Raw genomic sequence first — 144179 nt, forward strand, 5'->3', positions numbered from 1 at the left:
CTCTGATGAATATGTTTGGTAGCATTCTCTCTGATATACTCCTATTCGGTTTTCAGTAACTGAAATAATCCAGATATTTTTTTTTAAAAAAAAAGGCTGCTTCACTACCATTTTATTCACTGCTTCCTTTTTGCCAAGCGATCTTGCCCTTCAATTCAGAGAGAAGAGTTTTCTCCAAAACCAGTTACACATACGTACATGGCTGCTTTTGTGTACATTCATTTGAAGATTTCTATTGACACATTTAATATTACTTAGTGGTTCAGTCTCCCAGCTACAAATGAACTAAGCCTTTTAACTTGTACATATCAATTATATTTTTCTTGTTCTTTTAATAACCTTAAGCACATAAAAAAGCCCAGATAGAATGACTCGATAATTCTTGACAGTAAAAACACACTTCACAAGTTTTGCTATCATGCTGTGGAATAACTCCACAATGTCAAGTAGCACACAATTAGTAAAACTGTAGGGGGAAAAAAGGAGTGTTTTGATCCTGAGGAATTTTGATCCTAATCATATCGAAATTTCAATGCTCTTGTAGTGCTTAATATCTTCAATCATAAAAGAAATCAAACTGATTCCAATGTCAGCCTTTTGCATTTTGTGGCTGCTGTGAAATGCTAAAATATACAAATGAATGTCACTGTTGTACAAGTTTATGATAATCACTAAAGCAAAAGAGATTGATTTTAAATTAATGTGATGGTATGTCTTGGGTTTAGATGATTTTTGAGTGAGCTAACTTAGAAGTCAGACCAACAATGGAGAGAGAATTTATCTTGCAGCACAAGCATTGGCAAGAGTAGCTAACTGCGGTGACTGGTCAGCCGGAGTATCTACCGCGTAGACAGACACTGACCTTTTGATGCAAAGTGTGATATTATTGCAGTTGAAATAATAAAAAAAAACACAACACAGAATGGCACATCGGTGGACAAAAGATTCTCAAAACCCATGCCTGCACAAGACCTTTTGCTGCCTGAAGTGGACCTAAATGGTGCCTCTTCCTACTAGGGATACTTAGACTTGCTATTCAGACATGATGTGGTGCTGCTTAAAATTAGTGCTGTGCTGAAAATTTCTCCCGCTTTCTTTTCACACCAACCCTTTTCACTAATGAGAAAAGAAAATGCATGTGACAATTGTTAAAGGGGGGAGAATATTTTAGTGTAATTCCTATGGATGGGGTCCAGGATTTTTGTTACACTTGCACTTTTTGAGGTGGCTGAGGAGTGTTTACTTTCTTACAATTCACCTCACCAGTGATCTGCGCTCTGTACTCTTCCATTTCCACACATCAATTAAAGTCCAAGGGAGGAGAATGTGAGGTAACTCCTTTCAAGGGCCCTTTCCGTGGCAGGAAGTGCTGGCACCCAGGGAGGCTGCAGAATGCTGGAGAAATGCTTACTAGAAAGAAATCCTCTCTCCCTCCCTCTCTCTCTCTCTCTCTCTCTCTCTCTCTCTCTCTCTCACACACACACACACACACAGACACGTACTACCCTTGACCACCTCGCAGTGATAAGGTAAATGCAAAAACCTTCAGACCCAGAAATGCTAAAGAAATTAAAAAGTGACCTGAGAATAAGGCAGAAAAACAGGAGAAGAAAACTTTTGAGAAGTTGGAGAACAGATTTCAGCATAGCACTGCTTGAGAAAAGAGTTATAGTTGAATGTAAACACCAAAATGTATTGCAGCAAAAGGGCATATTGTCAACCACACAATTCTTCTCCTTCATTGAACACTACATTGAACTAAGAGAACTCCGGGAAGCTTGTCTCCTGGTTTCTGCTCAATTTAACTTAAAGTCCATCTGATCTCTTTGGAGTCTGCTTACGCAGAATGGTGAGGGGAAAAGAAATGGAAGGATGCCTGGAAAGCAAGTGGCTCAAAAAGGGGGGGGGGGGGAGGTGATCACTTTGGCTTTGTCCACTTGGCAAAGCCTCAAATATTTCTCTGATACTGTTCTATCCCTTCCCAGTCAGCAGCACCTCTGTCCAGAATGCCAGGGTTCATGTTAGCGTTCAGCGCTGCCAAGTCTCCCCAGAGAAGGTGCAGAGGGAGCAGGGCCCCCAATAGAACACTACTCTGCCAATTATCCTATGGATCCAGACATCCTTGCCCTGGGACTGGAGCTCTTCACACCAGCTGCCCAGGTTCCTGGTCAGCTCTGAGGGCCTCCTTCATCTTCCTCAGGGCAACAGGCTCAGATAAGACAAGCCAGGCAGGACCTCAGGGCTCCTGTCTTGTGGGTGGCACCATAAATCATTGGCCCCCTCTCCTGGGTCAGTCCCCTGGCCCCCTGCCTCTGTCACAGACTCCTCAGAGCTTTGCTAGTCCCTGACATCTATTCCACCATTGTGCAAGCACTTGCAGGTGCATTATTAACTAGTGGTCATTTATTTCCCTTCTCCTTGCTGTTCTTTGGAGCCAACCTATTTGTAAGAAAAGAGATAGCCCAACAGAGGTTTCGTAGGGAGTTATCATTCACACAAAGTTTGGTTGTTACCCTGCACCAAACTTGCACTATTTCAGAAATTATTATAATAGTATCATTATTATTACATATACATCCTACCTTGCCTTCAAGGAGCTCCAGGGAGCATAAATTGTTATGCCTGTCACCTTACAACAACCCTGTGAGGTAAATTATACAGAGAAACAGTCACTGGCCCTAAGTCACCCAGTGAGGTTCGTGCCTGAGAGGATTTGAACCCTGGTCTCCCAAGATCTTAGTCCAGTACTCTTAACCGCTACACCATACTGGCTCTCCATGGTGATGGAGAATGCTTCCACGAGATTATCTCATCCCTAAGTAAGGCCACAATCACATTTATGAACAGCTCCCGTAATGTAGATAAAACTGCATTCAGGGACCAAAAGCTATTGTATGTTTCCTACGCATCTCTCCAGTCTGGGGTTTTTTTGAGAAAGGAGATGATGTGTAGGTGGTCTCTCTGGATGCTGAGCTCATAATTCATTTAGGTATCAAGCATAACAGAAGTTTGATAAATATTGTGCGGGCATGTTTTTCTATTATAAAAAATCAATTAGCAGTTGCCTACTATTCAAAACATCTAGCTCACTAATTATGAAATCTGCGGAAAAGATAAACATCAAAGGCTCCGTTGATTCTGGGAGCTGTTATATTTTAAAAATACTGTATCTGTTTCAAACAAATAAAGCACTTAATGTACTCTTTCTGCCTGTGATGCTATTTCCCCCATGGGTTTTGAAAATGACCTTCCTGTAAGCATCAAGGACTATAACTTTTCAGATAGAGAAACTTGTTCTTGTTTTAAGTCAGTGCCAGGTATATCCCCCTATAGTGCACAGTTTTCAAAAGCAGAAGAAAAAGTAATCCAGAATTTTTTCTTTAAAAAAAGAAGAAGAAGCACTACTCTGTTTCCAGAATGAAGTTACCCTGTCAGCTTGCCTTGGGCCTTAGGTGGAGAAGAGGAGATTAAAGAGTCAGTATTCCTTTTCATGTTTCATCTGCCAGTTTTGTGAATGTAAAAAGAGAACTGGTATTTACAGCTAGGTATCCAATTGTGATGCTTTTCCGCCTCCTGATAAATTAACAATATTTTCATAGCAGGACAAATTGAATATCAATGTTCCCTACGCTCATTGATAAGGTTATTTTTGCGGAAGGAATAAATAGCACAGATTCAGCCTCCACATTTCCTCCACTATAATGGGGCTTTGTGAAGGCAGCGAGGATGTGAAGGCTTCACTGTAAGCTGATCTCATCATTTCCTATTTACTCTATACTTACCTGAATACACAATATACTGTAGCTTTTAAATGCATTTGTACCCTAGTGAAATGTCCTATTGTAAGCGGTTTCACTTTAAAAGACTGCTTTTGATATGAGATTTCTTCATCTCCTCTTCAAACTGAATTAAACTATTTCCTTCCTATAAAACACAACTCGCTCTTTAGAAAGCTTTTGGCTTTGATTTCTCAGAAGAGCCTTACAGGAAGAAACCATGTTCTTTTTTTTTAAAAAAACACGCATTTCTGGGAACAAACTTGTACTGACCTGTTTTGTTTTACTCACAAAATTAGATGCCTGGGAAGAACGTGAATTTCTTTTGCTGTAATTTCACTGCTTGCAAAATTCCAAAACAAAGCTAGCACCCCTTTGCTAGAAGTGGTGTGGAGTCCTTTGCAGTATATTTGCCCCAAGATAAATCAGTCTATAGATTTTGTACTCCCTTCATAAAGCGCTTCTTATGCAGTGTGCATTTTGCATGCTAACAAAATAAGTGATAACATTGTAAATGGATTCAACAAAATCTTGCAACCAGTTTTTAGCAAACATAAATGTATAGATAATGCAAAGGTCTCTTCCAAGAGAACGTCTGCTCTTGGTTGGTAATTGTCTTTGATAAAATTGGCTTCATTTGGTATCAACTTTGGAAAGTTGGTAGCAACTTTGTTGCTGTTTTGGTCATCCCATTGTCTACAGTGACACTCACTGGTGGCATCCCTATAGCAAAAATTGTTATAAAGTAAAAGACATACTCCAGAACCCTAAATTGCTTTAGCCATGATGACCTCCTCTTCTCTCCCCCACATACATTTAAATCCCCTTAATATAACTGTTGGTTTACATAGCTATGAAAAGAGGAATGAGCACCAGCATTGGAAAAATACAGAGCTGGTCACATCTATGTAACTTCAGTGATGCCTGAAACAAAATGGTTTTCTAAAACAAAAGTTCACATGTGTTCCAGTACTTATCCCACACCATGTCTGTTTTCCTAATGGTAACAAGCATGCATTTCAAAGGGAAGCTATGAGAATTAATGGTTTAATCCTATGAATGTCTACAATGGGACTTAGCTCAAAATAAGTATGTGCAGGATTGCAGCCTTCATTATTAATTGCAAGGGAGGCAGCATTTATGAAGTTCAAAGCTATGCATTTGAAGGAGGTGCACTCTTGCTGCTTCCTAAAACTCCAAGGTCCTTGTTTTCTCAAATGCGCACACAATCACTTGATTATTTCATCAACAGTTGATCAGAATCCTGAACTGCTGAACTATTTTGCTGAACGGAGATATTCTAAGACATTAAAACATGTAGGGAAGCCTTTCCTCCATTTTTTTTTCTTCCCAAACCTCAATCAGAACAATTACAAACTCAGAAGAATTTGCATAAAATTGCTGTTTCAACACAGATGCAGCCGTGGTTTGACAGAAAAGCTTTACAGTAGGTAGTTAGTATTGTGCCACCTTTTTGCTTAGCCATGCAGTTTAACCACTCCGTGAATGAGAATTGCTCCTCAGACATGAATACAAAAAAGCAAAAGAGCCTTTTGATTAGATATAAATGCAGAAATCTGGTCAACTTATATCTTGTTTACAAAACACTATAACCCAAATTGCAAATGTTTGCTGCTGCTACAAAATAGAACAGACTGAACTTGCTGTCAATTTATTGTAATGTCAAAACACTTTGTCAAAAAGTTTTTCGAGTCAAAATAAAATGCATATACAAGTTTGCCAGTTCGTTGGCTCTCTCTCGTTATATGAAGAGGAGTCAAATTTTGCAGTGCATGCATCAGGGCAAGCATTTCAGGTTACTATGCAGAACAATTCCCCCACTCTTCCCCCTCCATGCTGTTCTGGGGGTTCATCTGACCCAGCTGGACCAATTTGGGGGTCCAGAGGGGGAAGGAAGGGGGAATCCCCATTGTACAAGCGGACATCCTTGTGTGAGCGTCTACTGACAGGGCTTATTAATTGAATCCCACCCATGGAAAATATGTGATCACACCTTCCATTAATAAAGTTGGTACCCTGCATGTGGGTGGGCTGGGTCAGTGAACCCCCAAGCAGGGAAAAGGATAGGACTGGACAAGGGTCCCTACAGATGGGTGGGACACCTAAGGTACCCAGAAAAACCCAGCTTTTTAATAACACAGCTTCATCAGGTGGGATAGATAAAGGCAAGAATTGGTATCTAGCTAAGGCAGCAAGATATTCTGAAGTGTAGGCCATGGCACTGGGATGGCACCCGGGCTTTGCTTCGGGCAAAAGGTCTTGGGCCAGCCCTCACCCCCAAAATGCTGCCTACTATACAGGGAACAATTCTTTCTTTGAAAGGCTGCCTTTTTTAAAGACAGAGGCCGTTCGAACAGAGAGCAGGGGGCTTGAAGTTGCCCATTGACCATTAGCTAGCATGTGGACAGCAGAGTGAGCAAGCAGCTGGTCACAGTCTTCCCCACTATGGTGAGACATTGTCAAGAGCCCTGTAGTGCTCTTGGGATTGGGTTTGGATTGGCAGCTTCTGAAGCAGCAGGAGGACAAAGAAATGGGGGGTGGCCCTGAATGGTGGGAAGCTGGGTTGGAGGAGGAGGACCCTCCCCTCAGCTGCTTCAGAAGGGGGAGGGGCAAAGGGTACGAAGAGGTGTTGGAGAAAATTAGAAGAGATAAATACATAGAATTAAATAAGGGGGAATAGACATGAAGGGAGTAAAAGCAGAGAGCTGCTATATAGGAAGAAGACATGAAGCAAGGAGGGAAGATGAAAGAAACAGTTTGGGGAATAAGGTTAACTATGAAAGAACAGGATCAAAAATAACAGGAATTGAGGAAAAATACTTTGAGGGGCATTGGGGGGGGCCAGATCCAGGCACTGCTGGAGGAAGCCAATTTCCTAGATACATTTCAGTTAAGGTTTAGGCCTGGTTTTGGCACAGAAACTTTTTTGGTTGCCCTATAGGATAACCTCTGTCAGGAGAGAGACAGGGAAAATGTGTCCCTGTTAATTCCCCTTGACCTCTCACTGGCTTTTGATACTATGCTATCCTTCTGGAGCAGCTGTCTGAGTTGGTGGGTGGCACTGCTTTGCAGTGGTTCCGGTCCTACTTGGATGGTCATTTCCTGAGGGTGATGCTTGGGGAGTCCTCTTTGACCCCATGGATCCATCAATGTGGGATTCCTCAGGGTTCAGTTTTATCCTCCATGCTCAACATCGACATGAAACCAGTGAGTGGCATCATCCAGAGTTTTGGAGTATGTTGCCAGCAATATGCTGGTGCCACACAGCTCTACTTCTCCTTTACATCTGCAGACGTGGCAGTGGATGTGCTGGGCTGTTGTCTTGCCTCAGTAATGGACTGGGTGAGAGCCACGAAACTGAAACTCAATCCAGATAAGACCGAGGCACTGTGCCTCTGCTCTTTTTGACCTATAAAGCCTTAAATGGCTCAAGACCACAATACCTCAAGGACCACCTGTCTCCATATGAACCAGCCTGGACCCTGCAATCATCATCTGAGGCTGCTCTTCGTGTGCCTCTGCTATAAGAGATATGGAGGGTGGCAACACAAGAATGGGCATTTTCTGTGGTGGCTCCCCATTTGTGGAATTCTCTCCCCAGGGAGGCTCGCCTGGCACCTTTGTTACATGTCTTTAAGTGCCAGACAAAAACATTCCTCTTCTCCAGGTCTTTGGCTAATTAATCCATCTATGGCCCTTTCAACTCTGTGTGGGGATGGTATTGGTTTGCTAGTTACTATGCTATGTATTTTTGTGTTTTTATAAACTGCCCTGTGATCTTCAGGTGAAAGGCAGTATAAAATTAATAATAATAATAATAATAATAATAATAATACCCATCTCCACTTACAGCCTCTGGTGAAGCAAATTATGGTGAACTTAAGTCATCGGCCCTTGAAAACCCATGCTACAATGGGGATGGTTCCATTTCATCTTAAAGAGTTTTTGGGAAGGAACAGGTGTTGTGTTAAATTTGGAAGTGCAGAGGCTCATCATGATAGTCTCTATAGCCATGCAAGAAGGCGTCTTGATCTATTACACACCAAAGACCAACAGTATATAGCAAAACGCCTGATGTGTTAAGATCAGACGGGATGCTATCCTTTACATAGCTTCCTGGAAGTAAGTTCCATTGCGCTCAGTAGTGCTTACTTCTGACTGCAAACGCCTGGAGATTTGACAAAGATCTTCAGCCAGCTGAATTGCAACCTTTAGCTTTTAATAAGAAATGCAAACAGTCTTGCAAAGGGGTTGTTGCCATTGAAGCTGAAATTGGTATAGGAACTCCATCCAACAAAAGAAACATCTAGTCTCTGCTTAATTATTTTCCTCATTTTCTGACTTCCTCTATCTGTCACAAACAAAATTATTCATTTGCAGAGCAAGGAGTGATGTTTCAGCCCCCAAATGCTATTGGGAGTGCTGCTTGTGTGCCTTGAACTCAGCTGATGAACACTGCTTGCTGTATATCATGCCTGAACCCAAGACAAGACCTGGCTATAGTTTTGCAAGTGAGATGGAGAGTAATAGGGACTGGACAGCTGCCACTGCAGCAGCTTAGCTTGAACCCAAGTACTTCCTGGTTTTAGCAGCGGGCAGCTAAAACACCAGCTTGTGGGGGACTGAGTCTAGAAGTAACAGCCGCAACCCATTTTGCTGGAGGTAAAGAGCCTGAACAGAGGGGGTGTAATGGGAGGTGCTCCTAGAACCAGCTGGGAAACATGGGATCCTGTGTGAAAAGGGAGCATAAAAAATAGAAAAACCTCATTCCCTTTGCCTTCCTCTTCTTCTCTATGAAAATAAAACCGCAGTTCCACACTTGTCTAGATTTTGATGCTGATGCAAACCTAGCCTCACATGAACATGCCCAGGTTTTGGTGCTGATAAACACAGGTTGTTTTGATACCGTTTTCTTGATTTGAAGGTACATCTAATTTTAAAGATGCAGTCCCAGTTCCGAGTTGGAAGTTTAACAGGTTTAAATACAATTCCTACTCAAAGTGACTTCTTTTACCCGTCTTTTCTTACCCTCCCCCCCACCCAAAAAAAAAATCAAAATGTACTTCATGAAACTATTGTATATGAAGCACTTATTAGCCATAATTAAATGGACAATATGAATTTACTACGTCTTTAGGACTCTGGCTTGTTCTGGTTTAGAGCAAGATGATTAATGCAAATACATATTACTTGAGATAACCATTTAGCAGCTAATTTAGCCAAATTTATTACAGCAGTTAGAGGTTTTTCATTTTAGCAGACGGAGACAAGGACATGCCAAAAGCAGAGATGTATGTGAATGCACACTGCCCTCTAGTGTGCAAGACTTTGCCAGATTAAGAAGAAATACAGACGAGAGGAAGAAATACGAGCTGAAGTCCTAAGAACAGCAAACTTGTTCTTTAAATCCATGCCAAACACACACTACTTCATTCCAGCGGGTGATGTATAGCTTTCTCCCCTTTCATGGAGACAAACGTATCTAGCTACATAGCCCATTTTCACTTGGCAAGGTGCTGGTCTGAAGAACATTTGAACATCTGTACGTATATTTAAGCATTTTTAAGCACAGTGATTGTTTTCACTGTTTCTGGACCAATTTCAGACACCGTGCAGAGACTTTTGGCTTTAACACGCTCAATTCTTCGACTCCCTTAGGCCACAGTTCCTTCCACAGCTCTTTGGTGGATTTCTTTTGCTCTGGTATTAAGCAAAGTCTCGGCAGACATTCCCCCTGCTGACCATTGGAGATTTGGTTCATCTGAGGACTGTAAATTCTGTTTGACAAGATCAAAAGAAACAGATGTGTAAGTTCAGTAGTTGATATCGCCTGCAATGAAGAGGAATGATCAAAGAACTAGGGTACCGTATCTTCCCAAACCTTTCAAATAGCCAGAATCTCAAAGAGGTTTACCCAGGAGCTATGAATAAATCACATAGAAATTTAACTTTTTTAAAAACACACACACACACAATTTGATGTTGAGTGCATCGGAAATGTCCACACAGGATTCTTTGCTCAATGAGTTCGTGGAGATTTGTACTCCTTTTTGCTGCTCTTCACTTACGCGAGCTGCCAAAAGCAGATTAAAATCGCAGTACGGATGGAGGTGAACCTTTGCTTCTCTGTCAGGTCTCTAGGAAATGGCTGGATTTATTTGTCATTGTAATGCTTTTTATTAAATGCAGCAGGACAAAGGCCTCCCCTCTCCCTGTATATGTGTTGTGCTCCCTTTGTGGGGAAGATTCTCCTTTAAGTGCAATGCTAGCGGCATTTCTTTGCTCCTTTTGTTTCCCTCAATCCAGTGCTCAACAAGGGTCAGTGTGTAACGAAGTACTACCGCTGGATGCAGAAGAATGGGGGGTATATTTGGATACAGTCGAGTGCCACCATCGCGATCAATGCCAAGAATGCAAATGAGAAGAACGTCATCTGGGTCAATTACCTTCTGAGGTATAGCTTTCTGTCAGTTCCGTTATCTGCATTTCTGTTGTCACTGCATGAGTCATGTTGAATGGGCAATGTCAAAGAAAGAATAGAAGGAAGTGAATGTTCAGAAGCGGTGTCCACTGATCGTAATAGAAAGATGTTCATAGGGTTGCTCGATTCTGGACATCTCTCAAATTCCCGTCTTGGCTTTGCTTACTAATGGCTTTATTACAGAGCCTGATTCACAGCCAGCCCTTGCTAGCATGCTGTCGTTGGCTGTCATAGAATTCTGGACAATAGCTTGTTATTGTATGATTTTCCTAACATATTTTTAGCATATGTCCCCGTCAGGTCATTTTTGTTCACTTGTAGCTTCAGAAGACCTACTTATTATAGGCATTTTTGGAGTTCAGAAGCACTGGGAGTATGGGTGAAATGCTAAGATTGTAAGCCCTATAAATTGTATATAGGAAAACACCGGGCATGCTGTTCCAGGAGAATTCTAAAGTTGGCGGTACCTGCCTGATCTGAGTTCTTGGTAGATGGCAAAGAATGTAAAGAGTTCCATTTTACACAGGGTCTTCCCTTCCCAATCTCAGTACTGTTATCTGTAAGATGGGAACAATAATGACCATTCAGATGTCGAGTTGTGGGACTAATGGAATTAGACTTGTAAAGTAGCTTGCACAGTACCACCCCAGTTCTAAGCATTTGTTTTCAAAAGTCCTGCTGATTGCAAGAAGGCTCCTTAGGAATGGAGTTTTAAAGAGAGATACACAAAGGGGGGGGACATGTGGAATTGTTGAGGGTGACAAACAGGTCATTTGTTGCCCCTTTCAATCACTTTGGAGGAAGGCTAGTTTATTTCATCGCTGGAACAATGGATGGGAAAGGGACTGCAACAGCCGTGTTGATTAGAGGAGACAGGAAAGAAAAGCCAAGTGTATAACCAGAAGTGGGTGCCCTACCACGGTACTGCTGCCCATCATCTGAAATCCCTTTAAGCTTTTCTTAAGCGGAGCTGACTCTTGGCATCATTGCAGGAGTGGGAGACATGCTCAGCATGAGCCAATGTTAAAAGTTCATAAATACAGGCTTGCTTTTGCTTTCTAGCAACATCCAGATGTATTTGTTTCTATGAACGATCAGTGGCTCCGTCTGTGGCCACCACCAGCTCTTTCAGAGGCTTTCAAATGCAAGCTTTAGGAGTGGTTGTAAGTGATTGGAAGCTCTAATGCTACATAAACCTAGTTGGTTCTCTTTGTATGCTTCATTCCGTCTTCAGCTACCCTGGCACTGAATTTTAAGCAGTACAGTTTTTGAGCTGATTCACACGTTATAATCGACCACTGATAATCTTCAGAGCAATGTTGTTGTTCTTGCTGCTGTTGCTGTATTTATGTGCTGCCCATCTCCCTGGGTTGCCCCAGCTACTGTGGGCGGCATCCTTACCTAGAGGCAAACATCTCTACCAGAGTTATGCAAAAGTAGAGGTGGAACCATCGTAAGATGTCAAAAAAGATTTGAAGGGGGTAACAAACTGTGCACTCCAAAGATGGGAATGACAGAAAATGTTTTTGTAGAGACGTCAGTACAATCTGGCCGCTTGGTTAACCACAAATGTTCTGGTACTGATACCTGAGCAGTAGCAGACATTCAGGGTAGAAATATTGATGGTAACATTTAAAAGAAGTTTCCATAAAACTTCTGCTGTGAAGAACTAGAAGGAGATAACATGTGTTTGCATGTTTGCTTTGCCGTGCTGTTTATTTGCATGCTTTGCCCCCGAGATTTGAGGAAAGCAGAGACGATCAAGCTCCAAGTCATAAATTTGTGCTTATATTTGCCATCTCTCCTTCTTTAGCAACCAAGAATATAAGGACACTCCAATGGATATTGCACAGCTCCCTCATCTGCCAGAGAAAACCTCAGAGTCCTCCGAGACCTCCGATTCTGAATCAGATTCAAAGGACAACTCAGGTAACATAAGCATTCAGGTTTTTTTGTTGCCTTGCATCTTAAAACAGTCTCTGGCAGGGAGGTGGGGAGTTGGTTTTGCTTTTTAACTTCACAGCGTCAAAAAAGGAAAGTTAGGAATTATAGTCACAGACTTATCAGTTGATCTTGCAGTTCTCATGCTACATCGCTGCCTAATGGTACTTTTGAAAGGTAACAAAATATATCCTAAAAATATAAATTCAGAGTACTCATGCTTCTTTGAAATATCCACAATCTGTATGACTTCTATGCATCCAGCATTATTTATTTAATAAAAAAACATTTATATACTGCCAGCTCATATAACATGGTGTGACAAACCACAATGCATACAAGGCCAATAAAGGATAAAACACTAGAAAAACAATTCAAAATAATCATTCAAATGCCTGGCTAATCAAGAAAGTTTAGGCAGGATAAAAAAGTGTCCAAGATATGTATGCAAGTATTTAATAGAGAGTACACTATTTGTTTGAGGGTTTGGAATACAATTATAGTTCTTAACTTCCAGTGTTGATTTGTTTCATTTTTTAATATGAGTAGAGTTTGGGGGTATTTGGGTTTGTTTAGACCTGAGCTGAAACTTCTCAGAAGAAATTTTAAGGGAAGAAAATTTTTGAGAATTAACATTTAAGGTGCCCTACACCACCCTACCCCCCACCCCTCATCTCAAAGGATCATTTTGCTGAATGCTGTCTGTCGTTTTTTGGTGGCAGTCACAATACCACACAGACCTGTCACCCTGCGGTGCCCTGGAACATCACTAGGTCTGGAGCATAGCAGCAAGATGAAGAACAGCACCTGGGCAAAACAGCCCAATAAAGCCCAACAAATCTCCAGGGTGTAGAGAATGCTGGGGTGTCAGCTGAGAGGAGAAAGAAAGCGGAGGTGAAATTAGGAAGAAGAGGGAACTGGCCTGCTCTAGCACAGGGGTCAGCAACCTTTTTCAGCCATGGGCTGGTCTACCGTCCCTCAGACCATGTGGTGGGTCAGACTATATTTTGGGGGAAAAAATAGGAACAAATTCCTATGTCCCACAAATAACCCAGGGATGCATTTTAAATAAAAGCGCACATTCTACTCATGTAAAAACACCAGATAGGCCCCACAAATAACCCAGAGATGCATTTTAAACAAAAGGACACATTCTACTCATGTAAAAACACGCTGATTCCTGGACCGTCCACGGGCCGGATTGAGAAGGCGATTGGGCCACATCCGGTCCCCGGGCCTTAGGTTGCCTACCCATGTTCTAGCACTTAGCAGCTTGTAGTCAGCATCCTGGAAGAAAAGACTGGGGCTAAGGGCCACACATGCCATGAAATTAACCTCCCTTCCTGCACTATTTTTCAGGGGGAAGGAAAGGGAAAAGAACATATTCCACACACACACACAAACACTATAAAGCAAGGACAGGAAGACAGGAACCTGTTTCAGTCTGGGAGCTGCATTCTCTTCTGGACAATCTTCCAGGGGCCCCCAGGTGCTGAATTACACCCAGCACTGGGGGGGGGGGGGGGGGGGCTGACGTGTGACATCACTCGGATTGTACATTGCATGTGACGTCAGGCCGTGCTCCTCTTCCAACACAGTGCAGCCAGGCTGTGCAGGGTCGGGAGTGACTTCCTGTCAGGCCTCCTCAAGATTTGGGGGAGGGGAGACCCTTCCCACCAAGCACTGGGGGGCTATAAAAGCCTCCACACCATGGAAATGGCACCCCTGCATGGGCCACATTCCAGTGGTGGCCAGGGCCAGAGAATAAAGTGAGCAGAGCAACAGAAGTAACTTTCACCTTTGTGCAGTAGTGGCAGGCAGGAGGGATTGGAAGCTCCAGCCTAGCCTAAAGTAAATGCTTCCATCCCACAGAGCTACCACTGCCCCTCAGAAAGGAGAAGCCCAATTTCCAAGAGTCAAAAATAGGCCTGGACAAACTTCTGCTCTTGCCACTATCTGCATAGCCTTGTCCTCTCTCAGTCACAACAAAGTATCACCGAATTTTACATATGTGATCTATGGACACTGTGCCATTTGAAGTATGTTCTCGTTTCGTCTGTGTGACATAAAGGTACCCCACTTCCACTCACGGTCCGGAGGGAGATGAAGGGCAGCCAAATCCCTCTCAGCTTGATACTTGCTGTGGTTTCACACATGAAAGGAAATGCATTGTGCCAGATGCTGTTGCCAGAGAAATTACCGGTAATAATATCTCACTGGCAACTAGGCCTCTAAGTGGGCTTTAAATCTTGCCTTCTTGTTCTTAATGGTGTTTCTGTGCTTTTCTTTCCATTCTTCAGAGGACAATGAGAATTCAAAGTCGGATGAAAAAGGAAACCAGTCGGAAAACAGCGAAGACCCCGAGTCAGATAGGAAGAAGTCTGGGAACCAGTCAGATAATGAAATGAACTGTAACGATGATGGCAACAGCTCCAGCAACCAGGACAGCAGAGACAGCGATGACAGCTTTGAAAATTCTGACTTTGAGAATCAAAAGGCCCCGGAGGATAGTTTTGGCACTCTTGGTTCTATGCAGATTAAGGTGGAACGCTACGTGGAGAGCGAATCGGACTTGCGGTTGCAGAACTGTGAATCGTTGACCTCAGACAGTGCCAAGGACTCGGACAGCGCAGGAGAAGTCAATGCCCAGTCTTCCAGCAAACATCAAAAGAGGAAGAAGAGGAGGAAAAAACAGAAAGGAGGCAGCATGACCCGCAGAAGGCTGTCTAGCACCTCAAGCCCCAACGGACTTGACTCCGCATTGGTCGACCAGCCCCAGCTGCTCTCATCGCCAAACAGTGCCTCAGTGCTCAAAATCAAAACGGAGATCTCGGAACCTATCAATTTTGATAACGATAGCAGCATTTGGAATTACCCGCCCAACAGGGAAATCTCAAGGAACGAATCTCCCTACAGTATGACCAAGCCCCCCAACTCAGAGCACTTCCCTTCCCCCCAAGCCAGCAGTAGTTTACATGTCTCCATTCCAGACTCTGTCCTCACCCCGCCAGGAACTGAAAATACTGCCAGCCGCAAATCTCAGTTCAGCACCTCATCCACTTCCGCCTTGGCTCCCGTATCCTCTGACCCTTTGTCACCACCTCTGTCCGCCTCTCCACGGGACAAGCATCCTGGAGGCCCCAGCACTTCCAACTCTTTGTTGTACACTGGGGACCTGGAAGCCCTCCAGAGGTTGCAAGCAGGCAATGTGGTGCTTCCTTTGGTTCACAGGGTAACTGGAACCCTTGCCGCCACCAGCACGGCTGCTCAGAGGGTCTATACCACTGGCACTATTCGGTATGCTCCAGCTGAAGTTACTTTAGCCATGCAGGGCAATCTCCTCCCCAACACCCACGCTGTTAACTTTGTGGACGTTAACAGCCCCAGCTTTGGCCTGGATCCTAAAACGCCGATGGAAATGCTCTACCACCACGTTCACCGACTCAATATGTCAGGACCGTTTGGAAGTGCTGTGAGCGCGGCCAGTCTGACCCAAATGCCTGCAGGGAATGTGTTCACAACTGCCGAAGGACTTTTCTCCACTCTTCCGTTTCCTGTGTACAGCAACGGCATTCATGCCACACAGACACTGGAGCGGAAGGAGGATTGAAATATGACCACATACTGTGTTCAGTGTTAAACTCTGAGGCATAGACTATATTTTAATTTAGACCTTTAATTCTAGCACTTTGAATTTGAGCAGGTCAGCTTATTCTCTCAATATGATGGTCCCCATTTCACCCCCCCCTTTCTCTTTAACTTGACTTATTCTTTCATGTAAAAGATATTTTTTTATTTTTGCCTTCAGAGAGCTGAAGTACCAGTTGCCTGCCATTTTGTCTTCTTCCAAGATGTGTATTTTTTTTCTTCCTTTGCATCTTTATTAAGATGCCTTTAATATGTGTATTGCCTCTGCCATAGAATACTCAGTGATGTGGTAAAGAGATTTTAAAGTGACAACCATTGGGTTTACTTCAACATGATCTTGATGTGATCAAGATTAAAAGAAACAAGCATAAAACAATGTGCCCTGTTTGACTAAGTCAAATGAAAAGGGGTTTTTTTGGTTCCTAATTCCTTTAAAAAAAAATAGGGGATAGTATTTTAGAATTTTATGCAGAGTTTAATTCACTTTTTATGGTTAAGATTTTCTTACTTGCACATACAATAATTTGGGTTCTTAAAAAAGTTAATTTCTGGCCTGTGATTAGAATATTGAGATGGACTAAATGTTAATTACAGAAACGTTAACTTCATTTCTAAAACCATGGTGCTATCATTTATTAATCTGTAATGTCTTCACACAATACGCAGCTTGTGGGCTGGGTTTTTTGAAAGGAATGTCTTCTGTACTAGTCTATAGTCAGGTGCTGCAGTCTCCTTGGTTAGTTAAGACAAAAGCCCTCATTAACATTTGCTGCAGGACTTAATTTTTTTACCTCCAAACTAACAAGCATAGCCTCATATTAAATTTAAATGGATCTGGAAGCCTTTTCCTTTTTTGGTAAATGCATGTTAAATGAACAAGAAAACTCAAAACTGGTGTGAGGATCAGTGTTTGGTTGTTTTTTTATTTATAGGTTTTTACTGTTTTGCTTTACTTTATTTTATTTCTTTCTCAGTGTAACTGAGGCTAATTTTACAACTCCCAAATAACACTTCAGAGTAAGAGGGGAAATATATATATATATTTAACATGTTTTTTATTTTTTCATTTAATGTTATAGAGGGAAGGTTGTATTTTATTTTTAAGTTTTGATCATTGGTTTGTCTTTTGTAATCCCCCTCCTTCTAGTGTCGAAGCCAATATGTTTTAAAGAATGGGTTAATAAGCTTGAAATAGATAACTGCAACTAAAAACTGCACATTAAGTATAAAAAAAAAACAAAAGAAAAAGAAATCTCCTATTTTGTCTTTGTTGCCAGAAATCAATGTAGTGTCAAACACTCCAAATGACTGTCAAGTATAAATTCTTCTTCCACGCCCATCTTTGGCAGCTGTTTGTTAAGGCATCTAATAACAGATGTGAGAACTGTAATGTGTACAATGTGTAAGTGTCCTTGGCTGTCAGTCCCATTGCAGTTTCAATGTGTGTTACTATATGCAGTATATACTAAGCTAATGTAGTTGTTTTGTCCTTTGTCTTCTCTGTGCTTTATCTCTAGTCTGGAGTGGTTAAAGTCCCATTCCTACAGTCCTAGTGAACCAGTGATTCTTGGGGGTTAGTGGTTTTTGTGTGGTGGCCTTCCTCTGTAATGTCACCTTATGCTGCTTCCACTGTCTGTATACCTTTTCATTTCTGCTGTTGCTTTGCTGTTGTGTATTCTCAGACCTCTCTCTCTCTCTCTGTCTTCCTTCCTTCACCTTTTCTCCCCTGTTTCTTCCTCTTTCTCTTCTTCTCTTTTCCCATTCTCAGAGATAAAAGACTCTTAACTAGCTCAAGGTTAATGGAGCCATTCCCCCCCCCCCCACAGAGGAATTCTGGGTATGTCTTACTCTTACAGTGTGCATCGCACAATGCACTAAAGGGTGATACTTAGATATATTAAGCAAAGTGATGCCATATAGCCTCAGTTGTTAACATTTCCAGAGTCCCTTGTGCTCTAACTGTAAGTAGAGGGTGCATTTCTTTGGTTTTCTCCCAGGTAGGTTGATGGAGTAATATACAGAGAGCAATTTCAAGTGAGATAGAAAATTCTTGCAAAGGTCAACAGACGTTGTTAAAAAAAGGGAACCTGAGCTTAGGATTGTCATATACATATATATATATATATTTACATATATGTGCAATGTTAATGTAATTTTAACTCAGCTGGTCTCTACATTTTGGATAACATACGTGTTGTTGAACCAATTTCTAGTACAGTTGCTATAGAATCTGAGGGGCAGGTCTGAGGGAGAGTGGAAAGGAATAATGTCCCAAAGGGGCATTTTGGATGTCACAAATTTTGATAATGGGCTTTTAAAGAGTTAGATTTGAAGGATGTTTAAGTAGATTTCAAGGCCAAGGGAAGCTGATTTGGGCTTTCCCTTCGAAGCTCTACTCTAGCTATTGAACAATCAAAGGAGTGCACCTATCAGTTACAAAGAACAGCTAGACAGCTGTTGTTGTTTTAATTTTATTTTTGAATAAATGTTTCTGTGTTGTGTCAAAATGATTTCTGGTGATTTAAACTAACAGATAATCACAGCTGCTGTCTAAATCCATAGTGTTTAAAATTACAAAATGGAAAAAAAAAAACCTTCATTACCTGTGAAGACTGTGTCTGTGTTTTTAACTATTTCTTGTACAAATATATGAAATCTTTTATGAGGAGACTGGTGCCAAGTAGCTGAATAAAGGGGAAAGGGATTCTGTTCGTATAAATCTTAGCAGTGTTACCAACTCTACAATATATAAAAAAAATTAAAATGTTAAAAAATGACAGCTATGGTACATTTATTTTGTGTTAAGCTAACCGAATCTAACTTCTTGAGTGCCTGGCTTATTCGAAACACTTTTTTCATTGATCATTGATAATGCTGCAAATCAGAAATGTACATACTTCATTTACAACAGGGTTCTTTTTATACTTTTGTAGATTCTCATACATGTCATACATGGTTGTCTTTATGTAACTTAATTTTTTTTCATCCTGCAGGTGCCATTTTCATAATAAACTTCTCTTGGATTTGTTACTATCTGGCATCATTTCTTTTACATATGATCATCCTGATTAATTAATGCTGGTAGTATTTGTTTGAGCAGGGTACCTTGTTTGCTAATTTTTATTAAAAAAGCTAAAACCTATTAAAAAAAAGGAGGGCATAACTAGATTATTCTTAAAGCTTACAAGCTATTCAAAGAAGCTACGTAGATGCAGGCTCACAATGCTAATCCAAATACTACACCAAACATGCCGCCATCTTAAATTCTCAGCAACCCCAACTCATTCTCATACTGAGCATTTTATGCACATTATCAAAGCTGACTAATAGACCGGAAATGTTAACAGTTATATAAGGTGTGACTTTATTTAATGATTACACACCAGAAGAGAGCAGCTCACATACATTAATCACATAAAATGCACTTTATATTTTCATTTATTATACTCAACATTGTTATAACCAAACTCTTCCGTCACTCATGTTCTATCTAGGTTCTTGATTTTTCTAACAACTTTCTTCCTCCAGAGTGGAAAAACAACTAAGTCATTGGTTTTCATATATGTTTATTGGCCAGGCTTTCTGGCAAGCAAACTGAGGGCAGAAGAGTTTGCCAGCACACAAAACACAGGCCTTGACTTCAGATTTAAGTCACGTGGGATAGGCTTCAACACGCAATGGAATGGTTTACTTTTAACAGATGAACAATACATGCTTGATGGTTTTGTGACAGTAGCAGGAAGGTGATAAGCCCCAGAGTTAATACAGGACATTGATGCTGACAGAAATGGGATTCTCCTGCTTCACTTCTCTTCTGTTTCACTGAAATTCCACAATATGGGCAATCTCATTTGCACATTTCGTTGCACAACCTTCTCTCCAGCACAACAAAACAAGTATTATGACTGGTGCTGGTTCATGGCCAAAAAAAGAGAGCTTTGTTTTGGTATAATAGAACACATGGGGGAGGAGAACTAGTAGGATAATATTGTAGCATTTTTGTATTTTTAATTGAAAATTATTACATTTCTATCCATCTCTCTCAGGGCAGTATGCTTTATCCCACTCCTTTCTGATCCTCACAACACCCCTATGAGATAAGTTAGTTTGATAGATGCTGGCTGCTCCAAAGTCATTAACTGGGTTGAGTGAACTCTTCCACAGTGGGCTCATTGCTCTAATTATGCATATGTCTGAACCTGTAGATCAGGGATTCCCACTTTGCATACCTGTTGTTTTAACGACCCTAAACGAGTTAGTATCATAAGCAAACGTGCCCACCTCACTGCTCAGCCCTAACTCTAGTTCGTTCATGAACAAGTTCAAGATTCCAGTTTCCACTTTCTACATCTCTATATCCAGAAAACTGTCCATTTATTCTACTCTCTACTTCCTATTTCCTGCTACTTAATTCCTGGTCCATAAGAGACGACCTTGCTTCTGATCCATGACTTATTTGGGAGCCTTCGGTGAGGTACCTTTTTGAAAGTCCAAGTACACTAGGTCAGCTGGATCACCTCTATCCAAATGCTTGTTGACCCTCTCCGGGAACTCTTAACAGGTTTGTGAGACAGGACTTGCCCTTGCAGAAGCCATGCTGGCTCTACTTCAGCAATACTTGCTCTTCTGTATTGAACTAACAGGCCTGTAATTTCCAAAATTTCTCCTGCTTCCTTTTTATTTATTTATTTATTTAAAATGATTTTACATTGGCTACTTTCCAATCCTCAAGTATGCAGGCTGATTGGAAGGACAAGTTACACATTTTGTTAGAAGATCAGCAACTTCACATATGAGCTCTTTGAGAACTGTCAGGTGGGTGTCATCCAGATTTGCCAGTTTTTATTTAGTTTATTCAGCCTAAAACTTAATCACTTTTCATTGCTATCTGCTGCAGTTCCTCAGACTCCCCTCCTGCAAGTTAGGTTGGGCAGTGGGATCTACCCTATATTGTCTGTTGTGAAGACAGATACAAAGGATTCATTCAGCTTCTCTGGAATCACTTTATCCTCCTTTAGCACACCTTTGACTCTCTGGTCATCTTAAGATCCAACTGCCTCCCTAAGCTGTCTGCTGCTTCCAGTGTTTTTAAAGAACGTATTCGTTTACTTATTAAATTTGTATAACACCCTTCATCCGCAGATCTGAGGGCAGTTGACAACATAAAAATACAATCTAAAAACACAAAATACATAATAATAACAAGAACAAAAACCACAAACCAATAAACCGCCTTTTCCCCGCCCTTCTTGTTTGTCTTAATGCTTTTAGCAACATGTTCCTCAGATATATATTTTTTAGCATTCCTTACTGTCTACTCACACTATATTTTTTTTGGCCAAAATTGTGCTGTTCACTTGGAGAAGACTTCATTCTCCCCCCCACCCTCGAAACTTTCTTCCTTCTAATAGCATCTTTGCTCGTTAACTGTGCTGGCTTCCTCTTGGTCCTTGTTGTTCCATTCCTGATCTGGGTCATACACTCTAATCAAGTGTCTAATATTAGGCTTTTAAATAACTCCCAATCATTTTGCAGTGATTTGACCTTCTTAAATTTACCTTTCAACTTCCTTTTTACCAATCTCATATTGTGGAAATTTCCTCTTTTGAAATTGAAGGTAACTGCTTTGGATTTCCTTGGAAACTGGCTATTCACCTGTATATTTAATTAAACAACACTATAGTCAATGCTCCTAACTTGCTCAACACTTCTATTTTGCACCTGGTCCTGGGCCCCACTCAAGATGAAGTCTAGGGTCACCACCACTCTGGTTGGTTCCATGACCAGCTATTTTAGGGCACAGTCATTTAGAGTACCTAGAAATTTTACCTCTTCGTTGTGACTGGGACATTGCCAGCGTATGTGAGGGTAGTTGAAGTAATTCATAATTGCAATATTTCCTATTTTAGATTCTTCCTTAATTTCATTCTTCATCTCAATATCTTCCTGGGTGTTTTGATCAGGGGGACAATCGCATGCCCCTAGTACTAGATTACTCTTGGGGCCCAGTATCACCAGACACAATGATTGGATGGAGAGGGCTGTCCCTCTTGCAATTCCTAGCTTGCTGGACTCAATGTTGTCTTTGATGTACAGAATGACACCACCTGCAGTACACCACTCTGTGTCTTTCCTATAGAATTTGTATCCAGAGATAACTATGTCCCATTGCTTCTCTCTGTTCCACCAGTGCTCTCAAGCGGCCTGGTCTGACTCCTCTTGCTTTTGTGGAATTCAACTGAGCACTGCTCAGATGGCCACAGCATTGTTCCTGGTTGGCTGACCTAACCGGTGTTCCCTGGTTTCTCTGTTTTACAGATGTGATAAGGGAAGCAAGCTTCTCATTTCACATGTTTACAAAGAATTGGTACTGAATTGTTCACCTTTGATGCCTTGCTTTAGTTCATTCTGTTTCTTGTTTTGTTTCCCTTGAAATGCAGTCTTAGAACTTTCTTACATATCCAGCCTTGAGGTGTTTTGATCCTTGGAGTCTATAAGAAGAAAGCTCTACAAAGACTTGCAACAACTTCCATAATTTCCCTTGTGTGGTAGTCCTGATCGAGAAGGCCTGTCCTCAGTCTTTTCCTATGTCATGTTCTGTCCTGACCCTTAAGCCTGAGTCTGTCTCTAGCCTGAATTGTTGTTGTTTAGTCGTCTTGGTCATGCTCAACTCTCCGTGACCTCATGAACCAGAGCATGCCTTGGAAACTCTCACTTTCTCAAAGCTTCTCCTTTTTTATGTCCATGGAGTTTGCTTGGCAAAATACTGGAGTGGTTTGCCAGCTCCTTCTCCAGGTGGATCACATTTAGTCTAAACTCTCGGCTATGACCTGTCCATCTTGGGTGGCCCTGCACAGCATAGGTCATAGATTCTTGGAGTTATGCAAGCCCCTTCGTCACAACAAGGCAGTGATCCCTGAAGGGGAGACTAAATACACTTCCTAAGTAAATAATGAATTTGTGTTAACAAGTTCTACATTTTATCCATCTTTAGCCAAACTACATCAAGTTTGGCTTTTCCGTCCCTTTTAAGGCTTCGATCCTTGGTAGTACAGTCCCCTTGAATGAATGGGATCAGGCTTCAGAACTCTCATTTCCCACTTTAACCAAGAGATATTTAAATCATTGTTTCCTTTTAACTGGATTATAATGTGAATGCAAAATATTATTACACAGAGGCCAGCTTTTCTATTCTTTCGCTGTCCTGCATGCTGTCCGGCAAAGCCAACACTTTCATACTGCATGAGAAAGGCTCAAAGTGACTCATCTAAACACAACATCAGAATTTGTCAGGGTCCTGTGGGGATCTGAGACAAACAGCATAGACAAAACAGTCCAGCAAACATGTTTCTGCAGGCAGACAATGGCCCTAAGTGCCAGATTGAACAAGATGCTCCAAGGCAAGTTGGTGGTCAGGTTAAGGAAAGTCTGTCCTCTTGGACTCTTCATTTATATCAAGGATAGGAAGTGCGGGGCCCTCCAGAAGTTGCTGGAGTCCCACCAGCCCCCACCAGCCCCAAACTAACACAACCAATGGTCTCGGATGATGGAAACTGTAGTCCAGGAATATTCAGGAGACCACAGCCCCCCCCCCCACCTCTGATTTGCACATTGATGCTTTCATGCATGTAAGAAGCCATAGGATCAGGCTGATAATGTGAAAGTCTGACAACTGGCACTATGACTTGTTGTTGTTGTTAAAAGCTACCCAGTACTGTGAGAAGTCACTCTCGCAAAGGAAAATAGAGAAATGAAATAAATCCAGACCTTCGGCCCACAATCCACTTTTGTTGACAGTTCCTATCTCCTACTATCTGAGGCGTGATTTTGAATAGCTGCTCAGCGATGGCACTGATATACTATCTTCTAAGACCAGGCTGAAGTGGTTGCAAAAGAAACTAGACAGGGCAGTCTTGGCATCTTTGAAAAATTGAACTGGGTGAAAGCTTCAGGAAGATTAAAAATGCAGTCTTTTGCCGCATCCACTGCAAGGTGATGGTATCAGCTGTGATTGTGAAACACCACAAACTGACAGTGAGCTTATTGGGATTGTTCTCTTCCTTGTCACAGCTTCCTATGCAATTTGCATAGTATTTCCATTAATGCTGTGTTGTTGTTTTCAAAAGGTGGAAAGTAGAGGGTGGCTGGCATTCAGCATCATGTAATTAGCTGTCACCCAGATAATGAGCTTCTTGTATGAACCTGAATCTTGCAAAGGAACTGCATGCCAAAGGAACCTCAGAGTTCTAGGCAAGAGCTCAAGAAATGCTAAGGTTGCTTCCAGACAACACGTTTATTGAGCCTTCATCCTGATTTGTTTGCACAAAGTTTTCAGAGAGATTGTACAATGTCAGCTGCTTATGGAGAATTCATTCTGATTTTTTTTGGGGGGGGGGAGTTATACAATGTTATAGCAAGCAATTGTTATTCCACACAACATTTTTCTGTCACTTTCCTGATTCTTTTGCAGTTGGGAAGCAAGTTTGTTGTGCATGAGCACCAAACCCATTTGAAAAACCTGAGTTTTCAGGTGTGCAACTGAATCCTCTCCCCCCACCCCCCACAAATAGTGACAGTCTAGAGGCAGCCTAAGAAGCGAAGACATTGAATGCTACTTGGGCACATTATATTATACAAGACATCGCAATAAATACAAGGTCAAGGCCACACTTAATCACATAGCTTCATAGACTTACTAATTCCCTGTCCTTTTCATTTTCATTTCGAAATGTGAGAAGCTTATAGGAAAGTGTGAATTTGTTTCCGACAGCTTTAGGAGAATAGTTGATCCATAGGGCTGTCTGTGTGCATAGCCTAGCATCTCTAGCTGCTGACCTAACTGCTCCCCAAAGCCCAGAGGGAACTAAAAAAGTAAATCCGCAATGTGGAGAGAGGTAGAGTGCACTACCAGTTGCTGGTCCTTAATAATGATTTATTTCCACATGAGAATTTAACAGTAGCATGTATGTGATCCATTCTCTTCTCATACAGGGAAATGAAAGGAAAGCTTAGGATACCAGAAGCTCAAGACAGCCACATGTAGCACACAGCTACACATTAGCTTGTAGAAGGTAGAGAGAAGCTTTTGCTTTTATTCTTGAGGATGTTGATTGTGGTGGAAATGACAGGATCAAAATGCAGGAGCCACATTCCCCCCACCAGAATTAGCATTCTCTTGATGGATTATTGATGTATGTGTTTATCCTTATGCTCTGCATAATAACAAAAGTTCAAATCCTGGGCCTATTAAAATCAATCAACACCATCCTAAATGCTGACATTAATGGGCCCTAGCCTTTGCAAAAAAGTTTAAACATTTTTCTTTACATTTTTCTTGCACAATTAAATTCCAGAGGCACAAACTCCTTCGTGAATGACATTATCAAGATGATTGTCAAAAGGATAGGCCATTGTGAGGTTCACTAAAGTAAAGAGGGTTTCAGATCATTTCTTTTTGCCTCTAAACATATCTGCTATGCTTTAAGGCAAATGCAGAGGTGATCAATATTAAAGAGATTGCAAAGCACAATATGTTTTCTATGAGCTGGGTCTCCCTCCCTCTAAATTGGTAGCCAGTTGGAAAAAAACCTGGGAAACTGTGGCCCCCTCCAGATGTTGTTGCATTCCCATCAGGACAAGCCAGCATGGCCAATGGTCAGTACAACATCTGGAGGGCCACAGCTTCCCTATGCCTAAAGCACTAGACAGCATATAATTGTAGAGGAAAGATGGATAACAAGAAGAGAGTGATGGAAATTTGTAATTGGATAGGAAGGACATGAATATAGGAGAAGGAATAGATTGGTAACAAGGCCTTGAGACAACTAATCTCCAAAGGTTTCAAGAAACAGATTCCATATAGTATTGCAAGTTTTATATTTGCCTTGTTTACTAAGCACAATTTTGCTCTTTCATAGCCACATCAGTTAATTGTGCCATCTAGGAGCATCTGAAAAATGGTGAGAAGGGTTTGATGCCAGGGCACAGAGGCTGGGCAGGCTCCAAAGATGGTCCAAGTTGCTGGTAAAAGGACCTCTCCAACTCCAATAGCAGTGCTATCCTCACTGTGCTCAAAGTACGCAACAAACTCAGAGGTAGCATGGAGTGGGTGTGGGTGGGAATGTCAGTTGAACAGAGGGGTCCACCAATGAAATTTGACAGAACCTTCCTACCGCATGGTCTTTGCTTTTCTCTTTCTCTTAGCTAGGCTTGCTATTCTTATTCTTGTTATGATTACTTACAATTAGGATGACTAGTTTAAGTGCATACCTGTGGGTGAACAGGGGATTCCACTCTCCATCAGTTGTTGTATGGCTCCATGTTGTTTTTCTGGATTAAACCAGAATATGTATGATTTTGTATAATAGATGTCAGTGTGCTCTACTCTTCATTACTACAGGGAGGCAATAGGTAGTCTCTTTTCTGGGTGCCCCAAAACCTGGTAAGTTCTGCCAGGTTGTATAGACTGAGAGAAGTGTTGGCTTTATAATATCATTAGAAGTAGTATTAGCACTGACTTCCCATGCAACCAGGATTAATATTTTAAACAGCATAGCTACTGGTATCCAGTACCAGAGGTGCTCACTGGCCACAAAGATTGGTTCTGCCCCTGTTTTGATATTTTGGAAAACAGCTCACCTTCTCTGATGCACTTTTAGATTGCCCGATTCAGTCTCAGGTCCATCCTACCGTATTTTTCACCCCATAGGACGCACCTAGGTTTTTTTGGGGGGGGTAATAAAGAAAAGAAAAAAAATTTCCCCACCAGGCGTGGGGCTGGCCCGGGGGAAGCCTGAGCTTCCCCAACCCCCAGAACAGCCTGCTATCCGCAAGCCTAGGGAGGCCGGCGCGAAGTCACGCCGGTCTCCCCAGGCTTGCGGAGAGGTGCGCGAAGCCTGGGCGCGCTCTTCAGCATGTCCCAGGCTTCGGAATGCAGGCAGCTCCGCGCAGCTGTTGGGAGCCCAGCGCGACTTCGCGCCGGGCTCCGGATGGCTGCGCGGAGCTGGGCGAAGCCCGGGGCTGCAGGCAGCTCCACGCAGCAGTCGGGAGTCCAGCGTGACTTCGCGCCGGGCTCCGGATGGCTGTGTGGAGCTGGGCGAAGCTCGGGGCTGCAGGCACCTCCGCACAGCCGTCGGGAGCCCAGCGCGAAGTCGCAGTCGGGAGCCCAGCCATCGGGAGCCCTGCGCGACTTTGCGCCGGGCTCCGGATGACTGCGCGGAGCTGGGCGAAGCCCGGGGCTGCAGGCACCTCCGCGCAGCCATCGGGAGCCCGGCGCGAATTCGTGCCGGGCTCCCGGGGGCTGCACAGAGCTTCCTGAAGCCTGGAGATCAAGAGGGATTGGTGCGCACCGACCCCTCTCGCTCTCCAGGCTTCAGCGAAAGCCTGCATTCGCCCCATAGGACGCACACACATTTCTCCTTCATTTTTGGAGGGGAAAAGTGCGTTCTATAGGGCGAAAAATACAGTAGTTTGCTTTGTCCCCTCACCCCACCCTTTCACTATTGAGAAATCAGAAATATGCTATGCATGCTTTTCGTTAGCAGAAGTGCCAGCTGAAAACAACAACAGGGGTTTTCTCCCTTTAGCAGTTGCGCAGAAGAGGGAATTTCTGCTCCTGCTGAACTTCCCCCTTCCACCCAACTATAAAAGGCGCAAGAGCCCTGCCCTCTTCTTCACTAGGCCACAATAGTTTCCTACCTAATGAACCAGCTCAAATATGCACGTTGCAAAGTTTAGGGACTCAAACAAAAAATTGGTAAAGAAAAAGTGTTTTAGAAGTGTTGTACCTATCTATCTCGGTTTAAGAACAGTCCAGTATAAGAACGATTTGGTTTACAAACTCCGCAAAACCGGAAGTAGTGTCCCAGTTTGAGAACTTTAGCTCGGTCTAAGAATGGAATCCGAACGGTGGAAGGGCACCGGCGGTGGGAGGCCTCATTAAGGAAAGCGCGCCTTGGTTTAAGAATGATTTCGGTTTAAGAACAGACTTCCGGAACGGATTAAGTTCGTAAACCGAGGTACCACTGTATATGCATTATAACACTGTGACACCATATGGTGCTGTGGAGTTCCGTTTTTGCCAACGCAATTTCTCATACAACGTTTACAATGCTTCTTTTGTGTGTCTAGATCTAGCCTAGGTGAACACTTCAACCTTGGAAGAGCATATTCACGGTAAACAGTCTGGCTGCAGCCTCGTTCTCATTGATATGATAAAGCTATGTCTGATCTACACCACTTCAGACTGCAAGTGCACGTAATTGAAAACGCCTATTATTAACATTTGGATAGATGATAGATGATAGATAGATAGATAGATAGATAGATAGATAGATAGATAGATAGATGATAGATAGATGATAGATAGATAGATAGATAGATAGATAGATAGATAGATGATAGATAGATAGATGATAGATAGATAGATAGATAGATAGATAGATAGATAGATGATAGATAGATGATAGATAGACATGAGCATTTAGTCATGTGTTCTCCATCTGCACTCTGGAATAATGCTATCCAGAAACGGGACTGCCTCAGTGAAGACTAGGATAACTTCTGTGAAGTTGAAGGTTGAAGGTTGAAGGAGTAGTCATTTGTTTTGGTGAAGTACATCACAGACCCTTAACACTCTATGATGAATTACATAGCTCTTGATTTGGTAGGGCTTCAAATAAGAGGGGTGTGTGTGTTTTCTTTTCCCTTATATGCTTTTCTAAAGCGTTTTTAATTTTCTTCTGATTCTCTTTGGTCAATGATTGCCTATCAATACTAGATTCATGAAATCTTCACTTGTGCACCCCATGGTGCATATTTACACACTCCAGTGTGATCTGTCACCATTACCACCATCTCCAATGCTTGTTACTGAGTCAATTTGATATCCAATTGACTATTTCACCATCAATGCTCTACCTGCTAACCTTATAAATGAATCTGTTATATGGTACCATATTGAAAGCCCTTTCAAGTCCAAGTGAATTATGTCTAGTTCTTCACTCTTGTCCACTCTCATTGCTACTTCCTCAAAGAAGTGAGTCAAGTTTGTTAAGCATGACATCTCTTTGGTAAATCCATGCTGACTACCTCTAACCAATCTATATTAGATTGGTATTAAGTCTAGGCTCAGAGGGGACTTGCTACATAAATGTGTCCTGAGGATGCTTCACAAGCAGCTGGAACATGTGAAACACAGCCAAAACCATCCGAGTTTGGCTCTCGGTAACCTTTTATATTATCTAGGGTTGTAAGCTTCAATCAGTTTGATTGGTAGATTAATCAACCATAGCTTATGGGGCCACTTTCCATCAGTGGGGCACAAAGTTAAGGGTGCATTGCATTTTTAAAATGCTGTTCTGTTGGTGGTGTGTCGCTGTGTTGGGGGATGAAAAAGAAAACATTAAATGTGAAACTTTCTCATCTATAAGAGCGATTGATAACATTTGAAACTTTCAGTTCCTTACATTGTGGTAAATTTGTCTAATCCCCTTTTAAAGCCATGTAGGTTGGTGGCTAAGGAATGCGGGTGGCGCTGTGGGTTAAACCACAGAGCCTAGGACTTGCCGATCAGAAGGTCGGCGGTTCGAATCCCCGCGACGGGGTGAGCTCCCGTTGCTCGGTCCCTGCTCCTGCCAACCTAGCAGTTCGAAAGCACATCAAAGTGCAAGTAGATAAATAGGTACCACTCCGGTGGGAAGGTAAACGGCGTTTCCGTATGCTGCTCTGGTTCGCCAGAAGCGGCTTAGTCATGCTGGCCACATGACCCGGAAGCTGTACGCCAACTCCCTCGGGCCAATAAAGCAAGATGAGCGCCACAACCCCAGAGTCGGCCACGACTGGACCCAATGGTCAGGGGTCCCTTTACCTTTACTAGGTTGGTGGCTAACATTGCGTCCTGTCGGAGCGAGATCCATAGGTTAACTATGTGTATTTTCTTTTCTCCGTTCTGAATCTTCCAGCAATTGGCTTCATTGGGTGTCCATGAGTTCTAGTGTTATGAGAGACAGAAAAACATTCCTCTCTCCGCTTTCTCCATGGCATGCATAATTTTATAAACTTCTATCATGCCACCTCTTCCTTGCTCTTTCTCTAAGCTAAAAAGTCCCAAATGCTGCAACCATTCTTCACAGGGGAATCACTCCATCCTCAAGATCATTTTTTTGGTTGCCTTTTTCCGAACCTTTTCCAAATCTATAATATCCATTCTGAGATAAGGCAACCAGAACTGTACACAGTATTCCAAATGTGGTCGCAACCACACATTTGTATAACAGCATTATGATACGGGCAGTTTTATTTTCAATTCCTTTCCCAATGATCCCTAGCATGGAATGGTCCATATCTTCACTGAGCTATCTGCTAGGACTCCAAGGTCTCGTTCCCCATTAGCCACCTCCAGTTCAGATCCCATGAACATATACGTGAAATTAACTCCTTTTTTGCCCCAACGTGCATCACTTCACACTTCCTTACATTGAATTGCATCTGCCATTTCACCACCCATTCACTCAGTTTGGAGAGGTCATTTTGAAACTCTTCGCCACCTCTTTTTTGTTTTAATGACTTTGAACAATTTAGTTTCATGGGCAAACCCGGCCTGGCTAAGAGAACCGCAAATGAGATAGATGTGGATGGGCTTGCATTGTTGTGACCAAGTTGCCCTGTATTCTTGCCTGAAAACTTAGCCTAGTTCCCAGGAGACAAAGCAGCATTGCAGAAGTTCTGTCTGGAAGCTTTCTCTCTTGCAATAATGGTTTTGTTCTGCAGTCGGTTGTAGTACTCTGCTAGCTAGCTTCTTGACATTTGTGATTGGGGTGTAACCCTTTTCTCTTTTAAGCATCGTCAAGAACTCTCTAAGTGCAAGTGGAATATAATTTATCCAAAATATGCTATCTTCACCTTCTTCTGTGACATATAAATTGAGTTATCTGAGACACAGAGTAGTTCAAGAATTCTTTGGGCAATAACAGCCTTTGACCTCACAGTTCGCGGTACGCTCTCAATGCACACCGGCAGCTTACTAATGGCCAAGCTGTTGTGGCTTACTGCAAGAATCAAAGTTTAGATTTCCCTTCTGTTTTGTATTCAGAAATAAAGAAGTGAATGTATTCCTGACATATGTTGCTTTGAAAGATAACGAAATCAGACGAGCTGGCCGTTTTAATGAGTCTGCCATCACAGCCACTGGAAAACAGGAAATGACCCACTGGAACAATTTAAAGAGGTCCCAAATCAGTTTGACCTGAATGCAAGGATCTGAACCTTTTGACGAGCAGCAATTATGTGCCCAGAAAATAAAATGAAAAACAATAGATGAGTCTAGAAATGCATAATTTAAGTTGAATAAGGATACAAAAACCCATAAGCCTGCCTTATTGTGTATTGATCTCAGTATCTTTTTTAAATAATGAAATGGAGATGTGGAGGTTTGGTTAGCCTAACGTGGATGCATTAATCAATTACACAAAGAAAACCAATGAATCAGAAAAAAAGCACAGACCCACTGAGAGAGACCATTAAAGGAATATGTAACATATACTGATACGAAACTTCTTACACTGTTGCCTTCAACACCATTGTCAAGAACATATATCCCTTTCTGTGAAGAGTCATGAGGAAAATTACGGGCTCTCCTAGTTGGACTAAATCTGTGATGTTTAAAAACCTTCCTTGAGAAACCACAACAGGAGATCTGCTCAGTATTCAGCAAGATGACAATTCCCATTTAGTAAGAATCAAATGGTTTCACGTCCACTTAGAATGTGGTTGTCAATTTTGTGATGTCTGACATCTGGCTAAGAAAAGAAGTTGAACATGAAGCCGAGAAGTGTCTCTATACCCAGTAGCACACAAACATTTTGGAGGAAATAGAAACACAGCATTCATGTATAACCAGGAACATGGGCAGATCCAGTTCATGTACTTAATCCAGTTATTTAATCTATAGGGATGCCCACTGGTGGAGCTGCCACATGGCTTGAATCAGTTTTGATATGAGGTTTCTGAACATAATCTTCCCTCCCGCAATTAGTTAGTGGCACACAGTCCCTGGTGTACATACAGAGAGCTCTCCAACCCACCAGATCTTCTTGCTAATTTCAACAAATGGATTCTAGGAGCAGAGGAATATCCAGACAGGTTGGGTCTTTCCACTGAAATAACTGGGGCAGCCTACATATTATTGTTATTATTAATTTCATTTCTAGACTGCTTTATATTTTTAAGGGGGGAAAGATCTCAAAGCAGTTTGCAACACATTAAAACATCAAACCATCTGCAATATTACTGAACATTACCGAAAGTCAAATATAAAGTATACATTCAAAGCAATGTACTTAACAGGAAAGTGTATTATCGTAAAGATATCAAAATAAAACATTACAAAGGTCAACTGCAGAAAGCACATTTAGCACAGCAAGGTTAACCATTTCGAAATAAAATATTACTAAAGGAAGTCAAACGCATGTTTAAAATAGCAGAAGCAAGAGGATAAAATTTTATCATAAGCGTAGAACTTATCTGCCATTGTTGTTGCCATTGCTGCCAACGGTGCTTCATGGTAGGTGGTGGCTGTGGAAACTCAGACTTGGTGACCTCGGTCTGCACTAAGAGACAGCCCGATGGCCTCTGACCTCTTCAGAAGTCTCAGCTTTTGTAGCTGGAGCCAGTCAGAGCCTGGCCCTCCCATGCCTGGTGGAATAATAATAATAATAATAATAATAATAATAATAATAATAATTCCCCAGACACTCTGGGTGGTTTCTTACAGGGTAAACAACAACAACAACAACAACAACAACAACAGCAGCAGCAACAACAACAACAGAACATCACACATTAAAAGCATTCCAATATAAGGCTGCCTTCAGATTTCTATGGAAGGTTGCATAATTGGTTCTCACTTTGTGTTGAGAGGGCATTCCACAGGGTGGGCACCACTACCAAGAAGGCCCTCTGCCTGGTCCCTTGTAACTTCACTTCTCACAATGATGGAACCCCCAGGAGGACCTTGGTACTGGACCTCAGTGTCCAGGCTGAACAATGGGGGTGGAGACTCTCCTTCAGGTATACAGGACCCAAGTCATTAAGGGCCTTAAAGATCAACACCAGCACTTTGAATTGTGCTTGGAAACATACTAGGAGCCAATGTAGGTCTTTTAGGACTGGTGTTATATGGTCCCAAAGGCTGTTTCCAGTCATCAGTCAGGCAACTGAAGCATGGATTAATTTTAAGTTTCAGAATCACCTTCAAAGGTAGCCCCATGTAGAGTGCATTGCAGTAGTCCAAGTGGGAGATAACCAGAGCATGTACCACTCTGGTGAGACAATGTGCAAGCAGGTAAGGTTTCAGCTGGTGCACCAGATGGAGCTGGTAGACAAACACCCTGGACACAATCCCTGCAAGGCCTTGTACGGGTCCCCCAGGACTTGCAGCCAAGATAGTCTCTGGTCTACCTCAGCTTTTGTAGCTGGAGTCAGTCCGAGCTTCCAGGCCTGGTGAAAAAAGGCCTGCAAGGCAGGGAGCAGGTCTTCCAGAACTCATAGCCAAGATGATCGTGTAGGGGGAGCTGGGTTATCCCAAAAAAATGATCTAAATTGCTAGTATATACAAGAAAAGATCCAATCTGTGTTGGAAGTGTTCAGAAACAGAATGTTCACTAATTCATATGTGGAGGTTCTGTAAATACACCAAAGGGGGGTGGAGAGATGGTATATAATGAACTTAAAAAAATATTTAAGCTCAACTTTCCAAAGAAAGCAGAAGGTTTCTTATTAACAATTATAGGAAAAGAGATACCTAGAAAAAATTGAACTGTATTCTTGTATGCAATAACCACTACAAGAATAGTGTGTGCAAAATATTGGAAAGAGAAAACAACTCCAATAAAAGAAGAATGGTTATACAAATTAATATAATTTGTAGAACTGGCAAGTATGACAGCTAAAATCAGAAATTGGGACAAAAAAAACCCCAAGAAGTGAGTGGGACCTTTTTAGAGAAGTACTTGAAGAGAGGTGGTGTTGAGGTCAGCTTTCAAGCACTGATAAATTTATGACCAGCAGTAGACAAGCTAAGCGAAACCTAGGATGAAAATAGGGTGGATGGACAACGGAGATGCAGCTAATAAAGAAAAGATCTAGGAAGTCAGGGAAGAGTTGGTTGGGAAGTACTGTAAGACTGTTGATAAGTTGGAAAATGCAAGCAACATTTCTATTGGAAAATGTATAAACAACAAGTGTGTCTGTGTACAGTGGTACCTCAGTTTATGAAGTTAATCCATTCCGGAAGTCCGTTCTTAAACAGAAACCATTCTTAAACTGAGGCGCACTTTCCCTAATGAGGCCCCCCGCCGCTGGTGCCCTTCCACTGTTCGGATTCTGTTCTTAGACTGAGGTAAAGTTTGCTAACCAGGACACTACTTCCGGTTTTGCGGAGTTCGTAAACCAAATAATTCTTAAACAGGACTGTTCTTAAACCGAGGTACCACTGTGTGTGTGTGCGCGCGCGCGCGCGTGACACACACACTTGTGGAGGCTTCTTCATGCACTCTGGAGTCCTGTGTTATTAAAGATCCCAACACCTACATAAGTACAACCAGCTTTTCAGGAGGGGCCGCAAGATGCCTATCCCTACTACCTCAGTCATGTATTATTTTTCCATGTAGCTAATATGAGAAAAGGGATCAGAGATAGACAGAATCTTTGGCTTGGGATGAACACATAAACTCAGCAAGCACATTAAAAATCAGCTTACCGCTTCCTAATTAGAGGCACAAAGTGGATCAACTGTTAATAAATTATACCTTCCATTCACATTTTTTTTAAATAAAAAGGAACTGTTTTATACAGACTGCTAATTTGTCCTTGCTCAAACATGTTGAGGAATAAGGCAGACCTCCTGACTAAAAGTTCCATTTTCCTATAAGACCATTAATTTTGTGGAGGATACTTCTTAGTATCCCCTTGCTTTTCTTTTTCAGAATAGTGCCCCCCCCCCCGCCTGCCCTTTGGGTATCAAAATAATTTTTCCCAATCTGGTTTGGGAAATTGCAAAGAGCTTGTGTAAACCAAATGCAGTGTTGGGCATCATTTTCAAAGGGGAAAAAAAAATATTAAGGTGAGGAATTTTGTTGTGTAATAAGGACTTTCATCTCTTGCGCATAATTTCTCCTGTGCATATTTCCTGTGTGTTTCTGTGTTATCTGCTGAGAAATAAAGATGAGTGGGCCATGCTCAGTGAACCTGACCTGTACAGTGAAACCGTTTATGAGAAATTATGATATATGATAAAAATACAAAACCTTGATGTTAATGGGCTTATTTATTGATTGCAAATAAAATTCATGAAGTGTGAAGCCAAAAGAGAGAGAGAAAACAGTGCTGTGGGGAATTGGGCCAGAAGGACATTAGCCAGAGAGGGTGTATTATACATAAATGAAGCTAAAGGTTGCCTAAAGGCTTCTGATTCTGGGAGCAAAGCCTCTGAGGATACCACAGGAAAGCCTTTAATGCTGCTAAAGCTCTGTCAAGCCGCTATTTGCATATTTTCCCTACAAAAGGGAAATGCTGTATTAATTCGTTTTTATTTACCTTTTCCGGAGCCTTCCAAAAGAAACCTCGCAGGAAAGCCTTTCATGAGAAGGGCTTACCAGATAATTTTGAGAGAGGCTTTGCAGGTAGTGTCTGAGAGGGAGGGAGGGGGAAAGGGGAGTCAAATTTAGATGATTAGCAGCATAATCCTTGCGACAGACTGTATCTTGAAATCTAAGTCATCTTCAAATTTGAATGTACAAATGACTTGAGTCCTCCGTGTTACTTTTCATTGCTCCCCTGCCCCCTGTACGCACACAAACACACATTCTTTCCTTTTCTGGCTCTTAACTTTGTGGAACGCACGGGGCGTGAGGGGGTTGAAGGAGAAAGTTGTTTATCCTAGAGAAAAAGTGGGTGACAATGATTTGGCAGCCCTTGGCTGTGTTCTCAGTGCATCATGGGGAAAGGCCCTGTCGCTAGGCAGAGTGAGGCAGCCACCTCAGGCGGCAGATGTGCGGCATGTAGCTCACCCTCTGCTGGCCTGTTGCATACCTTCTAACTGTCCCCATTTTGCAGGACATCCCAGAATCACAGAAGCCATCCCAGTTTCTGATTTGATCCCAGGATTCCCATTTTCGTCCTTCAATGCTGCTACCGAGCTTGGGGATGAGCCAGTGTTTGCAGTGGTGCCACATGAGCTGGCTGACTCGTGCATCTTTTGGTGACAAACTCCTCCCTCCCCCCTCACTTCTCTATCCCCTCACCCACCAGGAAGAAGAAGGCAGCCAACCAGACTGGCCACCTGTAGAGGAGAAAGACGAGTGTGACAGGAACCTCCATGGCCTCCAGTCCAGCCACTCCATCACCTCAGGTAAAGGAGGAAAATGAAGCCTTGTGAGAGCAGCTGTGAGAGGCTCTGCCACTCAGCTTCAGCCTCATGGTGAATGAATGGTGGTCAGCAAGGGCTGTGGCTGTGGCTCCCCCCCCCCCCCCATTTCCCTGAAGCAACAGAGACCTGTGAGACAGCCTTAGCTCTGCAGTGGCGGCATTCGGCCTCGCACCCTCCTCTTCTCACAAAACTTCTGAGGAGAAGGAGGCAGCTGTGCAGTGCCAAGTGCCCCTGCCTGCTGCTGTCTGTGCCAAATGCCAAAGTCACTGCAGAGCTAAGGCAGGGGGAGAGAAATAAGATATCATAGAGGGTGGCGGTGCTAGAGCGCCATGCAAGAGGGCCTCTCTATTTACAGCAAAACATCATAGAGAGGCGAGGGGTGGTATCCAGGCAACCGCCTAGGAAGGGAAAGGGGCAGGGCTTTGAACTTGACAGATGGGAGGTGCCAAATTTGTTAGACAGCAGCCTCTCCCAATTACGTCCCGATTTTTTATCAGAGGAATGTTGGAGAGTATGCTGCTGCCTTCAGGCACCATGGGGGATGCTGCTTCCTTTCCAGCCTGACTGGTATTTGTACATGGAAATGGGGAGAGGCACGATTTTTTTCTTCTGCAACCAGATGTGTTGGTCCAGCCAAGGTGCACCTGCTTGCTTGACTATTTACTTACATTTCTAACCCATCATTGTGTCCAAATAATGAATTATCTAGAAAGCAGGCCGAACAGTGATCCCCAACCCAGTTTTCCAAGGTTACGTACAGTATGTATGTATTTAAATTTGCTATAGAATCATAGAATTGTAGAGCTCGAAAGGAGCCCAATGGTCATCTAGTCCAACCCCCCTGCAATGCAGGAATCTCAACTAAAGCATCCATGACAGATGGCCATCCAACCTCTGCTTAAAAACCTCCAAGGAAGGAGAGTCTACAGCCTCCCGAGGGAGTCTGTTGCACTATCAAACAGCCCTTACCATCAGTATATTCTTCCTGATGTTCAGTCAGAATGTCATTTCTTGTAACTTGAATACTAGGGTAAACCGTACGCGGGTAAACCGTACGCAGAACGAGTCTGCCCGTGCGGCTTGATAGAGGTGGAAACCGTTTCTCATGTCCTGCTATGATGTTGTTTTTACAGGGATATATGTTTGGTTTTTATCACCCCTGTTATACAGAAAATTCCAAGTGGGCCCGAACTTCAATGTTTAAAATATCTGATAGATATTTTAAAAATCATGTCTTTCACCTGTGTCTTTCTTTCTGTGGAATAAAAACTTCTCTCAAGTGTTGGTCTTTCTCATCAGTTCATATACTGATGTAGACCAGCAGCACACACAACTCTCACTATTTATGTGCATGGGATTTGTCACCACACCACAGTTTTTCTAGACTGAGAAATAGATTTGCCCCACATCAGATCTTCAGAGAAAGGTAGCTCACTAAAAGGCCTTTTCCATAGCTCAAAGCTATCTCAGTCTGTTTCCCATTCCCTCTGAAAAGACTAGAGATCTTGGCTTACATGACCTTGGTGAGCTGAAATCTATGCCTTTTGCCAAAATGTCTCTTACCTTCAAGAGGTTACTCCAGCTGTTTACCATTCCTTGTAGGCTACTGACCTACAATTACATAAACTACAGTTGCACCTGGCAGCTTGGCCTGCTGACCAATAAGGAACACTTCCAGTCATTCTGGGCCCATTAACTCTCTCCTGTCAGAACGCCAGGCTCCTTTGCAGCAATCAGCCTTATAACAATGAGTTTGCTAGCCCCTCCTGTATGCCTTGAGGAGTTCAGGAAGTAGTCTGGTAGTTGGAACTGTAGAATATGAAGGGGTTGAAAGCAGCCTGCACTGATGGGGTTGGACAGTGGAAGGAAGTAGGCAGGAAGAGTTTAGGAGTGGTAAAATCCATAACTTGGTGGTAGAGCGTTTGCCTTGCATGCAGAATTCAATCCCTGCATACAAAAGGTGCAGATAATACTGAGCTATATGGACCGATGGACAAACTCGGCCCTAAATGGCCTCGGTCCTGTATACCTGAAGGAGCGTCTCCACCCCCATCGTTCAGCCCAGATACTGAAATCCAGCACCGAGGGCCTTCTGGCGGTTCCCTCATTGTGAGAAGTGAGGTTACAGGGAACCAGACAGAGGGCCTTCTCAGTAGTGGCGCCCATCCTGTGGAACACCCTCCCTTCAGATGTGAAGGAAATAAGCAGCTATCCTATCTTTAAAAGACATCTGAAGGTAGCCCTGTTAAGGGAAGTTTTTAATATTTAATGCTGTACTGTTTTTAACACTTGATTGGGAGCCGCCCAGAGTGGCTGGGGAAACTCAGCCAGATGGGCGGGGTATAAATAATAAATTACTACTACTACTACTACTACTACTACTACTACTACTACTACTATTATGGCACACCTAGAAATGTTAACAGTTTTACTTGGGAGGCATTACTCACCTTTTATTTTATAGATTTAATAGAGATAGGAGGATACATTGGGGGGGGGGCTCTTTTGCATTGTTTCACAGTATACCAACTTTATACATATTATGGAAAATGCTTCAAAGTATCAAGGAGAAATTTAATTGGGAATACCCCCTAGTCATCCTGGTACGGCATTAGCTAAGAAACTAGGTGCCCGCTTTTGTCCCCAGGGATGGATTATGTGACTTGCAAATGGTGAGGAAGTATTACATATTTTTTGAAGATCGTGTAAGTGTCTTAAGGCTTGTCTCTCCACTTTAATCTGAATTGAGAGGTCATTGAATTTGTGGTTAGATTTGTTCATCATTCCCTCCGCCTCCTTGTATAACATTAGGGGGATGCTGCCTCTGAAAGACTTCCAGCCAAGGTCAGTTAGCGCTCATAGCGATTCGTCTTACAAGAAGCAGTCGTGTGATGCAGTTAGCCAGATCATCTGCAAAGCTGATTAGTACTAAACCCTGAAGACATTTCAAATATACTGCTACATTACTGGAGGAAAGGAAAAATAGAATCTCTGGTAGTAAGACTTTAAACATCTCAGCTAATGATGTACGTGTCTTCCTCCCCCTCCTCCCAAAGAGAAAATTCTTGGGCAAAGAGAGAACAAGGAAATTGATTAGTGCAAATGAAAAGCAGGAATCACATAATTTTATACTTGTCAATATGGGAGTCATCTCTCGGGGGCAAAAGCTGCAGTGTGTTATCTCATGGAGCACCTTACAAAGAATTTCTGGAATACTCAGTGACATTCCATGTTCTTTGATTAAAATGTTTCACCTAGTGGAATAGTTCATGCATGTATCCATGCACTGCAGCAAACTTTTCTATAAGGAGCGTATGTGTACATGATAAGCACATCCAAATTGAGCAATTGCAAGAAGTTTTACCAGGCAAATCTTCTGTATCAGGTACACAAAAGTTATGCTATGTCAGGGAGACTGCATCCAGGCGTAGAGGCCCAATACTCCATAAAGAAGGGTCCGGGGACCATATACTGGTGTACTCCATAGTCTCCATCTGCCCACAAAATGCCAGGACCGTCATGAAAAACCTTAAGCCATCATGGCTTCTCACTATATCCTGCAGAGTCCCAGATTCCCTCTTCCAAAAAAACAAAACAAAACAAACACCTCAAATCTTTCTCCACCTTTTCATTCATTGCTCCTTCCATCTCCTGGCCAGGGAAAGAGAGAAGCAGCAATCTACTTCAGGTTCTCATTTACACACTCTGACGAGCTGCTTGGCAACATTGCACACAACGGGGAGGGTCTGTTCTGTGTCCAAACCTGTTAGGTCCCAGCCCATTTCCTCTGCATTGCTGCCTCGTCTTTCAAAGTAAGTGACATGCTCACCTCTCACTGCCCCAAAAACACAATTTAAATGGAATGATGTTGTGATATAATTATAGACAAGCAAATTTGGGAGCAGTATGAGGCTTTTGGAGGTGTAATTAGTTAGGGTTTGAATGCTAGGAGTCAACTGTGACCTGGCAGATTGGGCATCTGGTGTAATGAGTGAGCTCCTGCTCTGTAAGGAGGCAGGTGGTTGAATTCTGCAGCTTTCAAATGGTCATCAACCTTTGTGATGTTGTGCAAACTAGTTTTGACATGAGAGTCCAAAGGCGTGAATGATGGGTGCTTAAGATGAGAAGGGCTCTCTCCAGGTGCACAAAGAGAGGTGCAGCAAGTATTTATACTTACATTTATTCCATGTAATTTTAATCATGATATTTGTTTCATAATCCTTTAATCTATTTTCAAATTGAGGGTTGAGAGTAGATGAACTGTTTTGCTTGATTATCTGAAGTTTAAGACTTTGCTAAATTAGCAACCAATATCCCCCCCCCCCCAAATCATTTTAACTTTCTGGACCAGATGTGCGGTAAAATTTTCAGTATAAACTTCCCTTTGGCATTTTCTTAGTTTAAGAACAAAAATATTGCAGCTGTGACATACTCCCCAGTCACATTAAATTGAATATATGCCCATTCCAGAGAGCTACCAGCACACCTATTAACTGGATATGGAGGTGGTTCTGTGACTGAACCACCTGAGGAATTAAAAGGGAAACCATTGCAAAAATGGTGGGGCAGGGGGAGGCATGGTGAGGAAGAAGAAGGAACAGCAAAATGACTTGAAGCCTGCCTTTTGCCACCTCCCCACTTACCTGTGCACAGGTTGTGCCTAATTAGGCTCTCACAGTCCCAGACAGGCCTGTGTGTGAAGCCTCTCCAAGCCAGTGGAACTTGTTGAGGGGAGGTCACCCCTCAAAGGAGATACCTCAGTCACACATGGCCAAGTCCCTAGTCACACCTCCAAAGAGAGTTTAAAAAATGCAGGCATCTACTGTATGGTGAAAAAGACGGCTGTCTCAAATGGGTACAAGGCGCAGCAATTTTTTTTCTGTACAAAGTTTGAGGGAGGAACGGAATGTCACCCCATTCCATCCAGCGGCTTTTGTAGACTGATTTGCAAAGTGAGTGACAGTTGTGTCATTTTCCAAGTGACTAGAGTCGGGGGGGGGGGGTTTAAGGTTCAAAGTCACCCCCTCAGAACTACCTTGTAAAAATTAAGTTTTTTTTTTTTAAATAAACACATCTTTATTGAAAGTTCATAAAGTACATACTTATATGTGCACCAAACATGGTGAGACGCAAACAAAAAAGAGAAAAAGAAAAAGAAAAAAAGGTGCAGAAAGGAAAACAAGGGGGGGAGGGGAAAAGACCCCAAAACGGTATATTTTACAAGATTGCTATTGTACTTCACCATATCTTAACCTATTACAGTATTTGAAAGAATGGATTCCAAATATCGTTGAATTTGTCCATGGCAAGTCTGTGTTTATGTGCAAGTTGTTAATACGTTGTGAGTTTGTATAAGTCTTCAATCCAATCATAGAAGGGAGCCGCATTTTTATTTTTCCCGTTCATCAGTATCAGTCTTTTTGCTGCAGTAAGGGCATGGAGAGTCCACTCATATTGTCCTTTTGTAAGGTTCCATGTGCTGGGTATATAATTCAAAAGGATATTTTGCTTTGTAAATGTAAGGTTGTTCCGTACAGTTCTTTTGATGGTTTCAGCTACCTTCTGCCAAAAATACTATACAATTGTATAGTAAAATTTAAGTAAATTTAAGAAAAACAAATGGATTTTGTGGGTTTCATTTTTTAAAATTCACACATAGACCATAGGAGATGGTCTTTATCTTAGTCACGCACACAATTGACACAGAACCAGTGTTGACATGGACCCTGCAGAATTGTATGACTAACTCAACAGCTTCATCCTCCTCATCAGTGGCTGCAGAACGCAGGGAAAAGATAGCTTCTCCCTTTCTTCCCACCATCCATATAACATTAACAGAAAACAATTTCTTCCCTCCTACACACCCATTTGGGGGCTGCCATAGACATTTCGGGGGTGGAATGCACTATTTCTGCCTTTCTTTGCAGCTGAAAGAGCACTTTAAAATTGGCAGCGTTTGAATATGAAGATGCTGGCACTGGTACCAGCATAAAGCAAGATGTACAAAGAAATGTCTGTCTAGCAACTAAAGGAATTGTGATGTGTTTTTTTCTCCCCAAAGATGTTTTTAATCACTAAATTAAAAGCGACTAACCCATCTTGCACCACTTGGTGGCAACACTTCCATATTTGATTTATTGAATCTTGTCAGTATTGCTGCTGTTCTGATAATTGAAAAAATAAGTGTGGTCCCTAGACCAGAATACTGTACAACTAATTATAGCAGATATCAATCCCATCACCACTACCAGTATCCCCCCCCCCACCTTGAACCATAAGGCTTACCCACCCCCCATTCACCAAGAGCAATAAATAATGTGTTATAATGCTGTGCTGCCTGGAGTATTTTAATAAGAATTTTTACATGCCACAGAAGCATCATTAAAAGGCTTGTTACGCTGTCATCTCATCATAAATAGGATCCCGGAAATATTTTCAGTGAATTTAATTTCTTTCTCAGGACACACACTGCAACAAAGTAAAACTGCTGAATAACTTAATACATGATCTAGATTTTCAAACGCTGCAAACTTTGCATGGAATTGTTCACAAAGCAATGTGTTGGAAGAACTGCTGTACAACACCTTCAGTTGTATTTCCTACATATTCGGTCACAAGTTTCAGCAGGAGCATTTCTCTAAAGCAGCTTTGCTCCTCTGTGTCTCTCCTCCTAAGCTAATATTGATCTCTATTCTCTTTGCCATCAACAGCAGCATAACTTGTGCTCCTAATTTAGGTCGTGTTTTAGCATTGCTGATGGCTTCATTTGTGAAACACTGCGTCAAATTACATAGTAGATGCCATGCATATGGTGTAGTGGGCCTACGTCTGTGGAACTCCCTCCCAATTAAGATTAAATAAGCACCTTCCTTGCTGAACCACAGTGACTAAGACTGCCCTCTTTTGGCAGAGATTTTATGGTGGTGTTTCATGCTAGATACTTTATTGTTTTAGCATTTCATTTTCTGCATGGTTTGCTGTTCTGTACACGACTTAGAAATGCCAATGGGTGGACTTCTGAGAGGAAAGATTGAGTGTTTTCCTGCTCTGTGCTATATGGAACTGAATGATAACCAACTCTGGAAAGTAGTTTGTCAATATGTTTTAGACTATTACAATATTATTTTCTAGAACTGAGCTCTGCTCTGACCTTGAGTAGGTGTCAACTAAGGGAATGGCTCTTCTGGATGAAATCCAGAAGGGACCTGCAACTAATCAGAAACACCAAATTTTCCCCTTGGAATCCACTCTTGAGAACAGAACATCTTATAGCTAGTTATCTGACCAAACTCTCACCAGCAGGCCTGCCCTCCTGTCAGATTTGGCCCACAGGTGTGTGGGGAGATAAGCATCTAATTCCCCACCTATGGTTTAAGCAAACCACCCTCCAGCCAGATCTAATGCTTCATCCCTGGGTTATACAAACCACAGTTTCCCAGGTTCTGACATCACAGACAACTACTGTTAGTTTTAAAGCAAAAAGAGAAGCTTTAAATTTCCACCAAAGGAGGAGGGGAGGGAGTGTATGTGACTCTGAGGCTTGCTCGTAATCCATTCTTGTAGTGGAAAACAATGTTTTCCCATTATATATAGATGCCTAAGCATCTAGCCGCATGTGTTGTGCTGATGTGCATAATGAAAACTTCTCAGCACATTGGGATGCGGCAGTTTGCCATGAGAAAGTGGCACTCCCTCCACCCATGCAATTTCCCCTCTGATATTCACCTTCCTGCCTGCAGGTTTCCCAGTGCACACACAAATACTTTCCAGGAAGGAGCCATGTTGTGCTTGTTTCCTTTGCACACTCACTCACCCATAAGGTGTATCAAGCCCTAAGGCGCTGCTGCAGTTTCCTGGCTGGCAGTGCAATAGTTAAATCAAACGGTAGAAATAAGATGTTGGGCGGGAAGTAGGCGAGGAGAGACAAGAAAGCCAGAAAACCATTTGTATTGACACTTGTTTTAAAACTATGGACATAATTACCCTGTTGCAAGCCTGTGCTGCAGAGAAAGCATCTTGTTGGGAACTAATTAAAGAATTATCCAATGTTTAGCTTCTCATAGATAAAGCAGCATAAGCTTTGAAGCAGAAGTGTTTGCAGTGAGCTTTGGAAAACTCTCTAAAGACTGAGGAGCTTAAGTCAGTTAAGCCTTTCCCTTTGCCAATTAGACAGCTTTTGAACTGTCTTTTAAAAAATTATGATAGAAGCTGCTGGTGCCTCTGAAATGCGAGCAATTTACTTCTTAATCTCTATCCAGTGACACACTATAACATAATGCTATTGCCATGGAAAAACGGCATCAGGTGGATTGGGCAAGTCTGTACATATCACGTTTCAAGGCTGATTACATAAGGAAGTATTTGTTTATGCCTTGCATGCATTATTTTCTGCTTTCTTCCTTTGCACGCATGTCAATGCTCCCCAGAAGCAACTTGCGCAGGATTTCACTGTTCCTTGTAAACTTGAAAGGCAGGGAAGGACGTTGCAAAAGAACGATGATGATGATGATGATGATGAAACAAATCAGAGGTGGCTTGTCTGTCAATATCTTGCTGGAGGGATTCAGTTGCATACCACCTCTTTACGTTTGTGCAATTAAAGCAGATTAAAGCCTTGGCACCACGAATTCATTAAAAAAAACCACACACCTGGACTTTTTGCAGTTAGGAAAGCGATGGGAAAATGCACTGAAAAGTGTGGGAATAACAAAATGATTAAAGGTAAGAGTTGTAAACATGGCACATGTTTGGTGTATCAGCTCCCTGCAAAGAAATCAGAGCAAATGCTCAATAAAGATGGCATAACCTAATCTCAGCATCAGCTTTGTGCAAGCAAATTAGGATGATTGTTCAGTGATAATTAATGCTCAGGGTGAGTCCAGAGACGAGTGTTCAAAACTAATTTTTCCGGTATGGAGTTAGTGGTTGGACTAGGAGCTGGGAGACCAGGGTTGAAGTCCCCCTTTGGCCATGAAGCTCATTGGCTGACCCCGCGCTGGTTACTTCCTCTCAGACTAACCTATCTCAAAAGGGTTGTTGTGGGGATTAAATGAGGAACAGCACAACTGTGCACACCAGCTTGAGCTCCTTGGGGGGAAAGTTGGGATATAAATGCAACAAATCACCCTACCTTAATGTGGACAAGGTGGTGGAGGGCAAAAAGTTCAGGTTGGGGGGGTGTTCTCATGGTCTGATGGCATAGGATGCAGCAACCTTGCTTAGGTCTAGGTCTGGTTAGTGTCTGAATGGAAGATAACCTGGGAATTGCGGTCTTGAGCTCCATTGGCAAAAGGTGGGATATAAACGTAATGAATGAATGAATGAATGAATGAATGAATGAATGTAATTGGAAGATCAGCGCATGATTTATTCTTAGCACTGAATATTCAGCCTGCAAAAAGACCATGCCTAGAGAAAGCCTTTATGTTCCGTACTATTGTAGCCATCTCAGCCCTGCCTAGAAAATGTGGTTGTTGTGAAAGAAAACAGCTTTTGTGGTGGCAGCGTTTTTTACCATTAGCATTCCTCTCCGAAAACAGAGGAAGGGAAGTTCATCTTTCTGAAATGAATTCCCACAGGAGAGCATTTTTCTCTCTCGCTACACTGTGAAACTCCCACGCAGACATCGGGGGGAGGGGAGAGAACCTTCTGATGCTGTCACATCTTTGGACCCTTTTATCTCAGTACTGCCTGGCAGCAATTCCTAAACAGAAGCAGTGGAGTTTCTTGCTCAACTTAACAGGTGAAACCCATTTCCCACAGAACTATTGGGCCGGTTCCAGGTCAGAGGGGACTCTGGGCTCAGTGCCCCATCCCCATATGTGTGGGTCTTGCTCAACTTACTTGGCAACAGGGCGTAACAAGTGGCGGCAAGAGAAAGCTCAGAGGTGGTTGCGGTGAGCAAGCTATTTGTTAATGCAGCACTTGTTCCCAACATAGCAATAATACATCAGGGGCACTACGGGGTCATAAAAAGTTGGGATTTTCGCTGTTAGTTGGGTTTGTTTCTCAGCCATGTGGCTATCCTAAGCTAGCGGGTAGGCAGCCTTTTTAATCCCCCTTCCCCTCACCATGCCCCAAATTTGGCAATTGCTACATTGGGTGCATTGGGAAGAGAACAAAAAGACAGCTCACTCACTCCTGAGATTGCACAGGCTAGCTCTCCTGCACTTAACATGCATCACAAGGGGTTCCATGGGCCTACCAATGTAGGTGTACAGACCTCCTTCATTTGAGGGGAATTCCTGGTCCGATCGAGACCCCCCTTGAATTGGTACATGTGCAGGGTCCCATTTCATGTGGGTGTGGCGTTGTAGCTGGAGGGCTAGCCCCACCCCCCGCCCAGGAATTTTCAGAGCCGAAGATCTCAAGAATAGAGTGGTTTGCTGATAAATCCCTTTTCCGAGGGAACTCTGGGAATTGTATCTCTGCAAGGGGAATAGAAGTCTCAGCACCCTTAACAAAGAATAGTTACCATAAAGTGGTATAACAGTAGGTGGTGTGTATGTGGCCTAGCAGCAGACCCCAAGAGCAATATTTCAGTGGTTGTTGAAATACTGCTTCAGCCTGGGCTAATCCTCTCCACAGGCTGAAGATCTCCATCCTTAATTGTGAGCCGCACGTCGATCGTTCCAGATGCAACTTCTTGGCACCACAGCAGCTCTGAGACAAACCATTCGCTCTCTCATTTCTCATTACCCTCCAGAGAAATCAGATTCCGCTGTGTAAAGGCCCCTTGGCTGAGATCAAGGACCAAACTCTCTTATCTTTTAGCTGTAGTGGGAGGATTTACCGCTGTGGGAGTCCAGCAGAGGAACTGAATAAGATGTTGGCATTAACCAGGGTTGTCAGCATGGGAGAATTGCTGCACTGAGATCCTTAGTTCGGCTCCTATAGTATTTTTTATATATAGTGCCTAGCTTTTAAAAGAAGTCATGTTCTGTCTTTTCACAGAGTGTTTCTACAAGAGAGCAGTGAAAGGCATTCTTTCCTACAGGACTGTGCAACTCAAGTCCGCCAGATGACCACTTTTATATATATTTTAAACTAACTCAGCAGGACCATAATTCTAGATCAAGCACAGAAGAGCTTTTCTGTCACTCAGTGTGCTCTTTTCAGTCTATTCTTTGTTGACCCTTTCCCCTCTTTGTGATCCAGGGGCAGAATATATCCTTCCTTCACAATGCAGCACCACAGGCTGCCATCTGACACCTCCCTTCCCCCCAATCCCCCCCCCCAATCCTTCTCATTTTCCATCTGCACTCCATTACACTGTCTCCTCTCTCTGTTCTTTCTCTCCATTTCCAACTTCTCTTTCTTCCCCTGCACCAGGGAGTAGCCACATTCACCACACTATGATACAGCTTTAGATAGTCAGTTTCCAGAGCTCCCTGTTAAACCAATCTGGAGAGCATAGCTCTGTGAGGGGAATAGGGGTCTCCCAACAACGTTCAGTATGCTTAACAAACTATGACTCCCAGGATTCTTTGGGGGAAGTTGTGGCTATTTTAAGTAGTATCACAGTGCTTTAAAAGGCGAAAGATTTATACGATCTGAAGAGAAACCAGAGTATGTATCACAGTGCTTTAAATGTATGGCATGAATGTAACCTTTTTCTTTTTCTTTAGCTATCCAAAGTGCTCCATCTAAAACCTGAAGAGCTGCTATTACTTGCCATAGCCACCACTGAACTTGATGGGCCAATCAGCTGAAGCAGTATGAGGCAGAGTACTATGTTCCTCTATACACAGGGCTGGCCAGCCCATGAGACAATGTGAGGTGACTACCTTGGGCGTCAGGATCCGCAGGGGTAGCAAATCTGGCCTCCGAGAAATACATTGCCTACTGCTGCCACCACTCATTGGAGGCCAGTTCTGTTGTCTTCTCTGCAGCCTCTCCCAATGCCACTTCTACAGTAGACTCTTGGTGAACAAGGAGGCACTACTAGTCTCCTCCCACCCTTGTTCCCAATGTAGATCTTCACTCACCCCTTCTTCCCTGGCAGAGGGGGGGGGGTCCATTTTCTAGTTCACCTTCCGTTCCAAAATGTCTTGGGCCAGCTCTGTCTATCCATCATGGTTGTCCCCTTTTATTTGTGCATCCCATGGCATCCCCCCTCATCTTCTCTGCCCCTCACAGGTTGTTCTAAATGTCCTTAGTTCCCCAATTATTTTCCCTTAAATTGCTCTCCCTCGCTATGTTCCTGTCTTATCTGTGTCTGAAATTCCTATAGTGAGAAAATAGGATACAAGTTGGATGTCCAGCAAGGATATTGATTGCCATGGGTTGCCAACCTTACTGTGTGCCTTTAAATACAAGAAGGTTGTGACACAGAAATATTTCCACCCTCACCTTCATTTTTTATCATTTTGGGTGGGCTTCAGACACACCTGGAAATGGACAGGAAAGGGCTACAAACAATGGGCATTTGGAATTCCTCCAGGGCAGTACAGTGGTACCTCGGGTTACATATGCTTCAGGTTACAGACTCCGCTGACCCAGAAATAGTGCTTCAGGTTAAGAACTTTGCTTCAGGATGAGAACAGAAATTGTGCTCTGGCGGCGCCGCAGCAGCAGGAGGCCCCATTAGCTAAAGTGGTGCTTCAGGTTAAGAACAGTTTCAGGTCAAGTACGGACCTCCAGAACAAATTAAGTACTTAACCTGAGGTGCCACTGTATAAAATTGAGGGGGACAGAGCATGGGGTTGGGGTGCAGTTGAATAAAAAGGGGAAGAAATCCCGTAGACTTTTAAATATATGAGAAAAGACTTGCCTTACTAGAACTCAGTAAGTGTTCCTCTCACCCTCACACTTTCAGTGTGAGAAGATTTAGGGGGAAGCACCAGAAAAGAGGTATGAAGCCACAGTTTACTACTGTGATGTTTGTCATACAAACAGGCAAGACAAGACAACCTAAAAGCAATTTAAGGTGTGGAACTGCCCCAAAGCTTAGAAGATGCTTACATGGAAAATGCCCAACCTGGTTTAAAACTTGAGTGGATGGAAAATGTTAATCAATATTGAAAAGCACAGATTTCCTCAACGCCAAGAGGACTTCTTCTTCCCTGAGCATATTCAGAACTTCTTAATCTGGCACTTAATACTGAGGAAGTGCAAATATTTACAGTGGGGAGTGTTTTGCTTCAGAACAGTCTCCAGTCGATCTCTTGCAATCATTGCTAAATACAGGAGATGCACAGAAAAGTGTAGGCACACCTCTGATTTACACACAGTGATTACAGAAATTGCAGCAACAGCAGGAGTGCATCCAAGATTTGTTGTTGTTGTGAGGGTGCAAGCCTATTGTCCCAGGGAGGAGATCCCGGGGCCCCTGGATTTTTGTAGATCTCCCTCTTTGTGGGCAGAGCAGATCAGTCTGTGGAGATTTCCTCATTGCACTGTGCCTCCACCCTCAGTGCTTTGAAAGTGAATGGCAAAAAGGTGGCATTCTGTGGACAAATTGCAAAAGGCTTTGAGTCCGCTAGCTCCAAAGCCCTGCTATGCCTGCAGAATAAAACCAGAAGGTGGGGAGGAATATGCTGGCCTTATTGATGACATGCATATTTACTTTTCCAACAGACCATTTGGAAGGAAAACCTTTTCCCCATCTTCTCTACTGGGGCGAGTGAGGCAAGGCCTTGGCTTTAGTAGTTCCACTGCCTCATATCCCTTTTTGGACTGTACTGCCCATAAATCAATGGTTCAAGGGATAGCTCAGTTAGCAGAGCATGAGACTCTTAATCCAAGGGTCATGGGTTTGAGCCTCATGTTGGGTGACAGATTCCTGCATTGCGGGTGGTTGGACTAGAACAGCCTTCCTCAACCTCGGCCCTCCAGATGTTTTGAGACTGCAATTCCCATCATCCCTGATCACTGGTCCTGCTAGCTAGGGATCATGGGAGTTGTAGGCCAAAAGTATCTAGAGAGCCGAGGCTGAAGAAGCCTGGACTAGAATGATCCTCATAGGTCCCTCCAATCCTACAAGTCTGTGATTCTGTGAAGTGGAGTTTGTATTTTTATTTTTGAATGGAGGAGACGTGTAGTTGAATTGCAGAATGGAAGGAGCCAGAGCCTGATAATGTGTTGGAAAGAATTAATGGGACCAGCGGCAGACCTTGGGGTCTCAAATTCCAGCGGCACCCTGTGCAACATTAAAAACTGGGACACACACACACACACACACACTCCGGCCTCTCGCCTTCCATTCTACATCATTGTTGCAACCCCCTATTGACTCAGCGCCCAAGTCCAGCCACAACGATTCATGATAGACTTCACACGCTGATAAAATCTGTAGCATTATAAACCAAGGTATGCTCCCAGATTTTCCATAGAAAATAGGAATATATGGAAATGAATTATTGAGTCAGTACAGAGTATGATGGTATGACCCAGTGTTTATTGACTCCTGAAACACTTTTTTCCACATTTTTATTTTTTAAATTAACATGAACACAAAATGTGGGGAGAACAGCAAAATACCACAGAATGTTTCAGTAATCGGCCCACCTGCCAGTAACGATGACCAGCATGTAGCCTGGCAAAAGGTATGTCCAAAATGCACTCCCAGAGATTGTTGGGGAGTGAGTCACAGGTGTAAAAAGCGAAAACCAGAGAGAGAGAGATTTGCCAGCAAATGGATACAATTTTCATGCAAGCAAAATTAGGAATCAATTATTATGAAAATACCAAAAATAACCTAATCAGTGAGTATGGAACAAAACATTCGTACGAGATGCAAATTAAAGACTACACTTTCTGGACTCTCCACCCCACTCCCCTGAAGTTGCTACCTCGTAGGAGCAAAGGAAACACTGGAGGAATATGAGATTACCACAAGTCTTTCAGCACAGGAAGTCTACAAATGGGCATCCAGGTTTAAAATACAAATAGCCTACTCATAGGAATAGTTCTTTTGTTTTTTAAGAAAGTTGGCATTTTTGCCCAATGTTTATTCCACAGCAAACACAATTGCTTTGAACAGCAACTTCGCCTGGTGTGTTTGATGTGCAAAGGAAACAGATTTGGAAAGGTAATTATTGGGCTGCATGCATTTAATTGAGTCAAACATTAGACTAATCAATGAAGGCTGGAATCCTGTGCTCTTAATGGTACACACACCATGTATTCATATAAGGAGTATTATGCTGTCACTCCACGCAATGCTGAATTGCAGTATTTGACCTCAGGTAAGAGCATCTGAGGTGAAACTCAAATGTCTAGTAATCATACTTTAATAATCGTACATTATTACTAAAGGCACTGGAATTATTTCACACCCCTTCCAGTTCCCATGTCCAATTGGCGCCGTTTGGTTGAGATACCAGCAGTGAATATTTCACTCATATAAAACTCAACCATCAATACTTTTTAGCTTGATCCAATTATTTCATTGATCTGCTGCCACCATTTCTTAATAGACCACTTAGACTGTTTGCTGAAACAGAATTCAGAACCATTCAAAACAGTTCACCCATTTTTGTAATAATCTGAAAAGTATCCAAAATTTTGCATAAATATAACATCACTAAAACATTCAAATACTTTACCACGCTTACAACCATAGTTCTGAGTATTCCTGCATTTTCAAGTTTTTAGATGCTTAGGAGTTAAGAAAGATGAGCACGCAGGCTGTTACTTATCTATGAGTGGTGAGGACAATACGATAATCTTTATTGTCATTGTCCCATACAGAACAACGAAACTGACAGTAGCTTTATAAAAGTGTGTGGTAATATAGTTCTTTTTCAACTGATGTGAGCTATTTATGTTATCTGTGAGGGGGGAGGTTTTATCACTCACTAGCACAGATGGGATGAATCAGCTTCTACGCTTTATCTATTGAAGTCTAATTTGAGCTGATCAATTCTTTCTGAAATTAAGCAGGCTCTTTGTGTTGAAGTCACACAGCAATCCCACCAAAATGCATAAAACCATCTTGATCACACAGGAACCTGAGGACATGGACTCGTTCAGGAGCATCTTAAAATTCAGACTTCAAATATGGCAGCAAGAGAGTCCTTTTTTCCCTTAAAGAAACAACTGTTAATTTGCTACAAAACATATTGCCTTTACATGCTGTGTTGTTAAGTGGCTTAATATTTATCACACACACACAGGTATGTGCTAAGACTAAGCAATGCTTAAATATTAGTCTTGTTCATGGGCTTTAGTTCTGGGAGAGCATTGTGCTTGTCTGGGAATATGATAATGGTCATTCCTTATTTAAATGTATAAAGAGTAATAGCACAAAATGAAAACACTGAAGAAAATGTTGGCTTGTATGAACAAGAAAAAAGCAAACTGCCTGTGTCAATTAAGTTTGTGGAAATATATGGAACATGGAAGAAAATATATACATATGGAAGAACAAAGCAAGGTTCACATCATTGCTATAGGTATCAATGAAATGAGTGAATTTATACTCATGTGTTGTTTGTGTTACATACTTTGGTGAAAACAATACGATTTTGAGGGAAATAACCATTGTATTGCTCCCATACTACGCATGATCTATGGTAAGTGCTGAATGTCTAGGTTTCTGTTACTGAGAATAAAAAAGTTTTCTTTTCTCTCTCCTTAAAAAAAGTGAAACTAGGGTAAGAAAACTTGTGCTTGGTAATTAGTAATCCTGCCTCAGCACAATTCATGGCTCAAATGCAGGAAGGAAATATTTTCCTGCAGTAATGTAAAACCTGGGACCAAGTAATTTCTCCCCACACAAATCACAACATACCCTGAAATAAAAATACACAAACATCTGACCTGCAGTGGGGATATGACTTGGCACCACAGAGACTATGAACCTTAGTCCAAAATGTTTTTATAGCATGCCTGCCTGCAAGGTAATGTGCTATGATATTGCGTAGGTACAGACAGTATCGTACGTCCCATCTGACACTTTTTGCTGGCACAACAAATTTTAGGATTGAGCTGTAAAGGTTGAAGTATCGAACACACTTCCTCATAGACTCACAAACAACAGAGATTAAGTTTGAGATTCAATTGTACAATCCGAGCTCCATTAATGTTAGGGTAGAAATTAAATCAGAGATGTAAAGTGACTCAGGATGGCATTCTGTATCTGACCACAGCTATCCTGCCATGCAATTGCCAGGTCAAAAAAAAAAAAAAAAAAACAGACAGAGTTACGTTTCCATCATTCAAATTGTGGCAGTTGGAAGATCAGTTTTAAAAGAATAAAAATAAAGCTTGACTAGGTGAATTCTTAGCATATATGCATTCAGTTTATCATCAACTTTTTTTTTTTATTTAAAAAAGGTTTACAAATTTGGGTAGGAGGTGGCTGCTTCGTAAAATGTGTATAGACAGATCATTCATACTTCAGAAAAAGAAGAGGGGGAAAAGGAAACAGTCGACAGCTGCTCAAATGCTTCCACCTCTGTCCTGGGGCTCTAAAAGGCAGAGCAATGGAACGCTGCTGCTGCTTGGCTTTAGCAACATGAATAAAATCCAGGCAATTTTATGGGAAGTGGGAGGCTTATCCTTTTAGGGGGGGGGGGTTAACAATATAGGCTGGTGAAGCCAATAGCCTGTGCAGCAAAGTGACAAGGCGGCCCATCAAAGGCCCCACGTTGAACATAATGAAGTTGGCTCCTGACAGACGTGTACTGTAGTTCCGTTTTGCATCCCTGATTGCTTCTGTTGCTGCCCATCTGCAGTCTGCCAGAGAGGGATCCTTCCCATTGAACTAGAAAAACGTACATAAAGTGCAAATCAAGACTCAGGTTTCCCCAACAGTTGCGAATGCTTAGGATCTTTATTACCAGTATTGCCAACTCGGTCTTGTCATTAGCACCAGGCTGGGTGATATTCTTCACTTTCTAAAAAACGACACCTGGTGGTGGCATTCTCCACTTAAAAGGCAGGTAGAAAAGAGGGGTGCTTTATGCCAAATGGATGTGGTAGGAAGCTGCCAGGAGTACCATCACTGTAATAGGCAAATGCTAGACAGTGCCCAAAAAATTAGTGCATTTCTGCAAGAAGAGAGTCCAGTAATCACCGGAAACAGACCACATCTTTGGATCTTATTGCTTGCAAAACAGTCCCGTAATCATCATTAAAAGGAATTACGTTGGGTATCCCTCTGTTCAGTCTTCATTGAGAACTGCTTCTGTCTTCCCTGCATCTACAATGAAAGACCAAATATATGATTAAATGCCAGAATACATGTTGCAGGCAGGCCAACACAGTACTCATACTGAATATCTGAGTTTATATATCCTTCCTAGAGAAAATGGCAACATTCTTATTGTTTGGGTTTGTAGTAGCAGGAATCTGAACCCAGAATTTCGTGGTCTTAACTATACCACCACATGCTTGAAAACCAAACCCTGGTCTTGCTGCTTATCACAACTGTACTTTTTTTTTTTGGAAAAAAAAAAGATCTCTCAAATGCTAAATCAGCAATGACAACACAAGAAATCCGAGTAGGCGGAAACTAAATGTTTTGGGGAATGTATGGTTGCCCCTCTCTGCATCTTTCCTACCTTCACAACAAATGTTTCATTCTAAGATGATTTGAGATGTGATGTCATTGCGGTTCAAATTTTCCCACCCACCCTCCACATCATTGGCACAATGAGATCACATCATCCAGAACAGCAGCAGCAGCAGCAGCTACACTTCCCTTATCTTGGTCTGGTTCCCGCATCATATCAAGCCATATTTTAAAACAAACTATGGTTTATAGCAGGGGTCAGCAAACTTTTTCAGCAGGGGGCCAGTCCACTGTCCCTCAGATCTTGGGAGGGGCTGGACTATATTTCTTTGGAGGGGGGATGAACGAATTCCTATGCCCCACAAATAACCCAGAGATGCATTTAAAATAAAAGGGTACATTCTACTCATGTAAAAACATGCTGATTCCTGGACTGTCCGTGGACCAGATTTAGAAGGCAATTGGGCCAGATCTGGCCCCTGGGCCTTAGTTTGCCTAGCCATGGTTTAAAGTGAAGGAGTGGCATCCTGGTGCACCTTGCTCAAACATACCAGAGTCATTCCTTCCCATACTCCTGCTTCTGCCTTGCTAGAGAGGAAACAAACCAGAGTTTGGTTGGTGTCATCTGAACTTGACTCGTGGGTTGTTTCATCCAAACAAACCACAAGTGGTAACCAAGGTTTCTTGGCTTTCCACTCATGGTTTGTTTGGAGGAAACAAACCAACAACCCCCAGTTCAGGCAACATGAGAAGCCAAACTCTGTGTGGTCTAGCTGTGGCAGCAGGAATAAGGCATGAGCCAGATGCTGCTTGCTCACACTAAACCATAGTTTGTTCTAAACTATGGACTGGTGTGACGTGTGAACTGGGCCATTACATATTTTGAAGCTCACTTATAAACTTATATTATCTGATTTAAAGTCCAGTGGCCAATCAAGGGAAAGGCAGGCACGGTCGAAGATTGTGAGCAAACTGCTCATTCTGAAGATGCAACAGTTTCAGAGACGCTTCTGCATGGGGGATAAATACTCTGACTGCATTGCCCAAACTGTGGAATGCAGACAGGCTGCTGCATACTATACAGTACATCTTCTGGCAGAAACCTATTTTCACATACGAATTGAATTCCTGTATCAGGCCTAAGGTGAGTTCCATGTAATTAATTCTAGGGAGCTTGTAATATCACAATATGATGGGTGGCAGATTTGATGATGTCGTAAATAAATGAACATACCAACTAAATTCCTGAATTTCTTTTTGGCTTCTGCTCTTTCTTCAGCATCAAAATACCACACAGTCATGGCATACCTGTAAAGGAGAGGAAATCGATTTAAGTCTCTAAATGCTACCCTGAGAGAAGAGAAAACTACACTTTTCTCTCATATAAATAATAATAATACAGAAACAGTGATTCACTTCAATGTTAGAAATATATTAATAAGCAGCCAAATTGGTCAGTAGGTGACAGTCTAGGCATGCACATCACAACTCTGTTCATTTGCATGCAAGGCACACAGATATAAATAGGCAGACAAATACAGCTGTTTTTTATGCCTTCATCTCCATCCAGTTATAGACACATCTAGAGAGTAACACAGCATACAACAGGTAACCTAAGTTGTCTCGAAGTTCTTTATGGCAATATTATGAAATATGAAAATAATGGACTATAGCTACCTAGTACACTGTCTAAAGCAAAGATCATCAGGTGTCACTAACGTAAAAATGCCATCAGAAAGAACCACATGAGCAAAAATATTTTACACATGCCCAGATCAGTGAGAGCAATCATGGCAGCAGCAGCATAAACAGTGGCAAAGGGATGTGGGAAATAATGGTGGCAGGCAAAGGTTCAAGTCAACAGGAGCTTCAGACAACTAACTGCAGCCATTTCACCCCTCCTTTTGCACAAGTGATGAAATGAGCCAGGGACCACAGCTAGCCATAGTTTCCTTTTACGTCGGAATCAGGAAACTATGGTTGATAGCTTCCAAACAAGCTAGAATATGAAGTCATATGGTCTAAAGTTGGCTTCCAAATCCTGGCTTGTATGAAAACTATTAACCAGAGTTTCCTGGTTTGGGCAGAACCAGAAACTACAGCAAATTGTGGCTCTTGGTTGGTTGGTTGGTTGGTTGGTTGGTTTGCTTGCTTGCTTGTGCAAAGTGGGGAGCAAAACAGGTGCCTGAAGTTTGTGCTTATTTTGGCTCATTAAACTTAGGTCTCAATCCTCCAAGCCAGGATTTACATGGAAAGCCACTGTCAACAAAGCATTTGCTATATACCTCAACCTTTATGGGGCTGTTTTGAAAGAAGTGCTTGCTTACATGCACCAGACCCAGGTGGGTTAGAAAAATCTGCCAGCTGGAGGTACTTTTCTGAACAGGGTTGGACAACATGTTCAGCACCCAGAAGCACAATAGGAATCATATGTTGAGCCAAGAGGTCAACATTAATTTGCATAATGCTTTACACAAAACCATGCATATGCAAATCACCATCATTCAAGGCTTTTATTTACTCTAAATGTGAAAAATCATTAAGTCATTTCCTCACAAGCATAAAATATGGCATTAGAAGAAGCTATGGTTAAAAATAAAGATAATGAATCAAGGCTGGCATGAGTCCATCTGCAGGTGGGGGGGTAGAGAGAAGGGGGGAAGCCCTGTTGTGCAAGAGGAAGTCCTTATGGAGGCCTCCTCTGATGACTCATTAGATGAACCCATTTACTATTTATTTCTGGAATAACAATGTTTCTCTAGGTGATGTGCAAAAGAATACACAATTAAAACAATATTCAAAATAAACAAAACCAATAAAGCCCACTGAACCACAATTCAGTCATAAAATCAACAGAGTGGGGCAACCAATTCACTATCAACAGAGCACCCATCCAACAACTAAAACCAATCAATTGCTGTCTATCTTGGGAGCAAGGACATAAAAATGCAAAATATCCATGGATGAAATCCACTGTCACATGAGCAAATGTTCTCTTCCTATTCCTCATCTTCCACGTTGTGTCCAAATCTGCTCTGGAGGGTCCTCAATTCTCCAGGGCAGATTTGGGGAGCACACATGAAACGGGGAGAGGCAGGGGTAGCCTGAGTGCCAGAATTGAAGTCCATTCCACTCACAGATGCCACAACTGGGCACCATCCAATGGTTGTTGTTGTTTTAACTCACATCTTCTTTACCTTGTTGCATAGGAGGGCTGCACTTCATGTGGGTTCCTTCGATCTGACCAGAAAAAAAGTAATCTGTCGAATAGAGGTTCAACGTCTGCTACGTAGGACTTGCCCTCTGGGAATATTCGTAGAATTCCACCATGTAGCTTGAGAGAGAGAAAGGAACAGCATTCATTTTAAAACTTAAGAAAATTTAAGATATGGTTGTGAATCATAAGTGTTTGAGAAACAGAAGGGGAGGTTTAATGTAAAGTAAAAGGAAAAATATTTCTGGGAGGAGAAGCTCCGTTAATGGGCTTAGGAATGATGACTGACTGCCAACAGGATAAATACAGAAGTATAACTCTGTTTAGGCACATGATAGAAAAGAAACAGCTTTATTTATCCTTTCTTTTTATAGAATGCTTGTCTTATCATTTGTGGTGTTGTTTGGTTTTCTTTTCTTTTTTTAAAAAAGGTTGCTGCTTCCTGGCAGGTTCGTTGTAACTTGCAAGCGAGGCTTGATTCTTGAGAATATTTCAAAGTGTACACTTGCATATACGGTTGTTTCTCTTCGGATCCCGCCCCTCCCCATAAACTTCCACGTGGGACACTGTTGTAAAAGTAAAATCTAGTTTGTTAAAAGTGCCAAGGAGGCTCCCATGACCCTCACAGAGCAACAATTCACAGAGTTCCCTGAGGAGAGAGATTGGTTGCAAAACCACTCTGATAACTGTAGCTCTCTGAGGGGAAGCAACATCGCCTAACAACTCTCAGCACCCTTAACAAAGTACAGTTCCCAGTTTTCTCCAGGGGGAGCCATGGCTGTTTGAAGCGATATGACACGGCTTTAAATGCATAGCACAGATGGGGAAAGAGTTTCCTCACTGTTTTGTCTCTGGTACGCCAAACCAGGGGGCTTTATTTACCCCCACTCCTCTCTGTTTATTTATTGCTCTCAGGCCTGTTACTGGCACTTACACAGCAGCCCAACTGTAAGCCATGGGGCACACCCACAGGACTGTCACTTTGGTTGAGAGTTTTGCTTCACAAGGAGCGTGGGAAGCATCAGTGGAAACGGCAGGTACATTTTCCTCCTGGGAAATGCCAAAACTTGGATGAAGAGTCTAACTACGCAGACATCAAAGCCGTCTCTGGTCCCACAATCTGCCAGCCAACCAAGTGGAGAGGCAGCAGCAACCTGTGCTGCCTTAAGGCCTTTTAAAAACATGGTGGAGTTTAGAAGCATTTTCCAGCCACCTCTGAGCTCCTAGAATAAGTCCAGGTTGACACATTTCAATAGGGGATTGCAGCCAATTATAGCTCCTGATGAGCTACATATACGATACTTGTGTTTGCCACTTGTAGAGACTTTTGTGTATACTTAAGAAAAAATTTTTTTTAGGGAATTGGTCCTAATAATATGGCAGCTTGCAAGTTATAATGAGTCCCCCAGGAGGCAGCAACTCATTTCACTCGCTCGGGCAATTTATATACTACTTATATTTAAATAAAACTCTAAGCAGAAAAGAGTTCTAAGAAAATGTAGTCCGGGTTCTTCTATTCCCTAACTCAGAGGGTTTGGGATCTTACTGGCTTGGTTTGCACATCAATGGTTTACCACGATCACACCTTTATGGTCTATTTCGCTCCTTGAAGCCACGAATGCCTGGCTTTGTGTTATGTCCGAATCAGGGATCATGGCTTGTTTTGTTCCCAAGAAACCACAATCAGTAGCTGAGTTTGTTCTTGGATTACTGAGCTGGAGTTTTGCAGCAAACAAATCACAATCCCCAGTTCAGCTGCAAAACTAAGCCAGGGATTGTGCTTTGCTTCTTCCCAGGACAAGAGAATAGAAGTGAGCAATGTTTTACCACGATGTGCAAGCTGGGCCATTCTGTCAATATTTCCTTGTCAGTCACGAGGGCTGGGCACTGCTATTGACTGTAGAAGACATTTTTTTTCCAGTTTCAGGGCTTTGAAAATTGATGTTTTTGACAGATCCTAAGTGCACAATGCCAACTCATTTCTCTTCATGGCAAACTGCTTCCAAGCCCTGAACAGGTATGTTAGCAAATACACTGCTATTTATGAGGTTTAGGCTAAGGCATGGAGGGCGAGGCTTACCCGATAATGAAAAAATACAAGTTTGCACAACCTCCTTCTGCATAACGCAAGACAAAAAAAAAAAAAAAAATCCCTCATAAGCAGAATTGTTCCTTTAGCATTCTTTAAAGGTTGTTTCATGGGAGGGAGGGATAGTTCAAAGGATGAGAGGACTACAAACTATCCTGTGATTCTTTACGTAATCTGCTTCAGCTGCCAAAAGCACATTTGTTTCTTTGCGGTGTTGTTTTGTTTTCATCAGGCTAAAACCTTCATTATCCATCTCTTTAAACCCTCAGCCCAGAACCTCCAAATAACTACTTGCCTTCCAAAAATTGTGTGTCAAATGGAAATAAAAATAATGCAACAAGGAAATGAATTTTAGCTTCACGTTTTCCCTGTGCTCACTGTAAACAGTGGTTATGTATCCAGTAACAAAATGGTGTTATGGTTCAGTTGCTTCCCAACCTAGTGCCCTCCTGGTGTTTTTGACTACAACTCCCATTAGGTGTGCCAGACGAGGCTGAGAGAAGTTGTCATCTGAAACATCTGGATGTGCTATATTGGGGAAGTCTGGCTTAGGCCAGGAGCGGATCACAGCTGGCATCACCTCATGGCAATGGTGGCACTGCCACATTCTGGGGTGGGGTGGGGTGGAGCAGTGCATCAGTGATGTCAGAGCACTTAAGTTGCACCACAGAGTCCACCTGGCAACAAAAATGCTGTCCACAGCACTGTCCATCTCACCTGCTACTCCTGGCTGAAGACATTCTACACAGTTCAATACAGTGTTAAAGAGTAAGAAAGCAGGACAATGCAGAAGGCAAGCTTTGAGTGCCTCTCAAAATATCACCGTCTTCCTACCTTCGAATCCCAGTTCTTGTTCAGGTAGTAAATACAGGTGATACAGCGCCCATCGCCATTGGGATTGTCTACATGACGCACATAGCCAGTTCCATTTCCAGGGTAGCAGGCTACCATTGCCTAAGCGATGAAAGGCAAAGAGAATGAACATTGGTTAGATTTTTCTTCATGGATCTTTTATAGTTTGTTTTTTGAAGAAAATACTTAAAATGCATAAACAGCAAACATCAATGGAACGCTCACAGTAAAACTGTTGAGAGAAACATATACCCCACCCTGGGAATCAATGATAATTGACACAGAAGCAAGCAAAGCGCACAACACAAACTGAAATCAAGAGGATACCAAACTGAGATGAGAAAACCAATATGAACGAGATAAAATGGCAATAAGGGGATAATGTAGAAGAGAAATGGATAAAATATTTGCAGATGCCAATAGAATTAAGTGAATATTTTTTTAATTAAAAAATGAATAAACAAACCCCCCAAATAATGTTTCCACTTTTTTCTTAAACTTTCTATTTACTCTTTTTTGCCATGACCCAAACAATGCCAAGCTTTTCAATGCCACTGATCACAGACTGATTTCTGTAGGTGCTAACAAGATTATTCACACACACCCCATTCTCCTGTAAAACCAATGCTTTTAAGAAGCAATGCTCCTGGATGAAGAATGTGAAACTCATTCTCATTTCAACTGATTCGTAAATAATTTTAAGCTGGAGATTAGAAGCAGGTGAAACTGAGGAATAGTCAATCAAGTGCTGGCAGAGACCTTAAAAATACATTTTAAAAATTCTGCAGTATTAGTGTAGGAATGGTTGGCCCAATCCTGCCTGAAGTTGTCCTGTCTGCACATCCGCCCCACCCGAAATTCAAGCAAGCACCGTGTAAGCACAGGTTGTTGGTGTATGGTCACTTTATAGTCCATTCTGGTGCTACAGTGCTAGGATTCAAGGGGCCAAACTAGACATGCCATGAAAATGCTTATACTGACAGTGGCAACTACCTTTCCATCACCGCCAAAATTGTGATGCATTTGAAGCAGACCAAGAGGAGGAAATGGCATGAAGGGGCAACGTCAAGCAGAAACCTATCATGCATACAGTTTTTCTTACTCACATTAGAACATAACAAAGAGTCCTGCTGGACCAGGCCAAGGACCAATCTGGTCTAGCTTCCTGTTCTCACAGTGGCTAACTAGATGCCTATGGGAAGCCCAAAAGCAGGACTCATGTCCAACAGTACTCCCCCCACTTGAAATTCCCAGCAATTTAGAGGCAGTCTGCCTCCACAGTGGAGACAGAATGCAACCCTCAAGGCTAATAACTGCCAATAGCTCTATCCTCCAAAAATTACTCCAAAGCTGCTTTTACTGGTGATAACAGAAACTAGAGGGTTTGGTATATATATATTTCTGTGTAATGTCTAGTTCTCAGCCCTAAGTTATTCAAGTGATTTTCAAACGACACAATCCACTGGGAAGTTCTCCTGAGCAAATCCCATTGAAATGAATGGAAGGTGTGCAGAAGCACTTGCATAGATCACTTTCATTTTACTGGGACTTTCCAAGGAGAACTTTCAGGGTGTGGTTTCAGAGTACAGGACTGAGAGTTGGCCAGGTGTGGATAACAACAGGGCATGTTTTCTTGCGAGGAAACAGGCTGTAATGGTGATGCTCTAAAGATTATCTCCATTTTCATTATCTGCCATATCCAAAGGAGCGTTTCTAAATGCTTTCCCATAGCCACTTATTTCAGGTACCATAATCACATACTGTTCTCCCATATACTCTCATTTTCTTTTAAAGTGCTCAAGTGATAGTTTCCTTCTTTCTTTCTGCTTTATATCTAAACACCTTGAAGGGAGCAAATCTCCACAGCCTGAGGTCGCTCTTGGCTCTTTTGCTGAGCTTTCCAAATCTATCAAATCTATCAGACTACGCCGACATGGTATATGTGTCTGCTGTCTGAGGCTGAGCTGCAGAATTGGCCCAAACATACTGTATTACACTTCTTGTTCTGAATATTTTCAATACACCAATAGTCCTCCTTTTGTTTAGTTTACCAGACCAACAAATTTGAAACACCCACCATAAAGCGCAACTGAAGACAAGGGAGAATGCATGTTGCGTTCCAGGTGGGCAGGAAAAGGAGGTTCTTCACGGCACGTACTCATTCAGTCTGCTTTTACAACTGGAACAATATCGGAGGCCTGAGGCTGTCATTCCTGATTATCTTAATTACCACCACTTGCTGGAGGCCAAGTGTCTCCTAATCTGGAGAGGCAGGTGTCCATAGTTACAAGGGGAAATTCTCACCTCACCTCTCTGTGGGGGAAGGGGTACCTGTGCTCACCTAGAAGCCCCTGGGTCGGAGGCAGGTGGTGCCACAACCTGGTGAGGAAGCTTTGAAGTAAGATGCAATGGGAGTAACCATAGATCAGTGGAAGAGTGCATGCACTGCATGAAGATGCTCCCAGGTTCTATAGTTCTGCTCTGTTCTGCGTTGGTCAGACCACACCTGGAATACCGTGTCCAGTTCAGGGTGCCGCCATTTAAGAAGGATATTGACTAGTTGGAATGTGTGCAGAGGAGGGCAACCAAGGTGATCAAGGGTCTGGAGACCTAGTCATATGAGGAACAGTTGAAGGTGGTGGATTCTCCTTCCTAGGAGGTTTTTAAGCAGAGGTTGGATGGCCATCTGTCATGGATGCTTCAGTTGAAATTCCTGCATTGCAGGGGGTTGGACTAGAAGACCCTTGGGACACCTTCCAGCTCTATGATATGCCTTGCATCTGCAGTTAAAAGACTGAGGTGGCAGGTGATGTGAAAGACCTCCACCTGAGCCTCTAAAGAGCCACTGCCAGTCAGGATAGATAAAACTGAACTAGTATGCAATTAACCTGACCTGGAATAATGCAACTTGATATGTATTCTCTATCTTCTTCAAACACATAATATTTCCATTACCACAAATGTTCTCTCACTAAATAATATAGATTTGTAGAGAGGAGGACTTGATTGCCAGTAGTTTGGTAACAGGTTAAAAAAGTATTATTATTATTATTGTTATTGTTATTTTATTTATACCCCGCCCATCTGGCTGGTTTCCCCAGCCACTCTGGGCGGCTTCCAACAAAATATTAAAATACAGTAATGCATCAAACATGGTTTTCATCTGCTTGTACTGATTGGTGAAAATATGAATAAATTAATATATGTACCATTGGATATCTTGGGCCAATATAGGGCAGCATACAGCTCACACCGGCTATACAAAGGAAACAATCTTGGCATAGTGCCATGTCCATTCAGTGATACTTCATACAGTCCTGCCCAGAGAGATATTATTGGATTCATATTCTAAACCCTCGGATTTAGAATACAAGAAAGGAAACAGCAGGCAAAACATCTCTTCCACCCTTCCTTTCGTCCCCACCGCCACATAAAAACACAATTGGTGGTTTAGTTACACAAGCCTCTCTCTCCAATTCTGGTTGAAATTCATCAAAGAATGCTTGCAACACAGACAGCAAAGCAAATTAATGATAAAAAAGATATTGGCAATTAATTGGTAGTGGATGCCTTGCTTTATTTGTTCTAGACACATATACATAAAAACAACGTTTTGCAACATGGAACAGACAGTATGTTGCTTTTAATCAAAAGCAAGATAAAATCACCAGCAATTATAGGTTTATAATAAATCCAGTTCGCATGTTTCTGCATAGGTTGCTAGCTGAACAGATGTTTGGCACTCTAAACCTTGGCTGTGCTGATTATGCATTGGAGGAGGGCCTCAAGTTCAGTTCCCCTGAACAGATGACAGGTGCATTCAAAGTGAACCAGCTGGTGTGGCGATTGCACACTGTGATCCAAATCTGCAAGGATCATCGTAAAGTGCGTGAACCATTTTTAACCCTGTGTAGGAGCCAATCAAGAAGGCAATACATGCGTGAGAGTCTGTTGAGAGGCATGGATTAGCCTTACTGGAACATGGTTTGCATGTTGTTTGCTCTCAAAAGATCAGGTTCTTTAATAATGATGATGATAATAATAATAATAATAATAATAATAATAATAATAATAATAATAATGCAGTCCAGCTAATGATGAGCAGCTGGAAACTTCACAGAGTCAAGGTGGTGTAGTGGTTAGAGTGCCAGGCTAGGACCTTGAGAGACACAGATTCAAAACCTTACTAAGCCACAGACACAAACTCTAGTGTTCAAAAGCCTTTGCCATAAATATATTTGTGAAGTTTATGAAGCTCGGTGGGTAACGTTGGTCCAATCACCATCTCTTCAGCTTAATTTACTTCACAGGGTTGTTGCAGGAATAAAATTGGAGGGGGCATGCATCCTACCCGAGATTTTAAGAGGGAAGCACACATTTGCTGTTTTTACTCGGAGTTATCAATCGTTTATATCAGCAAGGCTAGAGAAATGTTGCAAGACACTATTCCAAATGGCTTTGGATCTATGTCATTAAGGGGTAGGGTTTTGCACTGGGTTTTAAAAAAAACAACTTCCTGTTGAATTTGCAATGGGACTTTAATGGGAAACTATAACTATGTTCCGATCCAAAACCAAGAGGTAGGCTATATATTTAAATATATAAATGTATATGAATAAATGATTAGAATAACGCACCCCAAAAAATCCTTATGTTAAAAAGTGACAGCACAGGCAGCATAACGTGAGTGGAGAAGAAGGGCTGAAACATTATATACTTTCCACCAACCCCTAGATGAAGGCTTAAACAATCATAGAATTGTATAGTTGGAAGGAATCCAGAGGGTCATCTAGTCCAACCCCTGCAATGCAGGAATCTCATGTATCCATGACAAAAGGGCCATCCAACCTGTGCTTTAAAACCTCCAATGAAGGAGAGTCCACCACTTTCCTAGGGCGTCCGTTCCTCAGAAGACGCATTTTGAGGCTGATGGAACACCACAAAAGTTACTGGAACAATGTAAGCTCATCTGTGTCTGAGAAAGACCCTGTCCTGCCCCAAAACAACCCAAAGTACTTTCTCCACTTTCCCCTGTTGCTTTTGTTTAAACTGAAAGAATGCCCATTTTTTAGGCCCCAGGGTTGACTGGAGAAATGACCTGTTTTCTCACTGGCTTTCTTGAGAAAAGTTGGTTCATTTCCAGGTGAATTTAAGGGCAGGGGTGGGGTAGTGGGCAGAGATCTTCTCCATCTCTTAACTTGGTGGCAGGATCCTGTCCCGAGCTTGGGGGCTGGGAGGGATGTAATTTCAGGGGTTAGAAATGAATAAAATAAATGGATAAAGAAATTAAAAGCTTGCCCCCTCAAACTGGCTGTGTATTCTCACTTTGCATTTTCACCACAGAGCAAAAGTCTGAAGGCTTTTTTGGGGGGGAGAGAGATAAAGGCTGAGAGAAACGCTCAGGCCACAGAATTGTGATTTTTGCTCAGAGTCTGCTCTAATTATCAAAACAATTAATCTTTCTTTTGTGAGAAGGGTGTTGTCTTACTCTTTAGCCCCTTCCTGCCCCTCCACCCTTCAATTTATATTGTGATGGATATTTATCTGCAAGCCTCCCAACTCCTCCTGTCCTCTCATTAGGCTCCTTCCTAGGTTCCTGAACATTTAAACTTCTTGTTTCCCCTTTTTAAATTGCATGCAGCAGATGTTCCCATTTTCTGCCCCCCCTCCCCGAAGTGCCCATAATTTAAGAACTGATCAACTGGACACAGAAAGCAGCCATGCCATCACAAGCCGACAATGCAAGAGGCTGTTGAAAACTAATTATTTTCCTGCGCAGGGTGCGGGAGGGAGGGGAGTCAGGAGCCAGCCTCCAATTAGCAAGAGCAAACACTCCGGGTGCATCAATGTATATAGATATATAATATATATGTATGTCTATATACACACACATGTTTCAGTGGAAGCTCTTTCGGTTCAGGGAGACTTCCTCAAACTGCTGTGTGTGTGATCTGGCTCCTTGCCAGCTAGATGATGGCTTAATGACAGTGCTACGTGCAGAGCGTGAGGCTATCAGCAATCAAACACAAACTTCACTCTAGAGTACACTTCACAGAGAAGCGGTCGAGGGAAGGGAAAGCACATAGAAAACATACAGCGCTTCTCAGTTCTGATTCTTGCTGAAAGCTCCCCCCTCCCCACCCTACTATCCCCAGACAAGAACGTACACACAGAAAACCCTTTCATTCCCTTGCCTCTCGCATTCTTCTGGAGCTGAATACAAGGGGATACATACAGTGAGTTGATATAGTTTTTATTATTATTATTAATTTATATACCACTTAATATGCAAAATCCCAAAGCGGCTAACATACAACAAAGTAAGACAATTAAACAGAAAAGAAAAATGGATACACAGCACTTAAAACTCAAAATACAAAGAAATGCATTGGTAAAAACATCCTATGCCCTTTTAAAATGTGTTTTTGTAGCGAGTGGCTATTGGGTTGTTATTTTTATTTTTATTATGTATTTTGTGGTTTTATATCTTGATTTTATTCTGTGAACAGCCCTGAGACCCCCAGGTATAAGGCGGTATATAAATTCAATCAATCATCAATCAATCAATCAATCAATCAATCAATCCAGAAAAGCCAACAAGAAAACATTCAGTTCAATGTCAATAAATAATAAAACAGAACAGTGTGAAGAATCTTATGAGCCAGAAAACACCTGCATAAAGAGATGGGTGGGTCTTCAGGAGGTGTTTAAAGCTTTCCATTCATTCTACATCATGAACAGCACATGGAAGGGTGGCCCAGAGAGTGGGCAGAATTCTGACCAGTGGCCATGTTAACTGGGGTGGATGAGAGTCCAGTAAGAGCTGAAATGCCACAGTTTCCTCAGTCCTGATTTAAAAGATAAATCCAGCAATGGGATTGGGACTGCCCTCAGAGCACCCTCTGTGGAACCCCTTTACCTCAGCAGTGCTTACAACAACCTTGTGGTGTTGGCCAGTGTCATTTTCCTAACATCACAGGTGGGTGGTTGAGGTTGAGAGAATGGTGTCTTGCATGAATAGTGCTTCTATCCTGCCCCTGAGCCAAGATCAACTAGCAAACCCAGAATGATGGCCTTCTGAGTTGCAGCACATCCACTTGCTTGAGTCATCTGCTCTGAAGAAACCTTAGTGCATTACACCTTGTTTGCAGTGCTTTGTGGGTCTGGAAAGAATATTCACTGTGTAAGGAAAACTTGTGACGGGCCTTCCCTAATACAGTGGTACCTCGGGTTAAGAACTTAATTCGTTCCGGAGGTCCGTTCTTAACCTAAAACTGTTCTTAACCTGAGGTACCACTTTACCTAATGGGGTCTCCATTAGCTCCACGTGCCGCTGCCACGCGATTTCTGTTCTCATCCTGAAGCAAAGTTCTTAATCCGAGATACTTTTTCTGGGTTAGCAGAGTCTGTAACCTGAAGTGTCTGTAACCTGTGGTACCACTGTACCAGGAAGCAGTCTATTTAAGTGGGGGTTGGTGTTTCTCTAAGGACTGTTTGCCAGTTCCTCACTTCCAAGAGTCATATCCTCACCAAGCATCTAAAAGGCATTCTTATATCACCCACAGTCATGGCTTCCCTCAAAGGATCCTGGGAGCTGTAGTTTAAGGGTGCTGGGAACAGTAGCTCTGTGAGGGCATCTCTTAACAACTCTCAGCACCCTTAAAAAATTATGTCGCCCAGAATTCTCTGAGAGAAGTTGTGGCTGTTAAGGTGGTATAAGAATGCTTTAAAGGTATGTGATCTTCTCCCTGTTTCAACACGGAATAGAGTCATAACCTTAAAAGGAATCTGCTTCAGGTTATTTTAAGTATATCTATATATGTGTAAGTTATATCTATACAGCAGCAGGGAAATGTGTGGTTGCTGAATTTTTCAGCAGTCCCTGCAAGCATTTAGAACTTTATAATTCTGTTTTATTAATCACCCAACAGAATACTGGCACAGCTGATGTATCAATTAATTAATGCCTTCTGGAGCGCCATTTAAAGTAAATATGCATACCTAGAGATGGCAATGTGAGGTTCTATGTTTAAAAACCACTGGCCCTGATCTGGTTCTAGTAACATTAATACAGTAATTAATTGATAAAAATCCCACTTGACAAGGACCTGTCCTGCCGGTTTTTTGTAAAGTGTAAGGCACATAGAAGATGGTGCTATATGTCCGTAAGAAGTAGGAAAAGTGTGTTTTATCAGCCATATCACCAAACTGAAACTAAAGCATCAGAGATTTTCAGTCTCGTTTTAAAAAGGGTAAGTATGCCCTGTCTCCCTTTGATCCTATAAACTTTCCTGCACCTCTTTGAATGTATGCAATCCACAAATGCAAAAAACAAACAAACAAACAAACAAAAACCAGCACAGGAATTGTTTGCATTTAAGTGCTACCCTGGGGAGGGTCCCAGCCAATTATTTCATTTGCAGCTCCAGTCACAGGAACCTAAGAATCTGCCTTATACTGAGTCAGATCAATAGCTCATCAGTGTAGCCTACGCTGGAATCCTGGAGAGCGGCTGCTATAGCCAGACAGGACTGTCTTCCAGCCCTACCTGGGGATACTATAGCAACAGCGCTTCCTTGCAAGTAGATCTGCTGGCAGGTCAGAGGTATAGCTCCACTGGCAGACTGTAGCTGGGTCCATTCCCACCAGCAGGTGCACGCATGAGGAGGAGGAGGAGGAGGAGGAGGAAGAAGATGCTTTGTGATGTCTGGTCCATTCCCTGGCAGCAATTTCTACTTAGGAGGAAGGGGATAGCCATTGCAAGCAGATTTCCATGCTTCAATCTGCTTCTGAGTAGAACTGCAGGCCTGGAAGGGACCCCGTGTCCAGATGTCATTGAAACATCACTACATTATCTTCTATTAGGTCATTTTCCATAGGAGAACTCCACCAGGTAGTTCTCCATATGAGACAGTTGCTCGCAGGTAACAGTACAGATTAATATATGGGGTGGGTGGGGACAATTGGTCTGAATGTGCCTAAATGATGGCAATGTTTTTTTGTTACTGAATATTCCCCAGTTAATACAAATTACCAAAGATTTCTTATGTTTTGTTTTAAGAAATGAAGTCATGCCTGATTCACCTGTGGATGCCATGGAAGTGAATCACTAGAAGGCTCAGGGCACACAGTTAACAGCCAGGTGAGGGAGAGAGAGAAAAAAATGAGGTCTCTGTTGACCCCATGCCAATCACTCTCCAGATGTGTAGGATCATGGAACATGCACAGAGTCTTAATTCAGCAAAGCAGAAACTTGGAGGGAAAAAATACAAAAATGCAAAGGGGAAAAACAAACCCGCAAGAACAAAATGACAATCCAATTGCTCGACTTTGAAATATTCAGATTCAGGAAGCAATATAAGTACAAAGTAATTCCCAAGGGCTTCTTGTGATTGATTATCATTAATCACTTCAGAGGTGAAAACCCAGGGAAAGTAAGCGATTTTTCAACAAGCTAGTGGCAAGAGTTCAAAAGCAAATCAAGATTGGATGATGCCTGAAACAGTACTTTAGCCACAGGCCAAGATTACTGAACATACCAAAATCCGACACCAAATTCTGCACATAGTAAAGTGCACACAAGAAACCACAGAAGTTCATATTTGCACAGCCTCCACAATTATTCTAGGAAAATGCTCCATCCAACAATTGCATGATGCACATGGCTAACAGTTAATTTGTATTTTATTTTTAAAGGTGGATCCAAGTTCCTGAGATTTAAATGGCAAAATATATGTACCTGTGCAATTGAGAATGGCCACATGCATAATTAACCACAGAAGCAGCTGCTGGGAAAGGACTGGGCCTCCCTTCTCTGTGTGAAGTAATCAGACTGTTTCATTGTACAGGCAATGGGCACAACTGAGGTGATGTGTGCTTCTTTCTTTCTAAGCTTAGGTACGAAAAGTACATGTTTACATACACAAGCATTAATCAACTCTAACTCACTTTCCTCAAAAGTTTCTTTCCTTAAAATTCAGTTTCTTCCACAAAAACCCATCTGGTTTTTGAGAGTCGTATATTGGTCCATCTGGTACTTTCTGCCACCGCATCCTCATTCTTGCTAGTCTTCCGAACAGTCAAAAATAGGGAACCTGCAGCCTTCCAGGCATTGTTGGACTGCCTCCCACCATCCCTTACCATTGGATATGCTTGCTGGAACTGATGACAGTTGGGGGGTCTAAAACTACCTGAAAGACCACAGGTTCCACAGCCCTCATACAGTGGTGCCCCGCAAGACGGAAAACCCGCTAGATGAAAGGGTTTTCCGTTTTGGAGGTGCTTCGCAAAACGAATTTCCTATGGGCTTGCTTCGCAAGACGAAAATGTCTTGCAAGTTCCTGCGATTTTTTTCCGCTCCCCACCCCCTTTTTCTAAGGCACTAAGCTGCTAATAGCCTTTTAGCAGCTAATCCGCTAATCCCTTAAGCCTTTAATAGCCGCTAATAGCCGCTAAACCGCTAATAGCGCTAATCCGCTAATGGGGTTGCTTCGCAAGACGAAAAAACCGCTAGACGAAGAGACTCACGGAACGGATTCTTTTCGTCTTGCGAGGCACCACTGTATATTTCAGCCCCGACATCATTATTTGCCTTTTTTCCATCCATGTTCTTAAGGTCCAACCATAAGCCTCTTTTGAAAATACGTCATACTGATTTCAATGGGATTTACTTTACCAGTTACGTATATCTTTACATGGGAAGGACCCAAATAACATCTGATCCCTGCATGACACACACTGCACATTTCTGCAGCTCCGTGAATGTTAGAAAGAACAAAAATGATATACAAGCCACCTATCATCATCATCAATTACATTTATATCCCACCTTCAAGGAACTTAAGGAGGAATACATGGTTCTCCTCCCAATCCATTTTATCTTACACCAGCCCTGTGAGGTAGGTTAGGTTAACAGAGGACTATCAAGAGCCCAAGCATTACTGTCTAGTCTCTAGAGTGTGATACTGGTCTCTGATTATGAGGCTTATTATAGAGTCTAGTGTGACCACAAAACAGAACCTAGGATAAAGGTATGTTTGTGGCTATGCAGTTAGAAGCAGGCTTGGGATCATTCTCAAGGGCACCCCTTTATTTTCTCCCCTAAAAAGGGGGGAAACAATGCAAATGGGTGAAAGTCACCTCTGTGAACTAAACAAGACCTTTTTACACGTCATAATGACGGGCATATTGCTTGTTGTTAATAATAAACCTCTCCTACCTCACTTGAAAAGTGATTGTGTTCAAGCCATGCTATAAAATCCAGCTCTAGACTAGATAGGGGGTCAAGTCTGTTGCTAATGCAATGAGATTTATATCAATGGCACATTGGTGTTACCTGTGTAATCAATGGGAAATAAATGTCTTAAGATGTATAACCTACCATGGAGGAATCCTGATTATTTCCTAGTTCATCGATCATGCTGGAAACTGCTACACGAAGAAAGCAAGAGGATTAATCTCTCAACCCAAGAAGGAACATAGTTTCCCCCTGCCAATGGACACACACACACACACACACACACACACACACGTATTTTGTCCTTTGGACAGTGACCCTGGAGAGATGCTGCCACCATCTGACAGCAAAGACGACTATGTTTTATGTGCTCACGCTACATGTGCACTTGAGAACAGGCCATACCTCAGGTTAAAAAGAGAGATATCACATTAGAACAAGCAGCAGTCAAGCAAAGCATCCACAAGACTGCCCACAGGATGCTAGACCAGAGGGGCCAGTGGCCTGATCCAGCAGCTCTTCTTTTGGGTGGAGAGGGCATCTCTCCCACACATTCCTAATATAAGGTGAGTCCAGTGAAAAAGGCTCCCATTCTCCCCTTTGAGTTCGGAAGAAAATGGAACTGTGGCAATTCAAATGAGTGCCCAAGGCCAGCTTGACTGACCAGCGATATGGGATGCAAAGGGGGCCAAGTCTGAAGAAACACCAATGGCACATTAACTCCAGTATCCTGTTCTTGCAACAGCCAACCAGGGTTACAATTGCCAAAACGGAATGCCTGGTTGCCATTTTTGAGCCTGATGGCTTGAAAGCTGTACATATTCTTCAATAAGACTTTGGGGCTCCTGAAATTCATTCTGATTGTGCAGATAGAATTATACAGGAGGTGTTGCTAGTGTGTGAAAACAGTCAAGATCCAAGGATCCCCAGGCATGCACCTCCATATGGCACCATCCTGGTGTCTGGGCATCTTCACTTGGTCACAAGTGGCCGGCAGCCAGGTGCAAAATGTGCCTGGCACCTGGTGAATTTTGAACGCTGCCTGAAACTGTGCTCTTCGCACTTGCGATTCCCAGGAACTACCATTCAGAAGAAGCATCCTGCATCTGACAATGGAAGCTGAACATTGTGTCCAGCAGCCATTGATAGCCTTATCCTTTTGTCTAATCCTCTTTTAAAGAAGCCAATTGCTCTGAAATAGCCGAGTTGGGTGCTGGTACAAGAAGCACGGTAGAAACTGCCAGCAGTTATTATAGCTCACTGAACTCTGGAGCCTGCACTAAGTCTGCTTTAGAACAGCACACTCTGTGCTCATTGTTGCTTCTTCTGAACCATTGCCTTTTGGCCTGTACATTGGGGGTGGGTTTTCACGATGGCACCAAAAGGACTGATATGCCTCATCCTCCCAAGCAAACTGAACCTTCAAAATGGACTAGACTACACTATGTGGGTAAGAAGGAATGAAGCTCCTACTTACGACATTCATCTTTTGTTTCCATGGGCCACGTAAGCCCACACTTCACAGGAGAGTCCCCTGAAGGCCTACGGGAACTTTCAAGAAGCTCTGCTATCAGCCAAGGTCTCAACAAGCAGAAGTCCCCCCCCCCCCCAGGCCAGGTAGAGCTTATCACATCAAGGCCTTGCTTCATACTTAAGTGTCTGACAATTGTTTAAATGCTCACAGAATCAGACCGTGAGCACAAAGCATGCCGGCTTGCCTATCTCTCCCCCAATCTCTTTGTGAAGTGCTTCTTACAATGCAGCCCCTCATCTATACTACATCCCGGGCGCTATTGCAAATACAATTAGCAGCATTACCTATATGTATCTCAGGCAATAAAGCAGAATCTAGTCTTAAGTCGAATGCCGCCAAGCACACAGTCATAACTAAACACTGCAATCAGCGAAGCGATTATTTTGGTGAAAATATTAGCTGGCAGTAATCGGTTTTTATAGCCAAAAAATTGCTTTCATTGCTACAAATTGAGTGCTTGCACTAGACCTTGATCCAGCACGTATTAAGTGGAATTAAGTCCCATTTACATGGGAGGAAGTCGCAGCAGTTTCAACGAAACCTGTTACGAAATAATGCGTGTTTCAGCACGTCCGTGAGAGCAAGAAGAAGAGTTGGCCCAAATGGGAAGGGGGTGCAGATTTTGTTTTCCAAACAGCAGCAGCACCACCGCCCATAAGATATCACTGTTTGAAAAACAAAGGCAAAAGTAATGGGGAACCAAATAGCACATTTCTCTGGATCAAAGTCAGTGAGCTAAGGGTGTGCCTACACCCACTTATGCAAACTACAATGCATGCATGTTCACTACTAGTTTGTATATCTAATTTTAATTAACAAAACTAAAAAAGTATTTTTGTTGCCCCCCAAAAAAGTTGTCATAGGCAGCTAAGTCAGACGATTAGTCCATTTAGTTCAGTACAGTGGTACCTTGGTTCTCAAGCGCCTTGGTACGCAAACAACTTGGAACCCGCAAGTGTTCCAGTTTGTGAACTTTTTGCAGAAGCCGAATGTGCTCCATTTCGAGTGCTACACTTCCGTTCTGAGTTCCAAACTTCCGTTTTGAGTGTTACAATGAGGTCTGTCTGGTTTTGCTATTTATTTTGTGTTTTTGTGTCTCTTTTGTTTTTGTGACTGTGTGGAACCCAGTTCAGGCAATGACTGACTGATTGATTATTGTGTGAGTGCAGTACATTAATTATTGCTTTCATTTTATGGATCTAGAATGGTCTTGTTAGATAGAAATTTTCATGTTGAATTACTGCTTTAGGGGTTGTTTTTAAAAGTCTGGAACGGATTAATCCATTTTGCATTACTTTCTATGGGAAAGAACGCCTTGGTTTTGGAACATTTTGGTTTAGCAAAGGAATTCTGGAACGGTTTAAGTTTGAGAACCAAGATACCACTGTACTGCTGACACTGACTGGCAGTAGCTCTCCAGGGTCTCAGACAGGGAGTGGGTGTTTTCTGCAGGGGTTCCAGAACCAGAAGTGGCTGTGGGTTGCTGATCAGGGACAGAGAGCTTAGGAAGCAAAATACAGGCAATAGGCACAGGAACATCAATGCAAAGCAATGCAAGCAAGGTTGGCACAGCTTTCCATTCAAGCTGCCAACAGCATCCATACTTTTAACACAGACTGCAAAATCAGAACCTATAATAGCAGAACTATTCATTAATTTAACTTCCTGCTAACATACGATTAATTTTCTGTCTGACCCAAGATGGAAGATCTATGCATAAACTGGAGCCCCTAGCAAGACCGGCGTTTTCATTCCCTCTTGCCCATAAGCTTTTGAAGAATGACATTTACTGAAGCAGCTGATTCTAGAAGGAAATAAAGATACCAAAGTAAATTGTTAACTCAATTAGACACCTGGAATTCCTTCTGCAAACAAACAGGTTTGCCTTTCAGCAGACGCACTTGCCTGCATCAATCAGTGTAATGAACATCCGTGCCTTTCCATTCATTAGGGACATTTTTAATGCATTATTCATTTTTAAAAAAACACACATTTCTGGAGGTGAAAATAATTGCATTAAAACATATAAGCAAATTATACTGGTTTTGGAACACAAGGATAAGGAGTTGCCTTATACCAAATCAGGCCACTAGTCCACCTAGAGCAATATTAGACCTATCCACACATTGCTTGTGTGGATTTCAATGGCATGTTGACTTAGAGCAGAGCCACATTTTAGCCACACCCCTGACATCAGCCCTGCTTCCTGCAACAACCAAAAACCAAAATATGAGCTCCCTAGGAGTAGGGGGCTCCACATGATCAGAGCACCTGGTTGTGAAGATGCCCCAATGGTGTGGAGCCTCAACTGAGAAGCAGCTCACCCACATCAGGGTTTCTTTACAGACACAGTACGTGACACAGATAGGAGCAATGTCATGGTTGAGGCTAAAAGTGCATGACAATCATATTCTACTAACATGTAAGTTGTGCTACTCTGTACACTCGGAAACTGTCCAAGGTTTCAGACAATGAACTTCTCCCAGGTCTGTCTGGAGTTGACAAGGCTGAATACCTGGGACAGTTTGCATGAAAATAAATACTTGATAGCCCTTCATAGAATTGTAGAGTTGGAAGGGACCCCTAGCGTCATCTAGTCCAACCCCCTGCAATGCAGGAATCTCAACTAAAGCATGCAAGACAGATGGCCATCCAACCTCTGCTTGAAAACCTCCAGTGAATGAGAGTCCACAACCTCCTTCCGCCAATGACTGTTGGGAAGGGCTGTGTGGTGTATCAAACACAGATCTTGGAAGAACTAGCCCCCCACCACCTGAGCTCCAAAACTAGAAACAAGACTACCAAAACCGTGGCTAAGGGAATGGCTTGGGGAAAGGGAGTGAAGGAAGAAATGCAGATGCACTCATCCTGAAAATTCTGCCCTGCACATCTACCCCCTTGCATTTGCATTTCCTTGTGGATTTAGAAACATACTGTCATTATATTTTCATAATGATGTTCTCCTGGACATATGAAAATTCAGTTCCTACAAGTAATCAGGAGTCTATGATGACTAAGAGCAAAAGGCATATTCTCTGTTTAGTTCACAGGAAAAGGTCACATACAGTTTAAGCAATTTACACAATACCTTTTTACAGGAAGCAGAAAAGAAGACTTGGCAACGTCAATGACAATGTGACCGATTAGGGGACCTGATTAACAACCTGATTTTAAAACAAAGCAGTTAGAAATAGTCCAGTGACTTCATGCTTCAGCTGAAGCAACCTAGGCAACCTATAGCTTGGACCCAATAGGAACAGAAAGAAAGAGCAGTGAGTATGTTTAAACTGCTCCATATCCTAGATCATAGTGGAGGGGGCATATGTTTTTGAGTAGAACAAGGTGGAATGGTAATAAAAGGTCCATGCATGGTTTGAGGGGAGTAGGCACCAAGAATGCTGGGACAGTTGGTGACTTGTTGTTGTTTAGTCGTGACCAACTCTTGGTGACTTAGTTATCCTCAAGGAACATTCTGGTGGACATGGAGCAAGTTGGGGAGGCCACACCCTGAAATTAGATGGTTATATTTGGTCAATGTAGATTCTTCTACACCACTGCCCTCATTCATTCACATTAAGTGGGTGACCGGCTCATGTACCATCATGGTTCACACAAATGTTTCTGGAACAGCATTCTTCATTAACCAAATATGATTGTTCGGATACTAACTAAATTCAATAAACAACAACAACTTCACTGTGTGCCCTCCAAGTAGTTCTGTGCCCGTGGAACAAAATCTAAAGAGAACAAATTATCCTTAAAATTAGTATACAGACTACGTACAGTGGTGCCTCGCAAGATGAAAAGAATCCGTTCCGTGAGTCTCTTCGTCTAGCGGTTTTTTCGTCTTGCGAAGCAAGCCCATTAGTGGATTAGCGCAATTAGCGGTTTAGCGGCTATTAAAGGCTTAAGGGATTAGCGGATTAGCTGCTAAAAGGCTATTAGCAGCTTAGTGCCTGAGAAAAAGGGGTGGGGAGCGGAAAAAAACCCCAGGAATCGCAAGACATTTTCGTCTTGCGAAGCAAGCCCATAGCAAATTCGTCCTGCGAAGCACCTCCAAAACGGAAAACCCTTTCGTCTAGTGGGTTTTCCGTCTTGCGAGGCATTCGTCTTGCGGGGCACCACTGTATGTGGATTATATCCATTCATCGTTTCTATTGCAAATGTACAGATCCTTGTACAATTATAATTGAATACATCTTCCACAATAACCTGTGAGAAAGGCCAAGCTGAGAGGAGCACATTTGTCCAAGACTCATTCTTATGATGGAAATTCACTCCTAGGTCATGAATATAGAACAGGCTTCCTCAACCTCGGCCCTCCAGATGTTTTTGGCCTACAACTCCCATGGTCCCTAGCTAGCAGGACCAGTGGTCAGGGATGATGGGAATTGTAGTCTCAAAACATCTGGAGGGCCGAGGTTGAGGAAGCCTGGTATAGAATCAACCTCACTCTTTCTCTTCAAAACTTGTCTTTTCTGTGAAACCTGTGGCTTAGTCCTTTTAGTCCTTGCCTCCTACAGAAATCAAGTCTGGGTACATTGAAGTGGATTTGCACATATTTTCCTGCTACCCTTAGAATCATAGAATTCGAAGGGACCATGAGGGTCATCTAGCCCAACCCCCTGCAATGCAGGAATCTTTTGCCCAATGTGGGGCTCAAACCCACAGCCCTGAGATTAAGAGTCTCATGCTCTACAAACTGAGCTATTCTCACTGTCCTGCCTTCTCTTCCCATTTTCTTTTTATCTGTCCAGCCTATGGATCAGGAAACCTGCTTATGCAATGTACATTAAATACCATGCATACTGGCATTGTGCTGAACACAACTTCATAGCAGTTTGAAATTTTTAATATATGTCTCCTGTATCCAAATCAAACAGTCTTTCAAAACTGGCTAAAGGCATTTTGCTTCCCAAAGACGCCTTCCTCCCACATTCTACGTATAGAAACCAATGGGACCAGCAGAATCTTACTCCAACATTGGCAATGGGACAGCATCCTCCACCACACCTGAAGGCAACAGGCTAGCTTAGGGGGGCACACAACCCAGTTCTCCAGCACCTCTCCTCAGCATCTGCCCCTGAGAAGGGCCAGCCTAATGGTAAGGCCAGCCCTGCCTTCTAAATCACCTTATAGAAACCCAAGACCTACTTTGGAAAGCTGTATGTGGAATATAGTCGTATAAAAGGAGTGCTGTTGCATGAAAGAACTGAGAATGCAGTCGGAGTGAGGAAAAATAAAGGTCAAACTGTAGAGAGTTTTAATGCCTCAAATATTTGGAGGAGAAGGAGAAGACGACAACAACAACGACAAAAACCCTATTCCTGTATATAATCAACCAGGCTAACTAATCTTGCTTGATAAACATAGATCTAAAGATCAGCTCTGACAAACAGCTATGGCAACTGCTCCAGGATCTCTGCCAAAGCTGAATTCCTCTGTCCGATATCATAAAATGACTTGTCTGTTGTATTTACAATTCCAGTGGCTCTCGACTCAGTCTGATGAACACTGGGCATGCTGACAGTTAGCCAGGAGAACAGATTTGAGCCCAGCCATTATGCCAGAACATGTGCATTTCATTAGAAAAAAAGAAAGACAAATTATGCATATTTCTCCAGGATGGCAGTCTTCATCAGACGTTCCACTGTAAACTAATTGCAAAGCATGCTGCTATGCAAGTATCATCAAAATCCTTTGTAACCTATAATAAACAATTATAGTTCCAAAGGCGGTACTCTTCCACAACCCAGTAATAAATCATGCTGCTTCTTATGCTTCAGGCCCAGAACAGGAATAAGTTTGCACTTCTGGAACTCATGTTTTTTATGTGATTTCATGTACAGTAATAGTAGTTCCTGACTTCCTTAACTGAGATAAATATAGCTGCAACAGTGAGACAGAGTCATTATGTATTGGAACCAGGCTAAGCTAGTCACACTTGTTGTTGTTTAGTCATTTAGTCATGTCCGACTCTTTGTGACCCCATGGACCAGAGAACGCCATGCACTCCTGTCTTCAACTGCCTCCCGCAGTTTGGTCAAGCTCATGTTAGTAGCTTCAAGAACACTGTCCAACCATCTCGTCCTCTTTTGTCCCCTTCTCCTTGTGCCCTCCATCTTTCCCAACATCAGGGTCTTTTCCAGAGAGTCTTCTCTTCTCATGAGGTGGCCAAAGTATTGGAGCTTCAGCTTCAGGACCTGTCCTTCCAGTGAGCACTCAGGGCTGATTTCCTTCAGAATGGATAGGTTTGATCTTCTTGCAGTCCATAGGACTCTCAAGAGTCTCCTCCAGCACCAGAATTCAAAAGCATCAATTTTTCGGCGATCAGCCTTCTTTATGGTCCAGCTATCACTTCCATACATCACTACTGGGAAAACCATAGCTTTAGATGCACTTTAGTCACACTTAGATACCATCAAACGTGAAAAGTTAGTCATGTGCAAGTGAAGTCCCACTGATTTCAATGGGACCCAAGTGCAACTAACAGCAGTCTAAACCCACAATGTGATGGGGCAGATCCTCCTCTGACTAAATTAAATCACCTCCATGGATTGATGCCAGCATCACTTCTCCACTGTGGACCTTCCTACTCTACCAGCTGAAAGTGCAGGCAGACAAAATTACCACAGCATAGTATGGAGCAAGGTTTTGCCTCCCCTCCAATCTTCCAGCTTAGCTGTGCAAGCGGCAGAGGCTGTGCTGCTTCATCACGCCATGCTAGGCAGCCAGGTTTCTCAGATCCAGCCCTGTGCATATTCATTACCTTTCCTGTACCTTGACAGCAGAGGAACCATTTCAAGACAATATTAAGAGAAGCACTAGAAGTAGACTACCACAAAGAGGCTATGGGATCTTTCAGGACTTAATGCTGCATTAGTTGTTTCTCACATGCCAGAGTCATTTCAGGTACATGCCGATACAGATCTGAACAAGAATGTGTGCATCATGCTCACCTCAAGTCCATCTGCACTGGCAAGAAAGCAGGCCTTTGTAACACAGATGTCGCTTGAGAATTCATTCAAATGTTCGGCAGGACATCTGAAGCAGCCAGTACCCCATCAGATATGCACTGAAGGATTGCTTGTTTGAGACAATCATCTTTATTTATTTACTGGACAGTATTCATAGCCTGCTCTTCATTGAATATGTTAGATCCCCAAGCAGGGAGCAAAATGATAGAAATAAACAATTAAAAATGTATACAAAAATTGTACAGTCACATGAAGAGGTCCAATGAACAACAACTTAACAATTCTGTCCTAAGGTAAAAATACCTAGATTAAAAATGAGCACAATACATACAAAGTGATTAAATCAATGGTCTTGGTAACAGTTTACACCCTGCTTTTCAGTCATGCCAGCCCCCCCCCTTTTTTTTCTTACACACTCTGGGCCAACAAACTCACTCTGTTTTTGAGTAAAAATCTGTGGCTTTTTTGCACGAAGACAAACTGCTGCTCAATATTCTCTGGGGTGGAAACTTTCTACCTTTTTATATCCTCATTATCTCATTTTGGTGGAAGTGCTTTCCATTTACAGAAAGCCTTGACCTCGGATTTTGAACAAAATATCTTTATGTCCACAGAAATATGCACTGATCATTTATCTCTAAGACTTGCTATGCTTTGGATGTTTATAGTGAAAGGCAGTACGGAAAAAAACTTGCAATAAACAAGTGCGTAAGTGCCTATTTCCAAGGTATGCATTCAATGGTGCCCCTCACACCAGTGAAGAAGGTGACTTTTGCAGATTCCCTGCTCCCCTACAATCCCTGGCACCACCTCCCATGCTGTTCTGAAGCATCCCATGTTTTTGGAACAGAGGCAATGTTTAGGGGAATTCGAGAAAATCACAAGCCTCCTCTTGAAGCTGAGGGAAGCCTCTGCTGGATCAAAGTGCCTTCTGTCAATGGAGAAACATCACTGGAGACAACCTCTGGACCTACACATACATGTGCTAGGGATGCGGGTGGCGCTGTGGGTTAAACCTCAGCGCCTAGGACCTGCCGATCGCATGGTCGGCGGTTTGAATCCCCGCGGCGGGGTGCGCTCCCGTCGTTCGGTCCCAGCGCCTGCCAACCTAGCAGTTTGAAAGCACCCCCAGGTGCAAGTAGATAAATAGGGACCGCTTACTAGCGGAAAGGTAAACGGCGTTCCGTGTGTGGCTCTGGCTCGCCAGAGTAGCTTTGTCACGCTGGCCACGTGACCCGGAAGTGTCTGCGGACAGCGCTGGCTCCCGGCCTCTAGAGTGAGATGAGCGCACAACCCTAGAGTCTGTCAAGACTGGCCCGTATGGGCAGGGGTACCTTTACCTTTTACTGCAACAGCTGCACAGTACAGTGTCAAAGACCGTTGCAGTACCACAGGTGCAGTGAGGTTTTTCCTGCTGTAATATGCCAAAAGAGCAATGCAAAGGTTTATAAAATGGGTTAGAAGCCTTGGGAATTAGAAAATGCACAGATATAGCTCACCAAGCTAAGCTCCCAATACTCAACAATGATAAGGAGTAAGCTACAGTCTTGAATAAGATTGTTTTCTTGTGGACATGAACATAAACCACTATGAATCAACCAACAAGTTTTCCAAAGCAGCTCCTTGGAAACTGATGGTAATGATGGGATAATGGACACATAACACATAAAAGCAACATGTACTGATTCAGAACACTGGCTCATCAAGCTCAATATTGTTTACTTTGCCTAGCAGCTGCTCTTTGGGATCTTCATGAGCCCTGCAACCTGAAATCCTTTAACTAGAGACACAACCTGGGACCTTCTGCATGCAAAGCAGATGCTCCACCATTGAGCTATGGCAAGTATGTTTAGCTGTGGCATCAACCAACAAACCATGGTTTGCAAACCTGCTTCAAACCATGACTTCAAATCATAGTTTGGTCTTAGCATCAACACCAATACTACTGATACTCTGATAACAACCAAAGATTTTTGCAGTAGCTGTGGATTTTTTTATTGTTGTATTGTGTTTTAATGATGTTATATATTTTCACCCTGCGGCCATTTGGCAAAGATCAGACTCTAAGTGTCATAGATAAATAAAACAATACATAAACCATCGTTTCTCCAATATGAATATCATGGCAAACTATGGTTAGAGTAACCGATATGAACTGACCCAGACCCTGCAATCATCATCTGAAGCCCTTCTTCATATAATTAAACCAGGCATAGACAAACTCGGTCCTCCAGGTGTTTTGAGACTACAATTCCCATCATCCCTGACCACTGGTCCTGTTCGCTAGGAATGATGGGAGTTGTAGTCCCAAAATATCTGGAGGGCCAAGTTTGCCTATGCCTGAATTAAACCATCTGTGACCCTTTAAACGTGTGTGTGTGTATGTGTGTTACTGTTTTTTGTTACTATGTTATGTATTTTTGTGTTTTTATATTGTAAACTGCCCAGTGTTCCCTGGATGAAGAGTGGCATAGAAAATAAATAAATAGCTAGATCGATAGAGAATGAGAGCATGAGAAGGAAAGGGGAGAGACAGGGAGGAGTACCCAAGCCTGGTTTGGATTATTGTCCAGAGTTTTTGAAAGTTTAAAGTAGCAATGACGAATTGCATGGTAGCGCCGGGGAGGGGGTGGGAAGGAAAACTTAACTGTGATATAGATATAGCATGGAGCACACATTTGAAGGCAGGACCACTGTGTCACTGGTGAGAACAGGAGATTAAACATTCACGCCCGTGCTAAATTCTACTTTAGATAGTATGCTTGTGGAAATTACCACCTTGTGAGGTACTGTGCATTTTAGCTGCAGCCCTGAACTACAGTAGTGTTTACTTTTAGCAGCACAATGTTTCAAGCTGTCTGCCTTTCATATGCAATTGCTGACTGAAATGATGCCTGCACGTAAATATTTCTTTGGCCTGAATACTTGGGAATGGCAGACATTTACCATAAGGATTAGTTGCTAGTCCTAGTTTTATATAAACACCTCACTTTGATTTGTCAAGATTTCAAGCAGCCAAGAGGACTTCCCTTCAACCGGACTGGGATTTCCTCTTCACTTCTACTTCTACTAAGACTTTGTGTGACATGCAAAACGTGGAAGCATAATGCAACTGGGAAAGTTGACATCAACCTTACTGAAAACTAATGCATACGTCTGCATCTTCAGGTAGTGCTGGGGGAGACTCCTGCCTGAAATCTTTGAGAGCTGTTAGTCAAATAATAGTGAACTAGATGGGCTGAGGTATAAGGCCACTTCCTATATTCCAAGTGGGACATACTTCAGAGTAGGCACAGCTAGGCTTGCACTGCTCCCTATACAGAAGAAGAGTCAGTTCAGACTTTATAAGCCAAGTTGACGTGAGAAAACTTCGGTAAGGCAATGAAGACTATATTAGCATTATTCTGTCCCTCCTGCAGCAGCAGCTTTTTATGCTGGAGATCCCCACAGATTTCTTCTACAGGAAAAGGAGGTGCTGAGCTGGGGAGGGGCACTCCAGGTGGTGTAAAGGTAAAGGGACCCCTGACCATTAGGTCCAGTCGTGACCGACTCTGGGGTTGCGGCGCTCATCTCACTTTATTGGCCGAGGGAGCCAGCATACAGCTTCAGGTCATGTGGCCAGCATGACTAAGCCGCTTCTGGCGAACCAGAGCAGTGCACGGAAACGCTGTTTACCTTCCCGCCGGAGCGGTACCTATTTATCTACTTGCACTTTGCCGTGCTTTCGAAATGCTAGGTTGGCAGGAGCAGGGACCGAGCAATGGGAGCTCACCCCGTTGTGGGGATTCGAACCGCCAACCTTCTGATCGACAAGTCCTAGGCTCTGTGGTTTAACCCAGTGCCACCCCCGTCCCACTCCAGGTGGTGTGGTAGGACTCAAATACCAGACAGTTGAATATTGTATGTACACGTACACACACACACACACACACACACACTGGGGTCTGTGACCCTGCAGGGGTTTCATCAATCCCTAGGTACAGCTATAGCCCTTCATCATTTGGGTTCAATGGGACTTATACCTAAGTATGTTATCAGCTTACAGCCTATAGGAACAATCTTAAACTGAGAGCCTGTGTGTTATAGCGGTTAGAGTGTCAGGCTAAGACCCGGGAGACCAGGGTTCAAATTCCCACTTGGCCATGAAGCTCACTGGGTGACCTTGGGCCAGTCACTGCCTCTCAGTCTAACCCACCTCACATGGATCTGGCAAGGATTAGAGGAGGAGGGATTGGACCATGTGTGTCAACATGAGCTCCTTGGAGAAGGTGGTGGAATATAAATACAGTGGTACCTCGCAAGACGAATGCCTTGCAAGACGAAGGAGTTTTTTGTTTTTTGAGTTGCTTCGCAAGACGAATTTCCCTATGGGCTTGCTTTGCAAGACGAGAACGTCTTGCGCCTTTTTCTTAAAACCGTCAATGCATTCCTATGGGAAACCGTCAATGCATTTCCTATGGGAAACCGTGCTTCGCAAGACGGAAAAATTCACAAGACGAAAAAACTCGCAGAACGAATTAATTTCATCTTGCGAGGCACCACTGTACAATTATGTAAATAAACTTACAGTGCCATACTATGCACATCTTCTTAGAAGGGGTCCAACTGAGTTCAATGGGACTTGGCTCCAGGTAAGTGTGTGAATCATTGTGGCCAGAGATTATTTTCAAGACTGAGGCTTAAATCAGCTTCTAACATGAATACAGTATGTAACTTCCCATGGCTGCAATGTGTGTTATAACTTCTCTTCCACGTTCATTCCCCCATGATGTTCCATCTCCTGTGCTCCACAGTTCTAAGCATCTTTGCTTGCAAGTCCTATTTAATTCAGCTGGGATTTATTCCCTAGTAAGCATGCTTACAATCACCACCTTAAGACAGCTTTACGTAGATAGCTAAAACTGTACACAGATTGTGGCTATGCTTACTAGCAGAGTGATGGTTGATCACATTTAACTCAGTTTAACTTCTACTTCTTGGAAAACAGAAGGAAATCTAAAAATTCTATATGCTAATAGCAAACTCATTAGACTGTATGCATCAATGCATCAATACATAAGAGGTTCAGCAGAGTCCCAAGGTTTGCCGAAACACAAAAATGTAAAATATCACCTCAAAGTAAGAGGCGGCAAAAAACCCAACTAGCTCACTGAGCATGCTCGGTAGCCATAGTACACTGGCTGACTGGGAAGACAAAACCAGGGCGAATGAAGTGTCTTGCAAAAGGCCATTGTTGTCTGGAACTCTGAATACACCCAGTCCACACTGCAATATTTTGTTGCAAGTCCTATTTGTGAATCATGGGGTTGTAGTCAACTTTTACTCAGAGTAGACCCATTGTTAAAAGCAATGGATCACTGGGTCTACTCTAATTCAAAGTTAGTTGCACACAACCCAAAGACTTTAATCCCATACCCACTTACCGGGGAGTATGCCTCATTTGAATCAATGAGACTTACTTCTGACAGGCATAGGATTGCACTGTAAATAATTAAGCCTATAGCAGAGTTACAGATACACTTCTGTAGGCTTAGTCACTACCTAAAGTTGAGTTCTGGTAAAACTATTCATTCATTAGCATGAAGGATGCTGGAATAATAAGCAACACAGAAGTGAGGAAGAAAGTCCCGAATAAGTTTTCAAAAACTAGCTAATGTGCTGGCTTTTGTCAAAACTGCTTTTGTTCAACTGAACATATGCATGACATTATTTTACTTCTTCACCTCTTGAGTGGTAGGGAAGGAAGCAAAAGCAATGAAATAATTTATCTGGTGCTTTCAATGAAGTCTGAAACTAAGGAAGAAGGAAACCAATCTAACTACTGTTATAGACCGTCCTCTCATGGCCATTAATCAGGATTTTTGTTGTCACTTCCAGATACGTTTCGCATTCCACAGCTGCAATCCTAACTCCGCTAACCAGGGAGTAAGTTGAAATTCCACTGAGCTCAATAGGATTTACTTCTGACATTCAAAGGCTTAAGTTGTATGAAACTGATTGCTAACAGAAGGTTGAAGCTGTGCAATCAGTTTGATCAATGCAAACCAAAAGGAGTTTATGCATGGGCCCACACTTCGGTCACTTTTCAGCATAAATTAATTTATTAATTAATTGCTGTGGATTTTGTTTATTTACTCAGCTGTGCAGTGTCCTCTGCTGGTACATATGTGCATAAATTAGGGATTAACTTTATTACCTTTCTAAAGACAAGCTAAGCTGCTCAGGAGCCTGACAAGCACTCAGCATATGACCACCACAAGAACCCAACCTGGAGCTTAGTGGAAAGTGACAGGGAAGCAAGGATAATCTAATTAGGCAATGGACTTATACAAACTTTTGGCACCATTCAAAATCATTTTGAATTGCCAATGTAGTTCTAGGAAACTCTTCTACAGGTGTATAATCAATGCTATATTGCAATACTTATTAGCAATATTTAAAAAAACAAATTCCTCACAAATGCAACACCCTGCATTTCCACTTCTAGGAGACAGGAGGGCCAGTTACACTGTCATAATCTCACTTAAACCAAGTTGGCTGCCCCAGTGTGAATTATAGTCATTCACATGCTGCACTGAAAAAGTGAAAAATTCTTAAACCAGTAAGTAAATCCAGTTGATTCCAAAGGAGCATATTCAAAATAAACTTTTTTAGGATTTTAACTTGGGGTGGAGGATCATAAAAATCATCCCAGGTATCGCTTACCTGCATTTTGCGGTTTATGATGGAAAGATTAAGCCCAGCATCAGTATGAAAGCAAATAAGGATATTAACCCCCTTACAATCCAAACATTCAAGAATGGCTCCTAAATTAAAAGTCCCCATTACCTTAGAAGTGTTAGTAGCTATTTCCCCCCATTTGAATTTCTTACCTTGGACCTCTCTTTCACATAGTATTTGCCAAGTCTACTTCCACAGTACATAACCAGTCTGTCTATCAGTGACAAGAGAAAGTTGATGGCCTCGCATCCCTCCTCAGTGCCTGCGATCCACTTTATCTGGTCTCCCCTCAAGTGTCTCTTGGAGATGCCGTTGCGCTTGCCGGCTAGCTGGCCATCCTGCAGCTCCCCGTTATAATGCATCTGCTTCACACGTTCCAGGACACAGTCTCCTACCAAGTCGCCCAAAAAATTGTCCAGGTAGCAAAAACCAATGTCATGCAAGCAAGGCACTATGTAGTCCAAGGCAATTCTCTCTAGGTCTAATCTCATGATATGTCCCAGTGGCATTTTCATGAACCCGACTGATTTCGCCCCTTGTAGCAGAAAGTCAAGAGCCGCAAGCCAAGCGGCGGAGCGCGCGCCAGGAGACCTGGTTTCTATCAGCGATTTTAACACACTGAATCCGCCACACGCGCCAGCAGCGATGCCTAACTCTCGGGAGAAGCGAGCAGAGCAAATCAAGGTCCGGCTAGTCAGAGAAACCGGCGTGCCCAAAAGTTTGGCTAAAGTCGTACTTTTGTCTTCAGCGCAATCAGCAGCCACCTTCTCGGGTTCTCCCAACCCCTGGGCGACACAAGGCTTGCTAATGAAGTGAACGGTGGCTGCACGCCTTCCGCGGACTGACCTCCACCCAATACCGCGGGGGGATCAGCACCTTGGCAGAGAGGCAGTTGCTGGAAAAGGAAGCTGAAGCAGCTCTTTTCTACCAGCTTTAAGGCCGGGAGACCAGTGTGTGAACACCCCGCAATTGCTGATGTGATCACTCCCCCTAATTTTTTTTTTAAATTTTTTTTGGTGCCGAGTCCTGCAAACTCCTTTCAATTTCACCGAGGCAGCAGATGGCCCCTCTCTGATTAATACGTCTGCTACGTGCAGAATGTGTTCCTACTTCTGCGGCGAGCGCCACGTGGGTGGAGCCCCGTCCCGGGGACAATCTCTCCCCGCGCCTACCCGCAGCCCTGTGGAACGTGAGGGCAGCCAATCAGGAGGGAGGCGGGGCGGGGCTTCGCCGGAAGCGTCCAACCCGCGTAGGGTTCACGGCTGGAATCAAGGCGTGGGGGAGAGGGCGGCGAGGAAAAGCCGCGTGTCTGGAGGAGGCGCGGCTTATGGTTCGTCGTGCACCGCCTACAACTCGAAGTGGGTGTGGTCTCCGCCATTGAGGAATTCTCCCCCAGCATGTACGCTTCTACTACGGTCACATACTACAAGCCAATGTAAACAAACGGGGGGGGGGGTATAAGGGCGTTAAGTGCCAGTTGAGTTTCTCTTGGCAACTTAATGCTATAGGGATGGGGAGCGAGGTTACAAGTGCTTATCTCCCTCTTTTCTTTCTCTCCCTCTCCCACTACAAGACATCCTCCCCCCTTTTCACACCTGATCATCTGCTGACAAAACATATTGCAGAGCTGGAATTCGCTTTGCAAACAAGATCATGCGTGCGGAATACCAGTTCCCGGCTTTCAAAAGCCTCTCGTTACAGATGATGTGTTTAAAAAGCACTCACTGACTTGTCACCACCTGGATTCTAAACCTCATTCCTCTTCTCCTAAAAGCTAGGAAAATATGCCCACTCTCATAGCCTGCCAAGATAACTATCGTTTCAGAAATTACCAATACTGTATAAACGTTAGAGAGAGCCGTTAAAGTAAGATGTTCGGGGTTATATATGTGTATATGCACGGACGAGTGTTTCAGAAAATTTGTTCTCTTTGAAACTGTAGGTCACAAATCCTGGTTAATAACTCTAGGAAACTTTTGATGAAGGCGGGAAAAACAAAAAAGGAAACCGTGTCTTTAAGCGTAGTGAGGTTACCCCCCGCCATACAAAATCACCCGCTACTACCTCTCCAATTCGTGGATATAGGAAATCCCACGTGAGTTGCCAGGCTGTGAACGCTACACGGTTTAAAGTTGTTTCACAAAGCGATCGAACTAGGGTTCGGATCTGAGCGGATGGAGCAAATGCCAAGCCCGAGTTGCAGCTGGTAGCAGAGCGGCCAGGAATTGCGTGGTTAAGACTCGGAAGAGTACATGAAATGGCAAGAGAGGGAGATCAGAAACTCCGGAGGAGCCCGGAGTGAACTTCAGTCGGGGCTTGTAAGCTACTAACCTTGTGTCTTCCTCTAATTTTGTAGCGCCCCAGCTTGCCATCTGCGTACATGATGAGCTTATCCATTCTTTTCAGGAGGTAGCCTATATTTTCACAGCCCGGCTCACTGCCCTCAACCCACAAAATCTTGTCCCCGCGAATGGCTCGGCCGCCGCCCGCCTTCTGGCTCGCCAGGGCGCCGTCCTGGAATTTGTCACTCAGGTGCAAAGCCAAGACCTCTTGGAAGATTTTCTCGGCCATCCTGTGCCCCAGGAAGTGGTCGACTATGCACAAGCCATAGGCGTTCATGCAAGGCACCACGTAGCGCAAGACTAGCCTCTGCGCATCTCTGCGGGGCTCCCGGAGAGGAGCTTTGCTGCCAGGCGGAGAGCCGGCGGAGGGCGAAGCGCCCTCGACGCCCGGGGCCTCCGCCGGGCTCGCAGCGGGGCACAAGAGGCCTCCGAGGGGGCCTGCGGCCGGCCCGGCAGGCTGCTCCTCTCCGCCCCCCTCCTGGCGGCTCCCGGGCGGGTGGTGGATGAAAATCCTCCTCATGCTTTCTACTGAGTCTCCGCGGAGCTGGGCGGCCGCCGGGGGCTGCTGCTGGGCCGCTTCCCCGCCGGAGGAGGCCATGGTTTGCGCGCAAGAGCAGGTCCCGCTCCCGGCCGGCGGGGCGGCATCGCCTCACCACGGCGGCGGCATGCCGCTTCTGGCCGGGCCCGAGCTCCACGCGGGAAATGCCATGCTCGCGCCACACGCCGCCGGATACGAGGAGCGAGGACATGCCGCTCGGGAGCGTGCACACGTACCACGGGGAGCGAGCGGCGCCTCCGCCCCCGCCCAGCGCCTCCCTCCTTCCCGCCCTCCTGGCTTCCTCTCTCTCTCTCGCCGCCTCCTCATCCAGCCGTCCCTGGAGGACACGCGCTGGGAACACGCGGGATCCAACGCAGCGCACGAAAAAGCTCCCGGGCAGTGCCGGACGTGCAGGGAGAGACTGGGATCTGGGATTGTTACGTGCCCTCTCTCCGGCTTGGAACGAGGGGCGGGAGCCACAAAGGAAGCTCGCAAGCGCTGGCCGCGGCTGCTGGCTCCATTCATTCACCTGGGCTTGGTGCGGACTTTTCCCGCTTTTCCAGTCCTGGCCTGTCGCGTTCTGGAAATCAAGATAATGGGGTCACCGCTGCTGCTGCAACGAATCGTTCCCCATGTGTTTGTTAGGACAAAAAGTGCACTTTAAACGCAGGACTTAAGAAGGACGAAGTGTTTGGTGGCTGTTAGGTTCTTCTCTGTGACTCTGCAGGTGCAAATAGGTGGCTGGCTCACTGGTTCTCTAAAGAAAGGTGCGCGACTGTTATCAGGCTAAGACATACCCGCCAACATTTCCCCGATTAAAATAGGCGCGTCCTAAGGAAATGCAGGGCATTTCAGGATCAAACCAGGACACCTTCTGTAAATCCGGGACTGTCCCTGGAAAATAGGGACACTTGGAGGGTCTGAGCTCACCTTGATCGTGTCCCTAGGCTAGTAGATGGAACTGCATTCTGCACATGCACAGGCACTCTCTTCCTTATAGCATCAGCTGTATTCCTGATTAAATTCCTGGACTTTTCTTGGCTTTGCAGCAGGAGTGCCAACTTGAATAAATATTGAGGGGGCTCAGGTAAGCCCCGCTCTTCACAATCAATCACAAGATGCAGCACACACAGCATTTGAATGGCAATGCCCATCAACTGGGGGGAGGGGGCAGCCGCCTCAAATATTTTATAAGGGAGGAGGGCAAATGGACCTCAGCCCCTAGGAGTTGGGTCCTGTGCTTTCAAGCTTAGACCAGCAGCAACAATTGCTCTTGACAGCAATTCTGTTTCACTGGAAACAAACCTGACACCTCCCAGTACAAGAGCAAACAAATAAACAAGCAAACCCCAAACCCCCTAGTCTTAGGATACAAGCACAGGCAGACTTGGGTCTTTCAAATTTCAGCAGCACCTTGTGTGAGGCCAAAATTCAGTGCGCCTTCCTTTCTGCACGTGCACTAGTTGCAATGCACTGCAGCACAAGCCTCAGTTCAGAGCCTGGGGCGGGGGGGGGGGGCAGGGAGCCACTCTCCCTGCCCTAAATCTGCCTCTGATACAAGCCTTGAATTCAACTGTGTCTAGTACAGTGCGGTTAATCCCATTCTATGGAATGCCGGTCACTGTACAAGTCCAAAGCGAAACGAACAAAATAAAAAGACTGCCAAGAACTCGCCAGTTTTTACCAACCTTTAAAAATAAAAAAGCAGCATATATTACTGCTTTCCTTTGGAGCAAACTAGTAGCTAGTATGGAGCAAATTTCACACCTGTGTTTGCACATTAGTACCTCTGGTTACAAACACTTCTGGCTACGAACGCTTCAGGTTACAAGCTCTGCGAACCTGGAAGTAGCTGCTCCTGGTTGCGAACTTTGCCCCAGGAGGCGAATGGAAATCGCGCGCCAGAGGCCCCATTAGCGAAAGCCCGCCTCAGGATAAGAACCGTTTCAGCTTAAGAACGGACCTCCAGAACGAATTAAGTTCATAACCAAAGGTACCACTGTACAGTGGTACCTCAGGTTACAGACTCCGCTAACCCAGAAATATTACCTCGGGTTAAGAACTTTGCTTCAGGATGAGAACAGAAATCCTGCTCCGGCGGCGTGGCAGCAGCAGGAGGCCCCATTAGCTAAAGTGAGGCTTTAGGTTAAGAACAGTTTCAGGTTAAGAACAGACCTCCGGAACGAATTAAGTACTTAACCCGAGGTACCACTGTAGTTGTTAAGTGCAGAGCATGGTACATTGGAGGATCATTGTAGTGTGGTCTACAGCAAAGTATATTTTATTTCATTACATTTATATCCCTCCTTTTTTACCATCCTGAAACATAAGGTGGTACACATGTGGTTCCAAGGGGGGGGGGTGTCCCATTCAGGCAATGACAAGACCCAGACCTACTTACTTTTAGTAAGGTGGAGGCCTCGGGGCATACCTAGGACCTGCCTCTAACTTCACAGTTTCCGCTGTGGTGCAGCAGTAGAATTTGCTTTCTCCACAGTTCTTAGTGTATGATCTTGCTCATATGACTTAAGCATTTGGAGGGATGATTTCCTTTGACACTGTTACTCCTCTCAAGTACATTCTGTATCTTCTATGGCCTGCTCACATTTCAGGGCTCTGTTATCCCGAGTGTTGCGTGCAGAAGGCCTATCTCCTAACACCTGAGTGTACAAGTGCTCTTATTTACAGTGATATGTTCCAGGCTTGAAAAGTAACAACACATTAAATGGGGGAAATCTGCAACGAATAAATCACGTCTTGTATGTAAATAGTGTCAATTTGAAATCTGAGCAAGTGAAATTCAATAAGTGTATTCCCTTGTCTTGGAAGGGTTTTGCCTGTCCTCCTTGATTTATAGTGGCAACTTAAAGAACAGCTTCCAGCGCCGGTGCTTAAATTTGAAAAGAGAGAAACAGAGACTTGCTATAAATCACATTTGATTGTGTTAAGATCTAGGTTTATTTTTAAATATGCTTTTCTTCAACACCCCCACCTCCTTCCGTATTGTGCTCTAGTGTTTCAGAAACTGAACACTAAATCCTACTGATAGATATATGGCATGCCATGCAGCCACTCTGCTGTGAGATACATACATATTTCACCAATAAAAGCCTCTATTTATAAGTGTCACGGATGGTGTGATGGGAGTAGAAGACCACTTCAGGTGCTAAAGCCAGATTGTTGTAATTTTAAGGTATCATTGTTAAAAGGATTGGTGCTTTTTCAAACTTTGGAACTCTTAAAAATGAGACCAAGAACTGATAGAGTAGAACTGTACCTGCAACCTATTATCTTGGTGGAAATTCAGAGTTCTGCGTTGCATTTGGGGCAGCTACATGAGCACTGCAGGTTCTCTGCTGCAGACTGTTGCCTTCCAATCCACGGGCAGTAGTGGCAGTGATGGAGAGGCAAAGCTAGTACCCCCTTTGCATGTTTATTTAACTCCAAAGACCCTAGCCTAAATAGGACTATCGGAGTCTTTGCATGTGCGTTCATGCATCCTGTCTGTTTTATATTAATTGCCTGCTGATTTTTGAACAGTGCCTTTAAAAACCCATCTTAAAAGCAAGCTTAAATGATGACTACTTTTCATCATGTGCTAATTTACTTTGAATTAGGGACATTCTCCAGCTTTCTCATAACGAGATCCCCCACGGTCTCAGCCTCCTGTAGCAGCTTGCACTTCAGCTTCAAGAGTGTGAACAGCAGCATGCACACGACAGCTCAAGCTGCATCCTGACTGAGACTGGCAAATAGGACACAGCTGCCTTCCCTTTCAAACTTTTTTTTTCTTTTTACTATCTGGGTATGGCTGAATCTGCTCCTAGGGCGCTCAGTTGAACGACACAAGCATATATTCTGAAATGTGGCGGACGTGGTTTCAACACAAGCTCGCCACATTCTGAGGCATTTGTTTTCAGGACAGAGAACGTGTGTCGAAACCACTTCCTCCCCACGTAGGACATCTCTCTGCCTTTGCCCTCAGAATGCCTGCTACGGGGAGGCTGCTGCTGATTCCACACAAATGACATCCCCCTCAGTGTTGTGCAAGCGCCCTTCCTGCAAAAACGCTTGTAAAGGACGAGCCCTAGCGTCTGATCAGCTTCCTAGACATCCCTGCCACTCCCTTGATCAGATTACCAGCACCAGCAGCACCCCCTCAGCCGTGATGACTTCTGAGAGGAACTTCTTTTGGAGCTGAAGATAAAGAGCATACAGTACATGCCCACAGCAGTTTGCTACCCCTCCTTGAATTCACTGTGCATAAATGCCCTCTAGGGAGCCTCTCACCAGGCCATCAGCCTGCTCCATCCATGCCCTTTAGCCATTGCACTCATGGTTCGGGTGGGTTACTGATGAAAATGCTCCCCACACTTCCAGCTGAGTCCCTATTGAGATTTGTTGGCAGATCTGATCCGCCTCCTAAGCGAGAGGCATTGCCCTACTTAGTGATGGCATGTTGTGTCTGGTCCCGAGTGTGCTTGTTTGTTGGGAAAGGTCAGGGAAAGGCCAGGCAATCAATCACCGATCTCCCAGCATAATGAGCAACTCTATTAATTTGGAAAACATGGGTAAGGCAGGTGTGTTACCCACAAAATAACAGACCAGTAAGAAGAGTCTGGTCTGGCCTGCCTGCCTGCACAGAGGCCTTCATCATGCAACCCTGCAATGAGCTAGGCTACATGACTTCTGAGGTCCTTCTGTCTATGATCTCCTTATGAGAACCAGGGGTAGACCAGGGCAAGCAAGCAAGTAAAGGAGAATAGCCTACTAAAGTCCAGAAAGAAAGCTTGGGAAGGAAACGGTGAGCTGCTGGATTGATAACTGTGCGTTTCAAGCACTCAGTGTCAAAGTAATGCTATGACTTTGCTCTACTTTTTATATTGCATGCTAGTGACTTGCTTTAGGGCCACACTCTTTTTCATTCCGTAGTGGTTCTGTGCACGTTGAGATCTGTTTGGCCTCGTAATCACAGCATGCACAATTGATCTGTTACCATGTCTAATCACAGTAATTAAAGACACAGTGCAGCCACCCAAATACGTGCTCCTCTGCACACACAGAGTTCTGAAAAGGAAAAAAAGAAAAAAAAGGTTGTGTCATAAATACTTCCTTCAGTGTACTAAAAGAAAGAAAGAAGTACTGTGGTTTCTTCAACCCTTTAGAGAATGAAGTCTGAACTGAAAGGAAAGAGGTCCTTATGGCAACAGGAGTTTCTTTTCTTTTTGGCTGGCTGCAGATCCTCTAAAACCACAGAGTGAAACTGATATGGGTTGTTATCACAACACTATCACAGTGGTTGGATGGATTATGTTACTGCCTTTTGTAAGAGCCTGGTAGTATAAACAGCCTGTGGGTGGGCTGAAGAGGCAATGGGGAAAGCAATGGCTTACTTACTTATTACATGTCATTCTTTCAATAAGTTCAGACTGGTCTATGTAGTTCTTCCCCACCCTATTTTATCTCAACAACTGCCCTGTGAAGAAGGATAAGATAGTGACTAGCCCAAGATCAGCCAGTGAGCATGATGGCTGAGTGGGGATTTGATATCTATTGGAACTCAAACTCTGCCAAGAATGTGGGTCCAGCAAATTCCTCAATTGCCTCACTGACAATCTCGGAGCCACTGCTTCAGGCAGCAAATGAAAGTGGTAGAGGTAGAATGCTGACATGCTAGAAAGGACTAGGGCTTTTCTTCAACTGGAACTCGCCCGTACTCAGTTCTGACACCTCTCAGATGGGCCCCATTGCCATTATAAGAGAACAAGGGAGGCGTTCAGGGTGAGTTCCAGCACTTCTTTTCTCGAAAAATAGCACTGGAAAGGACTGTACCACATCATATTGCAATGCAGGAATACCACTTTTGAATGCCCCTAATGTTAAAAAATGAATGCATCTTCTATACAAATAGACAACTATAAAGGTAAAGGTAAAAGTACCCCTGACCATTAGGTCCAGTCGTGGACGACTCTGAAGTTGTGCACTCATCTCGCTCTATAGGCTGAGGGAGCCAGCATTTGTCTTCAGACAGCTTCCGGGTCATGTGGCCAGCATGACTAAGCCGCTTCTGGCGAACCAGAGCAGCGCACGGAAACGCCATTTACCTTCCCGCCAGAGCAGCGCATGGAAACACCATTTACCTTCCCTATTTATCTACTTGCCTCTATTCTGGTCCTTTGCCTGCTAATTTTTTATTTGCTAGGGATTTATTTTACTTGCATGGAGTTTTTACACAGGAAAACATTAAAACTGTGATTTCCTCTCCTCGCCCTCTCCCCACTCACCCTCAGTGAGGGAAGCAGTCCCTTCTAGCACCACAGCATGCAATCACCTCATTCTGGTGTGTGTAGACCAGGCCTCAGACAACTCTTCTTAGCATCAGGCCATTAGTTGTTTGTTTGTTTTAATCGTGTGTTGGAAATGGATGCCAATTTATGGATGCTAAGTATGAGTAGCTGCCCTTAATAATCTTGTGCGGTGTAAATGGAGCTCACTGTGCATGAATGACAGAAGTGCTGGTTTAAAAATTAAGCCGCATCAATTCTGCTTAATGAAAAGCCCTGATGCCCTCAGACAGTTGTTAGTACTCTGTGGCAGGTCCACAATCCTTGGCTTGAAAGCGAGGCGTCATTTGTGCACTTCAGAAAATTCTTCTGCTGGCCACCCCACTGTTCATAAATGTGATCTTCGGATAGCCACATGGGCTCGTTCCTCTTCTTTTAATCTTTTCTTGTCTTGAGAGCTTTAACAAATTGCCACATTAGCAACAGAAATCAATTGGTTATTAGGAAATTACCATAAGTAAAAAGTTAGCAGCAAGCACTCATGGTAGCTATCATGCTTAGACAGCTTTCAACTCACGCTGGGCAAATATTACACTTTCACAAAGCAAGAAACCTCAAAGTTCTTATCCTAATGTTTAAACAGTTTGGAAACAGCATAAGAGTCTCTGACTTGGTTCACAGGCTGCTGACTTTCCAAATGATGTCACCTTTCAGCATGTAGGCTGCAGTATCTGCAAATATCTATTTACCGGTATCTATATACACGCACACCCATCAATGCTACTCACAATCTGGCTTCTCTCAAATAAATTCCATGGTTCATGTGAGCCACTCTCGAAAGCAGTTCCAACAGAAAAATCCACTCCTAGTAATGTGGATTATTGAAATTACCATACATACTTAATTCCTTATTTAATTTGTCACCGTCAACATGATTTTTTGGTAAGTGATGAAATTCTTTCTTTATTGCATTCTTCAAGAACATAAAGGAAACTTGGAAGTGGAATCTTCTACAGATGAAGAATTGGGACAACTTTAGGATCAATGGAAAAGTTTGAAAATGAGCCTTTGAAGGGGCCGTAGGTTCTAGAACAATGGCATTAAGTAATTAGCAGTAATATCAAGAAGAAACATATTATAGGAAAATGAAAGTTTATGCTAATTTACTTGATTATGCCTTTATTCAAGTAAGCACTAACTTATTTTTCTTTTTTTATAAAGGGATATTTTATAATACTAGCAGCCTCATACCCAACATTGCTTGGGAATTCTAAGAAATAATTTAAAAAGTGCAGTTTTGAAAAGTTCAAATATTATTGATTCATATTGGCACCTGACTGTATCCACACTTAAGATGAAAACCCACTCTTTGATCTCAAGAACTATCATGCAAAATTTGGTTGAGATCAGGACTGTTTTGAAAGGTTCCGTCTCTCTTCTTGATTCAAAATGGTGTCCAGTTGTATTCAAACATAGCTGAAAACCTGCAACTTGATCTCGAGAAACATCATGCAAAATTTAGTTACAATAAACCCCAAATGAGCAAACAACTTACCAAAATATACAGTAGATTTGATATCATTATCTTTTAATTAGGTGGCAATCCTACGGCAAGATTCGCTAAAATGAGCAGCTTAAGATGCAAGAGATCTCCGGCTCAGCCAGCGTTAAGTCCCCAACTCAGCCAAAGCCACACCAGCATAACTTGCTCATACCAGCTTAGCTGGCTGAGCCAATGCTGGTGTAAATCCCCCAAAAGGCACATTCTGGGGCCAAGGGAGGCATGGCCACAGAGGGGGGAATTAGGCTAGGTAACCCTGTTCAGCTTGCCATGTGGCCAGGCATCCTAGCATAAAACACTGTTTTAAATGTTTGTTTTCCCTCTGTCAGGCTCAGGCAGAGCAGCGGCAGGTCTGATGCTAAATGGGGTTTGAATCTGGTATTCCTTTCTTCTGGCTTAATTTACACCATCTTGCTTTATGCCAACTTCTCGTGCATAGGATCGATCCCTTAGTGATGTTAGAATTATTATATACAGTGGTACCTCAGTTTAAGAACAATTTGGTTTACAAACTCTGCAAAACTGGAAATAGTGTCTTGGTTTGAGAACTTTACCTCAGTCTAAGAACGGAATCTGAAGGGTGGAAGGGCACCGTGTGGCAGGAGGCCCCATTAGGGGAAGCGCGCCTCGGTTTAAGAACGGTTTTGGTTTAAGAACGGGCTTCCGGAACGGATTAAGTTAGTAAACTAAGGCACCACTGTATTTATTTATACCTCACCTTTTCTCCTGGCAGGACCCAAGGCAACTCACAGATTTAAAAATAAATAAAAAATAAATAGAAAAAGCAGTCATTAAAAAACAATTAAACACTGACAGAATTAAAACTGTATACATATATAAAACTTGTTTTTTAAAATACAAATGATTACAATAAAATCAGCATGTCACCAGCCCTTTAATTAAAAGCAGTCAGTTCTCAAAAGCCTGTTGGAACAAGAAAGGCTTCACCTGTTGGTGGAAGGACAACAAGGAGGGAGTCATTTGAGCTTCTCCAGGGAGGGAATTTCAGAGTCTGGGAGCAGCCACCGAGAAGGCCCTTTATTGTGTCCCCACCAAGTGTGCCAAGGAAGGTGGCAGGACCAAGAGAGGGGCCTCCCTTGGGATATTACTGAGTTAGAAATAAGCCTGATTCAAATGACAACTAATTTAGCTTAAACAATTTTTAAAATATGCAGCTCATAGCTGCTGTTTTACAATATGCAAGTTATCAAGAGAGAAAAGCTGACCTTGATAACTTCTTGTTGACAAGTTACAATAAGGACAGGTTTCTATATCTTTATACCCTGTCTTCTAAAAAAATGAAGAAAGTTTCCTCAATGAAGTCCCTCAAACAGGCTCCGGAGTAAACTCAGCAATCACGGGATAAGATTATAGGTCCTCCTATGGATCAATAACTTGTTAAAGGGCAGAAAGCAGGAATTAGGAATAAATGGACAACTCTCACAGTGGAGCGATCTAATAAGTGAGCTCCCCGCCCCATGCTTTTACATTTATTCATAAATAAATGTAATATATTCATAAATATTCATAAATAAAGTTAGAGAAACCAGTGTGCTGGTCAGGTTTGCAGCTGATGCTCCAAAAAGGCAACTTCTGCTCCAAATTCCAAATTCACATAATTCCTAAAGCAGGCATCTAAGCACATTGGGGAAGTGTGTACCTTTCCGGTGTGTGTGTCTGTGCATGTGTGAAAAACAGCAAGTTTGCAATTAGAAGTTTAAAGCTGTGGCTTTCCTAGAGCTGAAACACCCAAGCAGTGCCTTTCTCATTGGGGGAATGCAGCTGCTCTCTTGGAAAGCGTGCTGCAGGATTAACGACTATGCTGCTTGCTCACAGGAGAATATTTTTCTGCACTATGCTCTGCTTATGTACCGTATTTTTTGCCCTATAGGACGCACTTTTTCCCCTCCAAAAATGAAGGGGAAATCTGGGTGTGTCCTATGGGGCGAATGCAGGCTTTCGCTGAAATATGGAGAGCGAGAGGGGTTCCCCGCAGGGCTCCCCACGCTGCGGATAGCAGCCTGCCGCCCGGCGCGAGGGACACCCTGAAGCAGAGCGCTCCGCACGCCGGACAGACATCCGCAGCATGGGGAGCCCTGCAGGAGTTCCCCGCAGGGGCTCCGCATGCTGCGGATAGCAGCCTGCCACCCGGCGCGCGGGCACCCTGAAGCAGAGCGTCCCGCGCGCCGGGCAGACATCGGCCAGCCCCACAAGCTCAGGGGACAGTAGGGAGGCGCAGTGCCGCCATCCCGCTGTTCCTCGACCTGGTTCGGTTTCCCTGACCTGGTTTTTGGGTGGAAATAAAGGGGGGGGGAATTCCTTTATTTCCCTCCCAAAAAACTAGGTGCGTCCTATGGGACGGAGCGTCCTATGGGACGAAAAATACGGTATTTGCAAATAAATATTACAGTCACCCCACATCTTCAGTGCTTCCTCATCTAAAAGGAAACAAAGCTCTGTAATGATGTACTTGGAACTTTTCAGTGCTCAGAAGCAGGTGCATATGTCACAAGACTTAGTCTAAATTAGATGGACTTTTTAAAGTATCAGGCCCTCCAAGTGTCCCTATTTTCCAGGGGCAGTCCTGGATTTACAGAAGCTGTCCCAGTTTCTGATCTGATCCCGGAATGTCCCATTTTTCCTTAAGACGTCCCTATTTTAATCAAATAAATATTGGAGGGTATGGTAGAACCTCCCGATTTTCATCAGAGAAATATTGGAGGGTGTGGAGTTATGTGACCCCACCAGCCAAGGAAATATAACTATACAACCTTTAGAAGACATCTGAAGGCAGCTCTCTATAGGGAAGTTATTTAATGTTTAATGTTTTGTTATGTTTTTATATATGCTGGAAGCTGCCCAGAATGGCTAGGACAACCCAGTCAGATTGGCGGGGTATAAATAATAAAATTGTTGTTGTTGTTAAATAGGATGTCCCTATTTTCATCAGAGAAATATTGTCGGGTATGAAGTATTCATTAAAATATATTTAATTTAATTTGAAATACTTCCTCAGCTTCTCAAACAACAGCTTAGAAAGCTGGAAAAAAGCAAACAGGCCTCAATCTCTCTAAAGTCATTTGCAATCCTAGTTTGGCAGGTGAGCATGAAAGGTAGATTGGGGGCTTGGTAACAGCTCACTGCGATTTGATTGAAATAAGGAAGTAGATAACTGAAGTAGCATCCATGAGGAGAGGAGACTGAAGGAGGATATGAGCACAGGGCATATCCCTATCCATAGTTTTGCATGTCTCAGCCAGGCCTCTATGTCTGGGCAGCCAGACCAGGATGTAGAAGTTGTTTGGCTTTAGTTAAAATTCCCCTTTCCTTAAACTGAACTGCTCCCATTCGTCAAGAAGTTCAGACCTTAATCACTTGCGTTAAAATGTGGAACATATTTCTCCTGCGATCATTCTTGACGACTATAACCTGGCCTGTTTGACTTGTTCTCAGTGAACATTTGAGAACAATAGTCCTTCCAATACGCTCCTGATTACAGGTTCTGCCCTAGAATGCGTTTGGCATGGTTTATTTTCACATTCACCTCTGCCGTTCCCAGTTTCCTTGATGCGAGGTGGAGAACTGGGAAAACCGAGAGGAGTTTGCATCTATTCCGCAGCTGTCCTAACTTGTACGGAAGATCAAAGCGTCTTCTATTGTACTTTCAGAACAGTCTGAGAATGCAAATACGTATTTGCCCTAGGGGCCTGCAGTGAGGGCAGCTTGCCACATTGCTCGCGGAAGACTGCATTCTCTTAAGATGTATGAAGAAACGCATAGTAATTCGCATTCCGTGTCAGGCTGGAGGGACTCCATTTCTCCCATGTACTGGAACCTGTGGGCTTCATGCTATTTATCTGTGTAAGGGGAATTCCAAATAAATAAATAAAGCAGCTCATTGCCGTGTGAAGATATGGGAAAGTGACATTGGCTGCTACCTAACCTAACAACTATTTGGGGTTCTCTGCACAACAGGCCTACCTCACAAGGCAGTTGTGCCATGAACTTTTTTTACATGTCATCTGCCTCTTTCCCAGAGGAGCTGAGCTGACCTTTAGCAGAGGACCCAACAAGCCTTCTCTGGAAAATGAACATGTTGTGCTTCTTTTTCCAAGGCACGTTCATAGATGTTAATGTGTTGTTGTTCTGATTGCTGGTTAAGGGAGTCACCTCAGCGTGCAAGCTCTTATTCTTTGCACTGAGTTTCTTTTCCCATTTATAGTTTTGCACTACTTTTACTACTATAGAAATGCAATAACCTTTCCAAGAGCAAATCTCCGAGTACTGAGCAACATTGTTGACATTCCTCATTTCTGATCACATTTCCACTCTACCTCCCACTGCTGCACCCTTTAAAAGAGTTACCAAAAGAACAAAATTGTCTGGATCCATCAAAATGCCATCCTGTTTTCGTGCAGCGTACACCAGAAGGCAGGAAGAGAGCTGGGTTGTGATTAATCTGATCCAGAGGAACAGTCTTTCTTCATACCGAACGCTTCCTTTTTTGGTTACGTTCTGATCATGGAAGCAATGCCCCATTCCACCAACTACCAAAGCAAAAACACTCTGAGCGCTTTTGCACTTTTACAGTATTTCATATTTTCTGTCCATTTCTGGTTGCATCCGAAAATAATAATTTCAGGTCTGCTCAGAGGAGTGACTTAGACTGAATTTCATTTTAACTTCCGAGGCATAATCCAGTCAAAGTTAAGCACCCTTGATCCCACTCAATTTGATGCAGAAGAATCAAATGTGTGTTCATATAACGAAATGTTACATACATTTCAGATGTAACTAAACATCCGTATTAACAAAAAAATGATTAATTTATCACTGTGGCATGAATAAAATATGCCTTCTTTGACATGAAAGAATGGATTCACAGATGTATAAAATTAGTGTATGGTTTTTGTCTTCTTTGCTTGCAAATTAGGACTTTGAATATTCAAAATACTATCTGTATTATTTATTTGTTTATTGCATTAAGAAGTACATAGTCATGGTGTTTCATATCAGGTACAATATATTAAAATGTTGCCAAGCTACATAAAAATACATGCATCAAGCTATATTTTTTATATAACTAGAGAAGAAAACACGCTGTATCTATGAAATGATGTTGATCTAAAAGAATCAGTAACTATATTTTAAAAATATATACAAATATATTGGCTGAAAAACAAAGGCTTGGTTCCTCATTAGCAAAACATAAGTTCCTTTGGCTCCAAAGAGAATTCACTGCAGTACTGAATCTGAACCATGGATACAGTGGTTGTTGTAAGATCGAAAATAAGTTTAATTATTAGCTGGGACTACTGACACATGGTGAACCTTTAATTATTAGCTGGGACTTCTGGCACGCAGTTCTTGCACAGGGGCACTGCTGATGGCACCAGGTTTATTGTAGGTCTTCACTCAAGTCACATGAGGATAGCATTGGCCCTTAATTCAAGGCGGAATTATTCATGTCACTTCTTTGCTTATTTATAGAGGTTGTTCACCCAGCCATGCCTGACGGAAATAGAACGGATGGATTTACACATTCTGTGAGAGATACATTGAGTCAACAAAGTCTATTATTTCACCTGTAATATTAGTATTTGAATTATAAAAGCAGCAGATTGAAATGAGGCGACAGAACGCCATAAATTAGTGGGGTGGGGGAGTCATCTATTAAATTCCAGATTCTGTAGAAAACTACAGACCTAAAGTAATTGCCTTTTGCTTTCCTCACAACACACAACACTCTCTGCCTTTCACTCAGTTATACCTTACAAAGGGAAAACATGTTTGTTAATTTCACCCATAGGTCGGGACTATGAAGGCAAATCTGAGTTGGATGAGACCCACTTCTAGGTAAGTGTGCACAGGATTGCACCTGTTAGCTTCAGCAGCAACATGTGACCTGGTCTGAAGGCACATTAAGCCACTGCCTTGCAGAAGTGAACTGGTCTGGGTAGTTCCTGGTTAGGAGACCTCCTTCAAACCACATATATGCTGCCTTAAGCTTCGTGATGGAAGAAATATGTGATATAAATGTAATTTTAACAAAATATTAGGGCTGCAGTGTTTACTCAACTAATGGCTAGATAAACAGCAGAATTTTTTTTTAACCATTATTCATAATACAAGTGCTTAGAAAAGCTAGATAAAGAGACTGCCTCTTCTTTCCTACTCTGTTTGCCTTTTCCTTCAGGCCTTCCATCCACCATTTTACTTCTTGTTTTCTAATTTTTTCATCTATACACTAGGGATTTTGTTTCAAGAATAATCAACACATATCTAAGCAAACTAAGAAATCTAGAGAACTTCAGTTTTGAATCTCATTTTGTCATCTCCTTTCTCCATAATGGAAGAAAGACTTTAGTTTACTATTCCCATCCCAGCCCCCAAAAAGAGTGTACCGAGTAAATGTAATTGTTAGCCATTGCAAACATGTACCAAACTGAAAGCTTCCTTTTTTCTTTAGGATAAAAGTCCTCTTTGTTAGATGTGGTTTAATGCCAAACACTGTGCTAGTGCAAGAAAACGCTACATCACTTAGGGCAAAACTACTGCAAAGGTGTGAGGTTTTTATCAAAATGCAAAATTTACCAACTAGGAAATTGACAGGATCTGAGCAGAGCATAGAGGGAGAATTTAACTCTGCTCTGTCAAACTGTAGTCCTGAGTGTTATGTACTGAAGTTCTCACCCTGGGCCAGCAGGGGGATACTGTAGATAGTTTTCACTCAGGTCCACATATGCAAATAAGGAATTGAAAGTGACGTTCAGTGATTGGATAGTTACAGAAAGTGGTTACTGTTGCATTGTAGTTGAGCTCTATATAAGCAGGCTGGCTGAACCCTTCAGTTCAGTTCTGTTCTGGCCTGTGAATAAACAAAAGCTGTTTGAAGAATCGCTATGTCATCTGATATGTTCACCCACAACTTAACACTGAGGAAAAATATTCCCCTCAAACTAGTATTTGCAGTGGGCGGAAATGCTAGGTGAGCACATCAGCTCTGTGTACACCCTGAATTTCTAGGTGAACTTATGTTTCTGATTTGGATCAGGTTAGTAGCAATATGCCTTGAGGCAGATCAGGAACTCCATAAGCTTCTAAGTAGTTTCGTGGCCTTGGTCTGTCTAGGCCACACACAACCCAGGCCACACGTTCACCCCACCCCAGATGAAATAGAGCAGATGTTAAAGCCATTTTAAAATTCCCCATCATAGTGAATGGGGAAGGGGAACAGAGTTTATTTTTAAGAAAAAATACATCTAAGTGGATCATGAAGAATGAATAGGAAAGACACGGAGTGGCTCTGAAATAGATTTAGATGTTTCCCAAAGCTAGAGAGACGTATTGAAGTCTGCAGCCAGTGGACATCCCTTCAAAACACCCACTGGTGCCAACGGGGAATTTCCCTGTATTTCTGCCGGCCATTAACGAAGACTATGGTCGTAAAAACCATTATTTTGAAATGCTTCAGTCAGGGCTTCCTGCCTTTATGCATTAATCATCTCTCTCTGGAATCATTGCTCCACATGTTTTCCACTTCTTGTTTTTGTGCGACTGGGGTCCCCCACCATTAATGCAGTGTCGTTCCCTTTTCCTGGAGGAGATGTGACACCTTTTTAGAGACCTTTCTGCTCCTAGCTTCCTTGGCAGGGCAGAGGATGATGGAAGGTCTGAGGCATGTTTGGGGAAAGTGGTGCTGGGCATTCCCATCCTCAGCTTTGCCTGCCTAATCAAGCTCCTTCATCTTATCTAATCTCATCATCACTCATCAAAGCAATACTAGGCCCTTCTACATCCTTTGTGTTCTTTTGAGGAGACAGTGGGCCCCTCCCTTATGTAATGCTCTTATTATGCATTAGCATAATTTATATTGCCTTTCCACAATGGTGTGGGTTTATTTTATGAGTTGGCATAAAGACACACATACAGTGGTACCTTGGGTTACATACGCTTCAGGTTACAGACTCCGCTAACCCAGAAATAGTACCTCGGGTTAAGAACTTAGCTTCAGGATGAGAACAGAAATTGTGCTCCGGCGGCACAGTGGCAGCAGGAGGCCCCATTAGCTAAAGTGGTGCTTCAGGTTAAGAACAGTTTCAGGTTAGGAACAGACCTCCAGAACGAATTAAGTTCTTAACCTGAGGTACCACTGTATACAAGTTCCCAAACCAAATACAACTGCAGTGCACCATTTGTGAGACTGCAAGCTGCATGTGTTGTGTGGGGTACGTTCCTCCATAGATACCCTCACAGGCTCTACTGATCGGATAGTGGCAGAGGAACATAACGGTTTGTCGGCCACCACAGTGCAAATGGCTGGTCCAACCCTAAATGTCTGACCCTATGCGGAGGCATACCTAGGATACCCTGTGCCCTTGGCCCTTTGGGGAAAAAAATCCCTTACAGTAATGGCCACATTAGAAATTACTACATTTTATGCGACCCAAGTACTCAGAGTGTTCAGAGTGAGGGGAAGGTGAGGAGGAAGGGCAAAAAAAATATATTTGCGTGCCTTTGTGCCGCAGTGCAAAAAGGGAGGGAAGCTTCTCGTGCGTTTTATCTCCCCATAATCGTAGTGTGGCTTCGCCACACACACTCAGGGCTTTTTGTCAGCTGGACACACATGGGCCTGCGCCCTGGCGGGGGCCGGTTTCACCAGCCCCTTTTACCAACCAGCTCTCATTCCTATACAGTAGTACCTCGGGTTAAGTACTTAATTTGTTCTGGAGGTCTGTACTTAACCTGAAACTGTTCTTAACCTGAAGCAACACTTTAGCTAATTGGGCCTCCCGCTGCCACCGTGCCGCTGGAGCACGATTTCTGTTCTCATCCTGAAGCAAAGTTCTTAACCTGAAGCACTATTTCTGGGTTAGCGGAGTGTGTAACCTGAAGCGTATGTAACCTGAAGCGTATGTAACCCGAGGTACCACTGTACTGGCTTCCTTTGCACTTCCAAGTCCTCATTTCCATGGAACAATTTTCACATTGTGTGGCCCCTCACTTTTCCATATTAGTGATTTTGCAACAGCCCCTTTCCCCACAGTTTTACTGTAAATTCTCCCATGGATGCTGGACAACACCCGTCCCCACCCCACCCCCCTGCCTCTTGCAAAGTAGAAGCACGCTTGACAAAATTGTACAGGTATGCAAGTCTCATCTGCTGTAATTCCTACCTGATACCATTCTCCTGAGGTTATAATGAAAGATATGCTTGTTTAATGATAACTTGCCACCACACCTTCTAGGTAATCTTTCTTTTCCTGGAAAAGCATGTTCTGCCCTTTCTGAACAGCTGAGAGCAAAGTACACTTCATACGTGTGAAACTGCCTGCAGCCATTGCATAACTGCAGTTGCATGAGGGCATTTTAAAACAGCCTGAGAAGGAAGGAAGGAAGGAAAGAAGGAAGGATGAAGGAGAGTGGTAAATGAAATAAATTGGTTGCTCCAGGATAAATATCAGCTTCTGAACAGTCTGTAAAATCTGCTCTAATCAAAGAAAAGGAGATAGAAAAGCTCTGAGAAGGAAGAGTTGAAGAATTGGATAAAACAGGTGATGCGTGCAACAAAATGTTGCAGTACTGAACGCTCCATTCCATTCCATCTCCCCTTTCTCTGCTGCTGCTGCTGTTTGTGTGTAGATTGTTTTCTGTATATTTGCCAGTCTGGGTGGAAATTTTTGTTGAAATGCAGGAAATGCATGAGACTTTTCCCCATGCCAAATGGCTTTTAAAACACATTGGTTTGAACAGCAGTTTGAAAGTTGGGTAAAGAAATCCATGCACTTAATATGGGTGGGACAAGGAGAAGGCTATTAATAAAAATTCCTGAGGCATCTTAATAGGACTACTGGTAGCACAACGTAAACATAAACGCCTGCTGAAAAGCAGACCTATGCAGTCAGTTAAGAAAGCATCCTTCCACAATGGTTAATTGGTGTCTGTTTTTAACCTTTTAATGGTTTTTATTTTATAATTGTATGTTTTTACTGCTGTAAGCTGCTTTGATATATTTTTATGACACAAAGGTATACAATTTTTTTATAAATAAATAAAAATAAACAGAAACTTTATATTTGGTGGTTTTTTAAAAAAAATAATTTTAATAAAGCGCCTCCCACCCCCACACACCCCCCCAAGAACCCTGGGTATAGCAGTATGGTGAGTGTGATGTGAATTCTGCTCTTGGGATCCCTAGCTGTTGTTCTATGCTGTGGCCCATCCCTTCACTACAATTGCCAGAGTTCATTTGGGAAGGGGTAAATAAACCATGGGATAATTAAAGTGTGGATAATTAACTTCTAGCATCAAAGCAACCCGTGCTACACGATATGGCAATTGCTTAACCTAGCTGGAAGCCTGTAGATTAATCTAACTAACAAACACCGAATTTCCCAGCACGATAGTACTGTAGGTGATAGTTGCTCCATTTGGCCATGAAGAATAAGTGATAAAACTGATGATGAAATAACTTTTATTGGACCAACTGTTCTTAATGCATTGCTTTGCATGTTTTCTAGCAGTGCCTGATCTTTTCCCATATAACTTTAAAACTTGTATATGGTGGTGATGCTAGCTTTCCTTCTAGTGCAAGAAGCGCCTTCTCAGTTGGGACATGTGTTGGAGAAGATCTGAAGTTCAGAGCTTACTCCCCACAATATTAAAAACCCTGATGAGAAGAACATAGATCCTGCTGGGTCAAGCTGGTCCATTAGTCCAGCTTGCTGTTCTCACAGTGCCTGTGGGAAACTCGCAAGCAGGGCCCAGGCACAAGAGCCCTGTCTCCTCCTGCAGCTCCCAGTAACCATCATTCAGAAGCATTCCTGCCTCCAACCATGAAGGCAGAACATAGCCATCATGGCTGGTAGCCACTGATAGCCCTCTCCTCCACAAATTGGTCTAATCCAATACCACAACTTGACTGGCTGCCAATTAGATTCCGGGCCCAGTTCAAAGTGCTGGTGTCGACCTCTAAAGCCTTACACAGCTCAGGACCTCAATACCTTAAGGATCGCCTCTCCCCGTATGAACCAACCTGGACCCTGCACTTGTCATCTGAGGCCCTTCTCTATGCCCTCTCCCATGCCAGAGAGGTTTGGAGGGTGGCAACAAGAAAACAGGCCTTTTCTGTGCTGGCTCCCTGATTGTGGAATGCTGTCCCCAGAGAGGCTCGCCTGGTGCCACCACTGCATGTCTTTAGGCACCAGGCAAAATCATTCCTCTTTACCCAGTTCTATGGCTATTAAATAATCTATGCCATGTGAATGTGTGAGGAAGTGGTCTGTTATTATGATGATTATTTTACTGTCAGCCTGCCTGTCATTATGTTTTTATTATTGATGTTCTGTGGGTTTTTTTTTTAATGTTGTACAGCGCCATGGGATCTTCTCATAAAGTGCAGTATATAAAGAAGAGAAGAAGAAGAGTTTGGATTTGATATCCCGCCTTTCACTCCCTTTAAGGAGTCTCAAAGCGGCTAACATTCTCCTTTGCCTTCCTCCCCCACAACAAACACTCTATGAGGTGAGTGGGGCTGAGAGACTTCAAAGAAGTATGACTGGCCCAAGGTCACCCAGCAGCTGCATGTGGAGGAGCGGGGACGCGAACCCAGTTCCCCAGATTACGAGACTACCGCTCTTAACCACTACACCACACTGGCTCTCAATAAAGTGAATGAATGAATGAATAATCTACTTTAAGAGCTGTCCTAGCTATGCACAGCATGAGGAAGTACTTTCTTTTATCCGATTGCACAGGGTTCTGACTTGCATGCACAGAGCAGGTTCCTCTCTTCAGATCTTCAACACATGGTGGGCTGAGGATGGCAGGGCACATGATGTGGCACATGGCATGAATGAGCACAGCCTCATTCTTCGTCTCATGTGACGGGAAACACAGGGAGGGAGAATAACTATGGTGATCTGCTCAAAGGTATCCAGTAACTTCATGGTTGAACACAAATTGAAATATTGCTTTTGCAACTCCAAGGACAGCAATTTATCCACCACATCTGTGGCTCCCACATGCCTTCATTCTGCCTTTGCTGTTGGTTTAAACAAGATGCCAATTAAAGGGGAAGTCTTCTGTCATGGGAAAAATCTACTGGGCTGAACCAGGGCTACAGTGTTGCCCAGAATGACATCTAGTGTAAAAGGATAATGATTATTAGAATTATATATTTAATTTAGAGGTGCAACAGTGTAAAGGTGCACAAATGTTGTAGGGGATATAGCAAACAGTAAGGTCGGATTTAGACTGAAGAAAAGCTAGGGGTTTGGGTTGCAAGGGTTAATGTAAGCTTCCACCCAGGACGGTTCATGAATTCACATTGGTCTGAGGATCTATGGATCAAGTGGAAAGGCCACTGTCGTTCAAACTGATTTTGAACTTTGGAGTTGAAGCAGCGCTGACAGGGCAAGAAGTCATGAATGTTAAGCACAGCTACTGCCTTTCCCCTTCCTTGGCTGCGATTTTATTTCACAATGTTTCTACCAGTTGATTCTGGTTCTGCCTAGTATCAGACTCAAACACTGTTTGCCCTTTGGCAGAGGCAGACAGAGAGAGAAATAACTATGCAACAGCTTGCCTCTGTTCTACTACACTTGCTAAGAAGGGAAACGTTTAGGGTTTTTGTGGGAACACATCAGAAGCACTGAGAACTTACCCAGTTTGGCTTAATATTCAAGATTCACATAGCCCAAGCCTCTCTGCAGGTTAACCTAAGACCCTCTGTGCTCACTTTATCTGGCAGAATGTGTTCCTTAACCGTTGCAGATCAGTGGAAACATAAAACAGCTTACTGTCTCTTTAAGACAATGTACGAGTCACTTTTCTTATTTATTTGTTTAAAGTTTTGTGCGATGGTTCTGGGAAGTCTGCACCAGGGAACAAGCAGGAAGAGAAATTGTGGAAGAGAAATAGGAACTAGTTTCTGCTCATTGGTATAATAAGCTCCTGCTGTTCACCTTCTCCCAAAGTTAGCTTCACTCTTCTTTGGAGAAAATAAAACTAGAGGATCCAGCAAAGTGACAAGGCAGGTAATCTACACAGATACTGTGCTCCACTTCTCCAACAAGTGAGAAGTTCCAGGAGTGCAGCACTTACTCAGCTATAGTTTTCCTTTGGAAGAAGGTCACAGTGGAGGCTTATTGGTGTTATTGCAGTATTTGCGGTTACTGTATTTGCAAATATATACGGCTTGAGCATCGGAGATACTCCAACAGTAAGATGCTTCAAAGTCTCACACACACCTTTCTTCTTCTGTCTGCAGTCTGTCTCAAACTACAATCTGTTCTCCACACAGAAGCATTAGGTTATAGCATCCTCAGCGGGGAGTGTGTGTGTTGGGCCAGGGTAGGCATCTTCTTTCATTATGTTTGCTGGCCTTTTAGAAGGCTAGCTATTGAGAGCAATCCTTCAGTTATTACGGTAAGTTCCTGTGGCCGCATATCACTAATGCTTAACAATGAAGAGATATTTGCAAGACCTGGCCAGGGCTATTGTCCAAACCCTAATCTTCCAAGTCGGATAGAATCCTGGAACTATCCAATAAATTCCTCCTCATATTTTCCTACAACACCCATACAAATCTACAAATCTTGGGAGCTGTACCTGTGTGTGTATATATGTGAATGTGTGTGCATGTGCCTACAACAAATGTGAACACATGGGCTGTACCCACATATTGCGTTTTGGTTGTTTGGTTTGTTTGCTTGCTTGCTTACTTCCTTGCTTGCTTTGATATCCAGACTACCAGGATGTTAGCAAACGTGAGATTAAGTTGTTGGTACAGAATAACCCAGGCTTGTGCTCCAGGGAGGTGACTTCGGTGCTGCTAATGCAGCTGTTTGACGTCACCCCTGGAGGCACACTCCATTGTCTCTTGAGACAGGCAGATGTCAACAACAGCAGCAGCAGCAACAACAATAACACTAACAACAGAATAACAATAAAACTGACTCCTGTGGCACCCTACATTGAAGGGCCCATCAGGCCACACAGCATCCCCCCCAGCACCACCCTCTGAAGTCTGCCATCCATGTAGGACTGGCACTTTCATTGCCCCACACACCTTGGCCTCTGGCCCCATCAACTCCTGGAATGTGGCCCTGGAAGCTTGCCCATAGAGGAATGTGGCCCTCAAGCTGAAAATGCTTCCTCACCCCACTACAGAATGTATAGTATATGTGGGAAAATGCTCTGATGCAAGGAGAAATGCTCTGGTAATTGGTTATACATCAAAGGTAATATTTAGCCCAGCAGAAACTAAATGCTTCACAGGTACTCTGTGTGGTTAAATATTTGCCTTTAAAACACAAATATGAAGAACAAGATATTACAGCCATCTCCAAATATCTCAAGGGCTGTCACATGGAAGATGGAGCAAGCTTGTTTTCTCCTGCTCTGGAGGGAAGGACTCAAACCAATGGCTTCCAAGTTTCAAAAAAGGAGATTCCAACTAAACATCAGGAATAAATTTCTGACAGTAGGAGCTGTTCCACAGTGAAACAGACTCCCACAAGAGGTGGTGTACTCTTTTTCATTGGAGGTTTTTAAGCAGAGGTTGGATGGTCTTCTGTCATGGATGCTTTAGTTGAGATTCCTGCATTGTAGGAGAGCCAGCATGGTGTAGTGGTTAAGAGCGGTGGACTCGTAATCTGGTGAACCGGGTTCGTTTCCCCGTTCCTCCACATGCAGCTGCTGGGTGACCTTGGGCCAGTCACACTTCTCTGAAGTCTCTCAGCCTCACTCACCTCACAGAGTGTTTGTTGTGGGGAAGGGAGGGAAAGGAGATTGTTAGCTACTTTGAGACTCCTTAAGGGGAATGAAAGGCGGGATATCAAGTTCAAACCCTTCTTCTTCTTGTAGCGGGTTGGCCTAGATGACCCTCTGGTCCCTTCCAACTCTACAGTTCTATGAGTCTATGTTTCACTGTGTAAATATGTTTCTGATAAGCAGATTTCTTCACCAGACCCTGCAATTCATAATCTTCTGGTTTGTGTAGGTAGGAGAGACACAGAGAGATATAGTAACTTCAATCAGTCCTCTCAGAAGCTATCTCTCACCTATTCAGAACCCAAATCAGAGTATCCTGATTTGATTTTGATTTGACGTTTGCCGAGTAGACCTATCAGTATGGAGTAGGCTGAGGCCAGGAGATGCAATCATGAAATCTGCAGACAGACTGGGCTGGGTGTGGTTTGGCGAGCTGTGCATGAGCAGAAAAGAACTGCCATGAGCCTTGGACTAGTGCACAATTCCCTCCCCTCTTTCTGACAGGATGTCGCAACTTCCTGCATCCCTGATTCACTGTGTCACCTGTGGGGCTCTGCTGTGCCAATTCCCATACCTCAGTCTGAAGAAGGGGTCCTATTGTGAGTGAGGTGGCCTGAGAGAGAGCCTGAGCCACCACTGCCTTGCCGAAATGGCTTGAAAAATCTGTTTAAAGCTGGCTTAAAGTTTGTTTTTAAACATAATTTTTAGCTGCCATGCCAAAGGCATCTCTGTCCTGGCCCCTTCAACCACAATGCCATGTTCTGAGGGTCCATCCTCAAATTGCAGCAGAGACCACTGATACTACTGCAGCAGTGGGGGATCTGCCCACATTGGGCCCAGGATAGGATTGCACAAATCAATGTTGATCAAAGCAGAGACACATAAAAATTTAAATTACAAGGCCCTCCTGAAGAAAAACAAAATCATAGGGTAAAACACCTTTTACTTGTCAGGCAGGTTAAGGTGAATTTTCCACTATTTCAAAAGGTCACACCTGTTAAATTTATGACTCAGAAGTCAGGGAGAGGTTTTCCTTTCTTCTTTTCTTCTGACTTCCTCTCCTTTTCTCTTTCCCTTCAAGTTATCAATTAAAGATACAGCATTAAAAATAGTAATCTCAGTAGGCAAAAACATGTAAGCACCTGCAGAGAGAGAGAAATGTTTTGGCTTTATTTAGTGTTTGGTTTAATTATTTTAAAATTGTACTTCAGGCATTAACTTAAGCAGTGTAGCACTAAAACATTTTAAAAGCACTGAAAAACAATACTAGTTTCTAGTAATATAAATGGTTTTAACTGTTGAAAGAACTAACAAGTAACTAGTACAGATACTTATTATTGATTATTTATTCAGCATTCTTGGTGCTAAGTGGCTCGTGCGTAATTCCAATGGGCAAGGTCTGCCCAAAGTTAAGCACTTTAAATTTCGCACTCCAGAGGAGTAGGTGTGATAATCTGTTGGAGCAAAACCAACAAAGACTCATGTGGCGCCATGAAGACTGACACAAGCTTCTATGGGTCAGTTGCTTTTGAGCGCCTAATAAAATGGTCTCTGCCCCATGGAAATTTATGCCACAACAAAATTGTTAGTCTTTACAGCCGCCCAAGTTTTGTTGTTTAAGTTTCATGAATTTCAGAGAACAAGAACAGCACACACGTAAACCTTTCATACTAAAATAAATGATGTGTTACGAGTGTTGTTTTGGTTGGATCTCTGTGCAGAGTTCTGGGGACAACACTTAAGGCATGCATATGGTGGGAAAGCATAGATTGCTTACAGAATCTGGGGGAGCGGTAATGAGTTGTCTGTGAGTGTAAAATTAGAGTGAGGTGAGCCTCAAACCTTGAATCTCAAGGTCAGAATTGCCTCACACATTCTTGGGGCATTCTCACAGAGGTGACCTCACAGAACTGTGGAAAATGCCAAATTGAATGTTACTGAAGCAAAAGCCTTCCGCTGTGCAAGAGTTTAAAAACAAAGTTGTAATTACACGGAAGAAAAATGAGTCCCAAAGTCCATTGTTAGCAGGGAGGAGCAAGCAGAGGCAGCAGTTTAGCAAATGCTAAATGGGACATGCAAAAATAGTTCTGTCATGTAAACAGGGATAATGACACGGTTACTGACAATTCCCACAGAGCAACAGACAATTTCTGAAAGGCACATTAGTACTGAGTTGACAATCTGTGTGGAGAGAAGATTTCACCTTGATACTAATCTGAAGTGTATGAAAATTAGAATCTCAGCAGAAATTCCTGATACGCTGTGTAACTTGTTCAATTTTTATTTTTTTTAAGAAAACATGGCCGGGCAAGAACAATGGAAGCAAGAGCAGGAGAGGGCTTTTGAGTATATGCCCTGCTTGTGGGTTTCCCAGAGACATCTGGTTAGCCACTATAGAGAAGAGGATGCTGGACTGGATAGGCTTTTGGTTTGATCTAGCAGGACTCTTGTTAAGTTCATTCGTTCATGCAAGGAGAATGCTCCAGAGACTTAGAGCAATCAAGACACAGTATATTGTGATACTTAGAGGCAGGGAAGGGAAAGTCAATGTGGTTTCCTCCAGATGTTGTTGGATTCCACTTCCGTCAGTCCTAGCTAGCATGGCCAATGGTCAAGGAGCTGGAGTCTAACAATATTTGGAGGGTATCACATTGACAACCCCTGAATTTGGGACAGATAAAGTGCTTTTTCACATGGTGTGTAGTTAAATTATCGCTCTCACAAAAGGCCGTGATGACCACCAACTTGTATGCCTTTAAAAGAGAATTCGGAAAACTTCATTGAGGATAAGGCTATCAATGGCTATGTTATACCTCGACTGTTGGCAGCAGTATGCTTCTGAATACCAGTTGCTGGAAGCTACAGGAGGGCGGAGTGCTGTTGTACTCAAGTCCTGCTTGCAGGATTAGGATGGGAACTTGTAGCCATTATTCTCAAATGCTACATTTCCACAGAACTTTACAGAACACTTCACTGTGGAATATTACCTTTATCTTGTGAACTACCCTTATATTGTGAACCACCCTGAGATCTTAGGATGAAGGGCGATACAGTGGTACCTCGGGTTAAGTACTTAATTCGTTCTGGAGGTCTGTTCTTAACCTGAAACTGTTCTTAACCTGAGACACCACTTTAGCTAATGGGGCCTCCCACTGCTGCTGCACCACCACCGCACGATTTCTGTTCTCATCCTGAAGCAAAGTTCTTAACCCAAGGTACTATTTCTGGGTTAGCGGAGTCTGTAACCTGAAACGTATGTAACCCGAAGTACCACTGTATATAAATTTAATAAATAAAATAAATATTACCTGGCACATCTCTTAGTTCCAGGTGCAGGTTGCATATGATGCATTTGTGAATCCACAGACTCCACCAGACAACCTGTTTATTAAATCTTCATCCTGATTTGCTTGCACAAAGCTAACCTGGAGGTTAGACATGTCTGGTCCTTTATTGGGCATTTGTTCTGATTGGCTTGCACAGTGGTTATGCATCACACTTGTTCATCTCACACTTTTCCATTCATTTCCCCATCACCTTTCAGCTACAAAGATTCCTTAAAAATAATACAGTAATAATGTGGATTTGTTGTTTTAGGGCAACAGAGCTCTTTAGTCCCCTTTATTTGTGCATTTCCAATATGTGCTCAAATCCTTCACTGCCTCAAAATTTGACAGTGTGAAGAGAACCCCTAGTAGTAAATTGTGGTTGGCGGCTTTCTGCAACCACAGGAAACATTTGGTTGGTTTGCACACAACTGTTTCCTTGGCATGCCTGTAAAACCATGCAAAACGTATTTCTTTGTGAATGTTATTTAACTCATGATTCCATGTTCATTTCATCTTGACAGGTGGGAAGGAAATGCTGTAAATGGCTCTTATTTGTCTCCTGTGCTCTATCTAATTAAAAGTGTCTTTAATTGTTTTAATTAATTCTCCTCCCTTCCCCCTCACAGAAGATTAGGAGCATGTAAGAGAAATTGAAAACAATTCCCCACAGGCCAGAATATGTTTGGTAACAGAAGTTCAATAAGTAAAGGAAAAAGAAAAAGAAGATGTCCTGTAATTAGTTGATGATATCTGCGTTAGGTTGTCCCAACCCTTTTCACTCCCAGAATACAAAAAGCAGCATTGAGATCTCTGATAACTCAGGTTTAATTAAAAGGCAAATAAAGGTGCGTTTTTACAGTGTTATCTACATGAGAAAGTACTAGGCAGAAAACTTTAAAATCCTATATGGGGGAGGTGTAGTTCTTAAAATAAATGACATTATTCAGTCCTTAGATAAAATGGCTGCATAATCTGTATATGTATATATTTAAAGCAGCCTTTAATTCACCACATATTACTAATAAAAGCAGATTTCTGTGCTGGTCACCTTCCTATATTTCAGTTTTCCATATATATTTTAATAGGACTTGCCAGATTTTCCTGGTCATTTATATGCTTTAAAAAAATCTATCTGTTACAGTATCTACAAAACACTTGGTTTTTAAACAGTCATAACTTGTTTTCTGAATAACCTCCTACAACTGGTTAGAGATAAAGTAATCTACACTTTATCATCCCTTGCTATAAATTTCAACTTAGGTAAGGAGCAGAAGACCATTTTTGTCAGCCAACATCCACACAGGACCTTCTGATATCCCCAGCCACCTCTTGTTTGTTTCCCAGTCTCTCTCATAGCAAGTAGGTTATGACTCAGCACGTCTCACCACAACTGTACACTGGGTAGGATTTCCTCCATCTGTTGATCTGCTTATGCACGTATTCACCTTCTGACTCAGGGTGCTTATCAGTCAAATGAAACTCCCTCTGGGAGTCTCTCTGATCACGTCTGCTTTCCCTTTGAAACACATTCAGCATATCTATCAAGTTTCTAATGGCCACTTCTCTGTAAAACTTCAGATTTTGAAGGCTACCCTATAATAATTATTTATTAGACTTGTTAGCTGCTTATTACCCAAAAGTCTTCAAGTCACTTGCAACACATTTTTTAAAAACCACATTACAGTGGTACCTTGGTTCTCAAACTTAATCCGTTCTGGAAGTCTGTTCCAAAGCATTCCAAAACCAAACCACGCTTTCCCATACAAAGTAATGCAAAATGGATTAATCCGTTCCAGACTTTTTAAAACAACCCCTAAAACAGCAGTTTACGGTAACATGAATTTTACTATCTAACAATACCATTGACCCATAAAATGAAAGCAACAAACAACGTACTGCAGTCACACAATCAATCTATCAGTAGCTGAACTGGGTTCCACACAGTCACAAAAGCAAAACAAAAAAGAGCCACAAAAAACAAAAATGCAAAATAAATAGCAAAGACAGACAGACCTCAGCGTAGCACTCAAAACATTGTCAGTCTTCTAAACGATATGCCTTCCAACTAACCACTGATGACCAAGTATTAAGTTGGGACACCAACCCTTTGTCTCCAAGTAGAATAACTCTTTGTCTCCAAGTAGAATGTTGCTTCATCTACGTTATTGATATATTACTTTTTTTTAGTTCTATATGCAATGGTGTGGTGGAGGAGGAACCCAGGGGAGCATAGCTCTAGGCTTTTACAGAGTGCAAGTGATGCCATTGTCCTCCTGAACACCAGAGAAACTGACCTTGCTCTTGCAAGTGAACGAAGTGATAACGAGACTTCCAGGTTTGTGACATAGACAAAGTCAGAAAATGAGAAAAAGAACCAAACTGAGGCTCAAGACGTCTTTCCTTTGATGGGGCTCCTGCGTCTACTTCCCGCTAGCAGTTTAAATGATAATATTTCTTTGTAAGATTGCTTGCATTTCTCATTAAAAGCAAATGGTTGCATTTCAGCTGGCTGAAGATCTTTTGTTAAAGCTCAGTGTGTCTTACATGTTAAACCCACACAGTCAAAACTAAGCACCATTAAGTTCAATTGAGATACGCCTAGGAAACTATGCGTAGGATTGCAGTCATTGTTTAACAATGTATGGCAGTTCTTGAGGGTGGATCAACACAGCTGTCAGCCATTTTGGATTCTCTTTGGGGCTGGAGCTATGGGGACTATCATGATGAGCTCCTGCACTTCAAAGTTTATCACTCCTCTAGTGTCTGTGGGAGCTTGTGTTTAAATTACCCAGAAGAAGAGGAAAAGGAAAATTAATAAGGCAGATGGGTGAAGAGCACTATAGAAATATTTTAAATCAATACATCTAAATGCATAAATAAGCAACTATGTACACACTGACCTTGAAAAGGGATTAAAGTCACCAACATGTCTTTTCTTCATCCCAGTTATAATCAATCAATGGGTGGTATCAGCAGCTTTCTTGATAATCAGGTGGAGATAGACATCTGCAATAAGCACATGATGGAAGACCACATAGAATCAAGTCGTCTGAAGGAGACGACGCTGCAAAATAAGACCAAAATAAGGTGGTTTTCTGAAAGTGTGGTATGAAGCCCATTGCACGTTGGACGTTCAGGCAACCTCGCTTTGGTGTCAGTCCTGCCACATGGTGATGAGAACAACCTGGTTTTGTGAATTCATTCAGAGCTGACTGTCAGGATTCCCATCTATATAACTGTTCAATAACTGAAAATAGTTACAGATGCCACTCTATGGATGACATTGCAGAAGTTCTCTGATAGCCTCTTAAAAGCAACTACTGAAATTCAGCTGCAATCACACTTCCAATACTATTCTAAAGTGCACTGGGAGCCACTCTGAGAAGAAAATAAATCTTGTTTTCCTGGCTTCTGCCAAAGGGCTCTTTAGCTTTGCAAGGAACGCTTTATCTTCCTCTTAGAAAGCAAAAGTAGTTCTATTTTGGAATCATTACTCTAAAAAGGTACATTAAGACTTCTAAACATCACTGCAAGAGATACCTTCTAGACGTCCAAAATAAAAGCTAGATGTATCTCATGCATGGGACGCGGGTGGTGCTGTGGGTTAAACCACAGAGCCTAGGACTTGCCAATCAGAAGGTCGGCGGTTCGAATACCCGCGACGGGGTGAGCTCCCGTTGCTCGGTCCCAGCTCCTGCCAACCTAGCAGTTCAAAAGCACGTCAAAGTGCAAGTAGATAAATAGGTACCACTCTGGCGGGAAGGTAAACAGCGTTTCCGTGTGCTGCTCTGGTTCGCCAGAAGTGGCTTAGTCATGCTGGCCACATGACCCGGAAGCTGTATGTCCGCTCCCTCGGCCAATAAAGCGAGATGAGTGCCGCAACCCCAGAGTCGGTCACGACTGGACCTAATGGCCAGGGGTCCCTTTACCTTTACCTTATCTATGCAGGCATGCATAACTTAAGAAGAATTGAATTTTAAAGTTGGAAGGGTCTTGAGGGTCATCTAGTTCAACCTCCTATGCAGTGTTGTGACCCACCAAACCCACTACAAGCCAAACACCATGTATGAGCCTAACAGAGATTCAATAAACCACCTGCTTCCCCCACCTTCCTGAGACTGCAGAAACAGGAATCCACAGGGGACTGCCACAGAAGGTATTTGATGTGATGAATCTGAAGTTGTACAGACCTGGTTTAAAACATAAAAATTAGGTATCTTAGTGAACTGGGTTTCTGGAAAGTGAAAAAGACTTTTTGAAACGTCCTTCTGAAAAAAGTTTTGAGTGAAGCATTTCAGCACTGTGGAATTGCACACATGCCTTCAGAAATTTTCTTTCCCACTGAGATCATCACTGCCCTCTCTTTACAGATTTCCTTCTATAGTTCAGGAGTTGGTGAGTAACCTCATCATGCTTTCTGTGCCAGGGGCTAAATGCCAACCTTAAAAATCACTAAAATGAAGCAAGAGGGAGAGAACAGAATGTTTGCTGAGTCCTTTGTCCTGTTCAGCACGGAACCCCAAATTAACTTCAGGTTTTATCTGTAAACAAGAGCACAAGGCGAGAAGAGATCAAAAGAACTGTCAGGTAGGAAACAGAGTGCAGAGAGACAAGGCAGGTGCTGTGGAGATGCAGAGACACATAGTGGGCAAGATAGTGTTGAAAAAGTACTTGAAAATGAGGAAATACAGAAGATATGAAGAGGCTGGAACACAAATATTGGAACGGTCAGAAAAGAGCTGTCTTGTGGGAAAGAGCACCACGACTGCCTAAATGGTTAGAGCTGGGAATGTATAAGCGAATGCCGTTCTGAACAAGAAATACACCATCTCAAGGAGTCACGATCTGTTAGTTATGTCCAAAGGTGGTTAGGACTAGGGAAAAGGACAGTCAACATGGTGTTCTTCGGATGTTCTTGAATTTCAGTTCCCATTAGCCTCAACCAGCATGGCCAATGGTGAGGGATGATGGGAGCTAGAATGTAACAACATCTGAGGGACACCACATTGACTACCCCTGGACTAGGGGTACAGGATAAATCACCAGACCTCATGCCACTACTTCTTATGCTTTAACCTGTTGTTAGATAAGGATACTGTCGTTTAAAAATACAGGCTTCCAAATCCAGGTGAAATAATACTGTTTGTGTTTGCTACCCACCTACTTCGCTTACGCATCAATAGTTAAGGACCAGTTCTAAGGTCCATATTTCAGAAACTTAGCTTTTGGAGTGGTTCCTGTGAGCATATCCAAGTGAAAATCTATTAGTTGCCAGTTTGTTTCTAGGCCAAATTCAAGGTGCTCACACTAAGGTTTACTGCCTTCTTTCCTACAGACCCCCCTTGGGTGTTAAGAACGATGAAGCAGGCCTCCTTGGTAGTTTGGATGCCCTCAGAAGATGGAGGAGTGGCCTGGGAGAGGGAATTCTCAGTGGCAGGCCATAGATTGTGGAACTCCCTCCCCACAAGGGTGCATATGGCTAAACAGGTTTTTTGTGTGTATGTGTGCTAAAGACACATCTCTTTACTCCGAGATGTGCATTTTTAGGACCCACTCAATTTTTGTGATTGTAAGTTGCTTTGAACTGTTTTTAGTGTTGTATTTTAAATTGCTGTAGCCTTTCCTAGGACCTAACAGTGAAGGGTGGATAATATATTAAAATAATCATAATCCTAATAATAGCAATCTCATTCAGATATGGTAACCATTCATCTTATTTGGAGACAATCCAAGAAATTGAGGTTGCAATGATGATTCGATGTGGCTATCAAACTGTATGCAAGGATGGACAACCAACCTGAACAAAATGTCTTCACAAATCTATATCTATGGAGAACACTCTGGTAATCATCTAGTGCTAAACCATAGTACAGCAGACCTGGCCTAGATGCAGGCATCCATATAAGTATAATTTAGGTCCTAAATTTTATGGGAAAGCCAGTGATGGAAAGTGAGTCAGAATGGCGCATTCACACACACCCAAGCAAAATGTGAAATGTCTCTTACAGCACAATCCTATACTTGTCTACTCAGAAGTATGTCTATTGCATTTAAGTGAGGTTTACTCCCAGTTAAGTGGGTGTAAGATTAGAGCCCCACAATGACAACTGGTTCTGTTACTGAAATGACTGTGAGATGTTACCAAAGTGCCTGGTTGACTCCTGAGTCCAACTGTTCCACAAACTTCCTGATTCAACTGTCTGCTTCAGATAGTGGGCCATAAGCAGATACAAAGAAGAAGCCATTTTATCCCAACCGTAGCTTACATACATAGCACAGAGAGATATCACTCTAAGTGTAAATGAGACGTTGCATAGACTTCTTCTTATTTTTTAAGAAAAGGAAGAAAAACTATTATGTGAGGCTACAATTTTTAGCAGATGAGCAAGAGAATGGAGGAGTACTTAATCTTTCCCCTCCCTACTCAAAACCACCCAGAAAGCTTTGCCTCATATGTGTATTTACAAGAGAAGGAAGCACCTGCTCAGCTCAAAACTCCAGTCTCTCCAGTCTCCCAAGGCTGCTTTCCATTTTTCAAAAAAGCAATTGGGACATTGTTACATACACACATTTTCATGCAGCACCGAAGGCACTCCAAAAATACCCAGTGCATAAGTCAGAATATGCTATTTCAGATTCCTCTTCATGGACATGAAGTAATTAAGACCATATGTATCAACAGTCGTTCCCAACCCAACTATGTGAATAAAATTGCCAAGGGTTTTTTTTATTCTTCTTGCACCACATGCAGACAATTCTAGATTTAAAACTTTTTTTCTGGGCAGTTCATACAAGCTCGAACAGTATTTTGATTGGTCTCCACCCTGCAAATGGTAAGCAGTGCATTTATGAGACGTGCAAAATGTCAGGGGAATATAAAGAAGTGTTGTGTTCAGGAAGCATATGATGTGACTAATGAAGGGTAGCAAGGGGTGTGGTTATCATGAGATAATAACTTCCCTTCAGTGCCTTTGTGAGAATTGAGACTGTAAATATCTCCTCTGTGTCTCTCTGGGGCATGTTTATTCACAGAGAACCAAATCTCCTAGGTTTTTTTTTGCATGGCTGTTATTAAAACACTTTTCAGGTGTGCATTTGGCGAAGGCGTCAGAAGCTGGTGGCTTTTTGAGTTGGTGCGGCTGCAGTTTTTAAAAACTTCCTTCCTTCCCCACATCAGGAGTGGGGGAAAGGCACACGGGCTCAGTTCTTGGATTTATGCATTTTCAGGGGAACACACATATCTGAAGGAGCGTCTCCACCCCCATCATTCTGCCCGGACGTTGAGGTCCAGTGCCGAGGGCCTTCTGGCAGTTCCCTCATTGCAAGAAACAAAGCTACAGGGAACCAGGCAGAGGGCCTTCTCGGTAGTGGCGCCCGCCCTGTGGAACGCCCTCCCATCAGATGTCAAAGAGATAAACAACTACCTGACATTTAGAAGACATCTGAAGGCAGCCCTGTTCAGGGAAGCTGCCCAGAGTGGCTGGGAAAACCCAACCAGATGGGCGAGGTACAAATAATAAATTGTTGCTGCTGTTGTTGTTGCTTCAAACACCCCAAACATCAGCACTTTCAAAACATCAGGGAATGATTGCATCTTGTCGCATGCAGCATTTGAAAAACCAAGCCACTTCTTTCCCTCAGATGGAACATAAGAAGAGCCCATCTGGATCAGACCAATGGCCCATCTAGTCCAGCATCCTGTTCTCACAGTCGCCAACCAGATGCCATGGAGAAGTCCAAGTCTTGAGTGCAGGCACTTCCAATTCCCAGCATCTGGTATTCTGACAGTGGAGATAAAATATAGCCATCTTGGTTAGTAGCCATTGACAGCTGCCTCCTCCATGAATGTGTTTAATCCTCTTTTAAAGCCATCCAAGATGGTGGCTATCATGACTACATTTTGCAGGAGCAAATTCCGTAGATTTCACTATCTGTTGTGTGAAGAAGTGCTTCCTTTTTTGGTCCTTAACCATCCAGTATTCAGCTTCATTGGGTGGCCTTGAGTTCTTGACAAGCCAAAGCATTATGTTTCAAAGACAGCATAAATGGCTTTAATTTAGGGCTCTTACTTTCTTAGACCACTTCATAGCAGATGTTCACATTTTCTGGAGATTCAAACCATTCTATCATTGCTGTGAAGGAGGTCAAATGTTTAAAATGTTATCAGCAAGACCCTTGGGTTTTGGCTTGGTCTAGACTAGTGTTTCTTAAACCTGGGTCCCCAGCTGTTGTTGGACTACAATTCTCATCATCCCTGACCACTGATCCTGCTAGCTGGGGTGATGAGACAACAACAGCTGGGGACCCAAGTTTGAGAAACACTGGTATCTCCTTCCACGGGAAAGGAAATTCTTCATATGCCGACTTGAACCCCCTGCCTCACAAGTTATTTGTAGATGCTTCCTTCCTTCCTGGGAGTTGTCTAATTGTGTGACTCAAAGTTCACAGGGATATCAACTTCAGCAGATTCAGCAATCTCTGAATGTACCTTTCAAATTGCGGAAATTGCTCTCACTAAACTCCATCTATTCCTAACTCGCATATAACCCTGCTCATGCAGAGTACACAACTTCTATGAGTGAAGGGGGTGGCTAAAAGTAACACCTGGTCACCAATGCAAAATTCCAGAAGTTGGGCAATAGGCCTTGTTTATACACAATCAAGCCATGTACAATGTGTGGTGAAGAAACCATTAAGTTATGTGGTACATCTGAATGTGAACCTGTTTTTAGCAACCCTTGATTCTTTAAAAAAAAAGAAAAAAAGGAGATAGAAGAAACTCAGGAATTGCACATATAGATTTACACCCATACATACTGCATGCTTGATTAATGTATACATGCAGTGGGGTGGAATGGAATAGAGCAAGAATAATAAAGAAAATCTCCAATAACTCTTAGAGTAGATAAAAAGTGGAAAGGATTAGACAGCAGATGAGGGTATTAGAGCTGAATTATGTGGCTTTTGATTGAAAAATAGGCTGATGAACATGGGGAAGAAAATAATCAGACAGGAATCTCCAAAGGTACAGTAGAGCAGCTGTTGACAACACCATCTGCTCAGAGCATTTATTTATTTGTTACATTTATATCTCACCTTTCTTCCAAGGAGCTCAAGGCAGCAGGGGTAGGAACAGCTGCTGGGCTGGGAAGAGCAGATGGAAAAATATCTGCACTCTCGGACCTCCCTGTTCTGCTGTTTTAGGATGGGAAAATTGATGACCTTCCCTTATTGAAGGATAGAGTTCTTCTGACATGGCTCCTTAGGGGCAAAGCAGTTACTTTTGCTGCCCTTGTCACTGCTGTTAATGCAGGATCCAGAGGGAGTAATGCTTACTCGGTTCCAATCATGCTTTTTCAACCCTTTTTAATTCATTAAATTACTGTTACCATCTTTTAGAGAAGAGTGTGATACCTATCTTCAATACCATCCACAGCACCTGGCATGCATGATTGATTATTATGATTGATCATTGTGATAGCAACATGAACTTCTCATCAGTCTGAACTGATAGTTGGGAAACACTTTAAGAAGCACTGAAAAAATGAATGAATTTGATTTTGCTAGTATTTTACGCCTCCGATGCTGCAGATGAGATTGGTGTAAATCGCATGCCTGTCTGGGAAGAGTGTGGGAACGGAAGACAGTCTTATCTCTTCTGCTGTATGTACTTATTGTACTGTACTTTTGCTTTTGCTTCTGCCTGTTCTTTTCTCGGAGCTGGAGAGAGAAGATGCCATGATTCCTTTGTCTGTACATAGTGTGTAAATACGTAGATTAGCTCTACGATGTCTCAAGCTTCTTGCTGTGTTATGCTAGAAGATTAGTGTGCATATATCATTTGATATATGTCGCTGAAGCGCACTGCAGAAGAAGGGAAATGCCTTTTCCAGAGCTGTGCATACCGGAGGACACTCGAAGTTTGGGGGCTGCAGGGACACCCCGGGGCGTTTTCCAACATGCCTTTTGTTACATTACCTTCTAAGGATGAGAAATCAGAATTCAGTCTCCATAGCAGAAGGGGCTAGAATCATAGAATCATAGAATCATAGAGTTGGAAGAGACCACAAGGGCCATCGAGTCCAACCCCCTGCCAAGCAGGAAACACCATCAGAGCACTCCTGGCATATGGTTGTCAAGCCTCTGCTTAAAGACCTCCAAAGAAGGAGAGATAAAGATCTTAAAAAAGAGATAAAGCCTTCCAAAGAAGGCTAGAGATAAAGATCACAGCCTCAATTGGGGCTGTTTGTTAATGGCCATGATCCAGCCAATGGTAAGGCCAGAAAACCATTTTAAGTAGATTTGGAGGAAATGCAGAGCACAAATAGTGTCATTGAGTTGAGCTGCAAAAGCAACAACAACATGTGGCATAAAGTATTGAAGGTTCAAGGGTTCAGTCCTAAATGTGGGATTGAAACACTTCAATGTCCTGTTAAGGGAGCAGTAGTAAGGAAGGGTGTGTTTTCTTATTTTTATTTTTCATTTTTACTTCCATTGTGAAGTAAATAAGAACGTAAGAACACAAGAAGAGCCTGCTGGACCAGTCAGTATCCTGTACTCACAGTGACCAATGAGATGCCTGCCATGGCCCCAAACCACCCCCAGCATTTTCCTATTGCAACTCTGGTGTAGGTTGCAGAAGCAGAAGGTTGGGGCTCTCTCTTCCCACTTGGGGAGGCAACTTGCTGCTTCCTATGATGCTTGAGATGCTCTCCCAGGGACCATAATTTCGCAGGATTAATGAACATATTCTTCAGCCCAAACCACTAATTAGAGAGTGTTCTTTTCTTCTCTCTCAATCCCAGTGAGTTCCATATGAAATTGCTAATGGCTGAAATGACGTTCTGGTCATGTTGGCATGTTCTAGAGATGGTCCACACATGCATTTTCATCACTTGACTAGCATCTAGTGGTGGCTTGTATATATGAATGAGCCATTGTTGCTGATCCGTGCTTTCATATCACTGCACCTCAAACCCAGAGCTTTTCAAAGAAATCGGTTCCCATATTAAGGAGAAATAAAGCTACATATATGCATTTATGAGCCAGCCCTTCACCCCTGCTTCCTCAATTCATCACCTCGAAAAAACGAAAACAAAATACAATTTTTAAAAGGGGTGCTATTTGTTTTAAAATATAGCATGCTATCTTTTCAAAGGAAAAAGACTACATTACAACTATACTGATAGTATGTGTCCATTGTCGTCAATCAAAGCTTGCTTGTGGCTTCTCATTATTTTCTGTTGCATATCCAATTATGCACAAATAAATTTCACTCTCCGATTTCATGCCCTAGATTAATATTAATCACAAATAAATCAGTATTGCCCTTGATTGTCTTTGTCCCCTCTGAGACTAGAAGTAATGATAATGCTACATTGGCTCGCACCCGTTATTTGAAACAAAATTCAATGCCTTTCAAGAAGTTACATATATATTTTCAAACTTCAGCTTCTTCCAAGTAGCAACACACTTGTCTTTGAAAGCAGGTATTCACAGACCCATGTGGACCTTTCCAGAAACGCCAGGAGTCAGCAGGGCTCTGAATGATAGAAATGGCTGGTGACATTCCAAAGTTTATTAATTCCATGTCAAAGGTATCATATAGCCTTGTATCCTTTGCAAATCAGCTCTTCATACAGAAAAAGGCAACAGCTTATTCACAACCACATCAAAGGCGCTTGCATGATTCACATCTACTAAATAAACACTAATGTCCAATGGCAGTAATACAGCTATTTATATTCACTGCTTGATTTAACCAGTAGAATTCCTTTAATACAATAATAAGCATGAGCGCTTTGCTGTGAAAAATAAAGACTTGTGTGTTAGTAGTATTCAGGGCTGTTTTTAACACCATATCAAATTCTGACATTGGTTGGCTTGAGAATCTTAGATACGCTGATTGTCTTTCTATAATGACAAAATACAGCACTTAAATTTAGATTAAGTCTTGGGGGGATGGTATGCCCATCCTCTCTGTCTCTGCATATGTATTCATATATATCCCTGCAATGACAATTAATTTATTGCCGTTGAAATTATTTGTTTGAAACACAAATAAGAATAATCCTGCTTGAGCTCTGTATCAAAAATATCGATCACAAATGGTTTTAAATTGCTGTATGCTGTATTTTACTGTCAGGTTGCTTTGAGGGGGCTTTTTTACTGCAAAAAGTGACTGATAAATGAAAGGAAGTGAAATAAACAAATAATGTGACTCCATGCTAGAATTGTGCTATTTGCCAGTTTTGTGTCTGGCCATCTTCTGCCAGATATGTATTGCCCTTTTCCCCAGCCCCATTCATCACATGTTGGAACGTTAGACTGAGTTTCCTTATCTTCTATTCATTATTTTTTCTCAGGCAACAAACATCTTTGTCCTCATGTGAATGCGTGAACATTTATAAACATTGTTTCTTTTCATTACACAGGGAGCTTAGAAAGGTTGTAGATTACCGTTAGTAAATTTCCGGCAACATGATCCTTCCCAGATACTGCGAAATTCCACCGGCAGTGTGTGAAGCATGGTCGATTGGAGATTCGGCTTCTTCCCTCAACCTTCACCCGCATCTAGTTTTTAGCTTCCCTCATCATTTACATCCATGTGACCCATTCGTAATGCTTAATCTGATTTGGATAAAGACTTTGCTTGGATGGTACAGTATGCCATAAAATAGCAGAATTCTATTTCCCACTATTGCTGATAAGGCCGAATCAGCTCAGACTTGTGCTTTGACTTATTTGCTGATTTGCTTGATAAACAGCAAAGCTTAAGGCCCTGAAGGAAGATGGATGTACGCAGAGCTAGAATAACAATGAAGAATATTTGGGCATTAAGTACAGGGAATTTCTCTGAAAACTACATACACTGTCATATGATTTGAAAACTTTGATATATGTGGACTTATTTTCCCCTCCAAATTATTGTTAAGAATAAGGGGAGCTGGGAGGAAAAGCTACTACTACTATATATGATATTGATGATATTTTGGGACCAGTGGCGTAGCATGGGTTGTCAGCACCCGGGGCAAGGCAAGTAATTTGCGCCCCCTAACCCGTGGATTTTAGCACTCGAGTCTCTTCCACTAGATTAGCGCGCACCCCCTCAGATGTGCGGCTGGCCCCCCCTGCACCCCCCACGCTACGCCACTGTTTGGGACTTAACACATATCTCCCCAAATACCAATAATGATAACTTTCATGGTTATTGGTGGAAGGCAAGGAGGGGGAGAAAAGGTGTGTAAATTTGAGAGATTGGTTTATCTATTTGATAATGCCTGAGAGATGCTCCCTATAATTCTCCTGTCCTTCTCTAAACAGTGTCTGTTGATTCTGACCTACTTTACTGAAGATGGATTTGTATACCATGCACCATCCTTTCTAACACTTTTAATTCGCATGAATTCTACAGACTGTTGTCTTGATTCATAGCCATTGTACCTTGTGCAGGAATGTCTCATAGGTACAATTGCTTTTATGATATAGATTGCTGGGGACCTCTTGCCATTAGTAAGAAACCTTTTTCTAAAAAATGGAAATAGAACCAAGCCAAAGAAGGGAGAGGTATAAGGAGCTCAGCATTTATTTCAGAACTACAAGTATTTCTTCCTCAGTACCATCTTTGGGAGAAAACAGTCATGGGAGAGTTATGTTAGAGATGACTCAAGTCTTAGTTTTATAATAATGCTCATTTTGAGGAATGGCTGATATAGCAGCCTTTGGCACATATAATTATGACTTTGAAATACTTCCTTATAATAATCAACATGATTATCACATTTCCTAGTGACATGTCAGAGTGATTTAGTCGCATACATTTTTCTGATTTTCATCTACTGAAACTGGGATAGGGAAAGGTGATCTCCCCCCCCAAAAAAATTCTTCTTGAAAATGGGTTGTACTTGCCCCTACATTCCCACCACTGGCTCTGACTTAGGCACTGCCATCTCTTCTTCTAACTCTGCTTCTCATTGGACTCTTAGCTGCTGCAGCTTCCCACTATTAGCAGCATCAAAGGTTCAGTACCCCAGCACTGAATGCCACCAGACACATACGATGAAGTCACCACCGTTGCCATCATGAATGTAACATCATTTTGGTTGTGTTGGTAGAGACAGGTTGTATATCTCCTTTGGGGATTTGCAGTGGAGACGGCATTATTTCATAACCCTGCAGAGTTTTGCTTACAGTGATTCATGGCAGCTATCTCTTCCGGGTGGGTCAGCTACCATTACACTTTCAACTGTTTCTTGGTTTGTTTACAGCATACGCTTCAGTTTAAGACTCTGTGGGTGACATCCAATTTAAATGAGAAATACAGTACACATTTCATTAAAAAAAAATAAAAGCACGAGAGCAGATACAAAATTCAGGCCATTTTCCTTTTGTTAGAAACATTGCCCAAAAACGTATCTGTAAAGTTTCCAAAAGACATTTTAGATTTGTTCATTTGAGAGGTTTACATAACATGGGAACATATTCATCCATAACTACCTTGCAATGAGTCAGACCACTGGCCCATTTAGTCCTGTCTTGGCTTCTCTGACAGGCATCAATTCTCTAAGACAGGGAACTGTTCAAGCCCTGATCCCCGAAATCCTTTTTTACTGTAGATCAGGCATAGGCAAACTTGGCCCTCCAGATGTTTTTGGGACTACAACTCCCATCATCCATAGCTAACAGGACCAGTGGTCAGGGATGATGGGAGCTGTAGTGTAGTTCCAAAACATCTGGAGGGCCAAGTTTGCCTATGCCTGCTGTAGATGCTGGGGGGTGAACTTGGGGCCTTTTGTTGCCCCTCATTAATGATTACCTGCCCACACTCTAAGAAATTTATAAGACATCTCATTTTTCGCAATGTAAAAAACTCAGTTTGAAAATGGTTGAGTGTCTTCTTACTTGTAAGATTTCACTTTGATGTAATGATTTAGCTCTTCCATAATTTTATCAGCTCCTGAAAATATGCAGCATGCTGCGGGAATGAGCTTGGAGAGTTTGGTGATATCTCTCCCTCATGGTACGAGGTGTCAATCCTTTTTAATTGCTTCAACTTGACTTGTTCATGAACCCATGATGTAGTGACCTAAACAATACAGTATAATATTCAACATGGCATTTCAATGTTCATTTGTTCTTTTTATTCCATGGAAGCATTTCTCCCTTTTTGGCTTCGAAGCACAGATTAATGGCCTGTAACCAAGCACACTCTCAAAAATGTCAAACTTAATTGAAAAAGGGAAATCACAAAAGAAAAAGTTATGCACCATAACTCCTTGGGGTCTCCTTTCTAGAAGCTCTGCAAATTCTTCTGGTTCATTAATCAAACCTGAGAGAGGAGGGTAAGCTATCAGTTTTCCCCCTTTCCATCTCTGCTGCTACTTCACCCAGAGTCACTGGTCACCATCTGTTGCAAATTAACACCCAAGCAACCATCCTGGACTCTGCTCTGCAAGCCAAACAGCAAGACATGGTGAAAGTGAATAATATAGAAGTTCTTCTTTAACACTGTTGGATAAACTTGAAGGAAAAATACAAGAGCTGGGTGCTCTGTTGCATCCTGATGGCTGAATAAAGAGTCAGGTACACAGGCTGGGTTGGACATGGGCTAGTTTATTTAAGATTAACCAATAAACACATCCTGAGGGAGAACACCTAGTCTGAAGGCAGGAATGAAGAAGCAAACGGAGTGCTGTTTTCTCTCCAGGAGAGGCATTAGCACACTTTCTTTCTTTATTGACTTGAGAACAAAAGACTACATCAAAATGGCAATTTGCAACTGAATACCTTACTCATGTGATCATGAGTAAGAGAGACCAGTCAAGAGAGAGCAGAGCAGAGATACTTTAACAGTTAATCATCAACCCATCATGTACTCAGAGAGTTCTTTTAGCTTCAATGAAAATCCCCAGTGTTCCCTTTAGTGATACAAACCATTTCAATATACAATTAAACAATTACACTTAACAAGCAAGCAGCAAGACTGGGGGAGGGATGCTAATTTGCCAGCTTCCATGCCCACCACCTAAGTCATCTGCTTCAGTCTGCCTATTGAATATTTACCAAACCCATAATAAGTTTGCCAAAAGTTTTTGAAAGTATTGGTGATTTCCCCCTCATTTGAGGCTATAGAATAAAGTGGGACAAATCTGAAGCATTTGGATACCAATGGATAGCAAAGCATGTTTGAGTATCAAGGGAAATTGGCCCTTTTAAATGGCAGACTAAGCAGCTTAAATACTTAGGGATTCAGATGACTGGAAATGTATCTTAATACCATGTTAGTGAAAATGAGAATTGATGGGAAGAAGTGGGGAAATCTGAATCCTGGTGTATGGGCAGAATAAATAATTGAAAATGAATTCTCTGGTAAACCAAATGAATATACTTTGTGGACCCCATGTTGTTGTTGCTTTTAATCCCCAGATATTTTTTTGGAAGGGTACCTGAGGATCATCTAGTCCAACCTCCTGCAATGCAGGAATATGCAGCTGCCCCGTACAGGGCTCAAACCTGCAATCTTGGCATTATCAGTACCATGCTCTACCCAGCTGAGCTATTCATGAAGAGCACTAACTACCTACAAAAACATAATAGGCTAACTACAATCCGTCCTGAAGTAAATGTGAAACAGATTAATCATTGACATGGATAAAATAACCTAAATGTGTAAGGCAGCAATGCTTAGCTTACTTACCTGGGAACAAGCCTACTGAATTCAAGAGGGTTTTCTTCTGAAGACTTTCTTTCATAGTTAGGCATGTACTGTAATTGATTAACTGGTTAAGTAGACTTTGCTGTTGATTAACTGTACGGCTTGCAAATGCATTTTGTTGCCCAGGCCCGAATGGATAGTAATAAAAGGACACAACACAGCTTAAATGGGATCAAATCAGACAACAACTTTATTGACTACAGATGTAAGTGGTTTGGCATTAGCAGTGGGCAACCATTTACTTCCGGGTCACCTGCTGGAAGTGATGCCAAGGGTCAATGTAGCAGCAGGGGGTTCCTATGACTTATATCAAATAGGGGGACCCCCATGAGGATTGCAGCATTGATGAGTGCTGAGGCCCCTACCCCCGCTGGAGCATATGGACAGAAGCAACCTCCGCCTGGATCCCTTTAACAGGACACCCCATATCTGGAGGGGCAGGCAGAGACCACAACCTCCCTTCCATCCAAGACCAACTGTATGGCTTGCAAATGCATTTTTCTAAAGAAGAGCTCTAATAAAAATAGTTTCTCAGGCTTAGAAGTACTCACCAGAGAAAAGAGACATCCCGTAAGCAACTGTGTCTTTCTTATGCAAATAAAAGATTCAGCTTTATCTCTCTTAACTTGTGGGCTCCACTGAGGGGGAGAAAGAACCAAAAGTATTTTGATCTAGATTTTCTGGCAAACTCTTCTTGATATTAACAATTCTGTTTATTTCAACATAATCTTTCTAACATTATCTGCGCCTTCAAAAATGATATTCTGTAATTCTGCAGTAGTGTATCCAACAGATCATTTCATATTGACAAAAAGAGGTCCTGAGCGATAATATGATTCCACGGCAATAAAATATTTCTAACCGAAATCAAATGGAGACCATTCTCACTGCTTTCTCCAAGGCAGAGGAAAGAATAAAAGTGAATGGCGACGATTCTCTTTAACTAAAAGGGGGGTTGTGTCGGGTGTGTTTCCCCCCCTTACTGCAAACTATTGCAACCATACCAAGAAGGCAGGAGCACCAAGATCACCACAGAAAAGATGCAAGGCCTCACGTCTTTTAAATCTCCACCTTTGACTTCTCCTAGCAGTTCTTCAGATATTACTTCTGCTCCGTCTTTTATGACATCTCCAAAGCAATCACAGAACACAATACTAGTCTAACAACCATGCTCAGGGGTCCTTTCAGAAGCTTATATTGGATTTTGCCTGTTACAGATTTGAAGCAAGGGGGCAGAAATCCTGGAAAAAGATAAAATTGCAGACTTGGGAGGCTGAAGACTCTTGACCCTGAGGCTGGAGGATGGCAGCCTATTTTCATAATGTAATGGAAAGAACCTTTTGGTGTGCAGCTGAAGCAACAAGGGAAAGCCTGAAGAGTAAGGAAGCAGGGCAGGGACTAGGAGCGGCAGATGTTTTGTCACATGAAGTTTTCTACCAGGGGAAGTTTCTATAAAGAACCAGAAGTGCAGTGGCCAAGTGCTCTTCTGAGGCAGGGTGGGGCAAAGCCACATAGCAATGAAGCCACTTGAGTCACTGCATCTGTCATGGATGCTTTAGATGAGATTCCTGCATTGCAGGGGGTTGGACTAAATGACCCTTGGGGTCCCTTCCAAGATTCTATGATGTTGGTAGTAAACCAGGGGTCCAAGAAGGTCACACCCTCACTAATGAAATGCAGCAACTTAAGGAGCAGAAGCTGAAGTTTCCTCATGGCCAATGAACTACACTGGTGGTTTTGGTGGGTTTTTCTTTTTATGCACACAACTATATTAGCTGAGTTTCTTTTGAACGCAGTTGTGATATTTATTATTTATTTATTCATCTATTTAATGTTAGTTGCCTCTCTCCTCCAAAACCATATATAATACACATGAGAAGAGGCCACTGAACTCCCACAGCCCATTAAAAAAAATTTCCCCTCATTTTATTTTATTTAGAAATGGATATTTGTTTCAAGCTGGTCTTCAAATCCATAGGCATCTTTGCTGGCTACATCAAGCAGCAGAAGCCGTGAGTTGGGGAGGAGCTCCATGGAACTAAGAATAATAATTGCATGCAAGCAAATACTTTCTTACTGTTCTTACTGTTTTGGCCCAATCAGCTTCTTATTTTACAATTCCATGACTCCTATCTTCTTTAATGTTCGTTGTACAAGGGGATTAATCATGCCCCAATCTGTATTCCTTCAACTATCTGCTTCAATTGTATTACAACTGCCATAAATATGATTGTTCCATTGTTTTCCTAAAGTGATTACCTATCCTAATGTGAAGTGATTACCTATCCTAATATGCTAATGATGTGTACAGTGTTGTTTGTGCTGCACTTTTGTACTCTTTTATTGTTGTTAGCCGCCCTGAGCCCGGCTTCGGCTGGGGAGGGCGGGATATAAATAAAATTTATTATTATTATCCCCATTTCTCTTTTTTAGACCAATTAACAAGTGTGTAAATTTCAAATAAACAGTCTAATTACATTGATATAATTTGCCTGATTTTAGGATCATCGTGATAAAAGAGTTTCAAAGATAAAGACTTTCTGCCAAAGGCAGCAAGGATGCTGAATTGAAGGGATATTCACACTAGGAACACCTCACTTTGCCTAATTAAGCTACATTTTATCCTCCTTCCGTTGCAAGAATTGTGCTGTGTAATTATAGGGCCATCTTACCCATTAGGGTTAGTGGCGCCCTGTGCCACGGTGCCCACCCATCAGGGCGCCCAGCAGCGGGAGTCCGGGACCAACCAAGAACAGCTGCAAGGGCATGCTGGGTGGCAGCGGCGGTGGTGGATCTTCCTACAGCCAGCCTCACTCTCTCGCTTCCTGCTTGGGAGAGGAGGCAGTGGTGGCAGCACACAAAGCTATGTGGCACCCTTCTCCCTCCTGCCCACCCGCGGCAGTAGCGGGACTGCTGAGGAAGCCCACGTGGCAAGCGAGCCTCGAGCTACCCAGCGCAGGGGGTGGGGAGGAAGGGGAGGGAGAGTGGCGCCAAGACCGTTGTCCCCACCCCCTCCATCGAGGAAAAAGGTGGAGGAGGGATTCATTCAGATGGGGGAAAGCTGGGGGGGGGGCGCACTACCATTAGGACTTGGTTCGGAGGTAAGGATGGACTCAAGAGTGTGCTCTCCATGCAGTTAGTGGTTAAAAACAAACAAACGCCGACAAAAATCCTTTAAAGACGGGGTGGGTTTTAAGGTACTATTTAAGGTACTATTAGATTCAGCAGGGCTTACTCTCAGGTAAGTGCAGTTAGGGCTGCAGCCTTTGTGATCCAAGTTTTGGATCCTTTTTAGGTTCAGGATGTCACTGCTATACACCCACCCCCCACAATATTTGAAAACGTCTTCTTTGTACTTAAACACAAATTGGCTGGGAACATCATTCTCTGGAATCTCATCTAAAGCATCCATGACAGATGCAGTGACTCAAGTGGCTTCATTGCTATGTGGCTTTGCCCCACCCTGCCTCAGAACAGCACTTGGTCACTGCACTTCTGGTTCTTTATAGAAACTTCCCCTGGTAGAAAACTTCATTTTGCCTAAATTCAAGCTCTGATTCATTGGTCAAAAATATATGTAAACCAGAAGGCCCCTTTATTTACCCAGCCTGTTTATTGCTGTTGTTGGACTGTACAGTAGCATAATAAAAAGTATCCTTCTCCTCACATTCAATTATGTTCATTTGGGGGGAGATTTCCCCCCCCCCCTCAGGCCCTCGTGGTAAAAATTGTGAAGGCCTTTCACACTTGCATACCTCACATTGCTTCACACTAAAACAAATAATAAGGTGTCTAATTACATTGACTTGATTAGTTAGCAAATTTTAAATGCATAATTTAGTATCAGGAGACGTGGACTGTAGGCAGAGGTTCAAAAGAGGCCATTCTACCATTAGCATTTCTTGGAACATGTTGCTCCCTTGGGCTCTCCACAGTTCTGCAACTTCTCCTGAGTCGCCCTCAGCAGACCAGAACAGAACAGCAACACTCATAGTCCTTGACAAGCATTCCATTCAACCAGTGTTATAAACAATGCCTGTTACACATTTGTTTATTGTTATTTATATGTTTAGATCCCACTCTCCCTCTAAGGAGCTGAAGGCGGCATGCAGAGTCCCTCCCCGCCCCATATTACTGTCACAAATTCATTTTGAAGTAGGCTAAACTGGGAGACAGTGACTAGCCTAAGGTCACACAGTAAGCTTGATCACTTTGGTTGCCATTTTCTGAAGCTTTTCCAGCTCACATAGTATTCCAAATGTGGTTGCATCCTAGATCTGTATATGGCATTATGATCTCAGCAGTTTTTCCCCAGCTCCTTCCATAAAGGTAAAGGTAAAGGTACCCCTGCCCGTACGGGCCAGTCTTGACAGACTCTAGGGTTGTGCGCCCATCTCACTCCAAGAGGCCGGGGGCCAGCGCTGTCCGAAGACACTTCCGGGTCACGTGGCCAGTGTGACATTGCTGCTCTGGCAAGCCAGAGCCGCACACGGAAACGCCGTTTACCTTCCCGCTAGTAAGCGGTCCCTATTTATCTACTTGCACCCGGGAGTGCTTTCGAACTGCTAGGTTGGCAGGCGCTGGGACCGAACAACGGGAGCGCACCCCACCGCGGGGATTCGAACCGCCAACCTTTCGATCGGCAAGCCCTAGGCGCTGAGGCTTTTACCCACAGCGCCACCCGCGTTCCATAATGACCCCTTAATATAGAATTTGCCTTCGTTTAACACCTTTAGATGCCAGGCAGAAACATTCCTTTTTAACTAGGCCTTTAGCTGATCTGATTGACATCCTATGCTCTTCTAAAATGTGGCTCTTTTTTTGGGGGGTGTTATTGGGTTGTGGTTTTATTTTGATTACCGTATTTTTCGCTCTGTAAGACACACCAGGCCATAAGACGCACCTAGTTTTTGGAGGAGGAAAACAAGAAAAAAAAATTCTGAATCCCAGAAGCCAGAACAGCAAGAGGGATTGCTGCGCAGCCTGCATTTGCTCCATAAGATGCCCACACATTTCCCCTTACTTTTTAGGAGGGAAAAAGTGAGTCTTATAGAGCAAAAAATATGGTATATATATTGTGGTTTTTATGTTGCTCTTTTCTGTGAACGGGCCTGAGACCTCCGGGTATAGGGCGGTATATAACAACAGCAACAGCAACAGCAACAACAACAACAACAACAACAACAACAACAACAACTTACTGCACATTGGGTTGACAACTTCATCAAGCTATCCACTACAAGCCCAAGGTCTCACTCCTGATCTCAGTCAGAACCAGTTCATACCTCATGAGCATATATGTGCTGAATAGCATCACTCTACACTTGCAGTGTTAGAATCAATGGAAGCTAAATTGGGTGGTATTAGGAGGGCTGGATGCAGATCCTCTTTAATTAATCAATGTCCCCTCATTGGAAGGACCAGAAGATTTGGAGGGCACTGCTTGACTGGATGTGAGCTGAAAGCTAAAATAATATGTGATGTGAAAGTACTCTTGTATGTTGTCTGCCAGGCTTTTTGCTGATTTTTTTTTTTAATATTCTATTTTAAACAATGGTTCAGATGCCATTCCCATCAATTCCAGGAAAGGGTATTTGGACTTACCTGGCTATAGATGAGCTAGCAATAAGAGCACAGCCATCACCCATCATCATCCGTGGTTGCTTTCACAACATATGAGATGCAGGAAGACTGGTTTTCCTTTGAGGGCAAATTCTAGAAAGTAGGTCACACAAACCACAGGTGTAAACATACAAGTTTGTTCAGCATGCTTCAGAAGGACAGTATACTTTTCAGATATGTGTACAAAGTTAGACCTTGACAATCCAATGAGTAATTAAGTTATGTAATGCTGAGTGAAACAAAATCTTCGTTAGTATCTCTTGGACATTATTGTAAATAGCAATTAGTGATTTTTTATGGATGTTAACTGATAGAAAAAGGAATACTGATTTGGATTTTTAGCTCCATCCCTAACTTGTAAACATATATAAAATTGACAGATATTCTAGAACTCGGAACTAATGTAGCTTTTTCCAGGCACTGTAACACCATGATGGAAGTATTGTGATGTTCCTATGAAAGCACACTTTCCAAAGAATATGAAATAATGCTATCTTGCTATAAAAAAAGAAAATAAAGGAATGATGAGATGAAATTAAATCTCTCCTCCCATACAGTGCAAAAATAAACTTACATAGGGTTAATCCTTAATTACAATCAAAAAGAAGAAATAAAATGCCAAGACCCGCAAATGGGAAATTTTCCACAGGAACCCAGAAAAACTACATTTGAGGGTTGGGAAGACTGATGATGAAATTACATTTAGTGTTAGTTGAATACAACCTCTTGAGACAAACATCCAGAAAGATTTTCAGAAAGTGAAGCAGCAATCAACATTTGCCAAGATTCCCTAGACATCTTATCTTACCAATTAAAAACTATTATACTTTAGGGGAATCCGAATTCACTGTACAAAATAAAACGTGAGATAGAGTCTAGCTGAGGGCAACATGCTATGGACAATGGCTAGAAAAACTGGACTCAAGCGAGCCTCAAATTTACAAAAGTCTGGTGCGGAAAAACCCCTAACCCATAATTCACAATAGGAGCGTGACTCCTGGCATTTAATCTTTCCACAATAAAATATCCCTCCTAATACTGACCTACTCTCTATCAAACCATTTATTTGCAGATACTTCTGCAGGTAGTTTTGGGCCTTTAACTGGGCAGGCAGCTGTTTGAACTACTGCTCCAAACTTTGCTGTTCCTTCCTGAGAAGAGTATGTATTGCAATTTTTTTGAGGGCAGAAAGAACTGAAGATAACAAGCATTAAAAAATTACCACAAATCAGACTTGTGGGAGGGACACAACCTAAAAGAGAAAACACTGCTTCATGAATGTTGTTGTTGTTTAGTCATTTAGTCGTGTCTGACTCTTCATGACCCTATGGACCAGAGCACGCCAGACACTCCTGTCTTCCACTGCTCCCGCAGCTTGGTCACTCATGTTGGTAGCTTTGAGAACACTGTCCAACTATCTCGTCCTCTGTCGTCCCCTTCTCCTTGTGCCCTCCATCTTTCCCAACATCAGGGTCTTTTCCAGGGAGTCTTCTCTTCTCATGAGGTGGCCAAAGTATTGGAGCCTCAGCTTCAGGATCTGCCCTTCCAGTGAGCACTCAGGGCTGATTTCCTTAAGAATGGATAGATTTGATCTTCTTGCAGTTCATGGGACTCTGAAGAGTCTCCTCCAGCACCATAATTCAAAAGCATCAATTCTTCGGCAATCAGCCTTCTTTATGGTCCAGCTCTCACTTCCATACATCACTACTGGGAAAACCATAGCTTTAACTATACGGACCTTTGTCAGCAAGGTGATGTCTCTGCTTTTTAAGATGTTGCATGAATACTGGGGTGCAATAATTTGATGACACCACTGTTTTGATTCTGCAGAAAAAGTGAGTGCTCAAAAGTAACAGTTCCATATAAAAGGGATAGAATGGAAACCTAGTGGAGCTTATTTCACAGAGTAAACTGATATGAAGCAGATCATCACAGCAGCTGGGCAATTTTACCTCATCATTGCAAAAGAAAAGCCATGGTGGCTTAAATAATGTTTTTCAGGAAACCTGTGATTATTTCCTTCGTAGGAATAGCCTTCTGTAAACTTGTCACAGAGAAGTCCTTACTGAAATATTCTAGGACAGTTCATAGATGTGAAACTTCCCCTGACTTTGCTAACAATTTTTGATGGTTTCTATGCAAATTTACCTTATAAGGAAATGTTATCATTCTTGGTTTCTAGTTGCAAGGCATTGCCAGGAATTGGAAGTCAAAGAAAAGATGTGTGATTTAAGAACAGTTTGGCAAACAGCTTTATTGGAGAAACTGATAAAACAAATAAAAGCACTCATGATTTACAAGCATAACTCAGTGGTAGCATATATGTTTTGCAGGCAAAAGGTCTTAGATTCAGTCCTTAGGGAAGACTCATGTCAGACAATCGAGACAAAACTGAGCTAGATGGACCAATTCTCTAAGGTATGTTTATAAGGCAGCTTCCTATGTACACCTGGGGTTCCTGTAATGAGGCACAATTTAAACTTGAGTTAGATATAAGATACTACACACACACCCCATGCCAATATAAATCTCAAGCATCTTACATTTATAATTTAGTTCCTGGGGAAAAGCAGACAGGACTTTGGCAGGAATACACTTACTCCATGGTCCTTTGCATTCATTCTAGGTTGCCCCTGCTATCACAGAGAGACAGCTAAGAGCCAGAGGAAACCTCCAGTTGGAGGGCAAGACTAATTCCTCCATCTACTAAATGGGCAGAATCAGCTCAGAGCCTGTCCTGACAACCAGCCTTTGGGGCCTTGTTCAAAGGAGTGGCCACCATAGCTTCCCTTCCCTTGGAAAGGATTTTACTCTGCAAAAGCCCCACTGTATAGGATTGCAGCGGTAGGGTCATTTGAGGCAACCTGAAGAATCAACTGCTACATTTTCCCCTCTCCATTGTTCTGCTTTAGGCTGCAGGCTCTCTCTCTCTCTCACACACACACCCACACCCACACCCACCCACCCACACACATGGTGCAGTCCAGCCTTACCACTTACGGTAATTCTGCTGAGTGTATGAATACTCAGTTGCTTCTGTCAGTGCAGAATTGGTATTCCAAACTCTACTGTCTAGATCAGCTGTCGTCAACCTTTTCAGGACCCACTTTTAACCTGTTTAGAGACCTTTTACCATAAATTTGCATAGTGGCAGTGTTCCTGTTGCGACCCACGTTGGATCAAGCCATGACCCAGCTGTTGAAGACCAGTGGCCTGATCCATTAGCGCAAACAGGGCCCTGCCCCACCAACTTCATTCTTCCCTTAGCCAACTTGCATCTGCCTGCCTTCTTACCTAAATCCATTCCAGGGAGTGGCACTGACAGCATCCTCTTCCTTAGTCTCAGTGTTGGCCTTGCTGACTCTGACTGTCATTGACTCTGACTCCACCTAGTGTTGACCTCCCTGCTTTCTGCCCTGCCAGGCCCAATGGGGCACCAGCCACCACTGAGGCTCTTTAAAGAATAACACAGGTCTCAAATTTGGAAGCCAATTTTGTTCCAGGAGAGTTCACATAAGCGCAAGCTTCTGCCAGAGAGGCTAGAAAACTTTGTCATCAGAAACAGACATCTGGTCCAGGCCAGGCCAGCCAGAAAAGCGACCCAAAAGGAAACAGCAGGGTCTGGGCTAACACAAGGTGATGAATGGTACTAATTCTGATACCTGAAATGATTCTATTCCTAGATTTAATTTATCTGAAATGGATGGCCTACCTCCAACAAACATGTATGCAGTTACTTAGTGCTACAAGGGAATAAATGGTTTTCTGAATAATGCCGAACGCACAATTTTTATTACTCTGGCACATATTTCAGAACTGAACCCTGTTGAATTCCAATTCAAATGCAACATTGGACAAATGAAGTCTTGCATTGTACTAGGGCATTCCCATTTTCCAGACAAGCCAAACTACCTAATTAGCTTGGAAAGCTGAAAAAAATGAAGACGTTTGGGGAAAATATTAACATCAGAATTCTCAGCACCCATTTTTATATATTTAATACAGACCTACAGGGAGAGTAGCTATTGTTTCGGTTGCCAGGCAGCTTACAGGACTAGATTTGCTGAACAACTGCTTCACATACCTAGTTCAGATGGTTTTCAGGGACCAAAGTGACACTGGAATTTGAACTCGTCTCAGAAATTGATGTAACTAGCCAGCATCCCCTATCCTATCCACCATGGGAGAGAGAGGCCATGGTCATTTGCCAGCTGTTTAGTTCTGCTACTGAACACTGGGTATTTGTTGAGGGGCAGCCATGCACTTCCACAGCAAAGACTCTGCAAGAAACAATCGTTGGGCTGCCACCTCGTGGGCAACAGTTGAACATCAAGAGAACTCAAGCATTATTCCTTTTTAAAAACAGGATTGGTTTTATTACACACACGTGAAGTAGTGCGAGAATAGCACCAGTGCCAATGAGCGCCGATCTCTGTTTCAGATCAAATGGCTTAGTTTGTTAACCTCTTTGCTTTCAAAACTGAGAGACTTGCTTAGGCAATTGAATAATATCAGTGTTGGGAGTAGATAGTGAAAGCTTTTGTCCTGTGGCATTTCTCAGGGTTTAACTAAAAGTCTTGCAATTTGTTTTAGAAATCACTTTGTTTCTGGAGCTAGAGATGTTAAAACCTACCATACCTTTTGGTACCGAGTAAGATAGAAAGCCAGCAAGAGCCACAGTCCTATGAACACGTCCTTGGAACTAAGCCCCATTGTCCTTGGTGGGACTTCTGAGTTGTTGTAAGTTTGTGCAGTGCCTGGATTTGAATTCGGCATGTTAAAATATAAGTGATGTTTAAAAAGTAAGCCAGGCCAGCTTCCTGATGAAGTCAAGGTGATGGCTCATCAAGGAAACCATCAAGAAGCCAAACACTCTCTGCCAGATGCAGAGGGGTGGTGCTCCACCCTGGGCTCTGGGTAGTTAGCAAAAGACAATTCAGAGTTGGGAGGAGAGGAGTGTCAGAGTTGCAGTAGCCTGATGTCAGGAAAAGGTGGAATAATTGTGTTTGGGGAAGCAGCTTGCAAGCTGGAGAAAAGAGGGTCACAGCACAATGCTGGCTGACAGTTTAGGATCCAATATTGCAGCCATGAGGGAGACAAAAACTTTGAGTGTAATGCTTTGAACCACAATAGGCTCAGGTTGTATATATGTGTAAATAAACCATATATCATAAAGACACCACAGTTTCCACTGTGTAAAAGGACCCTGGTTAAGTGTGCCTTGTATCACTGGAATCTTGCACTGCTCTGAGATTGGGATGGTGTGTAACAGAGAAAGTGGAGTCTCTGGTTGCATGGCTGCAATCATATGCACTTGCTTGGGAAGGTCCCATTAAATTTAGTAGGACGTAGGGTAAACGTAGGGTACATTTGGCCATGGAGAGTATTGAGTTCTCCTGATTATATTGTTCATGCTTCTGTCCTATTTTCAAATGTTCCTTTCACAAAGCAGTGCCCATTGTGTTATGGAACTGTGGCTTAAATAAATCAATATGCCAGCATGTTGTGCTAAACTTCATTCACACTAATGGGTGTGGTGTGATGCAAGAATCAACAACCGGACAACATTGCAACTCACAATGTTCCCTCATGAAAACAGCAGGAAAGAACTGTATGCCAATATACTGCCCCTTTACTCTT

The 144179-nt window shown here is 42.9% G+C and overlaps 2 protein-coding genes and 1 long non-coding RNA gene across 14 annotated transcripts in view; 2 read left to right on the forward strand and 1 right to left on the reverse strand.

Annotated features, from left to right (window-relative positions):
• NPAS3 (neuronal PAS domain protein 3) overlaps positions 1–18898 on the forward strand; it is a 604332-nt gene extending 585434 nt beyond the window's left edge. For all 11 annotated transcript variants that reach the window (XM_083452393.1, XM_083452389.1, XM_083452392.1 and 8 more), the window contains 3 exons: positions 10104–10251; positions 12092–12207; positions 14520–18898. In XM_083452393.1, the coding sequence (XP_083308519.1) occupies positions 10104–10251; positions 12092–12207; positions 14520–15829 (1574 nt within the window). In that variant the 3' untranslated portion in view covers positions 15830–18898. The remainder of the gene's footprint in view (positions 1–10103; positions 10252–12091; positions 12208–14519) is intronic.
• A 31772-nt stretch (positions 18899–50670) lies between these two features.
• On the reverse strand, positions 50671–90414 carry EGLN3 (egl-9 family hypoxia inducible factor 3). Of its 2 annotated transcripts, none has more exons than XM_083453323.1 (5): positions 89706–90414; positions 60890–61009; positions 57950–58086; positions 55987–56060; positions 50671–54440 (listed from the first exon to the last, which is right to left on the reverse strand). In XM_083453323.1, the coding sequence occupies exons 1-5, from the start codon at positions 90312–90314 to the stop codon at positions 54403–54405; spliced, it is 978 nt and encodes a 325-aa protein (XP_083309449.1). In that variant the 5' UTR covers positions 90315–90414; the 3' UTR covers positions 50671–54402. The 2 variants fall into 2 exon arrangements, with proteins under 2 accessions (XP_083309449.1, XP_083309450.1); XM_083453324.1 differs by lacking the exon at positions 89706–90414 and adding an exon at positions 87527–89614.
• Positions 90415–90575: 161 nt separating this feature from the next.
• Positions 90576–93832, forward strand: LOC310683802. The gene is made up of 2 exons (XR_014514541.1): positions 90576–92247; positions 92460–93832. It is a non-coding gene; the product is annotated as an uncharacterized lncRNA (long non-coding RNA).
• Positions 93833–144179: the final 50347 nt, after the last annotated feature.

This window comes from Podarcis tiliguerta (assembly GCF_965153285.1).
Source record: "Podarcis tiliguerta genome assembly, chromosome: 1".
Classification (NCBI taxonomy): Eukaryota; Metazoa; Chordata; class Lepidosauria; order Squamata; family Lacertidae; genus Podarcis; species Podarcis tiliguerta.

Bases quoted from the DNA above. Each gene is read 5' to 3' on its own strand.
- EGLN3 (XM_083453323.1), bottom strand. From the start codon at position 90,314: ATGGCCTCCTCCGGCGGGGAAGCGGCCCAGCAGCAGCCCCCGGCGGCC. The intron at 61,010-89,705 runs GTTAGTAGCTTA...TTCATCGCTTAG, and splicing joins AAATTAGAGGAAGACACAAG to GCAATGGTAGCCTGCTACCC. The intron at 56,061-57,949 runs GTAAAGAAGATG...TCTCCTTTACAG, and splicing joins CAGCCCTCCTATGCAACAAG to GTATGCCATGACTGTGTGGT.